The sequence below is a fragment of the Vicugna pacos genome, chromosome 13, assembly GCF_048564905.1.
Source record: "Vicugna pacos chromosome 13, VicPac4, whole genome shotgun sequence".
Lineage (NCBI taxonomy): Eukaryota > Metazoa > Chordata > Mammalia > Artiodactyla > Camelidae > Vicugna > Vicugna pacos.
Window position 1 is genome coordinate 50,175,812 of NC_132999.1, and position 121,917 is coordinate 50,297,728.

The 121,917-nt window shown below is 52.8% G+C and overlaps 1 protein-coding gene across 2 annotated transcripts; it reads left to right on the plus strand.

The window, feature by feature from the left end:
• Positions 1-61,060: 61,060 nt before the first annotated feature.
• Positions 61,061-121,409, plus strand: RUNX3 (RUNX family transcription factor 3). Of its 2 annotated transcripts, none has more exons than XM_072975094.1 (6): positions 61,061-61,570; positions 92,925-93,199; positions 95,026-95,182; positions 102,780-102,884; positions 113,671-113,829; positions 118,597-121,409. In XM_072975094.1, the coding sequence occupies exons 1-6, from the start codon at positions 61,513-61,515 to the stop codon at positions 119,139-119,141; spliced, it is 1,299 nt and encodes a 432-aa protein (XP_072831195.1). In that variant the 5' UTR covers positions 61,061-61,512; the 3' UTR covers positions 119,142-121,409. The 2 variants fall into 2 exon arrangements, with proteins under 2 accessions (XP_072831195.1, XP_072831194.1); XM_072975093.1 differs by lacking the exon at positions 61,061-61,570 and adding an exon at positions 90,143-90,230.
• The last annotated feature ends 508 nt before the right edge of the window (positions 121,410-121,917 follow it).

The following is a 121,917-nucleotide window of genomic DNA, read 5'->3' on the forward strand; positions in this document are numbered from 1 at the left end:
GAACCCATGAGATCGGGGTTCCAGTCCAGCTTCACCTCAGTTAAGAAGCCGTTCATGGATATAGCACATTAGTTTATGAAACATCCCCATGTGCATCATTAGCGGTGAGCCCCACCAGGACCCTGAGAAGTAAGACTTATTCCCTTGCTGCAGGAAAAGGCTCAGAAAGACAGATTGACTTGACCAACGTCATACCACAAGGAAGGGGCTGAGTGAGGCCATAGATCTAGTCCCAGCTCACAACTCAGTGCTCTTTCCAAAACTTCGTAGGCCTCTGCTACTACCTGGCTGTGGGAATGTGAGCAGTCTGCTCTCTCCAGCCTTAGCCTCCTCATCCTTAAAAAGATACTGGACCAGAGGAGCCCTGGGGGACTTCCCAGCCGTGACCTTTTAGGACCGTCTATTTTCATTCTCTGAGGTAGCAGGTGGGGGGATTATCACCCCATTTCGCAGATGGGGAACAGGCCCAGACAGGGAAGCAACTTGGCCAAGGCCTCAGCGCAAGGAAGTGGCAAAGCCGGGACGAGAACCCAGGTCTGCAGACCCCCAGCCACAGAGTCAGGGGCCCCAGCCGGAGCTGGGTTTCTAAGAATAAAGCCTGCTCCCAGGACAGACCAGAGAACAGGGACTTTTAGGCCCAGCCATTTCCCAAGTGTGAGCTCAGGCAGGGCCCGGCTTGGCGTAGGGGGTGGGAAGGGCCGACCACTTCCTGCTCGGGCTGGCGCGGTCCCCATGAGGTGGTCATCAGAGCCCGACCACTTCCCGGTCTGGGCCGCCTTCCCCTTTCTGAGCCTGGGAGGGGACGGATGGCCCAGTGAGGCGCCCCTTGCGTGCTGCAGCCTGGACGGTGTCTGGCCTCTTTTCATTTCCCCTGCTCACCGCGTCCCTCTCCACAGCCACCAACGGTCGGAAGCTGCACAGAGCTGCCCGCCCTGTGCTCCGTCCACAGCTGAGCACCTCCTGGCCCTCGGGGCTCCTCGTCCCAGCGGCTGGCAGGAGTGTCTCCTCCTCAGCCCTGCTGTGTGCCAGGCACTTGGGGTATCTGTGCACAGAGGGCCTGCCACACGTTTTTCTCATACCCACAGAGGCTCAGAGAGATTGTCGGTGACCCAAGGTCACACAGCCAGTAAGTGGCAGAACTAGAATTGGAATTCAGATGTGTCTGACTCCAAAATCCGCATCCTTTGCACATTTAACGTCCCTAGTGGCCCCCAGAGGAAGTCAGAGTCAGAGGAGGCTTTGGATGGGAGAGGCATTGGAGGGCTCCCACCAGACACTGAGCTCTCAGGGCTGTGACGGCATCTGCTTCTCCTGCCTAGTATATCCCAGAACCAGCCTGGCGCCTGCTCTGGAGTAGGTACTCAGGACACACGGAAAGATGAAAGGTACCCTAACTGCTCCCATCCAACTCCCCAGATATGCATGAGCACCGGGCTTGGGGACACGGACCTGAAGGAGACATGGCCCCTTGCCCCTTATCCCATCACCCTGACATAGGCACGGTGCTCGAGATTTTAAAACTCACCTCAAATCCCATGTGGGAGATCAAATACCCTTTAGTCCTTCCAGCGGGGAAGCCAGGAGCTCACAGGGTCTCAGAGTGTTAAGGAGGCAGCAGAATGCAGGGATAAAGAGCATGGCGCCAGGCAGGCCTGGGTTCAAACCCTAGCTCTGCCAAGCCTAGGGTGCCCTTGGGGAAATGACTTTATGCAGCTCGGTTTCCTCACCTGTAAAATGGGAACAAACAATAGAGACTGTCTTAACTGGCCTCAATTTGACAGATTATCTGGGCCTATAAATAGTCTCCCTTCCTTTGAAAGGCAGACTAGTGAGTGCCACAACATCCTGAATCTTCCAGGCTGGGCGGCTACCGCCTGCTGCCATCACAGTCCTCCTGCTGACTCGGTGAGGCCTGTTCCCGGACCCGCAGCTGCCAGTTGTAATTACTAAACCAATGAGATGTGAATGAAAGCAGGACAGAGAGGTGGTGTATCTCTGAAAACTAAGAAAGGGCCTTGGAAAGATCCAATAAAGGAGAGATGTCCGAAAAAGAAAAGAAATGCTGAATTGGGTATAAGCAAGATAACTATAAAATATTGGGGAAAATAATTGTCAAAATTCACCAGAAACTTACATTGAGACATTGAGTTAGGTGTCAGTTAAAACTTGGGGCGGGAGGAAGTTATTAAAAATCCAGAAGGATTCTGCTTATAGATTGCTTGACAAGCATCTCTACGGTCTCACTCCACTTGAAAGAAACCCAAATGGGGACCATAAACTCTGCCACCCAGGTTGGTTTTATGCAAGAAAAACAAGGTAGGACTTTGGCCAGAGGCTTTGGGCTCAAAGAGCCTTGGCCCTGCAGCAAAAGATCATCTAATAAATATAACATGCATACGTGTTACATTCAATAAAATACCTATTTTACGTATCATAAGAGGTCCTGCTTTAAATATTTTTTCTAGTAATAGACCACTGGTTTTGTTCTCATTGGATAAGAGATTTCTTCTATTAATAGTACTGACCTCATGGGGCGGATGTAAGGACAGAACGAGGTAACGTATGCAAAGCATTTGGTGCAATGCCTTGGTACACAGCAAATGTTCTGCAAATATTAGCCATTGTAGTTCTCTTCAAACCCAGGCCTCCACTTGGCAGATGAGGAAATTGAGGCTCAGAGAACAAGTAACTTACACACAGTCACAGAGTAAGTGGGTTGCAGATCAAGGCCTAGAAATGGAATTCCTAAATCCAAATCTGATTCCTGAATTCTCTGGGGCCTCTCCTTGGTCCCAAATTTTAGAGGGGTAACACTTCCCAGAGGAACAGTGGAATGCCAGCAGGAGGCAGGAAGATCCAGGCAGAGGGTTCTCCGGATCGCCCTCCAGATCACCCCCCTACCCCAGGCCTCCCACCACCCACCCCATAGGGCGGGGGTTGGGGGAGGGATACATGAGTTTTCCTTCTAGCTAAATGTACGCAAAATGCTAAGTCTATCATCTCAGGGGCCCCTCTGTGTTCATTCAGATCCTGTGTATTTTTATCTCAAAGAGTTTCATTCACGTCTTTAATTACTTGTTTCCACGTCTCTCTCCTCCACCAGCCTGGGAGTCCCCAGGGAGTGGGCACCAGGTCTGATTCATCTCACCCCACCGCCCCCAACCTCAGCCCAGTGCCTGGCACTGAGTGGGTGCTTCGAAAATGTTTGTTGGACAAACGAGCAACTGAACAAATGTGAGTAACGGGGCACCCCGGATTTCTCGCATCTCCACGTCCTGGCTGGGGCTGTACAGAGAGAGATCTGGAAGACGTGGCCTGGCCAGGTGCCTGGTCCCTTCCTGATCTGTTTTCTCCTCCTTCATCCCTCCAACCTCCTCTTCTCAGGGATTCTGAGAGGCATAGGTGGGGCAAGGCAGACTCTGGGAAACCTATCCTCTCTTCAGGGATGGACTGATGGATGGGTGTGGTGTGGAGCGTCTTTGTCTCCTCTGAGTCACCTCCGTGGTGCGGTGGGGCTGACTCAGAAGGAGAGTGAGAAGGAGAACTCTGTCAGTCCTCCTGGTTTCCACGGATCCTGAGCCTGGCCAGGCGGGAGGAGGGGAGAGGCTCGTCATAGGGAAGATGTCAGGACACAGGGAAGAAGCACAGACGTGGATCTCGGGTCTCCTGCATTACCAAAGCCCCTTACCTGCTGCACAGGAAACTGAGGTTTGGAAGAAGCAGCTGGGTGTGGTGGAGGAAGGAGTCTGTCCTGTCTTTACCTCCTCCGCTCTCTGAACCTCAGATTCCTCACCTTAAGCAAGAGTGTTAGACCCTCTTCCCCTCCAGCCAACTCCCAGCCTGGGTGCCAGAGCTTTGCCCAAAGGCCATTGGGGCCTGGAAGAAAAGACCCGCAACCCAGAGCTATGATTGTTGGCGAGCCTACTACATGCCAAGGATGGGGAGAACATCTGTATGCAGGTCTCATTTAGTCCTTGTGGCAGCCCTCTAGAGCCCCATTTTGCAGATGAGGAAACTGAGGCATATAGAGGCAGTGACTTGCCCCAGGTGGTACCCTGGACTAATGGGGGAGGTGGGCCCCCAGGTCAGCCTGATCTGAAGTCCTCATCCTTGCCTGCTAGCCCCCAAAGCTACTATGTCTCCCCACTTACCTGCACCCCAAGATGCTCAAATGTGGGAGTCCGGCCGCTGGCCCTTGTCCCCTCTTATGTGTCAGGCCAAATGGCCACCTCTCTGGGGAGCCTGTCTAGCCATCTGCAGTCATGCCAGACCACCCCGCCCTGAAACCCCCGAGCTGCAAGTTACTTGGGCAACTCTGGGGTAGTCATCTGATTTCCCCTTTATTGTTTTTTCTTTTCTTCCAACTTCTTGTAACAAATCTGGAGAATACAGACTCATGAGGAAAAGAAAAAGGAAATTCATTCTTTACCCTTTTCACTAGAATATTAACATTTGAGTGCATTTCATTTTAGTATCTATTTTATGCACATGCACCCGTAGTTTTGTTTTTACCAAAATAGGATCGTTGGTCAACAGACATTTCCTGAGCCCCCAGTGAGGGCGGGAGCTGTGTGGTCTTCCTAGTCCACGGGCTCTTCTTCTTGGCTCCCCATCATGTCCTGCCAGGCCATGCAGTGCTTCCGAGGCATCACCGGTGTGAGAGAATTGGGGGACTAGGAGCGCAGGGCTCCGTGGCTTAGCAGGTCAGAGCTTGAGCTTTAGAGAGGGCCGATCTGGGTTACTGGCTGTATGGCATAGGTATGTCACTTGATGTCTCTGAGCCTTGGTTTCACCATCTGTAACGTGGTAATCACAGTACCTGTCACAGGACAGGTTTGAGAACTAAACAGGCGAACACATAGAAAGTGTTTGGCACAAAGTCAGCGCCTGACGAATGTTCTGTTCTCTGTAGGCGGCGGGGCCTCTGCGCCGGGGGTGTTTCTCTTCCTGATGTTCTCAGGTTGCAAGGATGGATCCAAGTCATGGGAGACACCTAATGACAGTTCAGTGATTAAAATCTTGCCTGTTCGGCTTGAGGTCAGGGCCTGGAAAACCTTTCATCGCCCTGTGGTGTTTCCAGAAAACACAGAATCTGGCCCCAATCATCTTCCTTCCCGCGGGTTGTGAATGTGGGTGTGATTCTCAACCGAAAAACCAAAGCCGACTTCACAGCTGAAGACCACCAGCCAGTCTCCCACTTGGTGACAACCGCGACCCCTCTGAGTTTCACCCCAGCTCCCCCACCCCCAGGTCAGAGGGCGGAACAGGAGGAGGGCGGAGGGGGGGCATCCTCAGATGGGTGACATGCTGGGATTCAGGTGGGCTCTCAGGTGCCAGCAGCACATGGCAGCTGGCAGGCACTCCATACATGGGCAAACCAGCCAGCTGAGGGAGTGGGTACTGGGGAGAACTGGTGGAAAAGAAATCTTCACCTTTTCAAATTACAGCGCTTGCCCCAGAGCCTGAAGGACCCAGCAGGCTGGTGAGGGGCAAACCACCCCATTTCCTCCTCCAAACCCTGTCTGCCACCCCGCCCTGGGCTCGGACTGCCTCCTTCCCCACTGGGCACCCCCTCATTCCCTTTTAAGTCTTCCAGCTGCTCCCTTCCCTGGGGGAACTTACCAGTGCACCCCTGGATGTGCTTTGATGCCAAAGGATGGCTGGCTCAGGATGGACTTTTTGGCACTGAGAGAAGAGATTCTAGACAATCTCCTGTAGGCAACCAACTGCTCCACCTACAGTTGGGGCCCATCTCAGGGAAGTGTCACAGCAGCGGGTCTGTTCAGCCTCTAGTGCCCCAGATACCCAGTGTTTAGAGACGGCTGACACAGAAAATGCAGTAACAGTGAGGCTGGCGGCTCTGTGTGTTGAGAGCCGCTGTGTGGTCCTGGGCAGTTGGCTGAGCAAAATGCCTTCAGAAAGCCCTCTCAGCCCCCCAACTGGTGATGGGCACAGCCATGGGGGCTGGGGGGACAGAGAGGACAGAAGGAGGTTCCAGATCCAGGGCAGGTGGGCGATCCACAGAGAAGCAGTGGAAGGTCATTCCCACTCAGGAAGTGGCGTTGGCATTAACTAGGGAAATGGAGCAAGATGAGTAACAGTAATAATAATATGAAGGTGATAATCTCCATGTGTTAAGGACAACGAGTGAAGAACTTTGCTCAAATTATCTCGTGTAATCTTCACAGTGACACCTCTTGTATGGCAGGCAGTGAAGACCATGGAATTTGGAGTCAGATATTTGGAGTTCTGGTCTTGGCCCCCCAGAGCCTCCTTCCCTCATCACCCACAAAAGCTACTGAGAGCCCTGACCCCCTGGGTGATTGGACAGTGTTTGTGAGAGATCACTTGGCACAGTGGCAGAGTGAAAAGACTCAATTCATGTGATTATTAGTGTTAGAGCTGCCGAGATGGAGGCTCAGAGAGGCCATGTGGCTTGCCCAAGGCAACACAGCAAGTAAGTGGCAGAGTTGGAATCTGATCTTAGATCTCTGCAGCTCAAAGCTCCACTTCTTCCCAATACCCCTACCTCAGCCTCTCCTGTGTCCCTTCTGTTCCTTCAGGAGGGTGTATTATTCAAAACCACAGGTGCCCTAAAATGACATTCATTTTAGAGGACTAGAGGGGAGAGGAACTGCCAGGACTAGACCCTCACTGGGCAGACTCTCATGCCAGTGGCCCCCAACCCACATCTCTGTAGAGCTTAATGGTGGGGTCACCTCTTTTCCAGACCCCTGCCTTCACCTCCCTTGGGGCATGGGAAATTATGGCCACTATCCATTCCAAACCACAGGGGAAATTTTTTGTCTGGGCTGGACTAGAGCTCCAGGTCAGATGTTCCCAGTCATATGCAAAGGGCAGGGGGTATGTAAATGGGGTGGGAGGGTGCATTTCATTCCCATAACTGTCTAGCCCAGAGATCTCCCTCGCCTGGGGAGGTGACTCTGAACCAGGCCAGCTTCCATGCTGTGGACAGAGGCTCCCGACCTCACCTGCAGGGGCCATCCAGGGCTCACGCATGGGCCTCAGGTCAGCTCGGATGCAGCCTCTGACCAGAGTCAGTGCTGAGTCGGGGACAGCAGATGGACCTCCCCTGCTGGCTTGGCCCAAACTCACTGTGTGACCCTGGATGGGTCTCTTGTCCCCATGGATCCTCAGTCTCCACAGCCTCAGAATCCTCCCCCAAATTTCCCTTCAGGGAAACTTCCTCACAAGCATTTCTGCCTCTAAAAGACCCAGCCTCCTGAACCCAGAACCAAACAGGAGAAGAGCTGAAGTCAATTGTGACTTTTTAGCGGAGCAGCTGCCTCTGTTCGCCCTCTGGGCTGATGTGAGGCAGCATGCTCTCAGAGGAGAAATCCTGGCTCTGCAAACTGTAAAGGGCTGGGAAAGAACTGCGGATGGTTTCTCCTTAGGTTGATTCTGGAGGGCAGCTCTTGGCCCCACCAAGGCTTAACAGAACACTGACCCTCAGCCCTGGCCCAGCCTCTCCAGGGCTTTCCTAGAGGCTGCTTAGGTGACAGCAGGCAGTGCCTCTGAGCCCTGGAGCTGGAAAGGCTGAACCCTAAGGCAAAAGTGGGGTTGAAGCAGGAATCAAATCTGGCTGGGCACAGACCTGAGCAGGCCCAGACAGACCAGAGCTGGTCTCTGGGACCCTCAATAATTCATTTTTCTTCTGGTAGTGGTCAGGGGACACGAGGGCAGGGCACCATGAGTTAGGGTCCCCGGATTCTAATCCCTGCTCTGGCGTGAACTTCTGGTTGGAGTGGGAGGACAACTTGACAAGTCCTTTGCCCTTGCTGGGTCTCAGTCTTCTTCTCTGTACAATGGGGAGATACCTGTGAGTCTGAAGCCAGGGCAGGAAGTTGGAAATGGATAGAGTAGGGGCCTGAGTTTTCAGTGAATTTGTGGCTTTTTGTGTGAGGTAGGCAGCCATGGCCTCAGTGAGGATGGCTCTTCCCGTGTCTGAGCCTTCCGGCAGAGCAGGCTAGGAGTGGGGGACTCAACTGCACAGTCTTCTGTTCATCTCCAAGGTGCCTGAGCCTCCAGCACTCACCCCCCAGGCCCCCAGTCAAGTGACGTTCCTCTCCTCCACCTGCCTGAGTTGCTGTGTGACCTTGGTTCAGTCACTGCACATCTCTGGCCTGCTTTTGGGATAATGGAAATGCAGATGCCTCACCGAAGAGCAGCCTGTCTGGGGCACCCAATCCCCTCCCTTTGGCCACATGCCATCCCTCCTATGAGAGCCACCAGCTAAGAGAGCCCTGGGGGACAGTGGAGACCAGGTGTCTGGTTTCATAGATGCAGGAAACTGAGGCCCAGAGAGAGAGAGGCCAGCCATCCCCCCTCCTCATTCCCTGTTCTGCTCCCCAAACACCCTTCCTCCCTCCCCCTCTAAGAGCAACTGATTGATGGGGTAGACCTCACCCCCTGCGGCGGGGGCTTCAGGTCCAGGCTCCCCAACTTTCAAGTTCCCAGACCTCCTTGAGCCCCCGTGTGCTCATCTGTGCTCCAGGCAGGGTGAGGGCTGGAGGAAGGAGAGGGCCGACACCAATGACCGATATGGCCTCACTCTCCCCCACTATCCACCTGTGCAGTGGCCCAGGCCTCCTGCCTGCCATCCCCCAGCTTCCTGCCTGCAAGGTCCCTCATGTCAGTGCTTCTTGTGCCTCCCTGGGCCCGTGCTGCCTCTCGCAAGGCCAGAGAGGCAGCAGGAGAGCTCCAGGAAGGAGGCAGCAGTGATGGCAGACAGTGGGCACCCAAGCCCCAGGCATCTGTGAGGGTACTTAGAGCATCTGATGTCAAAGGGAACATCTGTGTCTGTAGTCAGCTGCACTGCTCTCAATGGCGTGGCCACTCTGGTCCTCTGCACGATTCCTACCTGGTGGGTGGCTGGCATGGTCTCTTCCATGGTCATCTGTCCTTTCTTCCCCTGCTCCCTGCTGGCATGGCTACACCTGCTGCTCACTGCCTTACCCCTGTTGGTGTGGCTGCTGTGGCGATGGCCCCTCCCCTGAGCAGAAAGAGGGCCCTTTTGCTGGCTCAGCTACTCCTGTGGTCAGATAAGCTGACATGGCTGCACTAAAGGCACCCACCAGTTGTCCCCAGACAGTAACCACTGCCCCTTCAACCAGAGTGGCCCAGATTCGCCTTCAGATCCATCACCCATGGCTCCCATCTCCTGGAGCTGTGTTCCAGCTCCCTGCATCTCCTGGAGACCCAAAACTGTGTTCTCACCTCTTCCCTGGAACCTCTCTCTGACCCCACCCCCACCCTGTGATGAGCACCATCTCCCCTGGCCCTGGCGACTCTATACCCCCAAGAACAGAGCTGAGGGCTCCTTCCTCATGGGACCTCAGCCACCGCCAGGGTGGCCAGAAGTGGGGTGGGCACAGGGCACACTCCCTACATCTTACCCCACGGAGCTCCAGGGCCGTAAGCAAATAGCCCAGGATTCCCACATCCGTGGAGGGGTGGCCACCTGCTGTCCTGGGAGCGGTCCTCTGAACGACCCCTCTGGGTCCCTCCTGTCACCCCCAAACCCTCAATGAGCAGCAGGTCCCAGGGCCTGCCTTTCCCAGAGGTCACCAAAGGGGAGAAGAGAAGTTCCTGGAAAACTTTCCCTGTGACTCTTGCTCCAAGCTGCTCCCAGCCTCTGGCTGCCTCGGTGGCATTTATTCATTCCACAGCCTTGGGAACCTGCTGTGTGCCAGGTACTGTGCTCGCCCTGGGGATGCCGCAAGGGCCAGACCTGTCCCTACCCAGGGGACACTCACAGTCTGGGCAGGGACCCAGGCAGAAAACTGCACACATCATAATTTAAGTGCAATTGTGATGAGCATGCAGAGAGGGACTGTGTGCCATGAGGGCAGGTAACAAGGCCAATCCTGGAAGGTCCCAGGAGGAAATGATCTTCACACTGAGGTCTCAAGCTTGAGGAAGATATGGTCAGGCAAGTGGGGGAGGAGTCAGGGCTCAGGCAGAGGACACAGCGTGTGCAAAGGCTCTGAGGGGCACATTCTTCACAGCTCCTGGAGTCCAAATCATCAGCCACCATTTGCCCAGTTCCTGGGATAGGCTGGCACAGTGGTTAATGGTTTAGGCTCTGGTATCTTATCATGTGGATTTGAATCTTGCTTTGCACTTCCTAGCTCTGAGATAATGTGGAAGTATCTTGACCCCCTGTTGCCTCAGTTTCCTCATCTGTAAAATGGGAATAATACTAGTGAGCACTTCCTGGGATTGTTGGGAAAATTAAATGGGATCATTCATGTAAAATGCTTAACTTAAAATAATCAAGCACTCAAGAAGTGTTAGCAACTCTCATGAATCATAAACCCCATTCATGGAGCACCTATTGTGTGTCAGACGCTGTGCTACACATTTACAGTTAATCTTCATGCAGGTCTGCAAGCTTGGACTCACTGCCCCATTTCAGAGATGAGAAGACTGAGGGCAGGGGACCGAGTCACTGAGGTGGAGAAGGGTTGAGGTTTTGTTGGAGTCAGGGGTGGCTTCTTGGAGGATGTGGTGGCTGTGACAAATTTTGAGAATGGGCACCCTCCCCCCCAGGCAGCCCCCACCCCCACCCCAGCAGACTGTTTCAGCCCTTGGGCTTCCTGAGTCTGGTGATGGGACAAAGGGGCAGCTCCGGGCACTTCCAAGGCCTTCCAGGAGTCCCAGCAAGGGAAGGTCCCACCGGGCCAGGTTCTCAGACCGCAGAGCCTCGAGCGAGCGCCAAACAACAAAAAGGCTTTTCTCACTCTGGATGAGTCACCAGACCGAGAGAGAACAGACGCCCGGTCCCTTTGCTGAAGAAGACGAAACCACACATCTGAAGAAGTTTCCCACGGCCACTAGTTGCTTTAAATAGCTGCAGAGAAGTGGGGGAGGGGTGGGGGGTTCTCCCCTCCCAGGCCCTGGCTGGGGTCTCCACCTCACCCTCTGAAGGACCCTGACCTGAAGTCCCCTGGAGGCCGGTTGTTGCTGGGACCTCAGACCTCATGGGTACCAGCAGAGGTCCAGAGCCGGTGATGGGCCCGGGGACAGCAGACAGACAGACAGACAGACAGACAGCTGGAGAGCCATCCTGCTGGGCAGCAGGCGTCGGGGTACAAGCCCGGGAAGGGGGAAGCTGACCTCACTCTGCACCCCAGTGCAGCCTCCCGGCCCCCAGCCAAGCTTCCTCGCAGGTCACCTGACTCCCCTTCAGGACTCTGACTGGCCCCCCCACCTTCCCCCCCCCCCCCCGCCAGCCTGGTTCGTGACTGAGCTCTGGGCGGCGTTTCCGGAGGCAGGCCAGGAGCTCGGGCTGCTGACGCACTTGCTGCCCCCCCAGCAGGGCCGGGTGAGAAGAGCGAGCCCCCCATCCCCCTTTCCCGTAAATGAGCTCACCCCCCCCAGGCCTCGCAGGGATTCTAAGAAGTGGAAGCCTCTGCACCTGCTCCTCGCCCACCATCTCGGCTTCCCCATGGCAGGGGGAGGGACAGGGAGTGGTCCTCACTTTCTCCAGCTCAACCCTCAGGCCCAGGCTGGGGTTCAGGGGCTGGCAAAGGTTTCTCCCCTTAGGTGTGGAAGAACCCTGAGGCCAGTTTAGCTCAAGGTGCCTCCAGGGCTTGGGCCCATTTTTCAGAGGGTAAATGGGGGAAATCCAGAGATGCCTGGGAGATCAGTCTGGTTCTCTTCCAGGCTAGGAGAAACATCTCCTCCCAGCAGCAGTTCACTAAGTGTCAGCCCTTAGAGACCATTGGAGCCAAGGCCCAGAGAGGGCAGTGACTTGCCCAAAGCACCCAGCAGGCCCATGGATTCCCCAGCTGCATCCCTCCATGGGCCCACAACCCTAGCCAGCCCACCAGTATCACCATCACACATTTACTGAACATCCTCTGGAGGGACCTAGTATGAAATAAGATGGCACCCCACTAGAGTCAGAAACATAACGGCTAGCAGTCACCAGGGCCCAAGGCCAGGGATTCTCAGTGCTGGCTTCCTATCCAGATCTCTAGGCTTCACAAAAATACTGATTCTAGGACCAGCTCCGAGACTACAGTTCAGCAGATTGGGAATGGGTCCAGGAATCCACATGTTACCAGATTCTTCAAATTGATCCGATGACTGAGAGGCTCTGGGACAGACTGGGAGTGGCTCCAGGGCAGGTGCTGTCCCCACAGGAGGGTGATTTCCAAGGGCTTCTAATGGGAGTCACACTGCGGCCTTTCCCCTCCCGTACCCACCTCTGCCCGCACCCCGGGCCCAGCCCGGAGGGGCCCCGGAAAAGATGCATCCCCGAGGAAGGGGCTGAATGCACGATGTCCCCCACACCTCCCTGCTGCAGGGAGAGGTGGGGGCCAGTGCCTGGGCCCCAAACACTTGCTCACTCTCATCCTGGCACTCAAGGAGCTTGGTTTTCTTGGACCTAGTAGCTCACGTCGGCATCTCTCTAGGTGATTTGGAAAGTGATGAGAAGATCACAGGCTGGGCTCCTCGTGGTTAGGGGCTGAGCCTGGAGTCAGTGGAACCTGCAGCTGGCTGAGGTCTGCCCCTCATCCCACCCTTGTGCCCAGCACTGTGTCCATCCAGGACCAGGGTCAGAGAGGACTCCTTGACCTATTGGGGGATCTGGGGCAGCTGGAGCCCTAAGATGAGCATGGAAGTTCTTCCCTCTCTATCTCTGACCCTGTGGCCAAGAGGGCTTCGGTCCTGCACACAGTGCCAGGCTGTGCCACCACCTAAGGCCACCAGGCCTCCCAGAGATTCTGTGACCCCTTTTATACAATGTGCAGAATCATTTCTTCCCACAGGTGCAGATGAAGTGGGAAGAGAGTGGCTGGGCCAGAGCCACAGCTGGGTTACCAGCAGCAGCCAGGCCCCTCTGCAGGCCTGGACCGCCCCCAGGCGGGGTGTGTCCCCAGAGCCTCTCTGGTCTGGGTAGAGGTCACCATGAGGAAACAGAGAGCCTGGTCCCAACGTCCCCAAGGGAGGCTGCTGCTCGAAAGCTCTGGGACCTCAGGCAGGCCACACCCCCCTCAGGCCCCCATTTCCTCATCTGCTGGGCAGATCCCCCACCCCAGAAGGTCTGTTGTGAGGATTAAATGAGCAAAATCACATGACTGTGTGAAGAGCGATCACTGCTTCAACAAGCATTATTGATTCCTTTCCTCAATGGCGTGTGCGCTCCCAGAGCAGGGACGGGGTCCGTCTGGACACCTGATCTGTGTCTGTGGAGGGAATGAGGGGAAGAGGGCACTGGCCTCCCGGGCCTGTGCTGCAGGGGGCTTCCTGGGCTCCTGTGCAGCACAAGTATGTGTTTGTGTGCCTGCACACTCCTGTGTGCGGTCTGAGCCAGTGTGGAAGTGTGTTTCTGCTCATGGGCCCGTCTGGGTGTGTTTTGCATATGGCTCTAGTGTGTGTGTATTTGCATGCATGTCTTAGTCTGTGTGCCTGGACACATGGGCCTCTGTACGTGAGTGTGCTCAGCCCGCAGGTGTCCAGCCTGCTGCGGTTAATTCTTTGTGTGGCGGGGAGGGGTGGGAGGTTGCCCCTTGCTCTCCTGACCTCGCCCTTCCCCAGGGACTCTGAGTTATGGGCCCACCTGGGAGAGCCAGACTATGCAAAACAGAGGCCAGGCCTGGGGAAGCCCCTGGAGAGAGGCCCCTGAGGACTGGCCAGGCCTCCTTCCCGCCGTGTCCTCCCCACTCCCCTCAACCTCAGTCTCCACAGTCGAACAGCCTGTCCCTTCCAAAGTCCTGTGACCCTCCACTCCAGGGCCTTCACACTGTCAGGAGCCAGATGCCTAGATTTCGCTGCCTCCCTGGCCCCTCCCCTCCTGCTGTCTGCCTCCTCTCTTGGTACTGTGCCCAGCATCTCCCTCCTTCCTCTGTGAGACTCCCTTTCACTTCTGCACCTTCTTGAGATGCTTTTGTGAGCTGTGCCATGCAGCAGATACTTGGCACTTCACCAAGAGAGAGGTCTGGCAAGCGCCCCATTTTACCGATAAGGAAACTGAAGCTCAGAGAAGTTAAGGAACTTCTCCAGGGTCACACAGCAAGTGAGTGAGAGTCAGACACGAGCCAGACTCCACATCCAGATGTCTTACCCACTAGGCCACGCTGCTGTCATGCTTCAAGTCACCTAAATGGTCAAGTCTTACTGGGCTGACCTTGTGAATGCACACCACCCTCAACCCCCAGATGGGCCTCAGGGGCCTGGGCACCAGCCCATATGCCCATATCTTAGGAGATGGAGACCCCAGACTCAGGAAAGGGCTCTTGACCTCTCAGTGGCAGAACGGTAGCACATCCCTGGCTTCCAGTCTGAGCCACATTTGGGTCTTGGAACGTCTGAGCCCACCTCAGTCAGGCCAGTTCAAACCACGCCAAGTCTTCGCATTGCCTGGCGGGCCCCACAGAGAGATCAGAATCCCCTTCAACAGGGTCATATTGTTTCCCCAGAACACGCTTCCATTTGGCAAGGGGGTGTGTAACAGGGGAACCATGTGGCTTTGATTTAAATTTCACCCTGGAAAAACAATGGTTTGGATTAAGGGAAGAAACAGTTAGTGAAAAATCATGAAAAGAAAGGAGGGGAGAAGGGGGGCCCTTGTAGCAAAAATGAGCCCCAAACTTTCAAACCCACATTCCAGAGGTGTCTCAAGGCCTGCAGTCAGGCCATAACCTCCTGCCCCCAGCACACTCCTGTCCACTCCAGTAGCTGAGCCAGTGGGAGAAGCAATGGGAGCTGGAAGGGGGGGGTCCCCACTAGTCCCACTCCTTCTTCTTACAGAGGGGGAAACTGAGGCTCAGAGAGGATGTGATGGATTCTGGTGGCTTCCATGGAGTGCAGAAGAAAGGTGGGGGATGGAACATGGGCTCTGCTGCTCCCATTCTGTTGGCAAGGAGCTTGCCTTCTCTAGGCCTCCGTTTCCCCGCTGAGAAAAAGAAGAAAAGGGTGCTACCATGGCAGATCCACACTGGAAACAAGTAAAGCCCAGGATGCCCATGCAAGGATGCTCTGTTTGGCTCTGACCTTCTGACTCTTTCCTATACACCAAAATCTCCCCACGCATCGCCTGCATGAGTTGTCCCAACACCCGACATCCCATTTCACAGGTGAGCAGATGGAGGCTCCAAGAGGTTAAGAAATGTGCTGAGGTCCCCCAGCTAGGATGTGCTGACTGGGCCTTGAGGCCAGGTCTGTGTGGCCCTGCCCGGGTGGGGGCTGTTTCTAACTTCTGACCAGGAGGACAGAGTGGAGGGGATTCAAATTAGGTAAGTGAGAGCTGGGGAAAGTGTGGAAACATGGCCCATGGGAGCATTTCGTGTTTTCTGAGTCAGAAATTATCCATTCCTTCCTCGTAGGAAGGAGGGGAACCTGAGGCCAAGGACAGTGGGACCCCAGGGGACAGTGCAGGGCCAGTTACCACCACGTCTCCCGAGGGCCAGCCGGGGGCTCTGTGGTGGTATCCAGGTTGTCCGGGAGCCGCGTGGATGGTCTTCCCCTTCAGGGATGACACCCCTGGCCCAGCAGGCCAGCCTCAGGGAGTGAGCGGCCTGGGTTGTTCCAGAACCCACATCTATGTTCTCTGACATGGCTGCTTGGGGTCAGGACGCTGTGGCTGTGGCTGTGGCTGTGGGTCCATCTGAGACCAAGTTCAGGGCTTGGTGTGTGGCTGGCACTGTGTGTCAGGAATCAGGGCTTGGTTTGTGGCTGGGGTCAAGGCTGAGGAGTCTAAGGCAATGAAATTGACTGTAGAAGACCAAATGGACTTCAAACCCCAAATACCAGGGTTGTTAATGGTGGAGTTGCAGGGGCCATGATGGGTTGGAATGGAGGTGGGAAGCTGGGCTTTGGAGTCTCTGGAGGTAGGAGATGGGGGTTCTCCACCCCATGCAGTTCCCTTTTGCACCTATCACTACCTGGCTCCAGGTGTGTACAGATGGCAGGAACATCTGGCTACCCCAACCCCCTTCCCCTCAGGATAGCCCTCCCCCTTCCTCTGAGGGGAAGCAGCTGGCAGTCAGGTCCTTCCTCCCTCCTGACTTGCCTACTATTGGACCAGAAGAGCCACTGTCCCCCACCCAGCTCTGGGGTCACCTGTGGTCAGGGCTCAACCTTGCCCCCCATGATGGAGAGAAGAAATATCTGGAGGCCAGGAGAAGGACAGTTCTGCAGGGTTGGGTGTGGGGATGCTGAGCAATCGACTGTCCAGGTCATCACTCCAATTCAACACGCTTCTGATCCCTAAACCCACTCCTGCCCCTGAACTATTCCTATTACTGGGCACTTCCCACCAAGCCAAGCCATTCAAGGTTGAGGCGAATACCCCCATTTTATGGAAGGGGAAGTGGAGGATCAGACAGGTGCCTTCACTTGCTCAAGGTCACCAGCCGGCAGGGATGCACCTGGGTTCACCAAGTCCGCCAGCTCGGGGACTGGGCCATACTCAATACTCACATGGCCTCCTCCAGCTCCTCTTCTCATCCTAAGCCCAAGGGGACCACCATGGGCTGAATGGGACAGGATGAGGTGAGCCCACCCAGCCATGGAAAACCTCAGACCTGCCTTCTCAGAATTGCAGGAGACACAATTTTCTCTGGCAGTAGGGAGCAAACCTTGGCTGCTGTATGATCGGCTGATCTACCTCCCTTGGGTCTGTGTGCCTGGTGTCCCATCCTAATGTAATGATACTAATAATAGCAAGCACTTCTTGAGTGCTTAGTATGTACCAGGTACTATTCAAAGTAATTTCCGTACATTCGTTCATTTTATCCTTTCAACTACCCTATAAGGTAGGAATGATTAATCCCATTTTTAAAAATAAGCTTTAGTTTTTAGGACAGTTTCAGACTTACAGAAAAATTGAGAAGCTTGTACAAAGGGTCCCCATACCCCTCCCCACACATAGCCAGTTTCCCTGTTATTAACATCTGACTTCAGTCTGGTGCCTTTGTTACAACTAATGAATTGCTATTATTAACTAATGTCCATACTTTATTCAGATTTTCATCATTTCTACCTGATGTCTTTTTCTGCTGCTGAATCCCACCCAGGATACCACATTACATTTAGTTGTCATGTCCCCTTAGGCTCCTCTTGGTTCTGACAGATTCTCAGACTTTCCCTTTATTTTTAATGATCTTGACAGTTTCAAGAAGTGCTGGTCATTTTATAGAATGTCCTTCTATTGGAATTTCTTGGATGTTTTTCTCATGATTAGACCAGAGTTATGGGATTTGGGGACCATACAGGAAAAGTGCCATTTTCATCACATCATGTCCACGTGACCTATCACTGTTGACACTGACCTTGACCACTAGCTGAGCTTGTGTTTGTCAGGTTTCTCTACCATAACTTACTCTCCTCACTCTCAAAACTTTCCATACTGTTCTCCTTGGAAGGAAGTCGTTAACCCATTTTACAGGTGCAAAAACTGAGGCCCAGAAAAGTTAAGTAACTTACCCAGGGTCACACAGCCAAGGTCAGAGCCAGGATTTGAACCCTGGCAGTTGGACTTCTGAGCCCATACTTACAACCAATTGCCATAAACTTTCAGGAGCCTAGGGAAGCATCTATAAAAGTCAGCACTGGAACTGTTTTAGCAAAGTAGGACAATGTAGGGCAAAGTGCAGAGACTCAGGGCCACAAGGGCCTGAATGTCAGGCCCAATCCTGCCATTGAGATTTTGAACAAGTCACCTCGCATCACAGGGCCTGCTGTGTAGTGGGTGGTCAACACACAGGAAAACTTAGAAGTTTCGGATCAGTGGTAGACTCTCAGCACCAGGCTCCAGGTCAAGGAGATACCACACAGCTGGGGCAGAAGCCAGCCTAGGCCGCCGCATTGTGTCCCAAGGAAGGTGCCTGCTCCAGCTTGTCCTGCCTGGGGACAGTCGGCATGGCACGCCTTGGCTTTACCAAAAGGATTAGGGTCAGATTCCTGATGCTGCTCTGGACCTTGCCTGCTCATGACTACCACATCCTTTGAAGACAGGGGAAAAACCAATCCCTCCCCAATAACTGTGTAGGCAGGGGCCCTGGAAATCACCCTCCCCCACTTTACAGAGCAGAAGATTGAGGCTTCAGGATAGGAAGGGGCTTGGCCAGGGTCATAGATGAGGTGCAAGGAGGTGCCGGCCCCAGAGGTGCCTCAGGATAACAACAGGTGCCTGCGGGAAGCCCCCTGCATGTCTGGTCTCATCGAATCCGTCAAGGGCACATGGCCCCATTTTGTTCACTGGGGGAGGGGAGTTTAAGGCTCATTCACTCAACCAGCAAATCAAAGAAGTGAGATTTGAACCTAGCTGTCAGGCACAAAGCCATGTGGCCAAACAGTGCCGCCAGCCTCACTCCCAGTAGCCCAGGCCAGAGTCGCCAGGGTGTGGCAGCCTCACACCCGGCCCCCGTCACCTCAGCATCTTTGCGGAAGTGCGGCCCCTCTTTGTTCCCAAGGAACATTGTTCTCTCTACCCTCCAGCCCATCTCACGCGAGATAAGAGGAAGACAAACCCACAGACACAGGCGGAGTGACCCCACACCTGCCACCATTTCCCCTGATGGAGTTTTCCTCTGCCTCTGAATTCAGAGGAGCCTGCCAATCTGGAGAAGAAATGAGGCTGGGGGTGAGGCAGCTCTGGCCAGGGGTAGGGGTGGGTGTGGGTAGGGGAGGGTGGGCAGATCAATGACCAACCAAATGCAATTAGTTTATTTAGCATCAACCTTGAGAAGCGTCAGAGTCCTGCTGGGTTGAGGGACACCGGGACCCAGTTCTAGTGCCATTGATTTGCTGTGTGACCTTGGATGAGTGGCTTGACCTCTCTGAGCCTTTGTCATACCATCTGTAAAATGAGGAGCTTGAGTTCATCAGCGATGCTCAACTCGGGCTGCATGGAAGATCTTTAAAAATATACAGTTAATTAAGGTTCTGGGGTGGGCACCGTTTAAGCCCAGCCCAGGTGATTCAACTGAACCACCAGGGTTGAGGGTCCCCAGCCAGAGTGTGTGTGGAAGGCCCTCTGGCTCTGACATTTCACCAGAGCATAGGGGTTGGTTGTCCAGCTCTGCCACACACTGCTGTGTGGGCCTGGGCAGGCTGCTTCTCCTCTCTGTGCCTCAGTTTCTCCATCAGGAGCTTGACCTAGCCTTCCCTGCACAGGGTTGTGGAGGATTAAATAACCTGGCTGTGTAATGTTCTGACACGTGCAAAGGAAGGCCTGGACAAGCTGGTGTGGACAGAGTAGGATGACAGTTCCGAGAAGGGGGCCTCCGCTGGTCACATGTTCCTGGGTCCAAGGGGAGGACGCAGTAGGCTTTCCTGGAACTGAGGCTTCTCTGCCAGCCTGTCTGAGCCCCTGCGGCCACGCTCTTGTGTGGTCCCATGAGCCAGGGCTGCCCTGTGGTGCAGTGGGGGCCTCTGAGGCACCGAGCTCCCTATCAGTTGGTGTGTGAGCAGGGACTGGAGGACCCCTTGGCTGACAGGGGACAAGCTGGTTTGGGCCTATTCAAAGAGGGCTGAGCAGAGATGGGCACCCGGCCATCTCAAGAATATCTGCTTCTCCAATTCCAAGATCTGGGGAGTCTAGAACCCTTTGGCCCATTCTGGGCCTCTCCATCTTGCTGCCACCATCTCTGGCTCCATCCCCTCCCCACTGCCTGCAGGCTCCCTGTGGGCTAAGGTGTTATAGCTGTGGCAGGAAGTGCCTGGTGTGAGGGTAGGTTGGGGGCTGGAGGCAGAGCCTGACCCCAGGTATGGAGGAGGCTGCTGGCTCCTGTGGGGCTAGGGGTGGCAACCTCCGAGCTAGCAGTCCTAGGTTCCTGCTTCAGCTCATTAAATGCCAGAAATACAGCTTTGGACAAATCACTGCCTTCGGTAAGCCTCAGTTTCCTCACCAGTAAACTGGGGCTGATTGAGTCCTAACTTGTAAAGCTGCGGCGAGGAGAAAAATGAGAATGTGCTGGCACCTGGTAGATCACCACGCAGGCGTAGGGCCCCGCCCGGAGTGAGCACACCATCTCAGTGCACCCTCGGCTCCACCAGTGTGCACGCCATCCCCGTTCACAGATATGAAACCAGACCTGTTTTGTTCACTGCTCTATGCTTGCCCCCCACCAGCCGCCAAGGCTCAGAATCATAAAGCCATTGGCCCAAAGGGCAGCAGCAGGAAGCAACAGAACCTGGGTTTGAGCTCAGGACTGTCAGGCTCTCCAGCTCTGAACCACTACAGCCCTAGTTGACTGAAACGTGCAGAAAGGCCCTAGCAGGGCTCCTGGCTTGAGATGAGCACCACATGCTGGCAGCTGTTGTAGCGATGTGAGGTACCACCTGCTAGAAGCTCAGGCCTGGGCTGTCAGGAAAGAAAAGGAGGTGGGGTGTCCCTGCCTGTGCTGGACAGAGGCTTGTTGCAGGAGAGCCGGAAGTGTGTGTCCTCGCGCCCAGAGAACATCTCAGGACTGGTGTGGGTGGCGGTGACAACTGCCACATGGCCTGAGCACCCACTGTGTGCCAAGCTCTGCTCCAAGCACTTTCCACCCACTAACTCAAAACCATCCAAAAAGTGGAACTACCATGGTCCCCATTTGACAGAAGAAATAGAGGCACAGAGAAGTTTAGTAAGTTGCCCAAGGTCGCAGAGCTAGGAAGAAACAGATTCAAATCTCAAGTCCAGACTCCACACGTGAACAGTTGTGCCTTAAGACCTCAGTGGAGACAGCTACATAAAACCAAGAGGTCCCTGAATCAAGTACCCAGACTCTCCAGCCTGCGGCCTGGAACCAAATCGCAGCTCTGCTACTTACTGGCTGTGTGACCTTGGGGAACTTACTCAACCTCTCTGTGCGTTTCAGTTTCCCCATCAGTGAAATGGGAATGGAAACCAAGTACCCACCTTAGGGGGCTATTGTGACACAATACATAAAGTAGCCTGGCGCGGAGTCAGCCCCATGTAAATGTTCGCTGTGATCATTCCGGTCATTTGACTTGTGTAGATGGTGCACTGTTAGCAGGGGTTGCTTCTGGGAGCAGAATGGCAGGAGGATTTCCACTGTGCACTCACCGCACTTCAGTAGCATTTTACTTTTTCTTCAATGAAGATTTCACCTCTCTTGTGATATACATACTTTTTTAAATAAAGAAACCCTCTGGCTGAGCTGAGGTGTGAGTAGGCGTCAAGAGGTCTCTTGCGGCTAGTAAGCTGCTCTCTTTAGAGAAAAAAAGAGGGAGCATTTGATTGTACTTCATATAACCTGAGTCATGGCTCGTGGGTGTGCCAGAGACCAAGGCATTTCCATCGAGTTTAGCAAGAAACAGTTTCACTCCCACTGCACACTTGGGGCTGCAGGAGGAGCACTGGACCGCGAGCCCAGAGACTTAGTGTTAGCCTCCTGATTTGCCACAACTTGTGATGAAACTTTTGCTTATTGGCTCAGCAAATTTTCCCTGATGCCTCTCCGTGCCAGGCCCTGGGCCCCATAGGCTCTGAGGGTCCACTGCTCACCAGTCCTGGCATGAGTCCTGGGGGACAAAATCTAGGACAAGGCAGAGGGGGTTCCCCTCCTTCTGTAACCTGCAGTCCAGCAGGGGAGGCCAGCACTATCAAATCATTCCACAAGCAAATGTCCAGTTGCCACCTAATTGGAGTACTGGAGGAAGGGGCTGGGCCCAGGGACTCTGAGAGCCTCTTTTGGGGCAGGGAATGATCAAGACAAGGAGGAGATGGAGGATGCATTGCAGGGAGGGAGAATAGCATAAGCAAAGGCCAGGGGGTGCAAGGGGTCATAGTGAGCCGAAGGGAGTGAAAGTGTGCCTGGAATGAAAGGGCAAAGGGGAGCTTGGTGTGAGATAAGAGGGAAGTAGGGGCAGGGCCGGTTCATACAGGGGGACATGGTGGGAATTTGGCCTTCATCCCCAAAGTCACAAGGCCAGGAAGGAAAACAGGGGAAAGGGGTGAAGGTTTTACCTAGTGAGATCTCTCCAAAGCCTGGGGAGAAGAGATTAGGTAGAGAGTCAGAGTGGACCCCTGCCAATCTCCAGTTTCTCTAACTGCATATGCAGAAGCACAGAGCAGCATCAATACATGGCTCTTCCCCCATATCCGTTCTCCATTAACTCACAGAAGCAAAATTTAGATCTCAATCTTTATTTAATAATTTCTTTCTTTGATTATAAAATATGTACCCTATAGCGCAGAGCAATGGGAAATTACCATATTTAAAGGGCTGCCACAGGAATTAAGGGAATTAAGCTTATTTCCTGAGGTTCTCCTCAAATGGAGAACCAGGGCTATAGGATATAGCTGTAAGGAGAAGGAAGAGCTCCTAAGCCTGTTCCAGGAGCTGTCCTAAGATTCCTGGGCCCCTTGGTGGGTAGTGAATTCCCTATTCCTGGAGGTATATGAGCTGTCAGAGTATAATTTTTAAGAAAGAAGTTTGACTCTTACTCAAATATAGGTTGAACATATGTCAAAAATTTAACTCATGAATGAGAGAACCAATAAGACAGTAATACGGATTCAAAGGAAGACCAGGAGAGCAGAGTCACAGAATATTAGAGAAAAAATTTGGAATAAAATGGCTCAGTTAGATACAAAACTGGCTAACATCCTAAAGGGCCAAAAATCCATAACCTTTTGGGGTTTTCTACTAAACAGAAATACCTAAGTTAACATAGAACTTCTAAGTCAGGTCTTTTAATAGCACACACCAAGTCAAAGGTAAAATCCTCTAGGTAATTAAATACCCTTGGTAGACGGATTAAATCATGTTCCAATATGACAGTGAAAAGACAAGTTGTCCTCTCCTTGCCCATTTCCAAGTTTGGGATAATTTTTCTTAACAAACCTGTGCAGATGGCTCCAGTGAAAGTCTGCAGGAGAGTTCTGGTGGCAGGGTGTTGGCTGGCATATTGACTTTTGTGATAAAAGATTACCCAAAACTTAGTGGCTTAAAACAATAAACTTTTATTATGCTGCAGTTTCTATGGGTCAGGAGAGAGCAGCTTAGCTGGCATTTCTGGCTCAGGGTCTCTCATAAGGTTGCAGTCATGTGTCAGCTTGGGCTATGCAGACCTGAAGGCTTGACCAGGGCTGGAGGATCCCTGCCAAAAGTGACTCACTCACACAACTGGCAAGTTGGTGCAGGCTGTCGGCAGACTTGTCACGGGGGTGCCTCTCCACGGTTGCTTGAGTATCCTCACAATATGGTGGCCAGCTTCTCTCAGTGATCCCAGACAGTAAGGCAGAAGTGGCGATGTCTTTTATGACCTAGGCTCAGAAGTCGTACTCCATCATTTTTGCAATAGGCTATTGGCTACAGAAGTCAGCCCTGCCCGGGGTAGGCGGGGACTTCACCAGGCGTGAACACCAGAAGGTGAGGATCACTGGAGCCATCTTGGAAACTGGATCCACAGCTGGACACCTCTAGGGTCCTCTCGGCTGGAGGCTGTGGTTGGTGCGGGTAACAAGCAAAAGTTGTCTTCAGCTGTCCCATTGCCCAGGACCTTTCCTATTCAGGTCCTTAAAGCTTCTGCACAGCAAAGGTCCTGGCACAGGTGGCTCTGCATCAGAGTTTGACATTGGAGCACCTGGTTGTGTCTTCAGAGCAAAAGCTGCTCTTCCCACCCCAGGATCTCAGCCCAGAATCAAGCCTCTCTCTGGGAGAGCTGGGCTGGTCAGTTAGACACACCTTGGCATGAATTAGAGGAAGTAGAAAAAGAATGAGATTTGGAATGGGAGCAGGTGGGAAGTCAAGGTTGTAGGGAGGGTAGGCCAAACAGGGCACTGGGCGAGATTCTCTGGCAGGGAGCAGCACCCTGTCTGGGAAGGGCCAGAGGGGACCATCTTGGAGGGAGCATGAAAAGCATGACACCTCAGGCAGCATGTGGGTGGGGCCCCTGAAGGGGGACACTGAGGGGAGGACTTGGGACGGGAGCTGGTGCCCACTGCTCAGGGCCATCTGGGGATCACTAGGTGAGGGCATCAGGAGTAAACAGAAGGCATGCAAGTGGAAAGGGCGCACAAAGAGAAGCTTCTGGCCCTGGTAGTTGGATGCTGCCTGGCAGTTAGGATGAGGTTGGCTGGATGCCTGCCAGTGTGTCTGATATAGGGGTGGTCCACAGTCCCACAAGTGACCGGCAGAGACAGACACTGCAGCTGGCCACCCCAGGCCCCTTGGAAAACTCCCTTGGGGAAGGGGAGCAGGAAGGAGAATCCACGATTTGCCCAATGGGCTGGCAGTAACCCGGGGTGGACGGTGACCAACCGAGAGGCTACATTCCCAGGAGGCCTCCCAGGCATCCAGCCCAACTGTAGAGGCCCCCACAAAGCTTCCAAGCGAAGAGTCTGGGGTCCAAGGTATAATGTTGTCCCTGTCGTCTGCTGCATTGTACTGAGATCTCAGGCAGACTCCTTCCCCTGTCTGGGGCTCAGTTCTCTTCTGCGGAAACAGCCAAGGCACCAGGATGGTGGGGCCAGCTCAGGGAGCTTCCACCAGGGGTTTGGCCTCTGCCTTAGCCAGGCTTGGGGGACAGCCAGACCCTCTCCTCCCTCCTCTCCTCCCAGGCCAGTCATCACTAAAAGGGGTGGTGGGCAACCAGGAGGGAGGGCAAAGCCCTCTTTGGGCCCATGCTCAGTTGATGCCCAGGATCCGATCTGTGGTGAGCAACTCCTGGAGAAGGTGAGGGGCAAATCCAGCTGGGATTTGAGGTCTGCAAAATTGTCCTAGAGGCGTTTATTCAAGGAGGAAGGGGGAGGGAATCTGCCAGTTTAGGGGGTAATTATTTTGCAAAACTTTACGAAGTTTCGGAAAATCTTGTTTCCCCCTTCATTGAAACCATTGTTTTTCAAGGGAAATTGAATTAGAAAGTGGTGGATGCTAGAGGGGTCTGGAGAGGGAAGAGTAAGCCACATGTTTTTCTAACTAACTGGGCGTCTGTCCTGTGCCAGCAATTCCAGAAGCTCCTCACACTCTGCGTCTAGGACCACCAGGGCTGCGGCCGGGGCCGGGAGAGAGCCTCTGGCAACTTGGGGGACAGTGACAAGGCTGGACATGCCCCCTAAATCAGCCTCTTTCCTCTGGGCTGGGAGGACAGTGGGACTTAGCTGGGAAGTGGGGCCAAGCCCTTGGTGCTGGGATGTAAGCCTGGGAGAGCCTTCTGCAGAAAGCGGAGTAGTCTTGTGCAAGCCTCTCCGTCTCTCTGCATCCAAGAATAGTGCTCTGAGTGGTGACAACTCACCATCAGAAGGCAAGATAGGACAAAAGCTCTTCTCTAAGGTGAAAAGTGCCACTGTCTTCATGCAATTAGCATCACCATCATCACCCTGTTGAGAAATGGTCAACCAGCACCATCCTTCAGGCCAATTCCATGTGATTGTAGAGACTGGCTGGGGTGATACGAGCTGAAATGAGCTCAGTGAGAGAAAGTGCAGGGATTGACTATTGATGCTTGTTTGGGATGGAGACGTGGAGGTAATGATACATGTCCCAGGTATTTGCCATCTCTAACTAATCCAGTTCCTTCAATCTACTGATAAAGAAGCCAAGCTCCAAAAAAATAAAGGGGCACTATTACACTTTTAAAAGGTGACTCTTCCTGCTTCACATGCTAATCACCGTGTCCTTGCTCAAAACCTGCAATGGCTCCTGCTGCCTAAAGAATAAAGTCCCACATCTTTGGCTGGTCATTCAAGACCTACTCTGACCTGCTTCCAAGCACACTTTCCGAATGTTATTTCCCTCCCTGGGGCTGTGTTCCCGCTGAGCGGGATCACACACAATGGACTCTGTTTTCCCCACCACCGGACCTTTGTCCCTGCTGTGCCCGTGCCCGGGATGCCCTTCCCACACCTCACCTGTTCAGCTTTCTCTCCCACCCCAACCCCCACAGCCCTCCCTATCTGTTTTCCCTCCTGGTCAAACTTTATATTTTAACAGTATTCCCATGTGTTTCCTTCTCTGCTGAGCAGTGAGCTCCTGTAACTGACCAAGTCAGCTATGTTTTTTTCCTCTCCCCTTTCCTAGCACAGGGCCAGGCACACAGATCCTCAGCAAACACTCACTGAGTAAATGAAATGAATGTCTAAGCTCACAGTGGAAGGCCGTGGCCTCCTCGCACTAAACCCTGGGCCTCTGGAGCCTCAGACTTCCCTCTGGACATCAGACTCCCCCACGTCAGCTCACTCATGGCTTACCCAGGCCAGGTCAGCCTCCCTTTCCTCCCTGCCTCCCAAACACCCATTCTCCCTCAGAGGCATCAGGTGGACCCCGTTCAAATCTGACCTGATCTGAGCCACAGCCTGGTGATATGACCCCTAAACGAAGAAAACCTGGAGGCCCTTGCCTGAAACCCCACCGTTATCTTCCCAGCCCTTGGGCTCTCTCTCCCCACATGTAATCCTTCTGGTGGTGTGGAGGGGGAGACACGGGGACACTCTGGATCCCTGACGATCCTTTATCCCTAAACATAAATGAGCCCAGTGCAGAGAAGGAGCCGTGGTGTGACCTTGGACAAGTCCCTTCCCCTCCCTGGGCCTCACCTGCACAGGAAATCAAAGGACCCCTCCAGCTCTATCAGACAAGCCTCACTCATCCGTCCCAGGAAAGAGGGAGCCCTGGGACTGTCTCGTTGGGGTGGAGAAAGGACCTCACTATGTCCTGCCCTGAGGGCCTGGTCTCTTGACCCCAAGGCTTGAAATTCCTCCCCTTGGGCCATGTGTCTCAGGCTGCCAGGGGTCTGGTCTCACGAGCCCAACTGTCACAAAGGCCTTCCTGGGCCAAGGTGATCATGAACTGGAAACCAGAAGACAGCAACCGCTTCTCTATACATTTAGCAAACTGAAATACCTCCTGTGTGGGGGTGGGGGTGGGGGGTTGGGGAGTGCGGCTTTGATTAAAGACATTAACCTTGGGGTTTTTTTTAAGTGTTTTTTATATATATACATATATATACACTCATTTACATTGAAAAAATACATTTCTATAAAGAAAGGGACGTTCCAGGAGAGGGAAATGTGGGGGGAGGGGGGTGGGGAGAGGAGAACGGACCTTGAAGGTTTGGGCATCTCCATGAACATCACAGCCGCATGCAGACGTCTGACTGGGCATTCAAGCCCCACTTGACCTCCCACTCCTCCTCTTTGCCTTCCCCAGTCTCCAGAAAGCAGATTCCAGCCTCCAAGCCTTTCTCCTGCAGTTTCCTCCACCTGCGGTGTCCGCTCTGCCAGCTTGGCCTCGCTATTCCTCGGGAAGGCAGGGCACGGTGGTGGATTCGGGATCTGGACTTTGAAAGTCTGGGTTCCAGCCCTCCGTCTGCCACCTTCCTGCAAGTGCCCTCCCCTCTCTGAGCCTCAATTCCCTCTCTGAAAAGGGAGGTAATAGTAATAGCATACATGGGCTTTGAGGAGATTTAAATGCTCTCATTTAGTTAGAATGGTATCTGGTAGCTGTTAAGTGCTAAAGTTTAAGTCATTAGCTATTAAACAATGGTAAGGTCTATAAATGCCCCACTGACAGCATGCCTTTGCTGGGTACTCAGCAAATGTCCATCGCTGGTGAGACTGTGGGTGGAGAAGATGGTGGAGAGGTTGTGCAGCATCTCATCAAAGCCTCAGCCTCTGGACAGGCCTCATCCACAGCTGATCCCAGACAATCTTGTACTTTTTGATTTTTGAGCCACATGAATGTGTCGTTAATTGTTCCAGTTGCTCCTGCTGCATAACAAATTACCCTCAAACACAACAGCTTAAAACAATAATTTAATTTCACTCATGATGCTGTGCTGTGGTTAGGAAGTGCTCGGCAGGGCATCTCTCATTTGGTGTCTCTGATGCAGTTGCAGTCAGATGCCGGCTGGGGCTACATTCATCTGAGGGCTCGACCAGGCTGGACATCCAAGCTGGCTCCTCCTGCCCCCACCCCCAGCTGGCCACCAATGCTGGCCATTAACTGGGAGCTCAGCTGTGCTGGCTACAGGAACACCTACACAGTGGCCACTCCAGCATGGTGGCCCTCAGGGTAGTCAGATGTTTTCCATGAAAGCTGGCTTCTCAAGCAACCGTGTCCCAAGAAAACCAGGCAGAAGCTACGTGGCCTTTTATGACCTAACCCTAAAGTCGTATCACGTCACTTTCATGATACTCTATCAATGGAAGCAGACACAGGCCCACCCAGATTCAAAGGGAGGGGATATAAAGCCCACCTCTTGATGATACGAGTGTCAAAGAATTTGTGCCACTTTTTAGTCTGCCACACTGATTTTTACATTGAATTAATTTAATTTTTTTTAATTTAAGAAAATCTGACATCTCCACAGATAGAAAACTGACAGCAAATATAGTAAATATAAGGAAAGCAAAAACATTGTATTACTTTCCTACTGCTGTTTAAGAAATATGTCAGCTTAACTCAATGGAAATTTATTATCTCGCAATTCCCGTAACTCAGAAGTCCAGGCACAAGTTAACTGGACCTCTGCTCAAGGTGTTGGCAGAACTAAAATCCCGCTAGGGCCTAGGATCCTAGAATTCAGTTCACCGTAGCTATGGGACTGTCTGCTTTCTTGCTAAATATCAGCCAAGGACAGCCCTCGGCTCCTAGAGGTGATTCATACTTCCTTGCCATGTGGCCTCCCATATGCAGTTCACAAGAGGCTGTTTGCTGTCTCCTCTTAGCACTTCACCTTCACTGTCTTTGAAAGTATCCTCTGATTAGGCCAGGCCCACCCAAGGTAATCTTCCTTTGATTAACTCATATTCACAGGTTCTACTAATGCTCATGGAGACAGAATTATACAGGGCATGTACCCCAGGGGATGAGAGTCTTGGGGGTCACCTTAGAAAGCTGCCTGCCACAAATATTATGAAACTCTAGCTAGGTGCTATGTCTGCTAAAGCCTCTGACTCTGAGGCTGTCTGTTGAGATGGGAGGCTAGCAAGAACAAGAGTGTTACAGACCCTCCAGAATCTAACTGACGGGAATCAGAGGCAGGAACGAGAATAGAAAAGGCACTCCAAGCTCACTCCTGAGTCAGTGCCCCGTCAACAGCTTCCTAAAAACACCTCAGACATCAGCTTCTGAGACGCATGAGAACAGATAGTCTGTGGGCCTCTCCAGTAATAACATTGTGACTTTGATCATCAATCTCAGCCCCGTCCTTTTTGGTCACCTGGCCTTAGGCTGCTCACAGTGAGCCTAGGATTTGAGAATGGGTTCTGCAAACTCTAAAGGGCTGTGCTAATACTCGGGGGTTATTATTATTAGTCCTGCTTCCTAAGCCAAGCCAAGCTGGACTTTGCAACTCCTCTGGGTACTCATAGCAGCTGGGCAGAATGGAATTTGGTTCCCAATCAACTCTCATGACATTAACAGCTTTTGGTGTTCCTGTTGCTGGAGGTGGCTCAGAAGGGGCCGGGCTGTGTCATCTCAGGGGTCTGATGTGACCAACAAGGAACTAATTTCCAAAATATACAAACAGCTCATATAGCTTAAAATAAAAAAAAAAAAACAAGCAACCCAATAAGAAACATGGGCAGAAGACCTAAATAGACACCTGTCCAAAGAAGACATCCAGATGGCCAACAGGCACATGAAAAGATGCTCAATATCACTAAGTATTAGAGAAATGCAAATCAAAACTACAATGAGGTATCACCTCACATCAGTCAGAATGGCCATCATTCAAAAGTCTACAAATAATAAATGCTGGAGAGGGTGTGGAGAAACCTACACTGTTGGTGAGAATGTAAATTGGTGCAGCCACTATGGAGGACAGCATGGAGGTTCCTTAAAAAACTAAAAATAGACTTACCATATAATTCAGCAATCCCACTCCTGGGCATGTATCTGGAGAAAACTCTAATTTGAAAAGACATATGCACCCTAATGTTCACAGCAGCATTATTTATAATAGCCACGACATGGAAACAACCTAAATGTCCATCGACAGATGACTGGATAAAGAAGTTGTGGTATATATATATATATATATATGTATAGGTGGTATATATATATATATAGGAATACTACTCAGGAATAAAAAATAATGAAATAATGCCATTTGCAGCAACATGGATGGACCTGGAGATCATCATTCTAAGTGAAGTAAGCTAGAAAGAGAAAGAAAAATACCATATGATATCACTTATATGTGGAATCTTAAAAAAGACACAAGTGAACTTATTTACAAAACAGAAACAGACTGACAGACATAGAAAACAAACTTATGGTTACCAGTGGGGAATGGGATGGGAAGGGATGAATTGGGAGCTGGAGATTTGCAGATACTAACTACCATATATAAAATAGATTAACAAGTATACTGTATAGCACAGAGAACTATATTCAACAGTAGTGACCTATAATGAAAAGGAATGTATGTATGTACATGTATGAAACATTATGCTGTACACCAGAAATTGATGCAAACTTGTAAAATGACTATACTTCAATTAAAAAGAAATGGGAGAGAGAGAGATGGGCTCAGGGACCCTCACTGGGACAACCACCCTAACTGCGCTCCAAGACTGCTTTATAGACGGTGCATCAATTCATTGTTTTTACTGAAATAGATCTAGCCTTAGCCTGAGAAATCTTATCTGTGGAATCATAGGTTCTTGATTCACTAGAGACTTTCCCCCCTAAAATATATGAAATAACTATGAAATTACCAAATATTATGTGCGATATGAATATAGAGTAAGAAATGTCTTGAAGTTGTTACCGGAATGACTAAAATTTGGAAAAAAAAAATCATGTTTGGGAGGACAGTTCACCACAGAGTGGGGTGTGGCTCTGTTTCTTCCTGAGTCATCAAGCCAAAAGTCAGGGAGTTTAAGTTGGGTCCCGGCCACCAAGCCAAGTTCAGGGTGCCCTTCTCCAACAATGGGCAGAAGCAGAGAAGCAGAAGGCATCTCTCTGTAGAGCTAGTTGCCTGGTTGGATGTGGCAGGGCAGTGGCTCCACTCTGGTCTATAAAGCTGACCGGTGTGTTGTCTGCGGCCATCCTGACTGGGACCAAAGGGTGACCTGGGCTGAGCCAGCTGCCCATGGGCGCCAACTTCCTGCTAAGGAAGAACCTGAGGGGCCCTGAAGCCTCCTGAGTCTGATTTCCGGTGGCCAGGGAGGGGACATAGAGGGAGAGCTTGTGGCAAGGGTGGAGGGGGTCCAAGATGGGCGGCTGGAAGACATGTCGACCCAGCACTGGGCAGGGAAAACCCCGGGCAGGAAGCACAGTCAACCAGCAGGCCTTCACCTCAGGGACAGAGAAACCAGCATGAGCAAAGAGTAAATAAACTCACCCTGCCCAGTCCGAGCCTGTGCAGAGAGGCGCACCTTGTCTCCTGGTTGGCATGGCAGGGAGTGGCCGTCGGGGGGTCGGGTGTGCGGGGTGCATGGAGAGGGAACCAGGGCAGAGGCTACACAGTTCCTGTGTGACCCCTTCAAGGTGCTGGAGGACAATCCTGTTTCAGGGACCACGAATGCTCCGCTGGGACGTGGGAGCCCCTCTCTGTTGTTGGAGCACCTGGGGTGAGGGCGTTGGTGGGAGGCATGAGGGACAGGATGGAAAAAGAATGGGAGGGGAACTCATGGCCCCTGAGCGTGTCCTCAGACTTGTAATAACAGAGTGGTCCGTGGCACTGGGCACTGACTGCATGTGGGCCCTTTGCATCCCTCATTGTAGCCTCCTGACTCGCCAGGGAGGAAGGCACTCCTATAACCCACTTTACAGATATTGAAACTGAGGCCCAGAGAAGTTAAAAAACTTCCCCAAGTTTACATAGCAGAGAAGTGGCCAGGCCCTGCCAATGTCACCTCTGCCCTTAAGAGCCAAAGTGCATTTTTACATCAAGAAAACATGTCCTTCACATGAATGTAATATACCAAGAGGAGTGCACGCCCACATACCATTCTGTGAACAGCTCTTTCTCTCGGTGTATGAGAACCTCTTGCCATATTATTACCTCAATTCTGACATTTCTCAAGGCTGAGGGAACCCAGGTCTGAGTTGGGCTTCTGCTGTGTCACAGCCCCATTCTGGGCATGATGGAAGAGTGGGGTGACAGATAGAGAGACGCATCTCCAGGACTTGCAGACAATGGAGCCTGGCGTCTGGTAGAATGTCTCCAGTGGACATTTGCTCTTGCCCCCTCCATGCCAGGCCCTGAGCGGGACGTGGGGCGCAGACACACACCCAACACGGCCCTGCCCTGGGGGACCTCTCAGCCTAGTTAGGGCATGAGCAGGTGGAGTCAGTTCATTCCAGGGCAATGAGTTGAACTACCTGGGAAGTGGAAAGATCCTTAACCCTCAGAACACCTGACAATTATTAGAAGCACCTGATGGATAGACAGTGGGGTGACGGGAAGCCTGAGGAGGAGGGAGGGTCCTCTATGCGTGGACCCGGCAGAGAAGGTTTCCTGAATGAGCTGGGTCTGGGAGCTTTGGGATGATGGGCCAGCACAGAGGACAGAAATACTGGTGCAAAGACCTGCAGGAGGAAGGATACCCGTTTGGTTCCTGAGCACCGAACAGGGTCTGGTGCTGCACTAGACCTCAATGTACAGAGTCTCACCCCAGCTTCACAACAGAGCTGTAGGGGAGGCAATGATGGTCTGTTTTCCAGAGGAGGAAGCTAGCGTGACCAACCATTCTGATGGCCCTGGACTGACCCGGTTTGAGCACAGGAAGTCCCACGTCCCGGGAAACCCCTCAGTCCCAGGCAAACTGGGACAGTTGGTCACCGTAGGACAGAGCTGCTCAACGTCAGTGCTGCTGACACCTGGGACCAGCTCGCTGCTGACACTTGGGACCAGCTCACTGCTGTTGTCAGGGGCTGTCCTGTGCTCCAGAGGATGTTTATAAGCATCCCTGGCCCCTGCCCACTAGTTGTGATCCCCTCCTCCGCCAAGTTGTGACAACCAAAAATGTCTCTAGACGTTTCCAATGTTCCCCTGAGGGCCAAAGTCCTCCAGGGCTGAGCACCATCAGGCTAGAGGAACCTGAGGCTGAGAGATTAAGACACTTCTCCAAGGCCACACAGCGGTAAACAGCAAGCCTAGGGCTGCTTGAATCACAAACACGTGGCCTTTCCTCTGAGCCATGTGGCTGCTCCTGGCGTGGGGAGTCAGGACATCTGGACGGGGGCCCTTGGTCTGCCTCTGAAGAGCTGTGTGTTCCAGGCAGGGCACTCCCCAACTCTGGGCCCCAATTTCCTCATGTTTGGATTTGACAACCTCTGAGGTCCCTTGGGTTTAGATGCCCTCCCTTCCCAGGGACCAGAGGAGGTTCAGGTCCACATGGGTGGGAAGTTGGGGTACAGTGCAAGGCCAGAGGCAGGGAGGTGGGTGGGGGGCGGTTACTGGGCAGTAAGTGCCAGGCTCTGCTGTCTGGGCTTGGCCTCCGTCACGCATCAGCCTGCCCACAGGCACATCTCATCTGGGCATAGGAGGGCTCTGAGCTGATCACAGTGGGTGCCTTCAAAGGAGAATGGAGGAGGCTGAGCAGAGGGAGTGAGAAAACAGGGGTGGGCAGGTCACCCAGCCCTTTGGGAAGCCTCAGTCTGTCTTTGAAGCGGTCACCATCCCTCCTTCCTTTGACTCCTTCCTGCCTGCCAGGTCTGTGTACTTCGTGAATGCTCAAGAAATAGTTTTTTGAATGAATGAATGAATGCACACCAGCCCAACTCCTACCACAGCTGTGTGGGAACCAAAGTCCCCGGCACCCCTGAGCTCCCCCAGGCCTGTAGTTTAACCATCATCCCACATTTGCTCCTGTCTCCCTGTGGTCCTTCTTGGTCTCACCTCCCCTGCCTGGCCTGGCTCATCGCTGTGAGGGCCCCTGCAGGGAGGGGATGCTCCTGCCCCAGGGTCAATCTCTGTCTCCCTGGCAGAGAGCACCTGGCGTCTAAGCTGGGGGACGCCTGACAGGAGGGGCTCGGAGCCCCCATTCTCCCCCACCTCTCCCGCCCCCCACATTGCGGTTTGCTCACAGAGGAAGCAGCAGCTGGGCCTGAACATGAGGCCTAGAGGCGTGCTCGTCGGGGCCGTGTGGAAAGTTACAGCCGCCACCACTGAGGTCTTTGAAGACCAAACTGTTTGTGTTCCCCACAGCTATTTGTGGCCAAGGCGCCCACCACCCCCCACCCGCGCTGGCTCAGACCGGGAGACTGAGCAGAACTCAGAGCACTGTGGCTATACCCCAGCCAGAGGAACCGAGGCCAGAACAGGCCAGCCCATAACCCAGCCCACTAAGCCAGCCTATCCCAAGCCAGACAAGCCAACCAACCCAACTTGTCTAAGCTAGCCCAGTTCTAGAAACCCGAGTGACCGACCCCATCCCACCAGCTCCACCCAGCTAACCTTGCCCACTTGCCAACCCAAACCATCACCCAACTGACTAACCCAACCCAAGTAATGAGCTCAACCCATGTAACCAAGCCTAATTCAGTTAACCAGACCAACGCAAGTAGCCTTGCCCCACTCACATAATCCAGCTCACTCAACTAGTTAGCCCAACTCAACTGACCCATCCCAAGTCAACCAACCCAACTTGCCGTGGACTGAATGTTTGTGTCTCCCGTAGATTCGATGTTGATGCCTAAATCCCCGATGTGGTGGTATTTGGAGGTGGGGCCTTCAGGGGGTAATTAGGTCATGAAGGTGGAGCCCTCATGATGGCATTAGTGCTCTTAAAAGGGGATGAAGGAGCAGAGCTCTCTCTCTACCTTGTGAAGATATAAAGAGAAAATGGCCATTTGTAAACCAGGAAGAGGTCCTTTACCAAGAACCTAACCATGCTGGCACCCTGACCTTGGGTTTCTAGCCTCAGATCTATGAGAAATGAATGTTTGTTATTTAAGCCACCCAGTCTATGGTCTTCTGTTCTAGCTGCCCCAAATGACTCAACTCAACAGCTTAACATGGCTAACCTAGCTGAATCCAACTAACCAGCCAAATCCAACTAAATCCGCCCAAATGAACTAACCCAAACAAAGCCAACCTAACAGGCCAGCTCAACTAACCCAAACCAATTCAATTTACCCAACTCAAGCCAACCCAGCTCTCTGAATCCAAGTAATTCAACACAATTCAACTAAACACGCCATTTCCCCCACACCTGTCCAGTCCAGCTAAACCAGTCCCACTTTCCTAACTAGCCCAGCCCAATTTACTCAGTTTAATCTAATTGAGCCCAGATAACCTAGCCTAACCCAGCCTGGGGAACCAGCCCATCTAACTCAATGTAAATCCACCAGGTTTAGGATAAATCCTCCTTCCAGTCCAGCTCATTCCTGTTTAACCCAATCCAGGTCCGAACAGACCACCCGTGCTCTCCCTCCAAAGGGCACCCCAGCCCAGTTCCACCCAACCTGTTGTTATTAAGGAGCTATTTTTCTTTGGTATTAAACAAGCCCCTGCGGACAGGGATGAGAAAACCTAGGTCCTGTCCTAGGGCCCTCAGTCTCCCAGAATTTAGGAGGAGACAGCAGCCTTCATACTATGGAGGGATCCCCTGTTGTGGGGGCCATCTCAAATCTGACCCAGGCCTACAGGGTGGGAGAGGCTGTAGCCAGGGCCATGGGAGTGCTGAATACCAAGAACCATGGCTGACACCACCTATGTGCAGATCTTGAAGAATGGGTAAGGTCGGATAGAAGGAAAAGGGAGGGAAGGCATCACAGGCAGACGGAAGGGCAAGAGCAAAGACCCAGAGGTGCGGAAGCCCTGGCCCTCCTTGACAAGCAGGAGCAGTGTGTTATGGCTGGAGAGCTAGGGGCATGGTGGGTGAGGGGATGAGAACCAAAGGGCTAGGAGGATCAGACCCCTACATATTGGGCAACAAGGAGCCAGGGAGGTTGTTGAGCAGGGTAGAGTCCGATTAGACATATTCTTTTGAAGGTTCACCTTCAAGGATAGAGTGGAACAGGGGAGAGAAGGGCTAGTCTGGGTCAGGAGGCCATGAGGAGGCTGCAGGTGGGATGCAGGAAGAGAGGAGTGGCAGGAGAGGGGAAAGAGGAGCAATGGGAGGAGAGCCAAGAAGATGTGGAGAGAACAGAGATTGCGAGCTCACGTGTGGGAACATCAGCCTGGAGGGGCCTCAAAGCTGTCCCAGCTCAGTGTATCCCTTTTGCAGTTGAGGGCCAGAAACCAGGGTGTGTCTAGGGCTTAGCCCATCAGCCCAGTGTTCCTTGCCCAGCAAATACTGGAGCCCAGCTCTGGAAGCCATCATAAGGACTCGGTCTGCAGGCCCAGTTTCTGAGGTCCCCTTCCTGGGGGCAAGCCCCATCCCAAAGGGAACTAAAGACCCAGGGCCCAGTCCCTGACCCTATGGGGAGCTACAGCCTCCTTGGAAGACAGGGACGGGCTCCAGGGATGGGGGATAGGGCAGGAGGTGGGGGTGAGTATCATGAGAACTTTTGAAGAGAACCTGCCAGGAGAGGTAGGAGTGTGTGGAAAGGGAACAGTCATCAACACTCTGGGATGGCAGGGGCCAGGGTGTGAAATGGGCCAGTTATGCACTTACAAGGATCACGCCCACCCCATGAGCCCTCCCTGGGTAGTACAATGTACCCAGACAGGAGGGCATGGTGTCACCACCATCAGTGAAGGCAGAGCTGGACTGCCCTTACTGATCATTGGTCTCATTTCCTCCTTTGACCCCTGGGTAACTAAGGCCCAGAGAGGGACAGAAACTTGTCAAAAGCTACACAGCAGGTCAATGGTCAGAGCAAGGGCTAGAACCAGATTGATGACTCCAGCCCAAAGCTGTCAAACCCATAGCAGCAGGCTACTTGCCACGTTCAAAGTCCAGAGCTATTGGGGAACAGCAATGAGTTGAAGCACCAAAAAGCACCAAGGTTATCCCTGAGCCTGGAAGGTGCCCCCTGGCCCAGGTTTCTTCCTCCCCAGAGGCTAGGGCGTCCCATTATGCTCTATAGTCCTGCCACGCCAGCTGACCTTCCAAGCACGGTGTTTCCAAAACTCAAGGAGAACTATTTCCTGGCTCCAAACCCTCCGCCCCCATCTGCTAGGCTGACTCCCATCGATTTCAGATTTGGACGAAAACAGCCGCTTTCCCCGTGCTGCCAGTATCGATCAATAGAAGCAACCCAGGCTTTGCCAGGCCAGACAAGCTTGCATGGCTGGTGGGCAGTGAATCTAGACCAACCAGAGACCTTTGAATCCCTCATGTTCCAGCTGTCTGTATTCCCCCATTAGGGCAGGGAGGCCAGGAGATATACAGCCCACTGCTTCTAAGAGTGAGTCCCCAGAGTAGGGGCCAGGCTGTAGGGATGGGAGGAACAGACTGCATGGGGCAGGGATGGGAGGCGGAGGGGTGCTAAAATCCCAGCTATTCCCAGAGGGTGGGAAGAGCATCTTCTTTGAGAACACCTCTCATTGATAGAGAAAAAGTGAGGCTCAAAGAGGAGTCAAGACCCCAGGGTCACAGGTGAGTGAGGTCTGAGTTGGGATCCCCAGATCTGGGACACCGCCCATTCTGCCTCCTTGAACCAACCAGGAGACTGAAGAGGGAGGAAAACGTATGGGGTTGTCCCAATCAGAGGCCTCCTTAAATTTAACTGAGAAATGTCACAATGTTCTCGTGTCAAATGGATGTTAGGGGTGTGTAAATTAACAATAGTAATAACAACCGAGACTAATTAAGCACTTACTGTATATCAGGCATTGCTTTAAGCACCTTCCGTGCATTAACTCATTTAACCCATGTAATACTCCCGTGTGGTAGGTCCTATCATAAACTCCACTGGACAGATTAGGGATCTGAGGCACGAGTAGGTTAAATAGCCTTACCTAAGGCCCCACAGCCAATTATTGTAAGTTTCAAGAGAATGTCAATTAATCATGGTTTTGCCATATATCAGTGTAGAGATTTCAGTTAGCATTTGTATAGAACACCTCCCTTCCGCTTCCTCCCCACTGGAGCACCACCTGCTTGCCAGGCATTCTGCTGGGTGTATTACCCATATTTAGTCTCTCCTTGACAAAACCCCAAAGTTGGCCTCATCATCCCCATTTTACAGATGAGGACACTGAGGTTGGGAGAGGCAGAGTGACATGCCCCAAGTCACACCCACACCAGGAAGAGCTGAAGCGGGGCCTGGACTGGCGGGGGCCCCTTCTTGCCCTGTGGTGAGGGCCTGGATAAATGGGGCACAACAGCGGTGTGCGGTGGAATGTTCTGTGCCTGTCCCAGACCTCTCCCAGCACATGTCTGGAAAATCTGTCTCCAGAAAAGGTGGGAGTGGCCTGGGCATCCCATGAACTGCTCTGTCTGAGGCTTGATTCCCAGTGACCTTGGCATCAGCTCCTCCAGGACCACAGTCTGACCCTTGTTTTGCTCAGAAACCCCACACATCTTTTCACACAGGAAATTCAACCTGGCCTTCTCACGTCCTGTTCTCAAGAAGAGGGGAAAAAAACCTGTAAAGTTAGTCGCTGTGTTGTTTTTTAAGCAGACTTTGAAATGTTTCCTGAGAGGGAGGGAGAGTTCAAGAAAAGGAGAGAGAAAGAAACCTGCAGATAGAAATGAGAGGGACAATGTGTCAGAAGGACCAAGAATCAGAAAGGAAGAGAGATGGAGCAGAGCGGGCTTCTGGGAGGGAGCCCCCAAGCAGGAAAGCATCAGGAGGTGCCAGCAGATGATGGAGGGAGGCAGAGTGGGCGAAGGGGAGCCCGGCAGGGGAAATGTGAGACTCAGGACGGTCCCTTCCCCCGCCTCCAGGCCCTCCCTCTCCCCATCTCAGCTCCGCTAGCCTGTCCTCCCACTGCCACCCATCCAGGGCACAGGGAAGGGACCACACCTGGGGGTCAGACAGACCTTCCGTGGTGCCCTGGAGGTGCTGACTGTTGTGAGCTTGCAGGAGGCAATTGTGAAATAGTTGGGAATTTGGCAGACCTGTTTTGGTAACTTGAAATCGTCCTTGGTGGGTGGAAGTATTTACACCATAGACGTTGGCCAACACTACAATCAAGGCCTTCTTTTTTATTTTGGCCTGGTGTCCACTTCCAGCTTATTCTTCACAGCTGTGTGACTGTGGTCTTCTCACTCTCTGATCCTCAGTTTCTATCCCTGTGCAATTAGAAGACTAATGCCCAACTCCCAGGGCTGTTGGGAAAATAAACCCCGAGTCTGTGTAAAGCACCTGCGCAGAGCAGGCACCCAGCCTGTATCCCTTCTTCCCGTGGAGAACTCGGAACCCTGCTTTCCTTCACTCTCTTTACTTCCCCTTTATGTCTGAGGTTCCCCTGCTAGAGAAAGATGGATTGAAGCCTTACCCTCTTTCAGTAGAAAAATACTCATCTTCCTGATAGGGGAGGACACTGGTACATTTATCAGGCCTTTTGTCATTTTAATTCGGTAGTTATTAAGCCCTTGGTGTGCACCACATGCCAGGGAAGGCGTGGGAAGGAGATGGGGAGGCAAGAGGAAAAGATGGAGATTGACATATGTCCTGGAATCAGCGGAAGGAGAGATGAGGTGGCACATCCTGAGATGACTGATGCTGAGAAATAAATGACATGTGGCTTTGAAACATGGAAATCAGGAGAGGCTCCCAAGGAAGGTCACATCCGAACTGGGTTATCCTTCCTTCCTTCTTTCCTTCCTTCCTCTCTCCCTCCATTCCTCACCCCTTCCATTTATCATTCAATTACAATTTATTTATTCATCATTTATTATCCAGCCAGCATTTCCTGTCCACCTGCCTAATTGAGGTGATGAGGATGCAGGGAAACAACACCCCCACCCACCCTCCTGGAGCTCGCAGACAAATTGGGGAAACAGACCCACAGGCAGCCCATTTGAATGAAGTATGGTCCCCTCTGCAGGCTGGTAGGATTGCAACACGTGAAGAAGGTAAGGAGGACGTTCCAGAAAGAGGACAGGGCATGAGCAAAGGCCCAGAGGCTGAACTGGGGGGAGTGTGTTCAGAAGCAGCGAGGAGGCTGAGTGGTTGGAGAGCTAGAAAGAGACAGGAACTTTTTGCGTTATCCAGCAGGATTGTTTCCAAGGACTGGCAGAATAAAGAGAGGAAGAGGGGAGGGAGGCGGCGCCCCCTTACATCAGTGCTGCCTTCCAGGTGGCCCACTCCTACACGCCAGCCGTCCTCTGCAGACGTAGGCAGCTGCAGTAGACACCTGTGTTTTGGGCGCCCCAATCATCTGCCTTCCCTTCCTTTGAAAACAATATCTGGATTTTTCTGTGAGGAACTACCCATTCTCCTTCCTGCCTCCTTGTGGTTCTGTATCACTTGATCACAAGTCCAATCAGGCTACTCCTCTGCTCAAAATCCCCCCAGTGGCCCCCAACACCCTGAAAAGAGAAGATAAGATCCTCACAATGGGCTTCAGGCCCTACTGGTCTGGTCTGTGTTACTTTCCAGCTCCTCCTCTCCCACCCTCCCCTTAATTCATCTGCTTGAGTCACACTGGTCTCTTCACTATTACTGGAGCACGCCAAGCCTGCTCCCTCCTCAGGGACTTTGCACGTGCTGTTCCTCTTCCTGGAATGCTCTTCCTCCAGATAACAGCACAGCTCACTCATCCATTTCATTCAGGCCTCTGCTCAAATATTCCCTCATCAGAGGCCTCTTTCCTGACACCCGTGTAAACTTCCATCCTCTTATTTTGCATAGTGTTTCCTTTTTAATGCTCTTTGCCATCTGACGTATTTCTTTGTGTGTGTGTGTGTGTGCGCTATGTGGTTTATTATCTCTCTCTAACTCCCCTACTACAGTGTTGTCCGTAAGGTCAGGGACCTTTGTCCATTCTGTTTGGCTGTATCCTCAGTGCCTAGAACAGTGCCTGATGTAGCATCCAATCAGGGTCAGCCAGGGGTAAGTACCACTGGGTGGCCATGAAGAAACCAGAATCATGGCTTCAACTCTCAGCTCAGCTACTCACTAGTGTATGACCTTGGGTATGTCACTTAACTTCATGGAGCCTCAGTTTCCTCATCAGTTAAATGGGATGCAGTAGCACCCACTGTGCAGAGTTGCTATAAAGACTAAATGAAATGAGATTATACATGTAAAACACTTAGTGTGATGCTTGGCACATAATGAATGTTCAGTGTGTTTGCCATGATTGTTCCTAAAAGCTTTTCGGGATAGGGCTTCAGCCTTGTTCCTCTGTGCGAGTTTGAATCGCAGCTCTGCAAGGTCTGGCTGTGTGACCCTGGGTAAGCTGCATGACCCCTCTGAGCCCTTGTGCTTGGCATCAGACAAATAAGAAAGTAATATCTGCCTCCTAGGGCTCTTGAGGGGATAGAAGATTAAATGAAATGATGGGCATGACATGTGTGGCCTGTGCTCAACCACATGGTTGTTGCTGATATTCAACTGTGATGTGTGACCCACCAGGGAGGGACCAAGCTTACAGCCACCAAAGTGGCCGGACTGGGGGCTAGTTAAGGTATCTCAGCTGGCTGGTGCCTCAGGCTGATCTGATTCATTCAGCAAACATTCATTGAGTGTCTATATGAACCAGGCCCTGTTCTAAGTGCTGGAGAAGAAGTCAGGCAAAGACCCCAGCCTTCAGGGAGTTTCATTCGAGTGTAACAAGACAGAATGTCAGAAAGATACATGTCTGTGAGGCAGGAACTTTGTACTTGAAGATGCACTGACTGGGTGACATGGCTGCTAAAATCGATGCTGGGATTCTTGGTCACATGACTGAAGGTAGGGCACCCAGAGAAAGGAGGTGAGAGTCACCTTCTCCCCTGTAAGGCTCATACCTCCTCGAGCAACAGGGAAGGTTTGGTTCATGAGTGGCCATCTGTGTCTGTGCCTGCTGCCCTCCTTTCTCACTTCTTCTCTAAACAGCACCTGTATTCTCCTTTGAGGAACTCCCCTCACCACTTCCCCACTCCCAGACACACATAATTTCAGTCTACATAGTTTGGGTGGAAATGACACCATTCCTCAGCTCCAGAGATGAGCATGTGACCCAGGGCTGGTCAGCCAGAGCACTGGATCCTGCATCTAGCCCTTGGCTTAAGGGAGAGAACATGATCCAAACCAGGCCAATGAGACTCAGTCCTGGGACTTTGCCTAGAACTATGGAAAGGGGAGCTCTTTCCTCTGGGATTGCTAAACTGTTAAAATGTAAAATTTTGGTTGCTGAAGGCCACTAAGGGGAAAAGCCTGCCTGATTTTCAGGCCAAGACAGAGGATAGCATTGTGGAGAGGTGCAGAAGTAGAATAAGAGAGCCTGACTCCAGATAATGTTGTTAGAGCTTCTGGATCCAGCCATGCCTGAAGCCATAGCCCCTTGGAATTTTCAGCTGTATGAGTCAATAATTAAACCAATTTGAGAGAGATTTCCATAATATAGAACCACAAGAATCCTTACCAGTACAGTTCCTCGCTGGCCTTGCCACTTTGAGAAGCTTTTATCTACTGGACCGTGATCAGAAGGAAGTTTCAAGGAAAGCAAGGCATTCTCAAAACCATATCCTTTAAGGAATCATTGAAGGCAGGTGGCAAAAAACCTAGACTTTGGAGTCAGAGCAGGCCTCCTATGCTTCCCTGTATAGTTGGGTGACCTTAAGAAACCCCTTCACATCTCAAGGCTCACAATGAGAGTGCCCATCTCAGAGACAAGGGCATGAGCTAACATGTGTAAGGTCACAGCTCAGCATCTGGAGAAGAGCTGATAGAGCTAACTTAGAGGCCTGGAGACTGTGGTGTGGATAAGGGATTAGCATAGTGCTGGGCTGAGGCAGGAAGGGACAACGGGGTGAGAAGAGGTGGGGAGGGCACCCCTGGGACTGCTGAGTGGAGGTGCAGAGGCCGACTTCAGCTCACCATAAAGGAGATGTTTCACCCAACGAGACCTAGCCCAAAATGATATAGGCTGCCTTAATAGGTAATGAGCTCCCTGTCCCTGGAGGTATACAACCACTTGCAAATGCTGTAGATCTGGTTCAAGCATTGGGCAGAGGCAGAGCTAAAGACTCCTGAGTTCCATGGTGGGTAGGGAGGCATCATGAGCCAGTTCCCTGGAGATTTCAGTTTCAGCTAAACTGCTCCCCAGGGGAACGTTTAAAGCTTGGCTCCACCCACTCTCCGTGCTCTTCAAATGTACCTCCAGGCTTCATCACATTAGTGTATTTTTTCTTCAAATCATGATTCCCAGTTCAGGGTGATGCTGTTCCCTGGATGTGCCTCAAGGCAGGGAGCAAACAAATACGTAGGAATCATCATCAGACCACAGAAAGGAGGGCTACCTGGCCACCTGGCCTGTCGGAGTCTCTACAGTTGGCTCAGGAACGGTCACTTGGCCTGAGCAGGCCCACGAGTGTCAACCCTAGAATTTTCACTGGACTTACTTAAAAAGCACCCTCCCTCCCTTTCTATGGTTTGCTAAGCTCAGACAGTCGGTGAGAAATTCAGGCAGCTTTCTTTGAACCTGATGAGGAAAGCCTGCTCCAGAATGAAGCCAACACAGAGGAAAGCAGAACAGAGAGAGAGCGACTGAGTTTAAGGAATTGGCCCACTGCATTGGGGAGGCTGGCAGGTCCACAGTCTGCAGAGAGGCCAGCAGCTGGAGACCCATGGAAGTGTTGATGTTGCAGCTTGAGTATGAAGGCCCTTCTGCCAGCAGAAGTCCCTCTTCCTCCAGGGAGGTCAGTCTTTTAGTTCTTAAGGCCCTCAACTGATTGGATGAGGCCCACCTGCATTACAGAGGGCAGTCTGCTTTATTCAAAGGTTATTGATTTCAATATTAATCTCATCTAAAAGAATACCTTTCCAGCAACATCTGGGCTGGTGTTTGACCAGATATCTGGGTGTTAGCGCCTAGCCACGTCAACACATAATACTAACCATCACAGTTGGGTTTCTGTCACTTTTAATAACTAAAAGAGTCCTGATTAGAGGTAGGGGAATGGACCCGGTGAACTTTTTGTCTCTTTCTGGCTCAGAAACTCCACCTGGAACAGAAGCAATGGAGTATGGAAAGAGCACTGAATTTAAGAGTCAGGCCTGAACACAAATTTCTTTTATTGTAAGAAAAAAAAATAATAAAGAAGAAAAAGTAGGTTGAAATAAAAGTCAGTGTGAAAACAGCAGACCACTCCTCTCTGCTTCCTCCAAAATCCCATCTAATGAAAGAACCACAGGGTGTTCCAGCTGGAAGGACAAAGCATGGAGTAGAAAGACCCGAACTGTGAACTTGGTGCAACCCCAACTCTGAGACTTTCTGACTGTGTGACTACAGGGTGTTCCTTAGCCTCTCTGAGCCTCAGTTTCCTGACATGGAAAGGGAGGCAGCGGTACTTGCGTCACTGCATCATTATATAAACTTAAGGAGGCCAAGTTTATGAAATGTAAGGCCTGTGCATAGTAGGTGCTTAATATAAGTGAGCTAAACCTGATCAAGTTAGAAAATCCAATGAATGCATTCACTGATGCCCACGCCACATAGCACACTGCGCCAGGCACTAAGGTGACAACAGAAGCAGAAGCTGACATCTTGGCTACAGAAAGCACTGAAGAATAAAAGAATGAGGGCGGCAGCTGGGAACTTCCTGGAGGAGGGGCACTGAAGCTGGGTCATGAAGGAGAAGCAGGGTTTAGACTGTGGCAGAAGGAAGGGAGGGACTTCCACCAGGAGAAATCCCTGTGAACAGTTATCTGGATTTTTTTTTTTTTTTTGAAAAGTGCAAAGCATACCCCATCCTGGCTAGTGCAAGATGCATGATTAAAAGCAGCAAGAAGGTTACCTGGAAGGCCTCAAACTCAGGGCTGAGGAGTGTAGAGGCGCTGCTGCAGATCCGAGGGAGCCACGGGAGGTTGTAGACTAGGCATTTTGCATCCCATGAGGCTGCAACAGAGCGGAGGATTCCACCCCAGCCCAGGTTCCATGAGTGAGTGGCCTCTGCCCACACCCTCCCCAGGCTTCCCGGAGGCCCAGCAGAGCAGTTAGAACCACAGAGGGAAGCAGACAGCAGCCGGCCCGTCTGACACCTCGACCACATACAAGACAAGAGGCTTATCTGATGTGCCTTAATGTGCAGAGCTGACAGAGCAGGCAAGGGAAGTGTCTTGATTTCTCTCTTGCCTCTGGCTGCTCTGCCTTGGGAATGCTACTGTAGCCTCAGTGGCAGCTGGGGGGGGGAGCAGGGCCAGGGGGTGGTCCTGGGCTGTCATTATCAGGCCATCTGGAATGGCAAGCCCCAGAATAACACTGGGGCCAGGCCCCTAATGCCGGTGTAGTAGCTGACTCTGCAGTGCTGGGACGATCTTGCTCTCCTGCACCCCACTGCCTGAAGTCCCACCATCTCAGCTGCCTCCCCCTTGGCCTAATGCCTGCTTTATCCACCTAGTAGAATGCAGGGGAGGGGGAGCTGGGAAGCTGGCTCAGTGGTCTAGGCCTCAGAGGGAAGGCATTTCTGTTGTTTTCTGGGAGCAGATTCAGATGTGGAGAGGATGGAAACCTTAGGGATTCTAAAGATTTGGGGCAGGAAGAATCAGGCAGGGGAAGGGGCAAGTTGGAGCCCTGGGACTTCTGAGGCCAGTCTCTGCCTTCTTCCAGAGCTCCCACATTGGTCACTTGTGTTTCTCTATCTCATTTTCCCATCACATCAAACCTGCCACGGGGCCTTTTGGGTCCCCTCAGGCCATGATTCCCTTCAGGGAGTTTGTTTTCACCTCCCATCTGCCCCCAACCTGGCTCCTTCCAGAGTACACCACCTCCCTGAGCCCTCCAGGAGAGGCGGCCCCTGCGTTCTCTCCCCACTGTCAAGGCTGCTTCCAGATGCTGCCCTAGACAGTTCCCCCCTCATCTTCCATTGAACCTTCTGCTCCTCTGGGCCATCAACCTCTCCGTGCCCTGTCCCTTGTCCCCTAGCCACACCCCTTCAGCTCTTCCAGCCCATGGCTCCTGGAAGGCCATTTTCCTCTCTGCCCCAAGTCTGAAATATGAATGAATTGATGAATGGATGAGCGAATCAATGAATAATGTCTGGCTTCTGCTGCTCTCTTCTGCCCCGTCCCACCCTACTCACCTGAAATCGCACCTGATTAATCACCAGCAACATCCTGGTCACCAAATCTGATGGTCACGTCTAAGGTTCTCTTAGCAGCATTGATGCACCTTCTTTCTAAAACCTCGCTGGGACCCCCCTACCTTCCCAGTCACCCTTCTGAGCTCGCCCTTCCCTCCCCCTCCCTCAGGCTCCTGCATTCCAGCTTCCTGCCCTCAGTCAGGATCTCTTCACACCCATCACTCCATGACCACGAGTGGGGAGGCGATGCCCAAACTCCTCAGTCTTCTCCAGAGCTGCACATCCACCTGCCTGCTGGACACCTCCTCCAGGAGGCCTGCTCAGACATGGCAGGACCAGCCTGGACCCCTCATAATGCTGGACCTTGTAGGCTCCGCCCCAACATTCCTAAAGGCAAAGTCCCACACCCCCCATCTAACAGGCTCCAGCGTGTCTTCCTCACCACCTTCCACCCAGCCCCCGGGCCACAGACCCAAGGTCATTCTCAGCTCATTCTAGCCAGCTCCCTGAATGCCTCTTGAACCCTTCTCATCCCCTTCCTGTCACTTCTAGTCACTGTCCTGTTTCAGGCCTTGGCACCCACTCCCAGACCTCATCGAAGTCTGGACATCTCCCTGCCTCCAGTCTCCCCATTACCTCTCCATTCAAACTCCTTTTCCTACCCAAATAGCTTCCCAAATGCAAATCAGCCTCCCCTCTCCTGCTTGGTACCCTGCATGGTTCCCCATTGCCTGCCCATGGCTAAGTGCAAACCCTGTTGCAAGGCACACGAGCTGTCCCTTTCAGATCGCCTTTGCTACTTTGAGGAAAGCCTGCTCCAGAATGAAGCCAACACAGAGGAAAGCAGAACAGAGAGAGAGCGACTGAGTTTAAGGAATTGGCCCACTGCATTGGGGAGGCTGGCAGGTCCACAGTCTGCAGAGAGGCCAGCAGCTGGAGACCCATGGAAGTGTTGATGTTGCAGCTTGAGTATGAAGGCCCTGTCCATGGTCCAGGCCCAGACAGGACTGCCAGATAAAATACAGGATTCCCAGTTCAATTTGAATCTCAGATAAACAATGAATAATGTTTTTAGTATATCCCATGCAGTATTTTGCCTCTTGTATTTTTATTTGCCAAATCTGGCAGCCCTAGGTCCAGAGCCATCTCAAGCTCTGTCCCCTGACCACCAATGGCTGCGACTGAGGGCGGGCTGGGTTAACCCTTGGCATGCCGGAGCTGGCCTTCTGCAGTGGGAAGGTGGGGAGCTGGGGCGCTTTCTTACTGTTACTCTGCACAGCCTCATTCTTGTGGCTCCTGCAGCCAGGAGTCCACTTCCCTGGGCCAAATGCATGCAACTCACCTCCTCATTTCCTCAGGGTCTCTGCTCGCATGTCACCTGCTGAGAGGTCTCCCTGGCCACCTACCTAAGCCAGCCCCTCCCTCCCTCCCTCTCCATTGCTGTTCCTGCTTCATTTTCCCCATAGCATGGACTCCACCCAGTACGGCACACACTTACCTGTTTGCTGTTCTCCATCATCCGTCTCCCCACCGAGGACCCAGCTCCAGGAGGATAGAGACCTTATCTAGTTCACTGTGAATCTTAGAACTGAGATTCATGCCTGGCACATAGGAGGTACTCAAGAAACACCCGTGAGTGGAAGAAAACAACCCTGCCTCCTTCCATTTCAGCTCACTGCCCTGCGGAGCCACACACCAGATGGCTGGATACACCTCCTGAGCTCTCCAAAGCTAAAGGCACCTCGGAAACCAGAGGGCACTTTTCAAACATTTCAAAGCACATGGAGTGTTGTCACATGGGAGTGGGTGGAGGTGGGCTTCAGGCCTGGGAATCTGTACTTTTGCATGTGGGCCCCGGATTTCTCCCCCCAAACACCCGTGGAATCCAGCTCCTTATTGCAGAGACACCGGCACCACAGAGCCCACGGTGAGGGGCAATGTTCCCCCTCTGTGCACCCAAATGGTCAGCCTTTCCCAGCCACAGCCCCCATCTGTAACCTGGGCCAGCGCGCAGGCAGAAGAGGGTTCTCAACCTTTATTTGGGCCCCAGGCTCCTTTAGGAATTTTATGAAAGCTAGGGACCCTCTCACGGAAAACTACACATTTTACATGACCTTGTGTGTGGTTTTCAGGGGTCCCCAGACTCCTGCAGCTTGTGTACTGGTGAAAGAACATCCCTTGCCGAGCAGTATCTATCCACATGGGAAAAGATTCATTAGAATTCAGGTGTGGTGATGACACTTTGGGAAAAGAAAGAAAAAAGGAGAGAGAAAAAGATAAACACTGACTCAAAAAAAAGATACACACCAAAATACTGACAGTGTTTAATTCTAAGTAAGAGGCATGGGGTAATTGTTAAATTTGTTTTCCTTTAGTCTTTTCAACTATTCAGCATTGAACGTGTGTTGTTTTTGTCATTATAGTGAGGGGAGCAGGAGGAGGGGTTCAGCCGGGGGTGGGGGGGCAGGCGGCCAGGCCTCAAGGGAGGCCCCAGGGGCAGAGCTCAGCTCTATTGCACTCAGTTTGTGGAGCAGCCCCCAGCACACAGGGTGGGTGACTTGCCTGGCCTAAGCCTCAGTTTCCCACCCGTTAAATGGGGACAGAGGGCGATGCCTTGGTCAGCAGGTGAGAGTGAAGACGAGGGGTAATGTGTACAAGGCGAAGTGCAGGCCACACAGAGAACAGAGCTGAACCCTCCAGGCAGCTCCCCCTCTTTGCACCCCCACAACAAGGCAACTTCAGGCTCTTTGATCTGCTTCCTCGAAAGGGGGAAATCAAACATCCTGGCAGGAGCAGCAGGGGTGGGTGGGAGCTGGAAATGGGGGAGGGCAACTTCCTCTGAGCCCCTCGAGAAACCTGGAGGGCACCTTCCACCCCAGGGGTAAGATAATTTCTGAGCCCAACTGCCCAAGCTCCCACTTCTTTAGTATTTCGGAAAAGCGGGAGCATTCCTTCCGTCCCTTATTTAGTCATTCGATCATATATTCATTCAACAAACGTTCACGAGTGCTTATTCTGGGATCTCCAGACACACTTCCTGTTTCTGAAAACTCACCGATGGTGGTGGGCTGGGCAGACATAGGAATAACGGCAGCTAGAAATATAGAGAAGGCAAAGAACCTGGGTGTGGAGCAGTTTCTTGGAGGAGTGAGTTCTACATGAACAGGAAGCAAGGGCAGGGAGCAGGAGGCCGCTCAGAAGAGATTACAGCTGGGGCAAAGTCATGGAGATGTGAAGCAGACTGCAGGGCTGGAGACACCACACCTGGCCTGGAAGCTGGAGCTGGGAGGACCAGGTGGAGGGAAAGAACAGGGTTTTCCTGTAGAAAATGGAAGGATGATGGAATGTAAATTGGTGCAGCCACCAAGGAAAACAGTGTGGAGATTTCTTAAAAAACTGAAAATAAACTGACACTATGACCCAGAAATCCCACTCCTGGGCATATATAGGAGAAGATTCTAATTTAAAAAGATACATGCACCCCAGTGTTCATAGCAGCACTATTTACAATAGCCAAGACATGGAAGCAACCTAAATGTCCATCGACAGATGACTGGATGAAAAAGTTATGGTATATATATGTATATACAATGGAATTCTACTCAGCCATAAAAAAGAATGAAATAATGCCATTTGCAGCAACATGGATGGACCTAGAGATTATCATACTAAATGAAGCAAGTCAGACAAAGACAAATATTATGATATCACTTATATGAGGAATCTAAAAAATTATACAAGTGAACTTATTTACAAAACAGAAACAGAGTCACAGATGATAGAAAACAAACTTATGATTACCAAAGGGGAAAGGGGGTGGGGAAGGGATAAACTAGGAGTTTATGATTAGCAGATACAAACTACTATATATAAAATAAACAACAAGGACCTAGGGTACAGCACAGGGAGCTATAGTCAATATCTTATAATAACATATAATGAAAAAGAATACATATGTGTAATTGAATCACTGTGCTGTACACCAAAAACTAACACAACGTTGTAAATCAACTACTTCAATTAAAAAAATTTTTTTTAATTTAAAGAGAAATTGTTTGTCAGGTTTTATTTAAAAATCTTGTTGGTGTTTTATTGGAATTACTAATATAATTTGTAAGTTAATTTGGGGGAGAATTCACACCTTTTATTTATTTATTTTTAATGGAGGTACTGAGGATTGAACCTAGGACCTTGTGCAGGTAAGCATGAGCTCTATCACTGAGCCATACCCTCCCCCGACACCTTTTAAAATTGAGTCTTACTCAACACACACAAGATACATCTGGAATCCTTATTTCAAATAAAATTTTCCCCACGATCTAGAAAACAAAGGAGTGGATTGGAGGCATGCATTTACCTCTGCCTCTTACCTATAAAGTGTTGTTGGCTTGTGGTTGGTGCTGTGTGTTTTTTGGTCTGGGCTAAGCCTGCAAGGTCAAAGAGAACAGGAGAAGAGATAACAGCAGCAAAGTGTGGGAACCTGGAAAGCATCTGTGTAAGAAGCCACTGACTTGGCAGACCTAAGTGACCTGAATCCCCACAGACACGCCAGAGGAGAGCAGAAGGCAGCTCAGCCTCTTACACAGCAAAACCACCGAAGACTCGGGGATTAGGCACAGGAGATGCATCCAGAAATGCGAGTGAGGAAGGGACTGAGAACAGGAGGAATCTTTGAAAGTCAGTATGAAGCAGTTAGACCCCCAGACTCTCGCCTGTCTCAGTAGAATATTTGAGGTTTATTTTTTAGACAGAGAGAAAAAAAACAGAGAGTCTCTGAACAGGAGAGGACCAGCCATGTAAAAGGCAGAGGCTACAGCATGAAAAATGAAGGCTCAAGCTAATGTTACATACATGCATTTATAACCTCTTGCTCCAGAATGTTGGCAGCAATTCCAATACCCCCTAAGCACACTAGGAGAGTCTACCCCAGGGAATCTGAGCAGACCAAGGAGAAAGATCTAAAGACAGTGACCAAGGAAATGACCTGGCCAGACCCCTCAATGAAGTCCAGAGTCAGGCGGTCCCACACAATTACACCGAACCTCCAATTAGAGTTTGGTACCCCACTATTAAATAGACAGCAAGGATTATCAGCCATATGAAGAAGAGAAAGACAAGAAAAAATAAATTGAGGGGGAAAAAGTAACACAAAAGAAATGCACTACACAGGAAGATGAAATCTTTTAAAAAAAAATTCTATCATTAATATCTTCAGAGGGGTAAGAGAAGGTAATGCATCAATGCAATAAGAATAGACATGAAATGTAATAATTAGAAAACCAAAAAGTACAAATTCAAATGATTATAACAAAAATGAGAAAATTAATAGAGACATGAAAAAAAACAGATGACGGTATCTTCCCCCCAAAGACTATAAAAACACAACACAAAGGAACAGAAAATAAGAGAGGATAAGAATTTCAGAATCTGTTCCAATCTTAAATTATTTAGAACTTTAGAAGTCTAAACAGAAAGAGAGAACAGTGAAAAAGGAAGAGGAAAAAACGATCAAAGAAATAATTCATGAAAACTACCCAGGATTGATCACCGTTAAGTGTTCAGGTCATAGGATTAATGGAATGTCCAGAACAATGGGTGAAAATAGAACCACACAAAGGCATATCGTTGTGGAATTTTAGGACACCTGGGACAAAGAATATCTTCAAAGATTTCAGAGTGAAAAAAAATAGGCTATTTTCAGAGATTAAGAATTAAAATGCCTTTAGACTTATCAATAACAGCACAAGAAGCAAGAAGACAATGGAGAAATACCTTTGAAGAGGGAAAATTATTTTAACCATGATCTTTATGCCCAGGCAGACTACCCATGAAGTATGACTAAAGATGTCATCAAATGTTACAAGCTCACAAATAAATCCACCTCCCATGTACCCTTGGGAAACTACTGCAAGATGTGCTCCATCAAAACAGGGGAGTAAATCAAGAGAGAAAAGACCCAGAAAACAGGGCTTCCAGTGTGAGAGGGCTAAGAGAACCCCAGGACAACAGTGTAGAAGGATCCCAGGCTGAAAGCTGAGTAGCAGACCTAGAGAGCAACCCAGTTTGGACTGGAGCAGGTTAGGAGATTCCAGGAGAGAGGACTCCAAAAAGATAAATGAAGAGATGTTATTGAATTTCCTAATAGGGGATTTGGACAATTAGTGGAGAGTTTGGGGATAAATTTGTGGTAAGCACACAGAAAATTATGCAAGTGAACAGCTAAACAAATAACAACTCCAGGGAAAACAAAAAGCCACACAAGCAAGGAAATGTAATCAGAGCACACTCTATGACCCAGCTGTGAAAGCCTTTACCCAGTTGAAATACTAACCTTTACAAGGGAAATACTAACAGTTACATCTAACCAAAATAACTACTATCCTGGGAGGATAGAAATGGTACATGTTAAGGAGAAGGTGGAGTGGAAGGAACCAAATCCTCTTCCACAGTGGAACGTCAGTAGATAATGCCTAAAACTGAAAAATCACAATGGACTTGGTAAGAATTCTATTTAGAGAAATAGAGAAAATATGAAAAGAAACAGTTAAAGAAGTTGAAAGTGGTTTTCTCTGAGAAGTGGGAAGGAGTGCCTTAGAGGACTATTTATAAACCATGACCATGCATAACAGTTAAAATAAAAATGAAAAGACAAGCAAAGCAGACTTCTTTAGCCAAAGTGATGAAGGACAGAGTCCCTCTCCCCTCATTCAGACTAATCCTTGGCGCCTCCCTCCTCGAGGGCACCCTAAGCCACTAACTCACAGGCATCATTTAAGAACCAATGACCAACATGACAAAGTGTGGATAGGAGAAGCTCAGGCCCTGAGACAGGTGGTGAGGGAGTGATTGGTACCCCACCGACTGTGCCAACGCATCACTTCCATGATGTCATGGCAGCTCAGACGGGTTGAGAGAGGATACTGATGACGGTGCATATGAAATAATGATCCTTACCTGCAGAGTGGAGAGACACCCTAGAAATCACACATCTGCCTCGCACAGACAGTTCCCCTAAAGGACAGGCTGGCCTGAGGATGTTTTCTGGTCTTGAGTGAGCCTCGCCTAGCGGAGCAGCAAGAACTGCTGAAGAATCATGATTCTTAGAACAACCGTCAGTATTGAGAGCTGGAAGTTGGTGGATACACACGCCAGCTCCCTGGTTCCTGGGAAGCAGTTCTGTGCGGACTCCACCTAGTTCCTCTGAGGGTTCCTAGGAGGGTAGAGCTGCAGGTGTCAGAGCAGCAAGCTGTCACCCTTGCACCCTGTATGGGCTGCCTTACCTTCCCTGTGCCACTCCCCGCACTCCCTCACCCCTGCTTCGTGGGATGACGTCCCAAAGACTGCTGACACTTACTCCTTAGATTCAAGGTCTGTTTTTGGAGGAATCCAGCCAAAGACAATGATCTCACCCGTCTTTTCACAGATAAGGAAAAATGACCCTGAGAGGGAAAAAGAACTTGTCTGACTTCACACATCAAGTTATTTGCAAAACTGGCATCATGGAAAGAGCATCAGGCCACAAGTGAGGTGGTATAGATCTTGGTCTTAGCTGTGTGGCCAAGGGCAAGTTCCTGCCCCTCTCTGAGCCTTGGTTCCCTCAGCTGTCAGCCTTGGCCCATAGCCTCACTAGCCAGGACATTCTCCTTACCCCTGAAAGCCCCTCTTCCTACAATGCTGCCGCTTACGTGCAGATGCTCAAAGCGTCCTATTTAAAGTCAAGAAAATGCACACACACAGTGAGGAGGAAGCCACAGCCCTGGATGGTAGCTAATTCTTTAATTTCCTTGAGGGCTGCAGAAATTCCTGGGATGCTAGATCGGTGGCATATGAAATGCCCCACCATTTCCCAACCACATAATGACACCCCCCCTTCCTTTTGCCTGGGTCAGCAAATTTGCTGGCCGGCACACCCCTGCAAACGGGGTCATTATGATTGAAAGACAGAGAGAGAAAGAGAGAGAGATGGGGTGTTGGGCATTAAGATCAAATCATTTTTTTTTAATTACCCTATCCAAGCTCCACTAGGGGCCCAGGCCCCTCAAGGAAAGCAGCAGGGATTGGGGGGTGGGGTGGGAGGTGGGGATTGAGATGGCAGCTTCTAGTAAAGGCTTCAGGAATTTCAGCAGAGGTTCAAATCCCAACTCCACTGCTTCCTAGAGCTGCAAACTCAGGCAGGTCCCTTTCCTCCTTGAAGCCTCAATTTCCTCCTCAGGAAAATGGGCAGTAGGGAGAATAATAGTACCCCTACACACACACACACATACACACACCCCATTTGTTGGGAGAATTAATTGAGGCCCTAGGTGCCACGCCCTGGAAGCCCAGAGGTGGGGGTGAGTGTTGAAGCCAGGAGCCCAGGATCAGCAATACTGCCGAGAAGCCTGGACTCCCCGTTTGCTATCCGGGTGATTCTGAACCCCTTCATCCGTTTCTCTGAGCCTCTGTTTCCTCAGCTGTAACGTGAGACCAACTAATGAAAAAATAGATTGTCTGGGTTCAAATCCTGGCTCCATCCCTTCTGAGCTGAACTTGGGTAAGTCACTTAACCTCTCTGAGACTCAGTCTCCTTATGTGTTAAATGATCTGATTATTGTGAGAACTAAGTGAGCTAATTTACTAAGTCCTTGGAGGAGTACCTGGCATGCGGGAAGGGCTAGTTTATGATTATTGTTAAGTTTGTGGGGAGAACACACTGAAAGAAGTGAGGTATGAGGTGGGGGCAGGCCCGGCCCTAAACAAGCGCTCCCTGAACAAGAAAGGAAGGAGCCCTGGGCCAGGTCTGGAGTGGTGTGGCACTAGGGGCGGGGGGACGGAGTGATGATGGGGGAGCCCTTCCTTGCTGCCCCCAGCCCCCCCACCCGCTGAGGAATGCCCACCTCCGGCAGGGTTTGTGGTCACACAAAGCTGGTCCCTCAGCAGGTCTAAGCCACTGGCAGAGCTCTTTGATGCTAAAAATAGACTATTCCACCGAAAAACCCAAAGAAAAATCGTTTTATGAGCCAAAAGGGGCTGTAGTTTGGGGTTTTCTTTCTTCCTCTGAGGGGCCTGGGACTCTGAGGAGGAAGCAGGTTATGGGCGAGGCTTTCCAGGTCTCAAAGGACCACAGGAGAAGTCTCCTATGAGAGCTGACCAGTGTCTCAGGAAGGACACTTTCAGCCGGGGTGACTTCTCCAGCCCTGTCCTGCAGCCTGGGACCCAGGTTCATTCAGGTGGCCATCGACTGGGGTCGGCTTCCAGAACCCAAGAGAGTCAGGGCCGCTGGAAGCAGAGCCTCGGTGGGACTGGGTGGCAGGAATCTTTTGGGGGCACCAAGGACACTGGGGAAGTTGTCAGTCAGCCACATGCCCCTCTCTGCCACCACCGCCCAGCTCCACACGTGCCCTCCTCCCCAGCAAACACAGCACCCTCACCCCCCACACACGGCCACCTGCCTGCCCAGGGCTCTCAGGCTGGTAGACAGAAAACAGTAACGGAAGAAGAGCTTACCCTGGCCAGGTGCCTGCCTGTGCTCTTCCCAGGGGTTCCCTCCTCACCTGCACACCCTGGGAGAAGGCTTTTAATTTTCCCCATCTTACAGGTGAGGGAGGTGAGGTTCACATAGGACCAGCTGACATTGCAAGGCCAGGAACTGCCAAAGTTGTGACCTGAACCTGCTTTCCTGACTCCAAGGCCCCAGCACTCAACCTTCCTGGGGGGAGAGAAAAGGGAGGTCAAGGGGGTGTCCTGGGGATGGCTGGACGTGGCGGCAGTACACCTGCAGTAGAAAGCATCTTATCACACCTGTGACTGCCTGTGAGGCCTCCCCTTCTTCGAGCCTCAGTTTCCCTGGCTGTAAAATGGAGAGAACCACCTCTGCTCTGTCTGCCTGGTGTGTTTGTGTGCAGGTAGCAGTGGGATGGCGACAGGGCAGGTGAGTGCAGGTGGATCATTATTTCAAGCACAGGGAAAAGTCTGGCCAGAGAGAGAGGCAGCTTGCCTATTCTGGGGGAGCTGGGTAGAATCCAGCCTGTGCTCCTCTCCCAAGTTTGCTAACCCCGTTCAGGGACTGTTACTTCTCTACCCTCTTCTTTTTGACAGAGGGCTATGGCTAAAATGTATCCAAACCCAAATGTGCACTAATGGTGGAATTTCCCCCAGGAGGAAAGGCTGAAAATGGAATTACTGGGGTCCCCAGTGAAGCAGACACTGAGAGTAAAGATCGTTACAAGATTGTCTTCAATGCCACTAAGCCTATGGCAGCTACAGGGGATGGCAGCGAGGCGTCCAGCAAAGGGAGGGCCTGGAGAAGGGGGCTGAGACAGGAAGGTGGAGGAGAGGGAGGGGTTTGGTTTTGAAGGGGGCACCATGAGCAGTTTTTCGAAACAAACAACAGGAAAGAGAGAGGTTGGGGGTGGGGAGGGGAGAAGCCCAGAAAGCAGGCGGAGGGCAGGTTGGGTTTGATCCTGCTTCCTCCACCTGCAAACTGGGTGACCTTGAGCAGGTCTCCTCAACTCTCTGACTGCCCTCTGAAAATGGCAGAAGTCCGTTGAGCATGGTTGGCTGTCCTGAGAGCCCACCATTGGAGACTTTGTGCATAAAGCTCTCGCTATGTGCATCCCACTTGGTAGGTTCTTAGTCAGCAATCTTTAGCTTGGCCTGGGTATCCCGGCCCCTAGGAGGGGCCGCGTGCTTGCAAGCCTCACCCCCTGCCCTGAGCTCCCAGTAGAGCAGGGGCTGGACCTGGGTGGCGGGGGCTGGGGGGAGGGGCATCTCATCTTGAAGTCCCTGTGCTAATCCCTGAAGGTGGAGGTCCCGGGGCAGCCTGCAGCTGATCTCAAATATCATTCCAGCACCTTCCTCAGACCCAGCACTGTGACTGGCTGGTAGAAAGCCAGAATTTGAACTCTAAGACCAGTGTCCACCTCAAATCTGCTACCTGTTGGGTCCAGGCTGGCTGTGCTGACTCCTGGAGGCTAAAATTGGGGATTAATCCCTGGGATTCGTCTTTTCCTCATCAGAAAAGAGAAGAGAGCCACATCTATCCAGCAGGTTGTTGGGCGGGTCCAGTGGGTTCAGGAAAGTGCCATCTCTGTAAACTGTAAAGTTCATAGATGGGCCCAGCAACCAATGCTCATAATTCTCCAGTCACTGTCACCCAAGGTTGCAATGAAAGTATCAGCTCTGCACACAGGTTAAGAAGACGGATTTTACCACCATTCACAGTGGGTATTTTCCTAACGGACCCCCATGTAAATGGCTCATGGGGGTCACTGGTACTTCTGGTATCATAAGCCAGTCGATACCCTTGGCTAGCATATCCCTCACTGGGATCCACACCTTCTGGTCCCACCAGCCCACTGAGCTGTCAACTTGCCAAACTTCTGATGGGTTTGTTCCCAAACCCGTTTATTCCAGTAGGGTTTCTGTGGTTACAGAACTTCATTGGGTACCATGCTAGTCCTGGGCCACTTGGTCCTCAGATCCATCTACTCCCTCCCTTGTTTGACTCTATAATGCAGAGGTCTGATTCCACGAAGTTGGCTGGCTCCAGCTCCATTCGACTGATTGGATGCACTGAGAGAGGATGATTGGATGAAAGGAAGAGAGAAGTTCCTTTATTCTTTGTTTCAGGGGCCTCTGTGGCTCCAGCAAATGCTCCTGCTTCCACTGGGGACCCTCGTGACACCACTTCTCCTTATGTCCCTCTTGCCAAAAGATGGCAGTGGCTTCCTGCCCTGGCTGGTCTTGGGGCTCCCCACCACCTCTCTTTGGCTTCTCAGCTCTTCCATCACCTGGGTTTCTGATAACCCTGCACTAACGTCAGACCCTCAGTTTCCAGCACTCAAAGTGGCTTCTGTTTTCCAGACTGGGACCCTCACTAGTGGCCATGTGATGTTATCGATGATATGATGCAAGACAGGGTGTCTGTTTCTATGAAAACTAAGCTGAATACCTTGAAAAGACTCGGTGTAGGCAAGTTGCTAAAAAATGGATTAGGTATGGGTGGAACATTGTATAAGATTGGGCAGAAGAGTAAGATCTGGATGCTACCGGATGCTAACTGCTTCATAAGCATCTTTACATCCACATTCCACTTGAAAGAGCACAATCCTGGAAATTGTAGGAGATGCCTTCTAGGTTGGTTTAAGACAGAAGAACAAGAGGGAGGCCATTGGTGCATTTGGTGCAAGTTTAAGGGTAAAATAAATAGTTAAGGAACATTACTATTTTTTTAATGCTTTATTCTTCAACCAAATTTTTGTATTAACCTCATCTAAATGGTTCAGAGGTTTCTATGGTGTTGGATTTTTTTTTCCCAACGGAGAACAGGAGGACTGCCCACTGCATGTCGAGAGAGTGCATGGTCAGAAGTGGCAGGAAAAGAGTCCTAGGAACTGGGCACCTACAACGTGCCAGACACGTTCACAGTAGTTGCCCATTTACTCCCCTTTGCCATTTTGAGAAGTGAGTAAAGTAGTTGGTCCCATCTTACAGGCGAGGAAGCAGACTCAGAACTAAAAAAGCCTCTTGCTCACCATCTCACAGCTCATAAGGACCAAAGTCAAGCTTCAGGAAGGTTCTTTTTGCTTCCCTGGGCAGCCTCCATTCCAGGGGTTCATTCAGAATCTGGCCCATGCTTCTGAAGGGGCACACAGAGATGCTAAGCCTCTTGAGGGAAGGACCAAATCTGTCACTCAGTAAGCATTTGCCACATGGTCCCAGGAAGGCATTAAGCCACCTGCTGCACAGAGGTGCCTCTGGGCTCAGCAACCCCTCCTGGGCCCCCTCCTGGGCCCCCTGCCTGGGCCTGAGCTCAGCTTCCCAGGCTGGGGGAGTCCCTCAGAGTGACCAAATTATAGGTGCAATGGGGGGCCCACTCTTGTGTGTGGAAAAAAACAGCAAAGTGTGTACGGTGGTATGTTAGAAACTGGAGGTGGTGGGGTCGGCAGAATGGAAACAGCTCCTGGGCTGGGAAACAGAAGGCCCGGGTTCCACTGACTCACGGGGGAGCTCGGCTGAGTCTCCACCCCTCAGGGGACCTCAGTTTCCACTTCTTTTAAAGAAGGGGTCTTCCCAGTTGTGTCCATCTCTGATCTATTTCACAACATGGCTGACTCCAAAATGCTCCAAATTTAACCAGGAAGCCAAGGCCCCTTGGCAGGCTCTGCCTGTGCGGCTGACCCCTGCGGCCCTGCCCAGGCTGGGCCAGCTGATGCATTTACAATGGGGACAGACTGTCCTCCTCTGTGACTGTGATGGTTCTTTTCCTGCGCTTACTCATAATGGAATCCCAATTGCATCACCGAGATTCAGGCAAGGAAACAGAACTTCATGGTGCTCTCACCCAGTTGCCTATCCCTCTGAGGAATATGTTATCCCCATTTTACAGGGAAGGAAACTGAGGCCCAGAGAAGGGAAGTGATTTGGTCCATGGTCTTGCAGCTCAGATTCAGCAGAGCTGTACCTGAACTTGAATCTGACTCCAAAGCCCTGTGGCTTTCACCATAAACCTGCTTCTTCCCTGGATGAATTAAACCCCTACCACCACCACCACTACCACCAATTCACCATTTAGGAACAGAAGAGTGAGCCTTCATGAGGATCCAGATGAGGCACAGACAGCAAATTTCCAAGGGGGTCCTTCTCCTAATGATCCAGTGAGGCTGTGGGCAGAAGCAAATCTCTGTGGGAACTTGGATAAGCCCCTCTCCCTCCTGGATGCCCCTTCTGCTCCGTGTTAGCCTATAGAGGCCACCCTGAGTCCAAGGCTGGGGCTAGGGCCTAACCCCAAGCTTGGGCTCCCTAAGAGAGGCCAAGAGGCTCTCGAAAGCCTTGGGATTTAGCTTAGAGGGCACTGCAGGGCCCTGCGGTGTCAGGGCTGAGGCCCAGGATGTGAGCCAGAGGTTGACATTCTAATTCCACTCACAATGCTGTGTGGCCTTGCACAAGCTGATGTCAATATTCTGGGTCTCAGTGGTCTGGCCCATGAAATGGGAGAGTAGAAATTGCAAAGGAAATGGTAAAGTCACCCCCTCCCCTAACATGGCTTCTGGAACACGGAAGTGGAGAGTTGAATCATCTTCCATATCTTTTCTGCTTTTGCATGTGTCTGGGAATTGAAGGATTCAAAGAGGGCTGACAACGGACCCAAAGGAGGCAGGGGAGGACACCGAGAGAGAAGGCGGGGAGGCAGGAAAGCCCAGGCACATGAGGCTGGAACAGAGAACCCCAAAGGGGTGCACAGGTGGGCAAAATGAGCAAAGGGCCTCGAGTGACAAGCGCGGGCCTCAGACCTGAGCTCTGCATAGGGCCCCTGGCAAGGCCATGCACCCACTTTCCCGAGGAAAGCCTTTCTCGGCAGACAGGCCTCAGCGTGAGTGCTGGTGACGCCCCTTCACGTGTTTCCCTTTGTATCTAATCCCAGCTCCCATAAAATCGCCCTGCAGTGCCACCCAGCCACACATGTGGATGCCTCTCCCAGCTGCAGGGGTGGTGGACAATAGCAGGGTGTCAGCCGCACGCAGCCCGGGGCAGGGGGCTTGGAGGCGATCTGGGGTCCCAGCACCCAGTGCAGGCCCTGCGGGGCTCCGGGCTGCCTGGGCCAATACTGGGCTTGATTAAAAAGGAGTCTCCCACAGGATCCAAACCACCGGCCCAGCAGCTCCCTCTCCTACCACTTTCGGTTCTGCTTCTGGGCCGCGTGCTGAGGCTAGCCCCACAAATAAAAACCATCCCTTTTTTTCTCTCTCTCTTTCTTTCTTTCTTTCTTTTTTTTTTTTTTTTCTAAAAAGAGAGAGAGGCAACCACAAGATCTTCTAAGAGGCTGTGACATCACGACCCAGGTGACCACCACCCAGCCAATGGGCCAAGGCCGCGAGCTGGCTTCTTGCATCCTGTGAGCTGAGGTTGGGTTGACACTGTGAAGGCCTGGTCCCTCAACCACAGAACCACAAGGCCAGGCCCTCGGCTGCCTCCGGGGCCCTGCGCCGGAGCTGGTTGGCTCCCGGTCCTCCCACCCCCGGGCCGCCCTCGCACCCACTGAGCTGGGCTCCGCAGGGGGTGAGCCTCATTCATTCATTCCGTGGTGCTTGATGCTGGGCTGGCTTTGCTCTCCCTGCCCTGCGACTCCTGCCTTGGCTGCTGAAGGCCCCTTCCCGCCATCTAATGATACACTCTGCATACGCTTCTGTTGAAAATTTGTGGCAAGACATTCCTGTGGGACCGGGAATCCAAATTCTTGGGTACAAACAGAAACTTACTTTCCTTGGGGATTTTTTTTCTCTCTCGCTCACACACACACACACACACACACACACGCTTGCGTTCTTTCCTTTTTCTTTTTCACAGCAGTAGGGGGGAAAAAGAGACGAAACAAAACAAAACAAAACAAACAAAAAGCAACACCACCACCACCACCCTTTTATTTTCGAAAGTAGCTAGGAAAAAATAAAACAGCGGCCAACCAAGTCCATCCCAACCCAAGCCCCTGAAGGGCTGGAACCTCGCCTTCCTCCGAGCGGGGCATGGCATCCAACAGCATCTTCGATTCCTTCCCGACCTACTCGCCGACCTTCATTCGCGGTGAGTAACGATCGCCCTTTCGGGTGGGGAGCTGTGGCCAAGCCCCGGACTGCGTCCCTCCGCTGCCTGCCCTTGCTGCCTTCAAGCGCCTGGGCTGTCTACTTTAATCTGCTGGTTTCTGAAAGCCTGAGGTGGGAAGAGGGCTTGGTAGCCACCGTGGTCTCCTGGAGTAGAACATCTTTGTGGGACTTTGCTCCCCGCCTGGTGGGGACTGTTTGTGGTGGGGGCAACGGCTACCACGAGACCTCAAGACCTCGGAGGCCAGACCTTGGAGGGTCGTGGGGTGGGGAGGACACAGGGGTGTCCCAAGGCTTCCTGCCTCACCCATGGGGCTCTGCAGCCCTAGCCCCTGGCCCACCTGGAGAGCTCAGACCTTCCACCTGAGCTCAGACACTCAGACACCAGACACCTGGCTGGCTTCTGGCCAGAGCTGTGGAGCAGGCAGGGGGTAAAGCAACACCTTGGGATCCAGAGACCTTCTCCCACCTTGCATCTCCCGAGTAACAGCCGGGGTGAGAGAAGCAGAAGGAGGACGAGGCTGCAGGCTTTTGCTGGGAACTTGCGCAGCTCTGGGTTGCCCTGAAACTGGATCAGTGTTGGTGGGGTGGGCCTCGGGAAGGTTCGTGGACTTAGTCACAGGGGAGAAATAAGTGCTTCTGGGGGGCTTCTGCCTGTATTCATGGCCTAGAGGGACCCAGAGGTCTGGGTTCTATCCCTCAAAAAGGATAAGTTTCCAGGATACCCCACTTGGAGCCTCTGATTGAGCCTGGAACTCAAGGGGAGACTTTTCCTGCCTCTGTCTGGCCTGTAAGGTGCTGTGCCCGGGCCTCGGACAACCCCCTGATGCCTTCCTCCCTGCCAGAGGGAGCCCAGATGGGGCTGCGGCACCCAAAATTGAGGGTCAAGAGGCCATGAGTCTGAGTCCCAGCTCAGTGGCTACCATGCTGAGTGGCCATAGATAAGTTACTTAGCTTCTCTGCGCCTCATATGGCGGTCCCTCTGGCTGTGACATTCTGATTACCTGAGACTGGGAGTGGACTCTGTATGAGGGTAGTGTCTATGGGTTAGACATGGGGATGAGTTCTCCTCCAGAACAGGGGGACAGAGTGGCATCCAGAACACCAGGGTTTGGGCAGCTGGTGTTGCCTTTTCTCAGCTGAGGTGGTCAGCCGAGACACAGACGTCAGTCTGACTGTCCATCTGCCCTTCTGCCTATCTGCCTGTCCCACTGCTGGCTAACAGAGTGACTCAGAGCCGGCTCTGGGCAGGGACTGAGGCACACTTGGGTGCTTATTGTCCAAAGGTTTCTGCAAGGGCTTATCTGACGTCTGGACCTTTTCCTCCACCCGGGAGAGAAGCTGAGGCTGGCTATGTGGCTGCAGATGGGGACTGAATTGGGGAGGGGGGCTTGCTGTCCCCGTGGCAGGGACACTCCCATCAGACCTGACTGTGGCTGGTAACCAGCAGCAGCCCCAGGTCTGGGATCCAAGAGCCGTGGGCTCCTTCCTTCAAGCTGCTCTTATTATAACGCTGTTTCCTTTGTAGTCCTCGGAGCTAATTAAAGGCAGTTCTGTGGCAAGAAAATAAGAGTTTATAAAAACCATTTGCTGGGTCTCTGTAATCTGTATTTCTCCTTCCATGAGCAAGAAGGAGAAATGTCGAGTTCAAAACAAAGGAATTTGGGGAGACCGGACTAACGGGCCACCCACCTAGGATGGGCTTCTAAGTCCACGGGGCCTGAGAAATGATGGAAGGTGGCAGGGAGGGGAGGTAAAGGAGAGCTGGTGGCTTTGGGCCCAGCATGTGCACAGAAACAGGAGGCTGCTGGGCAGAGCCAGCTGCTTCCTGGAGGACAGGGGTGCAGATGTGCCTTGTACGCTGGGGTCCGGGGAGGCCTCCTGGTCTGGGGTCTGAGGCTTTCCCTGCAGTTCCATGTTCTGTCCGCACTGTCTGGGCCCCGTCTCTCCAGCCCACTTCTATTCCCCCATGTTCTGCTCCCTTCAGGGCATCTGTCTCCCAAATTCTGTCTCTGGGGCTCACAGGACTCAGCCGCCAATTCTCCCCCAAAGAGATCTGACCCCTGGGTCCTGCAGGGCTCAGCTACCTGCTGCCCATGCAGGGTCCTTAACCTGCTCTGAGCCACGGACCTTTCTGGAGTTTCAAGAAGCCAAGAATTGCATTTTCAAATGCATAAAACAAAATACAAAGTACTATGAAAAGACCTAAATCTATGGAAAGAGAGCTATCAAACTATAAAAAAGCAATTTTGTGACATCGTGACCACGTGCCTTTGCAGTAACAGAGTGAAAAGATAGTCACAGCGGAGACAGTTACGGCCGTCACGCAGCTGTGATGAACATGCACAGTATTTTAAGAGAAACTGTGATGGCCCTGATGGGACTGAAAAGTATTTGTGATTTCCTTTGGTGACAAAATCACTGTGGAAATTTGTTAGAGATCAGTGAAAGGAAAGATGTCATGTGTTTCCCCACCAAGTTCACGGGTCTCAAGACATGACTGCCCCTAGAGAGCTTTTGAAGTTGGATTCCCGATTCCAGAATGCCTCTCAGTTCCCTAGGACAAAGAGGTTTGGGAAGAAGGTGGAGAGACATTTGATTTTCACGTAAAGTAGAGGATGGGGAGGAGCAAGAAGAGGATAATGTTTAATCCAAAGAGCTGGCAGACTGATGGCAGAATTCCAGGCACTGAGATGGAGGTGTGAGAGGGCGAAGGGAGCTACTGGGGTGCCCCGGGCCCTGAGCAATTCTCCACCTCCCCTCCTCTCCTCTCTTGCGATTCTCCCAGGCAAGAGAAGGGATATGAGTCCTCTCTGACAAACGGGGAAGCTGAGGCCTAATGACACACTGCGTGACTATGGGCAAGTCCCTTCCTGTCTCTGGGCCTTGGTTTCCCCACCTGACAAATATGGGTGATGGCCTTGAGGATGCCCGAGGGCCCGTCCACAGCTCCACCGAGAGCCAGCACCTTTATTCTGGACCTGCTGCATTAGGTCCTTCTCTGCATCCCCCAGGACGTCCTGCTTGCAGCAGGTCCCCCTCACAGCACCCCCACAGGAAAAGCACTCTCCCCAGGACACTGAGGAGGGAGGGAACCAGAGGAAATGGGCTAAATTGCCCCAGGGAAGAATCAGGAGGCCCCCGGGAGAGAGAGGTTTTTCTTTATTCAGTAATTCCACAAAAGCTTATCAAGGAGCAGAGTTCCAAGACTCCAGCTGGGGCTCTGGCATCAGACTGTCCAGGCTCAGGTCCTGACTCTGCCTTTCACTAACTGTGTAGCCTGGAGCAAGTTCCTTTACCTCTCTGTACCTCTGCTCCCCCATCTATAAAATGGGAATGATGATTACACTAACCTCACGGGGCTTTGGAGGGAATTAAGTGAGCAGGGTGCCGGGCACAGAGTAAGTGCTCAATAAATGTGCTCATTTTTAAAAATTACCGTAAACCTGGAGCTCAGGTACAAGGGTGACTAGGTCAGGGTCTCTACCCTCGAAGAGGTCACAGTTTGGTGTAGAAAGAGATGAGTCAACCAAAAATTGCACTGGGGTATGATAAAAGTTCATCAGGTAACCAGGGGCTGGAAGATCAGCCGGGGGGGTTGAGAGGACAGTTCCCTGGAAGAGTGATGCTGATGCTGGGTCTTGCAGGGTGAGGAGGTGACACATGGGGAGAGGACATGGGCCAAGGTGTGGAGGCAAGAAAGGATGAGACAATGCAGGGCGCCTCCTGGGAGGGCTGGAGGGCACGGTGCAGGGTGAGCTGCCAGAGGGGGACCAGGACAGGACCGTCTGGCCGGAGCTCTCTCACCTGTGGAGGGTGGGTAGTTGCTGGCAGCTGCTCCCCTGAGGACACCTGGGAGAAATGGGAAACAGCCTCTCAGGCAAGAGGCTGGCCTGTGTGGAGGCAGAGGGTGAACCAGATGGCCCTGGGCAGGTCTCACCGGGATGGTCTGACTCAGAGCTCACTGGTCAGGGAGGGAGCTGCCCTGACCAGAGAGGTCACTCACTGCGTTCTTTGCTCAGCTCTGGGCAGTGGCCGAACATCGGGGACTCTCCTGAGTCCCAGGCACCCCAGGATGGTGGGTCACCCTGAGCAGGGCACCCTTGATGGCCTCCCCTCCCCCACAGCCCCAGGAGATGACGGGACTGACCACCAGCCGTCCCACACCCACCATGGCGCTTGCCTGGCGCCACCTCTGCGGGGCCCCTTTGACGGCGGCTCCTGAGGCCGCCCTGCACACACCCGTCTCCTCAGACCACCCTGCCTGTCCAAAGTGCCCCCGGGGCTGGAAGGGCATTCCTGGGAGTCCCCCATCAGCCACAGGGTCTGGGCGGGCATGAGCTGGCCCCACACAGTGGGACTGTGTGTCCAGGCCTCACCCGCGCCCACTACGGCGGCCGGCGGCCCCCAGCAGCCTCACTGGTCACATAGAGAGCCCATTGACACCTCGGCCTTGAGGTGGCTGCATCAAAGCTGAGCTTGCTCGGCCACCTGAGGGGGTGGGGGAGTGTCCACGAGAGGGGCGGCCAGGAGTCAGATGCCCCTGAGCAACAGGGCTTAAAAACCCGACCTTCCAGAAGGCTCTTCCAGGGGGCAGGGAGGCAGCAGCATGCCCTGACCCCAGCCTCACCTCTGAGCCAGTCTAGACTCCTCCGTGGGTGGAGAGACGGAGGCCTGGGCTCAGGGCTCCGGGGGGCAGCTGTAACACAAGCCCTGACTCCCATCTCCTGGGGATGCCTTGTCTACAGACCCTTCCTCAAATCCCCCACACAGAGTGTGCCCCACTGGCAGCTGGGGAGTCTCACCCAAACTTCAAGACTGCACTCATACTCACTCTCTGCCAGGAGTCTTCCCTGGGACCACCTGCAGCCACCAGGGAGCCCTGGCCGCCTGGAGCTTCCAGGCCCCGGCAGCCACGGGACTCAGCCACTCATTCCCGCCTTAGCGCCAAGCAGCCTGCCTTCCGTGGAGGAAGTGAAAGAGAGGAGGGAGGGAGGAAAGGAGGGCTTTACCTCTCAGTGGGTTTGGAACCCCGGCCCACTAGCACCTGCCTTGAACCAGCACCTCCTGCAGGAGGCCCCAGGACACAGCAGTGTTAGGAAAACGGGCCAGAGCAAGACCTGGTCCTGCCGTGGGACACCACAAGGAGCAGGAACAGTGAGTGAATTCAGGACAGTGTTGGAGCTGGCCGGTAGAGAGTGCCTCCGCCTTGTTTTATAGATGGGGAAACTGAGGTCCAAAGAGGTGTGTGGTCTTGTGTGAAGTTGAATTTCGTAGCAGGAACACTGACTTCTCTCAGCTACCCGGGGACCAGCCATCAGCCTCGTGCATGGTCTAGGAGTCAGACCAGGTTTAAGCTGTTCAGTAGCCGGGTGACCTAACATGTTAGTTCAACTCTTTGAGTCTGTTTCCTCCTGTGTAAGACGGAGCTTCAGTGGTTGCAAGAGACAACGTGGCCCTGCCCTGAAGCCCCGCGAGCCACGCATGGTCTGTAGTGAGCGCTCACTCAGCACCGCCAAGTCCTCCAGCCCCTCGGCTCTGCCTCTTGCCACTTGGCAGATGTTCACACATCTCACCCCACTGCTCCATCTCCAACACTGACCCCCTTGTGTTGCAGAGGTATGCATAGCAGAGACTGTAAAGGGACTGCCAGACTCCTTGTCAATGGCTCCCAGGATTGGGGATGGAGAAGAGGGTGCTCTCTGGGAAAGAGGCAACATGAAATGCAGTTATGAGTCCAGGCTGCAGCCAGGCCCCGCCACTTCCTCACCGTGTGGCCTCAGATAAAGTGCCTCACCTCTCTGAGCTCAGTTTTTTCATCTGTAAAATGGGGGAGAAAACACAGTAGCTGCTTCAAGATTTGTTGGCTGAGATCATGTGTATTATGTGCTTAATACAAGGCTTGGTGCAGAGGCAAGGCCTCCATAAATGCTGGAAATTATTACTATTTCATGTTCCCGCTCCTCCTGGACAAAAGTCTGACTCTGAACAGGATGGGGCAGGTAATAAACCTGCCTCTCTCCTCTCAAGGCCCAGCCTAATGGCCGCCTCTTCTGGGGAGCCTTCCCAGGTCCCCCCTTCTCCCCTCCAGGCCTCAGGAGTGCCCTACCCCCACCCTCACCCACCCCAACCCCCCTCCTGTCCAGAATGGTGCTCCTGGGAGCAGGTGAGGCTTGGCGCTTCTTGCTAAGTGGATGGAGGAGAGGGAGGGTGAAAGGACCAACACTGACCCCTGAGAGGGTTCCAGCTTCTCCCTTCACTTCCCCCTTTGCTGTCTGGCTCATTCTTTGAAGTGCTTGCTGGTGGGAGCCCGAGCTCTCACGTCCAATCGGCACAGCCTTGCGAAGGTTTAGGTTCCTCTTTGGGGTTTTCTTTTGCGTCTGGGAAAAGTGTTTTTGGCAAAAGGTTCAGACTTACGTGTGGGCGGACAGGGCAGATGCCTATAACTTATGATTCGTAGGGGTGACTGAAGTCAGCCCCCCCAGAACATCCTTCATTGTATGACACGGAGCCTGAAATTCCGTCGCAGCACTCTGCCCCTTGGGGGTCAAGTGTTGTCCAGCTGGGCTTTTCCAGAACAAGTGTCCCTCTTGTCATGCACACTTCAGTGTCAGTGAGTCCACTCTCTGCTCATCTTTGTTAAGAGGAGACTAGCGGCCGGGGTTCGAGCAAGCAGAAGGTGTTACAGGAAGGAAAACTTGGGGCACTCAAATGAAAGGAGGTGAAAGGAAAGGGGAGGGGGAGGAGAGGAGAGATTCATTTTAGTCACACCCTGCCCCAGCCTCAACTCACCCGAGTGCCCAGTGGCTAAAGACCAACACTCAAGAAGTGCCCCCACCCTGAGGGCTTCCCTTCCACCTTCCGTCCTTCCTCAGTGAACCTGACATCTGCCCTCGCCCCCCACCCATGGAGGAAGTCCTGCTGAAGGCCTACCCGCATCTCTGGGCTCCCTTGTATCACTGGGTGACGCCTCAGGGCCAGGATGGTTGGGGTAAGGAGCCCCATGTTCGGGGTGGTGGGGGCTCGTGGTGTGAGCCTGGTTCTCCCCTCCAGAGCAGTCACATCCCTTCCCAGGGGCTGGAGGGGCATCGGTGGGAACGAGACCACCTTAGAGAAAAGACTGGGAGGAAAACGAAAATGTCGCAGTTGCTACTACATGATGCAATGATGGCGGGGAGTCTTTATTTCTAGTTCTCTTGGTGACTGTAGGCCTTCCAAACTTTTAAACACTGAACATGTATTACTCGTAGATTAGCGGGAGCACTCTTTTTAAAAAAAAAAAAAAAAAAAAAAAAAAACAAGAGAGAGGAAGAGGCAGGCCCACTCTCCCAGAAGCAGGTGAGCTGGGCCTCCCGTCAGCTGGTCTGCTCCTACCCATCCAAGGCGCCAATGGCCACCCTTCATCTTTCTGCCTCTTCCCAAGTCGCCGTGTCTGTCACCCTCCTCCGCAGCCCTCCCTCTCTGGCTGTGGAGCAAGGGTCTGCCTGGGCTGGGCAGAGCCGTGAATATAGCAGGTGCTTGGGAAATGCCTGTGACCTGCATTGTGGTCCCAATCTGAAGACAGTTTCCCTGCACAGGGAGGGTTTCCCTGGGTTCTCCCATTCCCGGTGCCCAGGATTTGGGATGTGATGTGGGCCAGCTGGTGCTGCTGATCATTCAATGGACGTTTACTGAGCATCAGCTGCAGGCCAAACACTGTTCTGGATACTGAGGATTCAGGAACGAACAAAACAGACAGAGGTGCCTGCCCTCCTGGAGCCGAAATCCTAGTGATGTGTGGGAAGAACTGGCGTCAGGAAAATGCCCCAGGGAGAGAGGTTAGCACCCCTTATGCTGAGAGCTTATGCCCTTTCTATTGATGTAGAATCTCAGCCTTCTAGAACTTATGTAAACACACCCATTACTGCACCCATCACAGCTCTGTGTCCTGGACATCACCACCTCCACTGCAGACATGAATAAACAAACAGATGCAGAGTGATGGGTGATGTGCCAAAACTAATATTTCAGAGGAGGAAGACACTGAGGAAGGGAGAAGGGAACCACATTTGTGGATGACCTTCTGTGTGTCAGGCACTGTGGTAGTTCCTTTGTGAACGTATCTCATTTCAGTTAATTAATTCATCTCTAATCCATGTAGTAGGTGTTATCGATATTATCCCCATGTTACAGTTGGGAAAACTGAGGTTCAGCTGAGGGAAGTAACCAAGGTCATATAGCTTGTAACTGGCGAAGCCCAAATTCATGGCAGAATCTGTCTGATATCAAAGCCAGCCCAACAAAACTCTTCTTTCTACCTGGCAGACATCTCTTCTTTAAGGTCCAGGCTCACCACCTCCATGGGGCCCTCCCTTATTCCTCCAGCCCAGATGACTCATACTCTCCCCTGTGCAACCAGAGTACCTTCAGACTCTTCTCAAAAACTTCCAGAAGGCTTCCTAAAAGGAGTAGAATCTGAGATAGGTAGATTTGGGCAGGAAGGAACATTGGTGGTCCAGGCAGAAATAATGGCATGGGCAAAGGTAGGGAAGAAGGACCATGCAGGGAAGACTTCTTAGAGATGGGAGGGCTTGTGGGTCCTATGGCGATGTTGAGGGAGAAGAGGCTGGAAAGCAGGTGGGCCGGGCCTAGAGTTTGGGCATGGCCTCAAGGCAGTAGGGGTCCAGGCAGGATCGAGCTGGGCAGTGATATAGGGCAGAGCATACTGTGATGTACTGGGCCGCTCTCTGAAATAGGCCAATGCAGACGTGCGCCTTGAGCTCATATAAGTGTGTGAACAGAGACCTCAGGGGCCCTCCCGCACCCTCCCGCGAGCCCTATTTTTATCACTCTCTAGACACACATCGGAGCAACCAAAGCAAACTTGTTCTCAGGCACGTAGAGTGCGCCATGGATCGGCATGTCTGTGGTCTGATGAGGACAAGTTGACGGTTCAGAGCCGTCAAAACAAGACGCAGGGAGAATCCCAGGACGAGTGCTGGCAACACAATTTGCAGGGCACAGTGCAAAAGGAAAATGCAGAGCCCCTTGTTCAAAAGTCATTAAGAATTTCAGGAAGGCAACCGTAGAACATGAAACCCAGTGTTCAGCTCTTCTAAGCAAGGGACCTTTGTGACTGTGTGGCCTTCGCGGCAGTGAAGTCGGCCCTACCTAGAACAGCCCGAGGCTGGAGGGGCCCTGGGCCTGAAAATAAACCTCTGTCTGCCTTTCATTCTTCTGGGCTTCATTCCTTTGACTTGTGCAGGCCTCCATTCTTCATGAGCCCATGATTTAAAAAATAGTAATAATAAATGAAGTCTTGGGTGGGAACATACTTTGAAGCTTTTAGAACCAGCAAGAACATGAAGGAAAACATGAATCCGCCCAGCATCCCCACCCCACCTGCATTTTAGGTTGTAGCTCACCTGAAGGACCTAGGAAATTTAAAAATAAATTCTGTAATCTCAAGACCCAGAGAAAACTGCTATCATTTAGTGTATTTCCTGCTAGGCTTTTTTTTCCCTGAGTCTGGTTTTTGCCTCTAGAAGGTCTCTTCCATCTATGGGTGAGGCCGCACAGACTTATGACATACCCAGTAACCTCACTGAGAATGTTAATCATCGTTATGCATCTATGTTGGGATATGTCGTGGAAGAGTCCAGAGCAATGCAGTCCAGTCGGACTCTGTGACGGTGAAAATGTTGTCTGCACTGCCTGATACTGTAGCCTCTCACTGCATGTGAATATTGAGCACTTAAAATGCACCCGCCAGGTCCACACTAGTGGGACTGAGGGACTGAATTTGTAATATTTTATTTTAATTATTTTAATTTAAATAGCCACATGTGGCTAATGGCTACCTTGCTGGACCATCCAGCTCTAGAAGAGTGTATGCCCGACTGCTAGCCCGGGTTATCTCTTGAGGTGAGAGTATGGAGTTTTTCATTTTCCAAATCAAAATGTTTGAAAAATCTTATACACAATAGTCACAGATTGCTTTCGTAAGCAGAAGAAAGCTATGAAAGATTTTAAGTAGTATATTCAATGCTATAGGGAAAACAAAACTTTAGATTTTTAAAAGCATGTCACCAAGGAAGACTGATCTGGGCAGAATGAGATCTATTTTTATTTTCGCTATCAATGTTCAGGAGAAAGACTGTGGGGTTTAGAATCAGAAGCTGTGGGTTTGCCTCCTGTATCTGCCTCTTACTAGCTGTGTGGCCACTGAACCTCTGTGAACCTCAATTTCCTCATCTGTAAGATGGGAATATTGATGCTGCTGACCTCCCCAGGATGCTGTAGGGACTGAAATCAGACAATGGCTATGAGAACGGAGGGGACCAGCTGAGCTGTGGAAGCGAGTTACTGGAGGTATTTTCTGTAGAGATGGAAACTCTCATCTCTGTGAGGAATCTGCTCACAGCTCTCACTCCTGTCTGCCCATTCCTAGAAACCAGGAAATGAGGAAGACATCTCCCAGCGTGTGTTCAGCAGATGTCATCAGGTGTTGAGCAGAAAGGCAGGGGACTCTGTGACCAAATAAGATTGAGAATGAGTGTATCAAACAATGTTCACTACAGGGTTTTGCTGCAGGACTTTTCAGAGCTTTTGATATGCTAACGAACACTGGGTTCTCGAAGGGGCTGATGTGCTGAGAGCCCACATTGGGAAAAGCTGCTTTGGAGAGAGCTGCCAAATCCACCGTGGCTACAAGTGCTGTGGGAGCAGAGAGTTATCTTTCCAAGGACTTAAGAAATTGTGTGAGACTTGAAAGGGAAATTTGCTGAGTCCTAAATACAAAAGGAAAAGTGCAAAATTGAAGCTAATAAATGCATCCTTGTCTAGAAAATATCAATTATGATAACTCAACTCTTTTTTTCAATAGGACCTGATTTTTTAATTTTTAATTTTTTTAACCTTTTTTATTGAATTATAGTCAGTTTACAATGTTGTGTCAAATTTCAGTGTAGAGCACAATTTTTCAGTTATACATGAATCAACTCTTAAATAGTCATATTAGCAGTAAACACTTACATAGCTCTTACCACATGCCAGGCACTAAGTGCTTCACATAGCTTTGCACATTTAATCCTCACAAGCCTACAAAATAAATGCTATTATTAAGCCTGTTTCATCGATGAGAAAACAGAAGCCCAGAGAGGTTAAACCACCTGCCCAAGATCATCCAGCCACTCAGTGAGATTGAGACCTGCATCCAGGGCCTTGCACCTCACCACAGCACAGTGGCTGAGAGTTAATCAAAATTTTCCCAGATCAAGGAACATCCCTTGGTTTCCACTGGCCTCCTTCCTGGGAAGAGATGGGGGCACTTCCACAAGCCTGGCCAATCAGAATCAGCTCTGTCACTTTTTTGCTGAGTTGAGTTATTGCCTTTTCTGGGCTTTAGTTTCCTCATCTAAGAAGTGGGCCAGTAATCATTTGAGGACCAAGAAGGGGGCGGTTTGTAAAACACAGTGCACAGTCTAATTAGAAGGTGGTCCTCTCCTTCACCAGTGCATAGTTCAGGAAACTGAGGCATGGAGCAATGGGAACAGGGGGAGAGGTAGAGGGGAAGCTGAGCCAAAGTTGAGCTCAGAAAGTACTCCAGGAGCCAGGCCAAAATCCTGTGGCTGGCCCAGGTCCACACATGGCACAAGCAAAGGGCTCCCTTCTCATTTGGCAGGGCCCCTGCTATCCTTCTCATAACAGCACTTTGGTGGAGGCCTCTCCCTCTGGGATCCTCTCCCTGAGCCTCCTAGCTCTCTTAGGGGTCCCTCCCATCTAGTGCAGGTTCCGTTTAATCCAGCACCTGCCCAAAGCCTACTGCCTGGGCATCCTGCAGAAGTCCTCTGGAATTCTCCTCTTGGGTCCCCTGTGTGGGGTGAGGGGCACACAGACATGCCTTTGCCCCTGTTCATGGACCCCCTAGCTTGCCACAGGTATGCTCCTCTGCCCTGAGTCATCTCTGAAATTGACTGTGTGCCAGTACAGGGCTCGACACTTCATAGAACCACCACTAATTCTCACAACCCCACAAACTCGGTATTTTTCTCCCTATTTTGCAGAGGAATAAACTGAGGCCCAGAGAAGTAAAGCCACTTGCCTAAGTTCACACAGTGTATAGGTTATAGAGGTGGGGTTCGAACCCAGGCTCTGCTCACCACCACCACGGAGTCCCCCATGGGCGCAGCCCAGTGCACAAAAGGCAGCTCTTGAGTACACATGCTCAACTACACACCCCATGCTCCCTCTGCACCCCTGCATGTCAAGGGCTTTGTTGCTGGGGTGGAAGTTGGGTGACTGGGCCTCCTGTCTGAGCTGGGTCCCTCCCTCAGAAAGGTCCATCTTCACAGGCTGTAACCCATGGGGTGGAGCAGGGCTCCAAGCTTGGAAGAGACCCCTGTGCTTAGGTTTAATGCTCTGCGGTTGCCTTTTGCCATTCTTAAGAACTTTATCTTTGGACTGGTGCTTTATAAGCGAAGTCGAAGTCCGATGGGACAGTGGAGCATGTGCAGGGCCTTGGAGCTTGGGCTCTGTCCTGCTTCACCATGGGGAGTGGGCTCTGGGCATGAGTGGGGAGGACAGGTGCACATGACTCAGACATAAGTTTTCGGGTGGGGACCTGGGTGTCTGTGAGGGTTGCACTCACCCTACAAGTATCTCCATGTCCAAGGAAGTGCCTGGAAGAAAGCAAAAGACTTTTTTCCTGCTTTTTGAATAGGGGCCTTGTATTTTCATTTTGCACCAGGTGCCACAAATGAAGTAACTGGCCCTGCCTGAGGACTGAGGGGAACATTGAAGGGACCCCAAAGATACAGCACAGGTTGAGAGGGAGCCCAGATCAAACCAGCGGTGCTGCGTTTTCCTACGTGAGAGGAGGGAGCGATAGCTCCTAAAGTCTCCTGGGGTATCCCGGGCCTTGTCAGGAAGAAAAGGCCCTGTTCAAAGGCTTGGGGACATGGAAGCCCCCTCATCAGTGGCTGCCCTGAACTCAGCAAGGCTACCTGGGGCTGCTGAGTGGGTGTGCTCCAGCTCAGACTCCTGGGTGGCCCCATGGTCTGCATGGAGGCTCACTCTTTGGCGAAGACAAGAGAGGAGCTGGGCTTCTCTGCCCCCCTAATGGGGCAGGCCCCAGGCCTACACCCAGCCCCCTGCCCCAAGGAGGCTTGGCACAGAGCGGTGGACCTGGGGGTGTGGGTGGGCTTCTGATGGCCTTCCCACCCAAGGAGACAATGGACAGATGAGGAGGCACCTGACCTTGGATTTTGGGCACATCATGGCCAAAGAAATGCTCATAGAGGCCCCTGCTGATCAGGGGAGGCAGGACCACAGCTCAGTCAGTGACAACCTGGACAGGGATCAAGGTGTGGTCAGGGTTAGGGCTGTTTGTGGCCATCTGGGGGCTCCAATTAGGGCCTTGTCTGTCTTGTTCAGGGCCAAGTCCCCAATGCTGAGCTAGATCTGACTCCTAGGAGGTGCTCAGCAAATACCACCGGAGGAATGAATAATATAACAGTTTGCCCAGGGGAGCGGAGACTTGGGCCCTGGGAGAATCTGCAGTTTCACACTAGCCAGACCTGGGTTCAAATCTTAGCTCTGCCGCTTACTCCCTGAGGGAAATATTTACCCTTCCTTTCACTTAGTTTCCTCACCTGCACAAGGGGGAGAATACAGTACAGAGAATTATCTAAGGCGATATTTAAAGTGTGCCCTCTGTGAAATGCTCAGGACCTGAGAAATAAGATGACTGTGTGTTAAGAAGTTCCACAGAGCCCTTCCTCCTCAACGATGCTCACAGTATTCACTCTGGCACTAAGATTTCAGGCCTCAACATTTTTTTAAGTGTTTTTCTATATTTTCCAGGTTTTTTTCATTGTGTGTATATTACTTGTATCCCAGGGGCAGGGTGTGTTATGTGAGGGACTCAATTAATGTTGTTTATTAACAGTATTGTTTTAAGCAGACAATAAAAAGGAGGCAAGTCAGAGTCAGCTCCCCTCAAGCCTTCACTGGGGTCCCAGCTCCCAAAGACCCTGACAGCCTCCCATGCCCTCCCCAGCATGCACCCCTGCCCTCCCTGCACCCGTCCCTCACGTGCACCCCTTCCCCATTTGCATCCACCTTCAGGTTAGACCAGCCCCAACCAAGCGGTTCTGGGTAGGATCTGAGGGTGTAGTGGGGCCTCTGTCACAAGCTGCCCCAGCACAGCAACCAACGTCTGGTCCTGCCTCCACCTGAGGCCCCCAGGCCCGAACCCCACGCTCGACCCACCCCCACCATGTGGGTGTGAACACACACGCACTCATAGAGGCAAACACACGTCAGAGGCCACACCCACTGTGACAGACACTTGACTTTTCAGGAACCCCTGCCTGTGGGGACCAAGGGACACCTGGTGGTGTGGTCTGAGGGAGGCCACAGGGGAAGCGGCTTTGCCCCTACCCAGGCTTGTCCCCGCTTCTCTGGCCAAGAAGTTCCTCCTCTTCCTGAGGGTCCCCAGACACCTGCTTCTAGATGAGTAAGGCCTCACTGGAAACCCAGGATTGATGGCATAGAGTCGAGTCCCCAGTTCAGAAGGAGGTTTTCCAGCTGGGAGACGCTTCAGAGATGGCCCGGAGCGGACCCATCATCTGACAAGTGGGGAAACTGAGGCCAAGATGGGAGAGACCTGCCCTGGGTCACCCCCGGAAGGAGAAGGCAGAGGAGGTGGAGGCAAACAGGAGGGAGGGCGGTGAGGAAGGCAGGCGTGGTCCAACCTCTCTGGGCTTCGGTTTCCCCGCCCATCACATAGGAACTACTTGGGGACCTTCCAGCTCCAACAGTCCGATTGGCTGGGAGCTCTGGAAGGTTCTGGGCAGCTCCAGATGAAGTCCATTCAGCTCCCTGGCTGGTGGGGGAAAGAGGATGCAAATAGGAGGGGCCCCCAGGGACCTGGGTTAACCCCCTGAACTCATTTCTGGCCTCTTCTTCCTGTGGGGTGGGTTAAAAAATAGCCTCCCATCTGCCAGGGCTGGTGGGGGGAGGCTCCATCTGGGGCTACCAGGTCCTCCCAGCCCAGCCTGGGACTGAGACTTGCCCACTCCAACCCCCCAAGGACCAGGCTTGGCTGCCTGTGATGACGTGGCCTGTCTGACAGAGTTCTCTCTCCCTTTGACTCAGCGCTAAGTATTACCATGGCTGTGCTGAGGGCAGCCACAAGCCCAGGAGGCCATTGTCTGAATCCCTGCTCTCCCATTTTATAGATGGAGAGGGTGAGGCACAGTGCTCTCAGGGCACACACGCATCAGGACGGGGGCAGGATCTGGTCGCCTGGCTTTTAAGCTAAAGCTCTGTGCTTGCTTCCTGGGGACGCTGGAACTGTACCCTATCAAGTAGCAGGCAGCAGGGCAGTGGGAAAAGGTCTCTGCATCCCCAGATTACAAGGCTCCCAGCTCCCTAGGGCAGAATCAGTGGTCTACACAGGTACGGAAGAGTTAGCTTTATACTGAGTCAGGACAAATTGGGGTGGACCCCAGATGCCCTGATTCCCTGCCCTGTGACCTCAGCCAAGGCACTTAGTTCTCAGACCTTCAGTGTTCTCATCTATAAGATGGGACACAGCCATCCCTACCTCCCAGGGTGATTGTGAGGACACACTGAGATGCACAGGTCCACAGTGAAGCAGGATCAGGTTGTGATCGTGGTCATCTCTGAGGCTGTTTTGGTTGGAACCAAGTGTCTGAGATGGAAACAATGAGCCTTAGACCGTAATGTGGACAAATAGCTAAATAAATGGATATTTTCAGCCTGGATGGAACGAGTAAGGCCTTGGATATAGATGGGGCTTTTCTTCGGAGGAAGTCAAATAATCCCCCTGGTTTCCTTCCAAGCCCAGCAGGCTGAGGCTGATGGTAAGAGTGGGACTGGAGACCAGTGGGCAGGCAGCGTCAAGAGCTCAACAGTGTCCACACTGGGCTCCCAGTCCTGGAACTTGTCCTAAGGGAAAAATCAGGGACGTGGCTAAGGTGTTCCCGGCAGTGTCTCCGTAACTGAAATCCAAAAACGCCCCAAAGAGCTGACCACGAGGGAACACCACGGTGGTCCAGCCAGAGGTGGGGGGCTCTTCACACTCTTAGCCCCACCATGCTCGGTCAGTGCAGTCACGTCACCTGTCGTCAGGGAGAGGATTAATCACACAGGGAAATGCTCACTACATATTAGTAAGTGAGTTTCAAAAGTAGGTTCTAAACATGTAGTCTATGTTCCCACCATTAGAAAAGAATGATAGAAGGGAGGGAGAGGGGAGGGAGAGAAGAAATTAAATCTATATATACAGTAAGAATACCAGAAGGCTAAAAGCCAAAATATTAACAATTGTTCTGGGTGGCAGAATTATGAGTGGTTTTAATTTTCCTCTTCATAATTTTATTACTCTCCAATTTTTCTTTAATGAATGTGTATTATTCTTATAATCAGGAAAAAATGTGTTTTCTTTCAAGAGATGGGAGTGGGTAAGGATTAGAGACTGACCTTCCCCTTTCATAGATTCTAAAACTGAGTCCCAGAATGAGAAGGATGTTCACTCATTCACTCATCCATTCATTCACCGCTCACTCATTCATTCATTTGTCCTTAAACGCTTCTGGAAAGCCCCCTAGAGCGAGGCTCAGTTTAAGTTCCACAGACAAAGAGCTAAAAGTGACTCAGTTCTGCACTCAGGGAGGTCACAGTCTAGGGGAGTAAAGGACACAACAGCAAGTCCTCACAATGCATTCAGACAGGGGCCACGGAGTCGTGAAGAGAGAGGGCCCAAGTCCATCTCATCTGATGGGAGCATCAGAGACAGCCTCACAGTGAAGCAGGATCAGAATAGGGCTTTGATGTATGAACAGGAGTTCTGCACTCAGGAAAAGGAGGAAGCCACCCCTCACAGAAGCACCATGAACCATTCGAGGGAAAGGATCCACTGTGTGTAGGGAAGTATATCAGAAAATAAAGCTGAGCCAGGTTCTTCAAGTGTCCTGAACTGTCTGGCTCTGCCACTCCATGGCTGTGTGACTGAGCAAGTTACCATACCTTCTGGGCCTCGGTTTCCTTACCTGGGAAATGGGCTAACGACCTCATTGGGTTACTACAAGAACTGAGTAAATTGACAATTGTAGTGGACTCAGAACAGCACCTCATCTGTAGGAAGGGCTGTGGAGTTGTTTGCTTTTATTATTTGCTGTTATTTATACTTGATCCTGTAGGCATTCTGGAAGCCAAAAGGATTTTTAGCTAGAATTTAATGTTCATTCACTCATTTATTTATTTCACTCATTCAACAGATATTTACTGAGATCCTAGTTGGAACCCAAGCACGTTTTTAGGCACTGGGAGTAGAGTTGCCAGACAAAATACAGGACACTCAAATTATTTGAATTTCAGATAAATAATGAATAATTGCAATCATTGGGACAACTTTATACTAAAAATGTGTTTGTTGTTTATCTGAAATTCAATTTGACTGAGTGTTCTGTATTTTTATTTGCTAAATCTGGCAACTCTAACTGGGAAAGTGAAACCAAATGAAAAATACCTGGAGTTGGCATTCTGGGAGGAAAAGAGACAATTCATACTTAGCGGTGTAATTTATTAGGCAACAACAAATGTGCTGCAGAAGTATAAACCAGGGAAGAAGGAGGTATTAGTGTCCTGATGCTGCTGTAACAAATTACTACAAATACGGTGGCTTAAAATAACACTCATTTACTGTCTTACAGATCTAGGGGCCAGAAGTCCTATGTGAGTCTCACTAAGATCAAGGTGTTGGTAGGGCTGTGTTTCTTTCTGAAGGCTACGGGAGAATCCATTTCCTCATCTTGTCCAGCTTCTATAGGCCATCTGCTTTCCTTGGTTAGTGGCCCCTTTCTCTGTCTTCACAGCCAGCAACATCAGGCCAAGTCCTCCTCATGCTGCCACCCTGTGGTTCTCCAATCAGTTTTCCATATCACATCTCTTTCTGTCTTTTTCTGTGCCTCTCTCTTCCACTTATAAGGACTCTTGTGATGTACCGGGCCCAACCAGATCATCCAGGCTAATCTCCCCATCTCAAAGTCCTTAACCTTCATCATATCTGCAAAGTCCCTTTTACCATGTGAGGTGACACATTTGGTTTCAGGGCTTGGGATGTGGGCATCTTTGGGGGTCATTATTCTGCCCACCACTGGGGCTCAGAGAAGGTCTCTCACTGGGGTGTTAGAGACCTAACTGAGGTGGGGAGTTGAGCCATGCAGACTGAATGTAAAGGCTTTCCAGGCAGAGGGAACAGCATGTGCAAAGGCACTGCGGTGGGGGTATGATTGTGTGTTTGAGGGCCAGGATGAGGGAGGGGGAGAGTGGAAACAGATGAGGACAGAGAGATGGAAGCGGGGGAGTGGTTGTGCAGAAGCCCATAGGCCTGATAGGAAGAGGAGAATCAGTGATACTCCTTCCCACTCCTGTCCCTCAATTTTCCCCAGCCCTGCCCCCAGTACCATCCTGTCCTGCTAAGCTGACACCCCTCACATCAAAGGCCAAACTCCCCTCAGAAGTATTGCAAGATGAGAAGGAAAAGGGATTCAAGGGAGTTGGACTCAAGGATCTTCAAGTTCTTCCCAACATTGAACAGCTGTGAGTCTCAACTGTGTGACTTTAGGCAGGTTGCTTAACCCTGCTGAGCCTCAGTTTCCCCAGCCTATAACCACTTAAGTTGGGGTGATCATAGACCCCAGCCTCCTGGGGCCAGGTAAGGATGAAAGGAATTAAACCCTATAAAGTGCTCAGCCCGTGCCTGGCACACAGCGAGTGCTCATGAAATGTGAGTCCCAATGACAGATTCCAATATTCTGGGAGACCAGAGCCTGGCCCCCCCAGGAGCCTGACACTGGCTGGCGGTGGGATTCCAAGTCTCCGTCCCCCCCAACACTGCCAGCGTGCTCCCGACGCCCCGGCCTCCCCCACGTGCTGGGTGGCATGCCTACCCCACAACCACATGAAAGGCCATTCCCCCAGGGTGTCCCCACACCTGGGAAAACCGGCAGCCTGCCCGGCGCTAGCCCCGCCCGGTGGCTGAAACACCGGGCAAGATCAATGCAGCCGGGCTGGGCTCCCGGTGCCGCCACCTTGTTCCAATCAGGGCCGGGCGCCTTCCGCTCCGGACCCCGGCCCGGCCCCCAGCGCTGCCCCTCCCGGGCCCTGCCCAGCAGCCCACGTTTCCAGCCCCGTGACCCCTGAGGAGCGGTGCCCAGGGCCTGACTCCACGTTGGCTGCCGCCTGCCTGGGCTTGGGGGTTGAAGAACGTGCTGGACGGTGCGCCAGCCCGAGGACTCGCGGTGATGCCGGGTCTGGCCCTGGCCTCCTGGCACGAAGTAGTTCTGGACAAGCCCCTCCCACTTCTTGCCTCAGTTTCCTCAGCTGTAGGTCAGGCTACTTAATTTCACCCTATCTGGTTCTCAGGCCTATGGTGGGAGAAGCAAAAAGCGAGAAAATAGAGAAAAAGTTTCAGAAATCGTGGGCACACCCAGAGCAGAGGAGGGGGGAGAAAGCAGGTGGGAGGAGCCGGTTCCGACCGTGCAGGGGCCCTCCTACCAGCTCCCCTCTCCCTTCCTCTACCTGGGTCCTTCTCAACCCTCAGGTCTCTGCTCAGATGTCACCTCCTCCGAGACACCTTCACTGACGCCTCCGTCTAAGGAATTAGTGACCACCCACTGTCTATGACCTGTTTATTTATTTGCCTCCTTGTTTATCTCCTGCCTTCCCTGCTGGAATCAAAGCTATCTTGTCCATTGCTGTATCTCCAGCACCTAAAATAACCCCTGGCACATAATAGGTGCTCAAAAAATGTTTGTTGACTGAATGAATCTAGCACCTCCTCCATCCTTGCTTATTTCTCCTTTTCCTTTCCATCCCAGCAATTCCCCCATCAAGTGCAGGGCTCCCCAAGGATAGGACTGGGAACATTTTCCCTTGTGCTCCTGGGACGGGGCCAGGCATCTGGGAGCCAAGGACTTTCAGGCCATCAGGCCCACCCTGACTTGACTGAGGTTCAGAGATAGGGCAGTAAGAGGGCCCAGCCCCTGCCCAGGGTCTGATCAATTCCATGATCCCCTTCCAGAAGCTCACTTGGGGACCCAGAGATGCACAGGTAGTGAACGCCGCATTTTTGCCAGTGACAAACTCATACCAACAGCAAATGACAAAGAATGCCCAGTGTCTGAGCCTGTGGCCCAGACATGCCAGGCGGGGATTTATGAGCTTGCTCTAGCCTCTACTCAGCTCTGCCCACATCCTCAGCACCTCCCAGAGGGCCATGAAGGGGGACAACTCATTGCATTGGGCTGGTGTTACTCTGGGAGCAGATCTCCCTGGTGCATCCTCCAACCCCAGCCATCAACCCCTGCTGGCCTTTGGTCATCCCTGGGGGTCTTCTGCAGCCCCTCAGCCACAGCACCGTCTTGCTTCCACGGTGTCTTTGCTCCCCATGGGCCAGGCAGAGCAGCATAGGCTGCCTAGGTTCAAAGCTCAGCCCTGACACTTGCCCAGGGTGTGAATGGGGGCAAGTAATTAACCTCTCTGTGACTCAGTTTTCCTAGTGTTACAATGGAAGTGATAATAAGGATACCTAACACATAAGGGGGCTGTAAGGCTAGATGAAATAATACATGTAAAGTGTGGATAGCATTAGTTATTATAATGAGGGGCCTGGCCCCTGGGGTAAGGCTGCTGCATTCAGCAGGGCATAATTTTAGCATCAATAGATCTTGGTTCAAATCCCAGCTCTGCCCCTTCCTAGCTGGGATCAGGAGACTTACTCAATGAACTTCAGTCCCTTGCCTGTAAAGGAGCCCAATGACAGGTACCTAGAAGGCAGTGGGTAAGACTTAAGGAGCCTGATAGGGAACATGTTCAGCAGGGCTGGGTACCCAGGAACACTCCACATGGGGGGTTGCCATGGTGAGGATGGCTTCAAGGGCCACCAGATGATTCAGCTGAGAGTGAGCTGGTAGACAGGACAACTTGGTTGAAACAGTGATTTGGCCAAGAATAAACACTCCCCAACTTTGATGCAGTTTTGCAACTGTATGCAAATTTAAGCATTTTTGTCCATCCTTTTTTCAGAGGTCTGGGGGAGGGAGGACTTTTTCTATTTTTTATCTTTTGCTTTTCTTCTAAAATATTTTATTGTGAAGTATAGTAACAGGGATGTATATAAATATTGTTTAAATAATAATAATAAAACAGACATCTATATACCCACCACCCCATTTTTAAAAAACCCCACTAAGTGGACCTTAGGGCTCCCACCAGCATCCCCTCCCCAATCACATCCCTCCTTCTCCCTTCCCCTGCAGTGGCGGGGTGGGGTAACCACTCTTCTGATTTTTGTATTAACCATCATCTTGCTTGTCTGCATGCTTTTTGCTTTCAATGTCATCTTCCATTTTTAAGAGCAAAACTTTAGAGTAAACTGAAAGGCAGCAATAGAGGATATGAGCTATTGAACTAGTAAAGTTTACATGGGCGGAAAGAGTATCTTGGCATCTGGCATCTGGTCCAGCCTCTATCCCCATCCAACACTTGAATTCCCTCTACAATATCCTGGCCTCAATTTGAATACCTCCCATGACAGGGAGCTCTCTACCTCCAGAGGAATGTCTCATTCTGTCTCTGGCTGGTGCTCAATGCTCCTTCTCCTCTTGTGGAGCTCAATACCCACTGGCCCTAGTTCTATCCCCAGCATTCACACGGTCCCCTACCACCCAGGAGCTCTCCATAGATCTGAAAGCAGAGCTCTCAGCCCCTAGACACACTCTTCTCCATGATGAAGTCCCCAGTTGCTTTAACAGTTCATCAAATGACATGGCTTCAGTACTCTTCTCCATGCTGAGGTCCCTGGGGGTGTCACATAGGCCCTAACAGAGGGGGCTCAAGCTGACCTGCTCTCCAGGGGTGGTCGGGCTGTGACAGTTGCTGTTTCTGCACACCAGAAGCCCCATTCACAACCTGCTTGAGCAACAATAATTGCCCCCATTGTTACAGGTGAGGTGGCTGAAGCTCAGGGAGGTGATAAGTCACGCCCTGACCCTGCCTGGGCCTCAGATTCCCCCCAGACCTGTCATAGATTAACATGGAATTCTAGAACATTGAAGATGGACAGTCCTCCTGGGGATCAAGTGTGGTCCAATGCATTTCTCTCCCTGGTGAGGTGTTTGAGGCCCAGAGAGGGAAGGGACTTGTCTGGGGTCACCCAGCAAGGAATAAGGGGATAGTTCCCCTGGAGCCAGCAACCAGATCATAGGTCATGAACAACTTTAACCTCCATTCAGCCCCAACTTTCTACCATTCATGGAAGACTGGGATTCCTCTGAGTTTATCAAGATTCAAGGCACAACTGCTTCCCCAACCAATGAAGGTAGCAGAGGAAAACTGGGGCATGAGAGACTGGACAGTGTCACCAAGAAGGACTTCCAGATGTTTTAGAACAGAGACCTGAGGGGGTCAGGACTCCCACTACATCCCAGGCCAGACTCAAGGCAATGACCCACATAGAAGAGCTAATAAATTTACAAGTGGAATAAACAACTATAAAACTGGGACACCCTCACCCCACCCCAGCCCTATGGTCCAGGCCCAGGTTCACTGTTGCATAGCCAAGGACTGAGTTCCCCACCCCCACTGCCTGGGTGTGACCATGAACGCTTTCCCTTGTCTGGCCTCAGTTATTCCTTCTGTTATTTGGGAATAAAAAAGCCTGATTGCATGTGTCACCATCCCCACTGGGACTGGTAATGATGAAATATGACAGAATGGGGAGTGGTTAAGACACTCACTTGCTTTGGAGTCAGAGGGACCTGACTCCAAATCTAGGCTTCCTCGCTGCATGGAAGCCTCTCTGAGCCTCAGCTTCCACATTGGCCCAATTTACAAGGTTGTTTTGAAGCTCATCTCAGACAATATAGGCAAAGTAGGTGCTAAAAAAATCATTCTTCCGAGGCCTGGGCACCTGGAAGGGGCCAGGAGAATGTGGCAACTGGCTGATGGGGTGACAGTTTACATCATTTGAGGGACCCAGTGCAAAATGAAAATGCAGCCCCCTTGTTCAAAAAAGTATGAAGAATCTCAAGGCAGTGATGGCAGAGCATTAAACTGTGCACAAGGCCCTTCTGAGAGCGAGGCTCTGTGTGACTGCCCAGATCACAGACCCAGGAAGCTGGCTTGCCTGTGAGACATGCAGGGCGGCTCAAACTCAGTTCAGGTTGAGGAGCAGAGGCTTCCACCACCGTGCTGAGTGAGGGCCGCCCCGTCTCCAGGCTGCAGCTGGGATCACGACCACTGGGCCCTGCCACTCTCGGTGGCCATCGGAGGCCGCATAAAAGACCAACTGTTCTCCACCTCGCTCTGCCCCGTTTTTATCTCATGCCATGCATACAGCACATAGTTGATTTCTTTCCGCAACGGGCTGCGCTTTTTTTCTTTTCCAAGGGCGACGCTGGAAAGCCATGTGGCTTTTATTGCTGGCAGGAATGTCTGAGGCGTTCCTCCACCACCACATGAAATGGAGCCGTAATCTTCATCTGCGTAAGGCCAAAGCCCCCGGTCTCCTCAGAGCCATGGGCCTCTGAGATTAATTAAGGCTTCACAAGGACTGACAGTCATTAGGACCTTTTTGGGGAGGTGGAAAAATCTCTAATGGGACTGGCTGGGCCCGGGAGCCACTGGGTGGGCGGGTTGGGGGGGCGGGGCAAGGAGGGCCTGCTATGGAGTGGAAGGCACCCTGGACCAGAGTCAGTGGCAAGGGGGATAGTGGAAGGCGGGATTCCAGACTCTGCCTTTGGCCTAGGCTGTGTCCTTGAGTTAGACCCTTCTCCTCCATAGGCCTTGGTTCTGTCATGTGATAAATGGGAGATTTGGATATGATATCTCAGAGCCCTGTGGAGTCTGACATTATAAAATTCTGAATCCTGCCCACAATTCTCATGCCAGGATTCTAATTCTATTCCATGACTATAACTTCAAGCATCTGATTCTGGTCCACGAGAACAGAGTGTGGTAGTCAGGAACGTGGGCTCTGGGGCCAGGCTGCCTGGTTGGAATTCAAGCTCCACAGTTTCCCAGCTGTGTGTTCTTGGGCAAGTTACTTAACCTCTCTGTCTTCAGTTTTCTTACCTGTAAAATGAGGGTGATAACTTCCTGCATAAAAGTACTGTGAGATACAGATGAACTTAATTGTTGTGAGTAATCATTAATACACTCAGAATGCTAATGCTGTGGTTCTGATCTTATTCCAGAAATTGAATTTGGAATACCAATTTCTTGGACTCCTATTCTTGCCGCCTGATTAAGGTTTGGAGGCACTTTGAACCCAGAAATCCTCCTGTCTTTCCTCCACTATAGGGAATGCAAGAGGCGGCAGCCACCCAGAAGGGCCCTTTTTTTCCTTGACTGCCAGAGCTGAAGTCCCATCCTCGGGCTGGGGAAAGGCCATGCCCTTCCCAGAAGCCCTCTTGGGCTCCAAGCTACCCAGGTCTCTCTCATCACTCTCCCCACTCTCCCCTGCCCCCAACAGAAGACTCCTCTGATTTGATGGCTCTGCACCCATGCACTGCTGTGGATGGAGGTGCTGTGACCAGCCAGCAGGGCAGAGTCAGAGCCTGGATCAAGGAGTCATGGTGAAAGAAGGGTCCCCGAGAACTTCTTATTTGAACCTCTCAGGTTCTGAGGCCCAGAGGGGAAAAGTTTTCACTCTCTGAGCCTCAATGTCCCCTTCTGTAAAGTGGAGAGAACAAAAATCTCTACCCTGCAGAAGCACCATGAGGGTTAGCAATAATTGGGGTAGCACTCCCAGCACACAGCAGGAGTCCAATAACTTAGGATAATTGTTAGCCATTGACCAGAGGGCTCTGCTAGAATTATTTCCTTGTTTTATAGATGAGTGAAGTGAGGGGCAGGGAGAGTGGTAGGAAGACCAGACCCAGTGGTTGACCAGAAGCCAAAATCCATTTCCCTGGCTACTGAGGGGGCCCACTTCCTGTACCCTGGCCAGGTTTGTGCTGAGACCACCCCCTGCCCTCCTTCCTCCCTCTCAATTCCTGAAGCTAAGTGCCCTCTCACGGGGGAGGTGGCAGTAGGAGTGGGGGGCTCCACAGCTGCAGGGACAGGAAAGAGCCAGTGCTCCCAGTCTCCCACCCGAGGCCACAGTGAAAATCATCTAGGGTACCTCGGGGAGCCGGTCCCACGCCTAGAGCGCCAGTGGAAGCAAGGCCTGCAGGGACACAAGGCATTCCCCCTGGAGCAATGGGTGTTCAGGGTTGCATCTGGCCAGGAGGGGGTGCCCATAGGACATCGTGCTGATCCTGGCTAGGGGCTCCGCCTGCAGGTTGTAGCAGGGCAGTAGCAGCCACCCCCACCCCCGCCCCCGCATTGGGGGGGGGCCTGCACTTTGCTGCCCCCTGGTCTTGCTTGAGCTCCTTCCAAGTCTTGCTTCTTCCTTGATGACTCAGGTCAAGTCTCTCCCCATTCTGGACCTCAGTATTCCCATCTGTAAACTGGGGACTATAGCCGTGTCTTTGCAGGTGGGTTCCGAGGTAGAAGGAGGGCGGGTGGTGGGTGCAGACAACCCCTGCAGCCCCTTTCTGGAGTTTGAAGGGTCTGCTGATTTCCAAGTCCACAGCTGTTTAACAGATTTTATTGCCTCTAGCTCCACCCTCGTCATAACAGCTAACCGTATTGAGCGCTTTCAGTAGCCTTACACTGGGCTCTTCTCATTTCTTCATTTAACCAGTGGGGGGCAGGTGAAGGAACGTGCATAACCATTTGGGGTGCCTCCTCCCCAAATTTTGAGTCAGATGGAGCTTTTAACCTGGCCCTGGTCGTCCTTAGCCCAGAAAACCTTAGGCAGCCTTCCCCTTCATTTAAATGGACCTAACAGCTATCACATACATATGAGGATTAAAAAACGAACTTAAAGCCCAAACACATTGTGGTTGCCAAGGGGACGGAAGGTGGGAAGGGATAGACAGGATTTCAAAATTATAGAATAGATAAGCAAGATTATACTGTATAGCACAGGGAAATATACACAAGATCTTATGGTAGCTCACAGAGAAAAAAATGTGACAATGAATATATATAAGTTAATGTATAACTGAAAAATTGGCTCTACACTGGAATTCGACACAACATTGTAAAATGATTATAAATCAATTAAAAATGTTAAAAAAGAAAAAAAAAAAGCCCAAACACAGTGCCCGGACGTGGTAACGCCGCAGCCAACGTGGCTATTACTGTTCTCCCCACTTTAGTGCCCAGGGGACCACAGGCTCAGAGAGGTGCAGACCCTGGGCAAAAGTTACACAGCCAGTCAACGGCAAAGCCTATAGTGTGTCCTAACCACCATGCTCACCCCAGCTCCCTCTCCATCCCCTAGAGTCTGGCCCTTTCCAAAAAAGGAAAAAAAAAAAAACCTGTAATTTGAGAAGCCACTTGTCCTCCTCCTCCTTCACATCAGCAGAAGCCTTCCCCAGAGGCTGCCCAGGAGGGATGGCTTCAGAGCTGGATTCTCTGAGGTGAAAGCCCCCAGCCTCAAAGGCAGCAACCCCCCAACCATATTACTGTTTTTCATGACCCTGTCTCACTAATTATATATGTATATTTTAAGATGTAATATAATATCTATTATATGTAATATATCATAAAATTTATATATATATACACATATATATGAAAGCAAGACGGAAGTCCTACTTTAATTAGCAGCATTTCTTTCTTTTCCTTTCACGGGGAACAATTGATGGTATTTTTGATACGGTGAAACACAATGCCCTTCCCTCTCCTAGGAGGAGTCTTTAATCCTCTGGATTGTGAAATGGAGTAATTAGAACTATCTCCACTCACAAAAGAGGAAATTGAGGCTCAGGGAGGGACAAGAATGTCCCACCTTGGGTTCCAGGGCACTAGGCAAGAGATAGGTTTCACCTGGGTCCCTCTGGAGTGGATATGTGGAGGCCAGACTGGGAGAAATTATTAGCTTCTGGATGGACTGTCCTCCGTGCTAGTCACTGGACTGGGGCTCCCCTGAGACTTGGGATAAAGGGAACAGACACCTCCTGGAGCCAAGGGAAGTGGCTGACAGTGTTGTCTGAGGCTAGTTTCTACTTAGGAAGGTGTCTGCCTGTGGGGAGGTAGGGGTGGGGCTGGTGGGTTTCCAGAGAGAGGGTCTGAGAGCCCAAGGGAAGGTAAGTCCTCAAGATGAAGGCATGGGCAGCCCTGTGACCATTGCTGAAAAGCCCTCCTGCAAGCGGCATCTGCCTGGAGACAGATGACAAACAGTCCTTAGCTCCCCCAGGCAGCCCCCAGGCGAACCAAGGAGGACAGCATGGCCATGGATGGGGCTCCGAGTTGTCACAAGCTTTGAATGTGAGAATTGGTATTTCACAGATGGGAAATGTGAGGCCCAGAGAGGGGAAGGGACTTGCCAAAGGCCCTGGAGAAGGGGTGATCAGGACTTGTTTTTTCAGTATAACAACAGTGCCGGCTCGCATGGATGGAGCACCACCTATGTGCCAGGCCTGTGCTAAACACTTTATAAACTATTTTATGAGGAGGTCACTATTATTACCCCCACTTTACAGATGAAATGGATGAGGCTCAGAGAGGTTTTAAGCAATTTTTCCCAAATCACAGCATGTGTTAGAAGAACTCAGGCAGTGGAACCGCAGACTCAAGCTCCTTCCACAACCAATGGCTCTCTTAGAAGGTTTTCCAGAGCATATACGTCGTCCACTGTCTGGCACACCTGGGGAATCCTGCCTCCTCCCCGGGCACCAGGACTCCCTAGAAATCAGACATGTCCTCTGAAGCTCTCTAGCAGGAGGGGAGACACGTGTGGGCACCTTGCTACCAGGAACACACTAGAAGTGCACTCCTAGACACCCTCCAGCAGCAGGAGGAGGGCACCCCACACAGGGTCATATTGACCCCATGGATCCCCTTCCAGGGGTGAAGAACACTGGCGGGAGGAGTGGCCCCCAGAAGCCAGGCTCTGCAGGCTCCAGGTTGTGTCCCTGTTTACCCAGTTCTGGGCAAAGGTAGGTCCAGACCCCCTGGCTTCCTCTCCTTGCTGCAGACAATCTGGCATGCTCTTAAATGAGAGAGCTGAGTGTTTGTCCACTGGTATGGGGAAGAAGGAGAGAAGATGGTTGTCCACACACTCTGGGGAAAGGAGAGGGTATCTGCTGTCCCAGGTAGGGGAATGGGGCAGTAGGAGCTTCTCAACTGTAACTTTCAAAAATGGAGGGAGAGAGACAGAGGGGGAGAGGGAGGGACGGGGGAGGGGGAGAGGGAGAGAGACAGTGATAGAGAGAGAGCGACAGCCTCTAGTTCAATCAGTCTGGATGGGGACAAGGTAGGTAGGTTGGCCTTAGGTTGAAACTGGGAACGAGCTGGTCTGTTAGTCTGTGTGTCCTCCAAAACCCCGGTTCCCCGGAACGGGACAAGAAAGGACTGTTCATTTCTGCCAGGGAGAACGGGCTGCAGGTCTGAGGGCGCAGGATCCCTTCGGTGTCCAAGATGCGAAGGCAGAGAGCGGCCGTCTATGGTGGATGGGGAAGGCAGCCTTCGGTTTACCACAAAGCCATCGGTTTGCCCGCGACATGGCCGCACAGATGGTGAGGAATCGGACGGGAGGTCTGTCCAGAAAGGGCAGTTTGTAGGAGGCGGCCCGCGACGCCTGAACACGGGACCGCAGCTGGCGCACATCTGTGCGCAGAGCCTGGCAAGGCAGCTCCGCGGCTGGCAGAGTGCAGGCGTCAACTAGCGGTGGATCTCGGAACTGCTCCGCCCCGGCGGCCCGGGCGACCCCCTCGCTGGGGACCTAAGCGTCAACAACCCAGGTCCCCTGGTTCCGGCGCCCACCGGCAGTGAACGCCTTTCCTAGGGCTGGAGCCGGGCCAGGTCCTGTGCCAAGACCCACAGGAGCCCTATTTTCAGGAAACCCGTTTGTAAACCTGCCTTAGGATGAGAGGGAAAAATCACGAGGAGAGACAAGTAAGGGCACGGACGCAAACCAAAACCACTCGACAAATCGAATTTACAAACCCCAGACGCAGCGGGTCCTGGTCCCAAAGCCACATCAGGGCAGCACGGCGTCGCCCGCCCTCCCTGGCCCCAGGCCCTACCTGCCTACGACGAGGTGGGCCTTTAGGCGGGAAACTCCCAGAGGTCGGATGCGCCAAGGCCTGGGTTCCCCCACTCTCTTCTAGTTCTGCCGCTAGTGTCAGCACTCCCGAAATCGCGCGGCCCCGGGCCCCGGTGATCAGCAACTCCGACGTGTAGGCTCTCTAAAAAGGTCCAGTAAGGAACTCTAGCTGTCCCCGCTCTCTGAATGGCCTGAGGGACTGACATGGAGCTCCTACAGAGGTAGGGACCAGCAATCCAGGTGGTTGAGGTTGAGCCAGAGCCCGTCCGCCCTGGAGTGCACGCGACGCTTGATTTCGTTTGGCAACGACGAAATGGCGCGCGCTGGGCCGGGGTCAGATCCAGGGAGGGATCTTGCAGCCACCATCGGATCCTATGCTTCTTTGCTCCTGAGTCTTGGAACACGTCGTTTTGCACCTGTCGAGCGGCAGGAACAACGAATATCCAACCCGATCTCCAAAACCGCAGGGAGACTCAGCACGCATTCGTTCCCCTGACTCCAGGGAGCGCATCTGGGGCGATAATCCAGAGTAAATGGGGGCTTAATCTTTCCAGTTTCCCTCCCCGATGTAGCCTCTTCCTAGGCCCGCTCGCCCGGCCTAGGAGGCAGGAGACGAAGGGACTGTTTGTCTATTTGCCGTCGGGGAGTGTTTGGACCCAGGGCGGGAGAGCAGACAGTGCCTCGGCAGAGCTGACTGCGTCCCGGCGGCGCGGCCAGAGCGCACTGTCTGGGAAGACATAGGCGTGGACCCATGGGGGCCAGTTTGCATCCACATGGTGGTTGAAAATTTCCCTCCTTTGGAACACGGAGCCCTTATTTTGAGGCAATTCCCGCGTTCTCTGCACAATTTTCTTCTCCCCTACGGACTCGCGTCCTCTTCCACGACGCAGAAGCGTGGTTACATTCGCGCAGAGGTAGGGGAAAATCGGGGAGAAACACTCGTGTTTTCCAAGCCCCATCATGTTTTTGAAACAGCCACAGGCCGCCACAACGAAGACCGAGTCAGCGAGGCCTGCGCGATCCTGGAAGTTGCTTTGAGGAGAGAACGGAAAAGAATGGGGTTGCTCGACCCCAAGCCGATACTGGCGCGTGGGAGACACCCTTCCCTCTGTTGCCGGATTGGCACTGGGGCCACCGAGGCCCGGACTAAAGTCGTGCTGGGCTGGGAGCTGCAGAGGCCGCTGGCTCACGCGCAATCTCGTGTGCGATGGAGGAGGCTCCTGAGTCAAGATAATTTGTGGGGAGAGTAGGGGAGCTGAGAAGCCTCTTTGGGGCAACTCCCCGCTCGATGTTACGGGCCTTGAGGCCCCGGCGGCCCCCAGCTGAGGGTGCAGGTTTCACAACCCGAAAGCAGCTGGGGCTGGGGAGGCCTGGCTGCGGGCGGCGGGGAAAGGCGACAAAGGGGAGCTGCAGCCCCGGCGTCAGGAGAAGGCGGCAAATGAGCCTTCTGTAGGGCCTGGACGTTTTCAACAAATTCTTAGCCCGGGCTCCGGCTCCCCAGAACTCTCGAGGAGCCTCGGGCTGTCGCGCTGGGGGCCCCCAGACCGCGGGCGTCCTTGGCAGGGCGGAGCCTTCCGCCCCTCCCTGTTGGGCGGCCTTCGGCGGTCCCCGTTCCTCCCCCGCGAGCGCTGCCGAGGTGCCCGCGATGGGGGCTCCGATTGGCTGAGCGACGCGTCGCTCGGGCCAGCCCCGCCCTCGAGGGCCCCCGGGTACTAACCCCGCGCGGGCGGCTGCGGCGCCGCCACTTGATTCTCGAGGATTTGTTCTGGGGCTGCGGCCGCGGAGTCGGTGGGGCGGCCGCGAGCGGGCTGCGGGGGCGGGAGGCGGTGGCTGCGCCACAGCCCGCGCGGGCCCCGCCGCAGCCGAGGCACCCGAGACCAAAGCAAAGGGCGGCCGCACGCGGGCCGTGCGCCCAGGATGCGGGACTAGCGGGCCGGCTGCGCGAGACCGTCGGGGCAGCGAGGCTTCGCAGCGGGCGGGCCCCGGCGGGGCGTCCCCGGGCGCCGCCCCCTGCGCCCTGAGGCCCCGGCCCGGCTGCTTCTGCTTTCCCGCTTCTCGCGGCAGCGGCGGCCGAGGAGGCGCCCGCGCCGGCCGCCCCCGGGGGAGCCGCGCCGCCGCCGCCTGCCCGGCGCCCTGACGGCCGCTGTTATGCGTATTCCTGTAGACCCGAGCACCAGCCGCCGCTTCACACCTCCCTCCACGGCCTTCCCCTGCGGCGGCGGCGGCGGCGGCGGCGGCAAGATGGGCGAGAACAGCGGCGCGCTGAGCGCGCAGGCGGCCGTGGGGCCCGGCGGGCGCTCCCGGCCCGAGGTGCGCTCGATGGTGGACGTGCTGGCGGACCACGCGGGTGAACTTGTGCGCACCGACAGCCCCAACTTCCTCTGCTCCGTGCTGCCCTCGCACTGGCGGTGCAACAAGACGCTACCCGTCGCCTTCAAGGTGAGTGACACCGACCCTGCGCCTCCGGGCGTCTCAGCTGCAGGAGCTAGGGCCCCAGGAAGGGAGGGGAGGAGACGTGCCCGCCACCCCGCGGCGAGAGCCCAGCAGCCGGGCCAAGGGCGCTTTCGTTCTCTTTGCGCGCTCTGCCGGACTTCGGTGTTCCCTCTTGGATGCACCCGACACGGATGACTTTTAGGAGATTTGCCCTCTCCACCCTTCGGGAGCCCTGCGGGGAGATGCTGATGCGGAAACGGGCAGATAGGGCTTCGCTCTTCCCCAACCCGGATCCCTCGGACACAGCCCTGCGGCAGCAGGGTAGAGGAGCCCCGGGACCAGGGCGAGGACAGTGGAGGTTGGTGCAGAGGGTGGAGGGGGCCTACTCTCCATTGCCAGCACCCTTCCTCCTGCACCGCTTCAGAAACACTTCCTACTTAACACTGTCAACCTCTGGCTTCTGAAATTTTACTCTAAGGCCAAGATGGGGGCACTGAACCCTAAACGGCTGCGGCCAGGATCCCGAATGTCAAGCAGAAATTGGGGGTGCTCCCACCCCTGGCAGCCCCCAGTCATTCAGAGGAGCTTTTTCTCTTTACTGGGGAGTAGGCGACTGTTTCATTTTCATTTTTTTAAGGGGGCAGCGAGATGAAACGAAAACGCCTTGGTTTTCCCCTAAACCTCTCACAGCTGCCGTGAGAAAGGGCAAGGCAGGAAGGGCCAGCCGCTGGGGGCGGCGGGTGCCTGAGGTGGCTGGAAACAGCGGCTCCTGGCAGCTGAGGCCGTCCTTGGTCCCATTAAGACGACTCCAAATTGGAAAAAAGGATGAGTGGCTCTTTGAGGTCTCCCGGGTGACATCTTAAAATACCAGTGGGGAAAATCTCCTCGGGAGGAGGGGGAGGGGGAGGCCCGTGTGACTTTAATCCTCAAATCGGAGGTTTTACTGTCACTTGGAGCTTAAAAGGAATCTTTGAAATTAAAAGAAGACAGGATGTTGACAGGAAATCTGGCCTTTTTAATCAGACCCCAAACATTTTCTCCTTGAAATTTTTACCATCTGGATGCCTAGTCCCTGCACGCGGTGGCCACGTTTAAATGGCTGTGACTGCGTTTGCAGTCTGATTCCTTTTCAGAAGGCATCTGCCTCCCTCGCTCCTTGGGGGAGACTGTAGTAAGGGGGGATCTCCACCCTCATCCTACAATTCCCAGCAGGTGCATCCTCCTGCTATCAAAAGCCCCTCTCTCACTTTAAAGGGGTTTTCTGTACAAGCCCTCTCCAAACACCAGTTTGTTTTGCATTTTGCATTTTTCCTGCATAACGAATTCAGGCTCTGCAGAGGCAGATAAACTGGGCCTGGGCCGCATTTCAGGGCCAAATTTCATACCCCAAAGGCCTCTCACATGAAGTGAATCTGGGGAGCAGTCCCACTATTATTGTTGTTGATATTATTTTTACTTAGTGACTTGGTTGCTAGGAGCATGTTGATTCCCCTTTTGCTTAAGCCAAAGGGAAGAGAGGAACTGCACCCCACAACGTAGTGCCTGGGCTCTTTCACCGCTTTCGATTATATTTAATTTTATTGAAAGGATACATTTTTCAGGACGTGGCTTAACCCGTTAATTTGGATGTGGAAGGTAGAGATTTTGTCTTCTGGCTTTTGTTGTATTGGGAGGGGGGCAGGTCTCTATTGTCTTTAAGCCTCTTCTCCACCTGGCTTTTGAGAAATCCGCAGTGCGCTTGGGAGTGAGGGGAGGTGCGGGCCCAGCCCTTCCCCTTCTTTCCCTGGCCTCCCCTCCCTCCCTAAGCTGTCCCCCTGCCCCCATGCCCTCAGGTGGTGGCGCTGGGGGACGTGCCAGATGGGACGGTGGTGACAGTGATGGCGGGCAACGATGAGAACTATTCCGCTGAGCTACGCAATGCCTCGGCTGTCATGAAGAACCAGGTGGCCAGGTTCAACGACCTTCGCTTCGTGGGCCGCAGTGGGCGAGGTAAGCAGAGGAAAGGAGTCCCTGCGCCAGCCCACCTTTGGCAACAGCAAAGGTCGGGGGGAAGGCAGCTGAGAGCCAGGCCTTGGGGTCCCAGCGGCAGCCCCAGAAACAGGTCTTCAGGCCCAGCTATGTCTAAAACGGCGGTGTAGAGTCCCTTAGGGTGTTACAGACTCTTTTGAAGATGTGGGGAAAGTTAGGGTCTCTTGCCAGAAAAGACACAATTTTCTCCCAGTTTCTGGGGCTTCCAAGCCTCCCCCTCTTTCCCGATTGTGCCCTGGTCTCACAAAAGGTGCTGGGAGAAAATCGTGGATTAAGAAGCTCAAAATGGGGCCTCATCATTCTTTTTTGGCAGGATGCTTACAGGCTGGTTTAGACAAATCCTTGGTCTTTGGGGCCCAAGCACCCCAGCCACTCTCCCCATGGGGGTGGCGTCTCTCCCACGCTTTGAGGCTGCCTCTCCCCAGCTGTGGTCTCCCCGAAGCCACAGTTTCGCCAGTCCTTTGAGCCTTAAGGTGGTTTAGAAAAGAAGCAAATACAGTGCAGGATGCTGAGTGTTGGAAAGCATAGCTTGAAGGCTGCCGTCTCCCACCCTAGAATCAAGGCTGGTGTGCCTCTCTGCCTGTCTGATCTTCATCGGGCAGTCTGAAGGAAGGCAGGACCAGACGCCACTATGGCTGCTGCCAGGGGATGTTGAGTGAGAGGCTGGTGGGACCTGAAACCCATCATCACTTCTGGGTGGAGAAGTCCTAGAAACCCTTCCCCGGGCGAAATGGAGACTTGAGGGCTCGCTGGCCCTTTAAGACCAGCCGGCTGTAAAGTGGGGAGTGCCCTTCCCAAGCTCCAGCCTGCCCCTCCAGCTTGTTAAGAAAGTCAGCTAGGTTCCCCCTACTTCCAGTCTCAACAGAGGCTGAGGCAGAATTGTACTTTTCATCACCAATAAACAAGACCTTCTTAAGGTTTTAGTTCCCTCTGAGCCGCCAGTCCTGCTTGGAGACGGGCATCTGGGCACCATTTTTTCCTCTCCAGCCGTTCAATGTATACATACAAATGTCAAACATATTTTGACTTTTCAGCATTAATTAAAACCAGGGCATTATTTGCATGTAATAACTGTTTACTTGTTACTTTTTATGAAACTGAAATAGTTTACATTCTTTCAAACATTTCCTGTTCCTGTTGGCTCCCTTCCCCACGCACAGATTTCTTTCAAACGTTGCCCTTAACTGGTTGCAGGTTGATGGATGGAAAATGTTTGCTTTTATGAATTAAGCTTTCATTGCTGCTCCTAATTAGTCTCCAAGCTCCTTTTGTCATCCCCAATCTCTCAAGCCTTTTGCAACTTAATCCCAGCCCCAGCCCTGGGTAGAGAGTCTCTTGCCACTGGTCGGCGGCGGTGGCTCTTTCAGATGCAGCTGCACGGCTGGGTGGTGGCTGGGCTGCTGCCCCAGGTGGCAGTGGCGAGGGAGGCCAACTATAGCTGCAGCATAAGGGGAGGTCAGTCCTGAGAGACAAGCAGAGCATCAGGAATGGGACACCCTACTCCCCTTCTTGGGAGCTGGACTATAGAAAGAGAAGAAATGACGATTCTCTGCGTTACTGAGACCTTGTCTGGTCATTCTGCTGCTGATTTCTTGGTGGTATTTATGCTCACAGACTTGCGCCCACCCTACGAGGCCCTCGGAGAGGGAGATAGGTTTCCAAAGCATTGTTTAGCAACAGTGTGCTCTTGGGGTGGGCATGGCTGAGGCTGGGATCGTGGCTCTGGGAGATACAGGAGACTGAGGTTATAAACCATCCTCCCAGCCTTTCTTTCACCTGACTCAGTGGCCCTGGGAGACAGAAGAAGCCTGAGTGGGAGTTCCAGTGCCTGTGGAAATTGACCAGATTTTCAGACCTCAGAGGCTCATAGTATTAAACAGCCTGGGCTCTACAACCAGCCTACCTGGATTTCAGTCCCAGCTCTGCCAGGGACTTGCTGGATGACATTGGGCAAATGGCTTAACCTCTCTGTGCCTCGGTTTCCTCAGCTGTAAAATGGGGATGATAATGGTACCTACCTGGTGGGATTTTGTGAGGATTAAGGAAGCTGGTACAGTGTATCAGTTGGCACATACTGAGAGCTGGATACATGTTAGAGATTTTGTTACTTCAAATGCCTGGGACTGGAGGAGATCTTTGAAGTCCCTTTGAGTGGTGACAGTCACTGATTCTCTGATTATCGTGCGGTTTGGGCGGGGGTGGGGGAAACCCAGAAGGTGTGAATTGTTGACTGGGAGAAGTGGAGGCGGCTGGCAGTGAGGAAGGAGGGCGCGGGGGTCCTGTGGCATGCAGCTGTGCATCAGCCGTGCCCATCCTGGCCGTGAGGAAATTCCCTCTGAGGACAAATCCTTGACTGACACAGACAGTTTGGGCTGCTCTAGGAGTCCGGATAGACTGGAGTTTGGGACTCAGAGCCTTTCCGTGGCTCTCTGACTTCTGCCAAGACTAAGAAGCCAGATGGAAACTTGCTTTTTATTTCTCAATCCTGTCTTAATTCTGAGAGCTTTCTATGCAAGACATACACACAATACCCCCACGGAGCTCTCACGATAAGCCTGGAGGTGTAAACCGAGGCAAGAAAGGGAAAGAAACCAAGTTATTCTCCTGCAGTGATTAGGACCCGGGTCCCTGCCCTGCCCAACACAGCGCCCCGTCTTACAACAAATTTTTTGCAACTCGCACTCTACCATCGTACAGTTGAAATGTGTAGATAACGTAATCTACCCATCTACATGCATCTTCAAAACCTGTATAATTCCATAGCTATAATGGAGAGAAAAAGGAAAAGTAACTTATAGTGATATCTCTGTTTGAATATGCAAACGTTGGAGTGAGATGACAGACGGACACTGTGAGGTGGATGGATGCTTGCACCCCAACCCTAGCCCTGTGACCCCCACAGCAGGCCAGGGGTGCATGACTCAGAGTCTGAACGCGGCGCTGCTATCAGTGACATGATTTTCTGAAATTGTGAGCAATTCTTGGCCAAATTCTGAGCGAAATTAAAAACAAAAACAAAAAAACTGTCTTCCTTCCTTGAAAATTCAGTAGATGTTAAAAGTGCACAAAAACTTTTGTCTTGTTTTATGTAAAAGTGAGTTAGGCTTATGGCTCAAAGATTCCTTATAAGCAAGTTTTTCACACACAGGAAGAATGAATAGTTCATTGCCCTGTACGGTGCTAGACACTTGCATCCCCTTCCTGCCCCCCACATCCCACTTCTTGAGAACCATGTACCACAAATCCCCAAAATGCCCTCTAGGAGGGGCCGTGGGCTCAAGTGAAGATGAAAAGTCAGGAGTGTGGCTTCCTGAACTGTCACTAACTGGTTAGAAAGAAACTAATGTGTGGAGAGAGATTTGGGATGAGATGTGTGCATGTGGGCTTAGGGGACCGCTGGTGGGAGAGGGGTAGATTGCTTCTTAGCCTATATTGAAAAAACCCAGAAGTCTCCAGAGATGCCCTCTCCTGCTATCCACCAAGTCCCAGTGGTTGGGGCTTGTCACAAGGAACCCAGGCCTAAAGGAACTGGGACTTGCTCAAGGCCATACTGCCAGACCTGCAGGAATGCCTGGGGCGGCTCACAGCCCCCACACACAGCTACTTCCAGACTAAGACATCCCCCTCTGCCACCAGGGCCGGCCCTGGGAGCACCTTGATTTGCAATTCGTTGACTCCTGGCTGGTTGCAAGTTTGCCCTAGGTTCTTGCACAGAGCTGTCCACCTCCTTTGTCTTCTCAGATGTCTGCTCTAAGAGAGGGGAGAGACGGGTGGATGAGCTGTTTGGCCGCTGGTAGAGAGAGAGGTGATGGGCACTCAGGGTGACATCTTTCCCCTACCCCTGGTTCATGGGGCCCCTGCCTCCTGTGGCACCTGACACCTGCCCCTCCCTCCGTTTCATGCTTCCAGGCCCCAGCCCCTCCCTTCCTCCCTCCTCCCTCCCTCCTCTCTGTGGGTACCTGTGAGGGGTGGTGTCAGGCCTGGAAACTGGGAGGAAGCTGTTGAGGTGGGCTGGTGACCTCAGGGCTGACCTGTGGTTTGCTGCCTGGTGGGGTGGGGGCTTCTCACTTCCCAGGACTAGGTGCTTAGGGTCTGTGTGGGAGGCCAGCTCCAGGACATTCTAACCTTTCTGGCCCCTGCCTGGATACTATGTAACCTAGTCAACTTATTGCCCCCTGTGAGTCTCAGTTTTCTTATCTATAAAATGGGAGCAGTAATTTCTGCCCTTAATTCATTTAACAAACATTTATTGAGCACTTGCTATATGCCAGATGCTCTCTTAGGGGCTGGGGACACAGCAATGAACAAGACAAAAATTCTGGCCCCTGGGGAGTTTATAGTCTAGTGGAGGGAGACAATAAGATAAGTAAATAGACGGATTATTAGAAGTAAGAAGCATTAGGAGGAAATTCTAGCAGATCAAGTGGGAGTGGGAAGGTCTGTGATGCTTCAGAGTGAGTCTTAACCTTTTATCACCCCGCAGACTCCTTTGACAGTCTCAGAATGGTGTTTTTAAAGAATGAAATGAAATACAAAGGATGACAATGAACATTGATTATATTAAAACGTAGTTAGCAAGATGTTTTTAAAAATTGTGGTGAATATACTGCCTTGTTGGGGTGTTAAATAACAAGATCTAGCAAAGGGCTTGATGACGACCATAATTTTGAAGGTGTGACGAACATCAAAGATATTTAAAGAAACATGCAACGTCTGTAATGTGATACGTAAATATCTGTGACGTCTTCTGGTGACAAGGTCACAGGGACTGCTGTAATGCCTCTGTGGTTTGTTGCTTACGTTCATACTGGAGAGAGATGTTAAATTTCGGCTAGAGGTTGGGGCAATACCATTGCCTTTTTTTTTTTTTTCCTATCCCAGTTCTTGGACTGGCTCGATTCTAAAAGGGATGCCAAGTTTAAATGCTCCTTTTAAAAATGACAACAACAACAAAAGTTGTCCTTTAGATAAAGTGATCAGGGAGGGCCTCACTGGGAAGATGACTTTTCAGTGGTGACCTGAAGGAAGCGAGGTGAGAAACAAAGCACTTCCTCGGGGAATGGGGCCCATCTGACTCTGGGCTGTCCACCTAAATTACCCATCCTCTAGGCGCCCTGAGGAACCAAGGAGGTGATGGGAAGGTCAGAGGCCCAGGGACTCCTGAGAGTGCCTGACTGGTTGTGGGGAGGGTCCAGGAGGAAGCCAGTAGGAGGGAGGGAGGGTCCCTGGGAGTGAGTGGGCCAGGAGCCAGAAGCCACCTGCCCGGCATTTCCTGAGACCTTCTGTACTTTCCGTTTCCAGAAACCATGGAAAGTGCCCCTGTGGTCTGAGACTGAGGGGCCAGATTGGTTTCTCTGGCCAAGGACTCCAGGTCAGGTGTGAATTGCATTTCCATCCCTGCCTCCAGGTGGCAGCTCCCAAAAATTCTTCCAGAGAGTCCCCACTCTTTCCTAGTTCGAGTCACACCTCAACTTACACCCCCTGCATCCCCCTACCCACCACCTTGGTGTGGCCCCAGCAGCCTGGCTGGTTTACTTTTGTTCTGGGGTCTCCTGTTTCTCGGGCTGGAGTGTTCACTTGCTCTCTGGACCAGCAAGTACCCAGCCTTGCACAGAGAACCATAAACTGTTGGTCCCTCCACCCCACCAAACCTTCCTCTCCCACCTGTGAAGTAGGAATTTGGAAACAAGCCTGCCTGCCTGTGAGAGTTGTTGGGAGGACTGGGACAGCCGGGACAGCAGCCCGAGCCTCTCGGGCAGCCTCCCTCTGTGCCCGCCCTGGGCCAGCCTCGGGGGACGCAGGTCCAGGGACCCTCGGCCCCTGCCCTCAGGGAGCCCCCAGACCTATAGCTGGGGTTCAGAGGTAGGAATGCTCAGAGGAAGAGCAGGGGGAACCAGGTTTGACTTGGGAATGAGTGAATCTCCCCCCAGACCCTCCCAATCTCATTCAGTCTGGAGGCTTTTTTGATAACAGAATAGGGCAAGAGACCAGGCTCCTACTTCAGTAAAGCTGCTGGGAAAATTGGGTTACCCTTTGAGAAAAAACCCTTACCTCATACCACATCAACCAGTAAACCCCAGAAGAATCAAAGAATTTAATGTCGAAGGTAGAGAGGACAGTGCTTATGGAAGGTAACCTTTAGATACTTGTGGGGAAACCTCCCTACACATCAAAACGGCGGGAGAAATCACTAACGAGAGGTGGAACTGAAAATGCAAAACAGCGCAGTGTCAGAAAGCGAAATATAACGGCCAGCGAACTAGGAAACCCATCGCCACAAACAGGACAAGGAAAGTGTTAAGCTTGATAGAATCGAGTGGTTTTTTTTAAGGCACTGAAACCTTCATAGAAAAGTATAAAGGACCATGAAGCCATAATTTGTGTTGGATTAGGCCAGGTGATAAACATATTAAAAGTTTCAATCTCGCCAGTAGTAGAACAAAGGCAATGAAGTTGGGAGCGTTGAAGAGCTCTCCCCCCGCCCCCGTGACAGGCGGGGTTACGGTGGTGCTGCCAGCCCCGGTGGGACTCCACACGCATCACGATGATTCTGTCTGGAGAGATCAGTGCCCCCACGTCTGTCTCAACCCTCTGATGCAATGAAATCACTCACTGCTTCTTGGAATCTAGTCTAAGGAAATAAGCAGAGATGTAGACAAAGATTTTTATAAACAGAAGGTCATTTTCATTTTATTTTAAATGGTAAAAAAAAATTATTATTTTAAAAGTTTTTTCCCCTCTCAGGAATTTTGAATGGAGACTTTGGAGCCAAATGTTTATCTAAAAATAGAACAGCGTTCTGGAAATAACAGTTTTGTCTACAAATGAAATGTCTGCAGCTCCCAAATCAGTCCTTTTTCAGCCCCCGCCACACACGCCAATAAGAAATTAGCAGCGTCGTAAATACCCGAGAGTAAGGAGATGGATAAATAAAAGATGAGGCTTCCGTGAGTTGAAATATTTTGCCACCATTAAAAATGAAATTTATGAAGAATTTTTAATGACATAATGATATGATGTTAAATGAACAAGAAAGAGGGTACGGAAATTTTATTTTACTATCATTGCAACTGTGTAAAAACACAGTCACCTGAAAAAGGTTGCAGTAGAGAACATTCAAATGTTAATAGTGTTTTTTTCTGGCTAGTGTAACTACGGGTGATTTTTTTCTTCTATTTTATATTTTCTGTGTTCTTAAAATTTTCTATAAAGATCACGAATTACTTCCATAAAAAAACAGTATGTACCCATCCTAGCCCCCCATCCCTATATCGTGAGGATCTCTGAATAGAAGGATCAGCACAAAGGCCAAGAAGCAGGGAGGAAATAAGCCAAGGTGGCCAGAGCTTGGGGGGTGATAAGCTCTTGCGGAAAGGGATAAAGTTGGGGCCAGACCTCCTGGAGCCTTGAATGCCAGCCCCAGCAGCTTGAATTTCAGCCAGAGCCCTATCTTCTGCCCAGGTTAAAGGAGAGAGACTTGCCCCTTCTCAAAGGCTGGGGCAATGTTGTGAATGGCTCCAGGTGCCAACCTCCTGCCTTTATTTCCCACTCTCGCCAGGGAAGAGTTTCACACTGACCATCACTGTGTTCACCAACCCCACCCAAGTGGCCACCTACCACCGAGCCATCAAGGTGACCGTGGATGGACCCCGGGAGCCCAGACGTAAGTGCCAGAGCCACTGAGCCCCCAGGGGTTGGGGAAGGAGGAGGGCTGTGGGGGAGGCAGGGGTGGTAGGGCAGCAGCCGAGGTCAAACAGAGGGTACTCTTGTGCGGGATTGTGGTCCTCTGCTCAACAACTGCCCCCCCACCCCAATACTGAGTGCCTGGCAGCAAAACCTGAAGCTCTCTGTGCTTACCCCTGGGCTGTAGGAAGCCAGGAAGGAGGCTGGGAAGGGGAGACGAGAGAATCAACATGACCCCCTTCCCGCTCCCCAGAGATGACTGCCCACTGGGGATCAGGGGCTGGGAAAGTATGGATTTGCATCCTTTAAGGAGAGGAAAAAGATGGAAAAGACTTCAGAAGAGGGTTGTGTGTGTGTGTGTGATCGTGCGTGTGTGACTATGTGTGTGTTTGGGGGTAGAGTCCAGGTTTGTTCTACTCCACCCCACCTTCGTCTGCCAGTGGCGGAGGGAGGCAGTCATCAAAAGCAGGAGCTGCTCTGGCTGTGAGGCCAGATCCCCTCCTTGGAAATGTTCTTTGAATCTCAGTGTGTGACTTACTCAAGCCGCCCAGAGCCCAGACTCTGACCCAGGACCCACATCTCAAGATTAGCAATGCAAGTTTGATTCTGCAAATGTTTATTGAGCACCTGTTCTGTCCCGAGAGCCCTGATCTGTGCATTTTAGCATCAGAGAGAGTTTGTGTTTCATTGCTTCTGCTCACTGAATGACCGGGAATTTGCAGATTCAGATTGAGGAAACTGGAGGGGCTGCTTCCACAGAGTGGGCCAGAGGCCTGTGTTCCCTGAGTGAATGAATGAAACAAAGAACCAGCTGGTCATCACTGGACTGGCTGCTTCTTGAGCTTCAACCAGAGTTCTTATCTGGACTGGCTCTACTCACAGCATGCTCAGCCTGGTGTATTAAGAGCTGCCTGGTCCTTCTGTTTGTAACTGTGGCCCTTTACAGTTTAGTAAACATTTATTGTCTCCTGGGATCCTGAGCCAAAGAGTCACCTCGGTTTCAGGGAGGAGAGAATCCAGGCTCTGGGACATTGAGAAGCTGACCAGGGCCTCACACTGTCTTGGGTGCAGGGAGGCGCCCAGTCTTCCAGGAGACAGCCTTCCATTCCAATCCGTTCTAATTCCGGAGCTGAGTGGGCCTGAGGCAGGAGGACAAGCTCCTGGTCTGTCCTCAGTGCCCAGGAGGCTGAGAACAGGTGTGTGGCTGTGCCAGAGCATCACCAGTGGGGGCCCCACACCTGGCCCTGGACCGCCCTCCCTTCTTGGGTATCAGGCAGGCCTGCCTCCCCATCTGTCCAATTCCTGAGCCAGCTCCAGCACCTGGCCACTTGGGAAAGGCTCAGAGCTGAGCCCAGCAGCCTTGGAAGAATTTCCCTCCTGGCCTCTCAGGGCCACCTCCTCCAGCCTGCCCTGAGCTCCCGAGCGTCGTCATCAGGCCCACAGTTATTCACCTCCCAGCTGGCACCTGCCCTGGCCAAATTCCTGCTGCTTCCTTCCTGATGGGATTGGATATGGATGGATATGTGCCCCTGGCCTTGGGCTTTGTGGCTCTGGACAAGTCATGCCTCCTTTTTGGCCTCAGTTTTGTCATCTGTGAACCAGGTCAGTGACCCCAAGAGTCTCAAGGTGGTGATGGCTGGGAAGCCCCTGTGGGCCATCGGCCCATGGTACAGAGAGCACAATCTGAGCCAGCTGGCCTGGCTGGGGGACCTTGGGCAAGTCCCTGACCTCTCTGGGCCTCAGCTCCCTCCTTCAGGAAGTGGGATGATACCACGCAGCCTGCAGGCCTGGAGATCAGTGATGGCATGCGGCTAGCATCTGTCTGTAGCAGAGGGAGGGTCCTTGTGAGTCACTGGATCTGTGGTGTTCTGTCATCCCTAGTAGCTGGCCACCACCCTGCACTCCCACCACGACCACCACCATTAGTCAATGGTGAACCTCTTTTTATCAACATCAGGGTGGCTGCTGAGAAACCCAGGTCATTGTAATAGAGGTATCACATCTCTGTTGAAGGAGGTGGTATCTTTCTCTAAGCCTCTAGGAGCAGATTCAGTATGAACAGGAGCCACAGGCTCAATGTGATGATGAGCACTTAGGAGCCTTTCCACAAAGCAGGGAGCACATAGTGTGTAGAGGCATGCAAGCTGGGTCTTAGAGCAGGTTGTCAGGCTCCCAGGGGCCAGGTGATGCTTGGAATCTCTCAGGGTTCAGCCTTGCCCAGCCCAGAGCTGCCCACCCTCCCCTACTGAGACTGCTGGATGAGGGTGGAGAAGCCCTGCCCTTGGGAGCCCCCAGTCATGTCCTTACCAGCTCTTCTCCCCTGAGGTCCCCAGACCTGAGACAGCCACTTCTTGGGGGAAGGGGAGGAAGTCAGGCCCAGAGATGAGCCAGAGTCAGAGGCCAGCCCTGCTGCATGACCTGAGACAGATCAGTGGTTTTAAAGTGATTTGTTGAAACAAAATCTTAGCAGTAGCTCATTTATAGAAAATAGCAGATATGGGAGGGGATGCTTCTCCTGGTCTCCCAAACTAAGCACCTGCTTGCTCTGGCCTCGCCCACTCTGGCCCTCAGGTCAGGTCTCACCAACACCTGGGTTCCAGCCCCAACCTGGCCTTCACTCTGTGATTATGGGCAAATCCTCCTCCTTTCCGGACTTCCTGCCTATGAGTGATAAGAGGCCAGCTCAGCCACTGCTGGTCACTGAGCGCTCCCTGTGGGCCAGGCCCACATTGATCCTCAACAACCCCCAGAGGAGACGGGCCAGGAGGCAAGTCACTTGCCCAAGGGTGAGCTTTGGTGCACCCCAGGGGCTCCAGCCTGGGGTTCAGGGAAGCAAGGGCCACTTGGAGGGACCTTGCCACCTCAGTGTGCTCATCTGTAAGATGGGCGTGATACTAGCCTCTGCTCTGGGAGGTGAGCTTTAAGTGAGTTTCTAGCTGCCCGTCCAGCTGGAAGTGGGTTATTAATAGCGTTTCCCTTCTGTTCTTTTCTCCTGCTCTGTGACCCCCGACCCCACATGAAGGCTGAGCCTCCTGTGCGGAGCGGTGGAGGTAGAGGCTGGCCCTGGGAGCCAAGGAGTGGGCGCCTGCAGGTCCCCGAGGCCCGGCTGTGGGTTCTGTGGCCAGGTCGTTCCCCTCCGCTGCCCTGCTGAGCGTGCCCGGTCTGCAGCCAGGTGGCCGGCTGGGTTTGAAGGCTGGCTTGGTGGCTTCCTGCCTGTGTGGCCTCCTCGGTTTCTGAGGTTCTCGGTGTCGATGTCCCTCCTAGTCACTGGGGGCTGGTTAAGAAGCAGGTGGAGCAGGATCCAGGACACGGGCAGGAGGTGGTGCAGCACCCGGCGATCCTGGTGTGGAACCCGGTTTGGGAACCGCTCACCCCGTCTCCCAGGGCACAGTACCTGGAAGGGCAGGACACAGGTTCTTCAGGGCTGCCAGAGGCAGAGGGGCGGCTCTGGTATCTTGCCTGGGGGCTTTTTCTTCCCCAAAATGTACATGAGATGATTTCAACAAGTATTTTCCTGGGTAGCTACCGTGTGTCAGGCACTGTTCTGGAAGCTGGGTACACCACACAAAACCCAACAAACGGGCTGTGGCCCTCTTGGTTCTCTAGGGGTGACAGCAGGGGTGGGGAGAGATGGTAAACTGTGCTGTTGTCACCGTGGCCCACAAGGCCCAATCTTGTCTGTGCCCATTACCCCTCTGCCTTCCTCTCAGACACCCTCCTCCTCCTTGCTTACCCAACTCTGGCCACCCTGGCCTCCTAGCCAGTCTTTGAACTGGGCAGCCACATTTATGCCTCAGGGCCTTTGCACTGCTATTCCCTCCAACCTGAGACACTTTCTCCCAGATACCCCCAGATGTATTGCTCACTCCTTCCCACCTTAGAGTCTTTGCTCATGCTTCTCAGTGAGCCCTTCCCTGACATTGTTTCAGATCACACACACAGGCATCCCCCAACCCTGCTTTTACTTCCCAGCTTTAATTTTATTTATCACTTTCATTTATTCATTCACTCATTCATTTCATTTATTTTTCATCTTCCCTGACTGCTGTATATGCTCCGCAGGGCAGGGATTCTGTCCTCTGCTTTGCCAGGCACTGGTGTAGACCCTGGAACACAGATGTGAGCACTTAGTAGGTGCTCAGGAAATATTTGTTGAATGGATAAGTGAGGTAAACAAATGATTAGTTTAATTTCAGGCTATGAGAAGTCCTATGAAGAATACTGAAGCTGGGGGAAGGGAGGAGAGCGAGGGGATGGGACTCACAGGAGGAGGGGGAACAAGGGAGGCCTCCTGAAGAGGTGACATTTGAGCAGAGGCCTGAGGGAGGTGAGCAGCCACTGTGGCTACTGGGGGCAGGAAAAGTGACCCTAAGCTGGCAGCTAAATTGTGGCCATCCGGCCATCCTAAAGTTGCCGCAGGTCCGTCCTCAGCTCCAGGTGTGGGGATTGGAGGGATGACCAGGTTGAGACAACTGCTCCCCACCCCTGGCTCCTAGGTCCCCTCTTCCCCGGGGGAGTGTGCCTAGCAAGAGGGAAGGGGTTAGCCTCAGACCTCCCGGGTTCCCTGAATCAACCCCAGGCCGCTGGAAGCCCCAGCTGTGGCCCTGGGAAGGGGCTAGTTGCCTCCCTGCCCGCTGGCACTCCTGCTAGCCCGGTTCTCTGCCCAGCCACCAAGCAGCTTCCGTCTGCTCACAGGGGGCCGATTCATGGCAGACCACCCTGGGCCCGGTACCAGCTTGCGATTCCATGCGGCTGTTAAGAGTTGGGTGTAAATCTCCTGACAGGCCGCAGAGCGGGCCTTGGGCCTGGGTGCCCCACCCCAGGGCTGGGCAGACAGTGGCTGCTGTGTCTGGGTTGTGGCTGCACCAGGGCCAGGCCCAACAACCAAGGAGGTGGCCGAGGGGCCCCACAGTGGGGCCCACATTGTTCCCTGCAGGCCAAGCTGCTCCTGTGGCCCTGCCCAGTGCTGCTCTCCCTGCTCCCTGCCCTCGTTGGCCTCCTGCCCCTTCCCACCCAGCTGCAGCAGGACCCTGAGCTGGCCTCTTGCCAGTCGGACTTCACTGCCAAGGAACCCAGCTCTCCTCTCTTGGAGGTCTTGGGAAGCCAAGACCTTAGCAGGCAAACTCCATGCAATATGCTGACCATTCTAGGTTTGACCTTTATCATGTGCCTCCACTTTTCCATCTGTAAAATGAATGTGATGGTAGTGGCCCCTCAGAGGGTCGTGGCCCTTGGAAACGATATATGTGTCCCACCTGGCACAGTGCTCAGCATGTCGTGGATGCCTGCTCAAGTGGTTGCCACTCTCATCACAGGGGCTTGTGTTGGGCCAGCGTGAAGGCAGGGAGATGGCCTTGATGGCCTCTGGGTTTCCCCTCAAAGCACCAGGTGCCTGGCAAGTGTGCGGACCCAGGACTGGCCTAGCTGGTGATGCCCTGGGAATGGTGGTAAGGTAGCCCCGCCCAGAATCTAGCCCTTGTCCTCAAGCTCCTGCTGGTGTGACCCTGGGTGAATCACCCACCTGGCTGGACCCCACTCTGATCCTTCTCACACACTTGCAACTTTGGGCAACCCACGGTCTAGGTGAATTGAGGAGGAGTTGTGAACCCAGTACGCCTTCTTTGACGGTTAGGTCCAGGCGGGCTGTTTAATTCTTGCAATCTGTTCACACCCTCTGGATTTAGGGTGTGATACCCATTTCACAGATGGGACAACCGAGGCCCAGAAGGAGAGAGCGACCTGCCCAGATCACCAGTGGGTAAGAGCTGTAGGGACAGGCCTTTGCCAATGGGCCCTGGAGGGTCATAAATGAGGGTCAGAGCACTAATCAAGGTGACATTGGAGCTGTCAGTAAGTTGAGCTCAGCTGCTGGAGGCTTGATGGGCAGCCCAAGCCAGGTCCAGAGGGCCAAGGTAGGGCCTTCCCGAGGCAGTCCCCATCCTCCCCACAAAGCACTCTGCTTTGAAACGCTTGGGGCCTGTCCTCCAGGTCATCCTCACCTCAGGGGTTAGACAATGTGATACCCACTTGACAGGTGTAGAAACTGAAGTCCAGAGGAGGAGAGGGACTTGGTGGGTTAGAACAGGATGTGATTAGAGGGTTAGACTCTTAGCACTGAGCTTCAGAGCAGGGCAGGGCTGCTGGTGGAGTCCACTGAGACCCTCTCATCTTCTTCCCAGGCCCACCCTCCTGCATCTGCAGGGAGCAGCTTTGGGCCCTGAGCCTGGGCTGGGCCCTAACATCCTTTGTTTGGAGCCCAATTTTCCAAAACCAGGCTCTTTTCCTGCAGGATGGGCTCCAGGAAGACACCGTGGCTAGATGCCTTCTGTGTGGGACTTTGAGCATGTCGCTGACCATCATTGAGCCTCAGTTTTCTCACCTGTGAACTGGGGACAGTGGTAGACCTCCCTCATGGGGATAATGCAGGTGAAAGAATGCAGAGCATGTCAGCTGCTTAGACACTGGAGTGGAGGAAGTATTCTGTAAAAGTCAGCTGCTGTTTTATTTCCGTTCCTGCTAGTACTGCTCTTAGCCTGCAGAGGTTCTGGGGGAAGGGGGCTTCCTGGAGGAGGGGCTCTCAGGATGAGCCCCAAAGGCAGGAAGGCATTCCTGACAGGGGCCATGCCTGAGCTGCAGCTCTGAAGTATGGGAGGCAGAGAATCCTTGGGACCAGCAGCAGCAAGAGGAGGTGACGGGAGGGCCCCGGCGCAAGCAGCCCTGCCTCCCCTCCACTCTGTCTCCCTTCCTTCTGGGGGCCCTTGTCTGGCCAGTGGCTGATTCTTGCAATCAAGTCAGGGACTTTCAAAGCTCAAAGGGCCTCAGTGAGCAGGTTGTGCAGAGGGGAAACTGAGGTATGGCATGAAAGGACTGGGCCCCTGTTGACCAAGTGAGCCAGGCCAGGGCTCCCCACCCAGCTTTCACTGTGGGCAGCCGAATGAAAGAGATCTTTTCTGAAGGCCCATCTTCTTTCCTCGGGCACAGGAAGTTCCGTTCTGCTCCCAGTGTGAAAGCCAACCCCGTGGCTCTGAGACTCTCTGGCGCCCTGGCCACGTGTCGCCGCCTTGGCCCCCCTTGGCCCCTCCCTGGCCGTGGCTCCAGTGTTCCACAGCAACAGGGAAGCAAGTCCCAAAGTGCTGTTAAAACTCCCCCCTCCAGGAAGTCTGCCCTACGTGGAGGCAGAATAGCCCATGGTGGGAGTGTGTGCTCTGAGGCCACATTACCTCCTTTGTATCTCAGGGCAGCCGCTTAGCATAAGACTCATCTTGAAGCCTCAGTGGCCCCATCTGTAAAGTGGGGCCAAAAGGAGAGTGTCAGGAGAAAAAGCAGTGGACTCAGAGTCGGGGCCTGGGTGCCAATGCTGGCTCTGCTGTCCTGGCTGTGTGTCCCAGACTGAACTTACCATCCTGGCCTCAGTGCCCTGGTCTCTATGTGGGGGTATAATCCTGCCTCCCTTGGCACCAGCTAGTGTAGAAGTGACCTTGCAGATGACAGTGACCTGTGCGGGTGAGGAGAGTCCAGAGACCTTGTTTGGCCAGCACCATGACCTGTGAGGGCACCACGATGTGGACACTGTGGCTTGGGGTGGGGCAAAGGGGTGTGACTTGAGTGAGGCCACTAGGCTGCAAGCGGCAAAGCCCATCCTCGAACCCAGGCCAGCTGTGAACCCCGCCCTCCTTCCGCTGGGCCACAGGAGTATCTGTAAACACTTTGTACACAGTGTGACTCAGAAACGGGACTTTATTCACCAGTGGTGATGATAACAAGGCCTGAGGTTTTGCACCAGCTTTTGTGTAGCCCCATTGGCTCATGTCAGGCTTGTGGTTGACTAAGACACCCAGATCCTCTGCACCCAAGCTGCTGTCAGGTCAGTCTGCGGTCTCCAGAGCTATCCAGCCGGCTTCCTGCCTGTTGAGATTGTTCTGAATTCATTCGTGCCCCAGCTCATCCAAATTGCCCTGCCATTTTCAGTGGCCTCAGCAACAAGGGCAGTTTCCTCCAAGGCCTGTCAGGACTGGGGCCTAACCCTGCGGCACTCCCCCAGAGCCTGCCTCCTGAGGGGTATCCATCACCCAGTCCTCGGTGGCTAAGGTTAGACAACCAACCAGAAAAGGATATCTCAGACTTGGAGATTGCAAACTTGCAGCCCCTGGGCAGGACACGTCCTATAAAGTGGGTGGGTTATTTGTTTGTTGTTGTTGTATTCAGTATTTGAATTAATTGCCAACATGTAAAATCTGGGAGATTTCACATAAAAGCTGGTTTTTGGCTTCTGGTAAATTAGAAGCTCTGGCAACACTGGGCCCACCCCAAGCAAGGCGCCAGTCAGCTGGACTGGATGGCAACTGCCCCTTCTACAAGGCATACCCTCTCCAGCCTGCCCCAGTCCCCACCCATCCCACATGCTTCATTTATGTGACTTGCCCGGTCCCCATAGTCATCTGAGTTTGCAGCCCCAGCTCCAGCCAGAGCCACCTCAGTCCACAGTTTCCCTGTTGCCAAGGATCCTGGGAGAGAGCAGCGGGGTTGGGGGGTGCCTGGCTGGGGGCCAGGTGGTCTCATTTTGGCTGCCAAGCGTCCCATGGGCTCGGGCCTGGGGCCTCCTCAGAAAGTGGGTTCCCTGGTCCTTGGTGACTTGCTGAGCCCACTGTGGCTCCCAGGGAAACCTGTTGCATCTCTGAGGGCTCTCAGAGGCCTATTTGAGCTTGTGGCTAGGATGTGCAATGAGCCTGGGGGTCTGCGGGTACCCGAATCCCTTGCATCCACATTTTGAAAATCAGAAATCAGGCCCATTCTGAAGCCTCCAGCTCTGTCCCCTCATTCCCATTAGCAGTGAAGCGTCATCTCACATTTTTCCAGGCCCCCAGGATGACATCTTCGAAGCCTCAGGAAGCACGGTGTGTTTTATTTTACCTCCCACCTACTTCTCTCTTCTCTCGCTCTCAATCTAGAAACTTTCACATGTCACTGCAGACCCCAGGACTCAGGCAAGCCTTTCCATCTCCCCTAGCCCCTCCCTAACGCTTTGCTTCCAGGGATCCTAGATCTTGGAGATCCTTCCCCCTTCTCACTGTGTGACCTCAGGCAAGACTTTTCACCACTCTGAGCCGCGGTTCTCTTGTCTATAAAAAGAAGACTTGGCCAGCCTGCCTGCCTGGCCTCCTCCCTCAAGGATGGGGTGGAGCAGAATGGGCCAGCCTTCGCCAACAGGCTGATCAGTGGAAGGCTGTTCATCCCTCGCAGTGAGCAGTCTATTCAAATGTCTGCCCTGGAGAAATCCCCCGACACAAGAAGGTTTGTGATCAGAGACTTTCTTGGGAATGTCTCATGCGAGGGAATAATGGAGGTAAAACAGCCTAAGTGTCCATCTGAGAGGAACAGCTGAGTGGACAGCGGCCTCCAGTGGATGTGACAAGCAGGAGTGAGGGACACCCACGGGCTTAGCAGTGCTACCCTCCTCCCACTAGTGATCCTCACTGTGTCCCAGGTGGGCTCCCAGGGTTTCCCAGGAACTCTGTTGTTTCTGTGGGGCTGGGTCACTCTCCCCATCTTACAGATAAGCAAACTGAGATGGCCCCCCAGGGTGTGCTACTCAAGGAGCAAATTACAGAATGATACAACCAGGCTGAGACCATTCCAGAAAGTTCCATGAGAAGCTTGCTCTGTTTTACATGTATGAAAAGACAAAAAAAGGGGTGGGGGGAGCTCGAAAGAGAGACCTCCAAATTGATCACATGGGTATTTCTAGGCAGGGATTGAGAGTGGGTCAGGGGAGCCATTAGCCTTACCTGTAACGCTTTTATTTTTGTAGATATTCACGTGTTGCTTGTGAAATCTAAAAGGAGTAATTGAAAAAGTGTGTGTGTGTGTGTGTGTGTGTGTGTGTGTGTGTATGTGTGTGTGTTGGTCCCTGCAAGTTTAATGTCATTTGAGAAGCCTTGAGGGTGGCCTTGGCTGGCTGCTTGACGGCAGAGCCTGGCCACCTTGACCCTGCCAGCACCTCTGAGGTCTTGGAGGCGAGGCTGGGGTCCATCTGGTGTGGGCCATGGCAGAGGGATAATGAGAAAGGCTGGCAGTTTCTCCAGGTGTGATGTCTCAAGCCAGGTACACTGGTCCCCTGTACCCAGCTTCTGGACAGAGATGGGAGTCCAGCCCCTCACATAGTGCCCCACACCACTTCCCAGCATCCTGCTGAGTTTCCCCTCCTGTCTGAGGCCCAGAGAAGAGAAGACATGTTCTGGGTTCCCTGGGCAGCTCCAGGCTGGAGGAGCCCACATTCCCATTCCAGGGCCGTCCCCATTACCCTCGCAGGTGTGTGGCGGGAGCGACGCTGGGAGGCAGATGGTAGCAGCAGCCCTGCGTTCTCTCCCTGACTCCCACAGGAGCCTGCTTGAGCCCCTTTCTCATGCCTACTGCCTCAGATTCTCTTTCTGCCAAAAAGTGTATCGTAGAGGTTCAGGTCACAGGTTTTGATTTGAAACTGCACATTCAAATCTTGACCCCCACAACTCCAGGCTCTGTGGCCTGGAGCCCCTCTCTGAGGGTCACCTATGGAATAAGTGAGTATTCCTGCTCACAGGTCAGAGTGAGATCATGGCAGCGCCAGGGTGGCACATACTGACCATTCTCTGTTCAGAAAAGAGGTTGGTGGTGACCTACCCTGCAGAGACCTTAGGTTGGACCTCACGGAGAACTTCCCAGCAGAACAAGGCATTTCTGTTCCCCTGAGACTCAGGAACCAGCTGCTCATAGGCTCCCATGCTCTGCAGGCCATCGGCAGAAGCTGGAGGACCAGACCAAGGCGTTCCCCGACCGCTTCGGGGAACTGGAGCGTCTGCGCATGCGGGTGACGCCAAGCACGCCCAGCCCCCGCGGCTCACTTAGCACCACGAGCCACTTCAGCAGCCAGGCCCAGACCCCCATCCAAGGTACGGCACAGCGGGACTGCAGTGGGGAAGGTGGATGGGGACCTGGACCTGGATGTGGTCCTTCTGCTCCAGACCAGTGGCTCATCAGAAGGTCATTCGCTGCTCTGCCCTGGTTTAATAAGGAGGCACATGGTGCCCATTCTCTCCTACACATCTGCTCTGGGGGCCTGCTCGGTGCCTGGTCCTGGGCTCGGCCCTTCCTTCATTCACTCAGCAAACGTTTATTGTCACCCACCATGTGTCATTGCGGGGCCTGGCCCCAGGGACCAGCATGAATGGTTAGAGTCCAGGCTCTCCCTGTTACCTCAGGGAACAGTGCACCAGTCAAAGTTGGGCAGGACTTGCCCAAGGAGCCTGAGATAGATGCTTGTCTGATGAGGACACCATGGCCCCCAAGCCCCAGCTTTCTTGTCTGAAAGTGGGGTGGTGGTGGATGCCTCTGCCTGGACCCAGGATGACATTACCGCACTCAAACAGACTTTTGAGTAAACTGTAAAGTGATGTTGCAGGCTTGGAGAGACACACAGCATCCCCTGAGAAAGGGCCCCATGCAGCCCAGAGATTCTTCCCAAACATGAAGGAGGAGGGAGACCTCTGGGCTGAAGCCCAAGGTGGAGTCTACCCCTCATGGCTGGATGAACGCAGTGGGCACAACTGAACCTGATCTTGGGCAGGCCACCCAGGTGTGCAGGTGTGCAGGCGCCAGGCACATGGCAGGTGCTCAGCAGATGGCTGGATGATGAATATTGGCTCTCTAGGTTCTCTTGGCCAGGGCGCTGGGGTTAAGGAGGCTGAGTGCAGAGCTGGCCCTCAGGCCAGGCGACGGCAGAGAGCGCTCGTCACCAGGACTGGACGGAGGTGGGAGGGCTGGCTGCTGTCATGCACTGTGGGTGTCCTCGAGGCCCTGGTTAGAACCCATATGGCAGATGAGTGAATTGAGGCTTAAGAGGTTCAGAGCCACACTTGGGTCACACAGCCCATCAACAACCAGGTTCAAAGTGTCCACAGCATCTGCCCCCAGGAACTTCCTGCACTTCTGAGAGCAAAGGCAAGGGAGCCCCTACTGGGAGCCACCAGCCCTTGCCATGTGTGCCAGGTACGATGCCACGATGAGGGGACTTGGTGCAGCCTCCTGGTGTGAAGAGAAGGCACCTCCTTTCTGGCCTGGGAAGCTGGGCCTTGGCCCTGCTGAGCCCCCAAGGAGAGGAGAGGCCCCAGGTCCGCCCTGAGCCATGGGCCATGGAGTTTGAGACACTCAGCAGCTCTCGAGCCCAGGGGCTGCAGGGAGGGTCCGACCTCAGGAGGCTGCGGCTGGCGCTCGGGGCTCATGCCCACCCCTGCCCAAAGCTGTCTGTGCTCCAGTGCCCCACAGGCCAGCATTTGTCCAGGCACAGCAGCCTGATACTCCAGGCCTTTGCCTGCCATGAGTGGAGCTGGGACCCAGCCAGGGAGCTCTGGACTCCAACAGGTGAGGGCAAACAGTGGTGTCCTTTCCTGTCCAGCAGCTCCCGTGAAAGAAGAGCCCACCACTCTTCCCAGCTGTGTGGACAGAACTTGGGAATCAGCACCTGATGGGGCCTGAGGCAGGCCTGCCCACCCTCTGTCCAGCCCACTAGGGCCAGACCTGGCCCAGCAGTGGGCAGAGTCCTTGTCTCCCCCGGACTGGGAGGAAAGGAGGTTGGGCCTGTGTTGGGCAGTGGCTGACGCAGTCCGTCCCCTTCTGCTGTATCCTGAGGCAGGGTGCTCCCTAACCACCCACAGCACTAGACTGCAGGCAGCCTACAGGGTCCTTCACACCAGCCATGCCCCTCGTCCTCGGGCCTGTCCCCTTTGGAGTGAGAGGAAGGGCTTTTGACCACCAAGACCAAGGAGGCAGCGTGAACTTTGCAGTCAGGTAGACCTAGCTAGGAATTTGAGCTCTACCACATACTGACTGTGTGATCTTAGGCAACTTGCTTCACCCTTCTGAGCCTCAGTTTTCTCATCTGTAAAGTGGGAAGAAGGAATATCGATCACAGAGGGGTATTAGGAGGGCGGGCTTGGGGAGTCACTCTCACTGGCCCTCCCTCCTGGCGGGACAAGCCTCTGCTTTCAGACTCCATCTTGGGGGCCCCCTCAGGATGCTCCACCACCACTTCTCTGGGTTCCTGTTAATAGCTTTGACCCCCCAGCTTTGGTCACTGGCAAGCAGTGCTGAGGCCCCAACCCGTCTGTACCCCAGTCCCCAGCCCCCCAGCTGCGGCCGCCCACAATGGGGGCTTCTCACAGCTCAAAGGGCTCATTCAGCCACCACACAGCAGCTGGGGCAATTTGGAGAAGAAAATAAACATTTCCTTCCAGTGTTGGGATTGGCTGCTCGACAGCGGCCTGGCCAGCTCTGGTTTCCTGGGGCTACTGGGCTGGAGGGGGTGGGGATGGGGGTAGGAGCTGAGAGGGTGCTGAGGGCAGACGCTCCCCTTACCCTGCGAGGAGGCAGGATGGGACGGCAGCAGATCAGGCTGGTCTGCCTGCAGCCCATGTGGCCCCCAAGGGCCACACACACAGGCCCACCTGGCCTGGCTTTCTGCTTCTGGGACTGCAGCCCCCCCATGCCAGGCCCCCCTATCGCATCCTGGGGTCCCTGTTTAGGTTTCCTTTGTTTAGAAAATGGGTTCCTGTCAGCTGAGCAGCACTCACTTTGCTGGGCTCAGAGCAAGGTGTCAGCCTCACACTTTGCTGTGCTTGGGGTGCCAGGCACTGCCAACAAGGATTCTCCCCTGGGGTTTGGAAAGGAGAGCACGAGCCAGACTCCCCTGAAGCCGTGGGCTTCCAAGCAACACTGACCAACCAAGGGGTCTGTTAGGAGGGGTTCCAGATGTGCCAGAAAAAGTCACCCAGACCCTTGTTCCCACATCTCCCCACCTTGAGCCTGGGAGCATCGTTCCATTCTGATCCACATACAGGACCAGAGCCTGCTGCTGAGGAAACATCCCCGCCCCCAGTTGAATCAGGAAGACCCCAAAGCCCAGAGAAGTTACAAGTGTCATCTGAGGTCATACAGCACCTCAGGCAGATCTGGGAAGCAAGGCCTGAAGGCACCCACAGCTCTAGCCTCAGCCACGCATCAGTGACGGCAGGCTGTGCCCACCTGGAGCTGGCCAGGGACGGAGGCTGGCCTCCTCCTGAGTCCTCTCCCGCCTTTAGTCTTTGGTGGGTAGAGGGCACGGGGACAGACAGACTTCATCTTGGGACTGCTGCTGGGAACTCATCCACCTACCGCTGCTGCTCAGAGTCACCCTCTTGGCCTGGTACAAGGAACGCCGAGTGTCAGGGGTGCACCTTCGCAGGGCCCTGAATGGGCCAGGTCTCCTGTGTGCCCAGAACAACAGAAACCCTCATCAGGCCCCTACTCTGCCCAGTGGAAGCACCTTACGTGTATTAACTAATTTAATCCTAGGGACTGTTATCACCTCCATTTTTCATGTGGGACAACTGATGTACAGAGAGGTTAAGTGACTTACCCAAGGACACACATCTAGTAAGTGTCAGGACCGAGATAAGTTTCTAACCTCAGAGACCACACAGTTAACTTCCATTCTGTGCTGCTTCGAAGATGAGACAGCTACCTCTCAGGCACATGTCAGAGCTCAGGGCTGAGAACCCCAGGATTCTATGCCACGTCCAATGTGCTGTGTGACCCTTAGGCAAGTGCCTCACCCTCGCTGAGTCTCAGTTTTCCTATTAAGGAGTTTAGACTCAATCTTGAAGCCCCTTTGAATGTTGAGGTTTCGGGGGTCTGTGACTATAAAAGTACGGGGCGGAGACTGGGGTACCTTTGTCTTGGAGCCCTTGGGGAGCCAAATTCCTGTGAGAGCCAGGGCGGAGCCTGGGCTGGACACTGGGTCTCTCTGTGACGAGGGCAAGGTTCAGGCCACCAAGCCCCTCTGGCTGCCATCTCACTTTGCTGCAGGGGCAGGTGAGTGTGGTATCTGATCCTTGTCTGGCCACTAGTCAGCTTCAGCCTGCAGGGCAGCCCTGGAGACACAGGTCCAGGGTGAAGTATGGGGTGGGAGTGGCAGACAGAGCTGCTGTGGACCCAGAGCCCCCACTACCAGCAGAAGCTCATGTAACCTAACTGAGCCCCACCTGGGCTGGAGAGGTGCAGGCCCAGCAGAGAGCAGAAAGCAGAGGCCTCATGACGAGTTCCAGTGCTTTCTGTGCAACCTCAGGAGAATGGATCTTTCTCTGCCTCTGTTTCCTTATCTGCAAAAGCAGGGCCTAACTCCCAATCTCATAGGAACGTTGGAGACCCTCCTCATACCCATGGTCTTGCTAGCTCTTAACGGGGAGGGAGGGAGGGAGGGAGGGAGGCGGGAGCTGACGGGCCAGGCTGCAGGGCGGCGTGTCCTGGCCTGTCCTCAGCTCCCCACACACCAACAGCCCAGCTGGGGGCCCAGCTTCACCCCCTCAACAGGCCTCTGCTCTGGTAGGATGTGAAGAGGATTCCAGGAGGAGAAAGAACAGCCCTTCTCCTTCTCTGCCTGCCCCAGCGACCCCCTTGGCCACCTGCGGCCCAGTCGCCTGCTCTCACCTGTTTCCCAGGTGGGGCAGTGTTCTGAGTCAGGCAGGCTCCAGCCCCCAGGTGACTCGGGGCTATCGGACAGAACCAGAACTAGAACCAAGGATGCCCCCCAACAGGCCTGTGAACCAGAACCTGGGGTCATTTTTAAAGAAGGATCCCCAGGGTGATGTTGGGCTGCGATTGACCATCCTCCTTGCTGTCCCCAGGCACCTCGGACCTGAACCCTTTCTCCGACCCCCGCCAGTTCGACCGCTCCTTCTCAGCGCTGCCAGCTCTCACAGAGAGCCGCTTCCCCGATCCCAGGATGCATTACCCGGGGGCCATGTCAGCCGCCTTCCCCTACAGCGCCACACCCTCGGGCACGAGCATCAGCAGCCTCAGCGTGGCCAGCATGCCGGCCACCAGCCGCTTCCACCACACCTACCTCCCGCCGCCCTACCCGGGAGCCCCGCAGAACCAGAGCGGGCCCTTCCAGGCCAACCCGTCCCCCTACCACCTCTACTACGGCGCGTCCTCCGGCTCCTACCAGTTCTCCATGGTGGCCGGCAGCAGCAGCGGGGGCGACCGCTCGCCCACCCGCATGCTGGCCTCCTGCACCAGCAGCGCTGCTTCTGTCGCCGCTGGCAACCTCATGAACCCCAGCCTTGGCGGCCAGAGCGACGGCGTGGAGGCTGATGGCAGCCACAGCAACTCGCCCACTGCCCTGAGCACACCCGGCCGCATGGACGAGGCCGTGTGGCGGCCCTACTGACTGCCCAGGTCAAAGTGGACTGCTTCTGCCGGCAGCCGGGACCCCAAGAACCTTCCGGACAAGTGGCTGGCCCAGCTCCTAGGCTCAGGGCAGTCATAGGCCCAGAGTCCACAGTCCTTGGCGCCCCAAGCTGGTGGCTGGCTCTGAGAGCATCTAGTCCAGCCATGTCTTTGTACAGAGGGCTAGGGACCTCCCCCAGGACACCACTCCCAGCCCAGATCCTACTCATCTCATCCCACGTTCCTGTGGGCGCAGTATCTTTCTCCTGCCAGCTCCCCCGGAATGCCTTGGCTATCCCCAGCTACGCTCGCTGCTGTCACGGGGCCCAAGCCTCCTGGGACAGAGACCATCTCTGTTTCAGAAAGAGGTGGCATTTGCCCATACGGTTTGGCCTCTTACCCGCGGGGTGCTGGAAAGACCTCCCCACCTCACCTTCCTGAGGGACCCCACGCCCCATGGGCCCAGCCCTCCCTCCACGTTTACGCAAGTTGAGTTAAAACTGGAAAGTCCCCCAGCCCTGAGAGGGGGTCCCTCATTGTATGGGTGGGGAAGGAACCCATCTGGAGGACCCAGGAAATTGCTGGCAGAGGTGGAATGAGAACACGCCAAAGCCCACGCTTCACTCTGCTCCCCCACAACTCCCAGCAGCTAAGAGGCCCTGACCCCATCCCAGCCGGCTGTGGATCCCAGTCCCCAGAGCAGACTAGCCTGTGGCAGCAGGTCCCTAAAACCAGGGAAAACATCTGCAGACGGGTCCTCCATGCACTTTACCAGCCCAAGGCATTCATCCTCTGTTCTCCGTAGGGGCAGGGAAGGGTCCCTTCCCTCTAGGCGGGTCTCACAATTGCCATTTTTGGAGAGAGCACAGGGACCAGATAGGTCCCAGCAGAAAGCTTTGGGGTGAGGGGTCACGGAGTCAGATGTCAGCATCCCTGTCCCACCTAGGTCCAGCCAAGCTGGGCACACCCACAACCCCCAGCCTCCCAGCCTCTAACCTACAGCTCTCTGTCTGTAACGAGACTGCTCCCAAAGCAGTTTTGAGCAAAAAACAGTTTTTAAAGATGATTTTAGGGAAAGAAAAAAAAAAAGCTTGTCAGCCATTTTCAGACACAAAGCCTCTTACAGGGACCTTACCCCGTGGTAGTAAGCTATACCCTCCCCGCTCTGAGAGTGTGGAATTGTTAGGATCCTAGTACCTCCTCAGGAGGCCACATTCCTTCAACAGCATCCCACCAACTTCCACCAAAGGCCAGCCCTGGTGCAGAAAGAGGGAAACCCTGGTGAGATGCTGAAGTCACGTCCGTCGCTCTCGGGCACTTGTCCGAGAGGGTGTGTGGGTGTTCCGGTGGAGGTGAGAGGCGGAGTGTGGCGGCTGCGTCGTGGCAGAACACAAGAGCTGTAAGGGGCTCGCCAGGTCTCCCCTGCAAAATGCTCCTCAGTGGTTGTCTCTGTGATGGCACTTGGCCTGCCGTATCACCCCAGGCCGTGGCAACAGCCAGATAAGCACACAGGAGATGCACTGACAGGAAGCCCTTCAGGTGGTCTTATTCAAGCCCCTCCTGCTCCTGTTTCTCTTGTCCTACCCTCACTGGAAAAGGCAGTCTCCATCTCTTCAGAGTAGCCGCTGGGGGTGTCTTCTGACTCCCTTCAGCCAGGGGCGCTCTCCACCCCTTCTCAGGAAGCAGCTGCAAGACCATTGCCCTCGTGTCTTCACCCCTGTTCCCTGTGGTTGTAGACTGGCCCCAGGCCCGCATGGGAGGCACCCTTGGGTTCCCAGTGCGCAACACTTTTAGCCCCTCCCCAGATTACTACCCCTTCCTGATGTCCGAGCCCTGATGGGGGCAGGCACAGGAAATAAATTGACCCCCCCCACCTCCCACTCCCTGACTGAAAGTGATGGCAGCCATGCTGAGTCTGTTTTTCAAGGCCCGTAGTGGGTTCCAATGGCTCAGGCTGGTAAAAATGGGTCCTTATTTACAAGGCTGCTTTAAAGTTGTACTAGGCAAACACACTGATTTAGAAAGCACAAAGAAGTGAAGAAGTTTGGGTACCATGTTACTATAAGCTTGTTGGTGGTGAGTTCAGATGTTTTGTGACATATTGTCATGCTGAAGTGTCCATACCTGCTACGCTCATATCTTCCGTAAAACTGTCCCAGAGCTGGAAAGAGGGTGGAGAGGGGTGAAAACTGCTTTGCACTATAATTTGCTTAATGTGTTTGTTTTTAATGCACAACTTACTTGTACAGTAAACTGTCTGTCTTCTGTACTATTTAACTGTAAAATGGAATTTTGAGTGATTTGTTACAATAATATAAGTCTGAGATGTGCTGAAGGAGCCAATGCCAGACTTCTAGGGCTGTGTGCATGGCGGGTGGGAGAGGATGGAGCCCCGTCACCGTGGCCAAGGAGGAGTGAGGCGGGGCCTGGGGGCAGGAACAGGGCTAACCTCACTGCCTTGGAGATCCCCAGTGCCCTGGCCTCCTTGCACCCAGCTCCATCAGGAATGGCCGTCAAGGCCACCCTAGGCCAGTACAGCTGGTGAGGCCTCCTCCTAGTGTGGCTAAAACCCTAAGGGTCGTCAGACAGGTCCTCAAGACTCCACCATCCCTCTTCCCCTCATAAGGGACCCGTGACTTTTCACAAATAAACAGATCAAGCAGAGCTTGTCCCCCAGGCTCTGAGTTGGGGAGGGGGCAGAGGCAGGTGAATAAAGCAGTCTTGGTGAGAACCCCCTCTGCGAACTGCTTGCAGGGATACTGATAAGTTAGCAGTGA

Excerpts from the sequence above, each read along its gene's own strand:
- RUNX3 (XM_072975093.1), top strand. The coding sequence starts at position 90,158 with ATGGTGGATGGGGAAGGCAGCCTTCGGTTTACCACAAAGCCATCGGTT. Across the intron at positions 95,183-102,779 it reads CGTGGGCCGCAGTGGGCGAG|GGAAGAGTTTCACACTGACC; the intron begins GTAAGCAGAGGA and ends CACTCTCGCCAG. Across the intron at positions 102,885-113,670 it reads TGGACCCCGGGAGCCCAGAC|GCCATCGGCAGAAGCTGGAG; the intron begins GTAAGTGCCAGA and ends CATGCTCTGCAG.